The sequence below is a fragment of the Mytilus edulis genome, chromosome 2, assembly GCF_963676685.1.
Source record: "Mytilus edulis chromosome 2, xbMytEdul2.2, whole genome shotgun sequence".
NCBI classification, from domain to species: domain Eukaryota; kingdom Metazoa; phylum Mollusca; class Bivalvia; order Mytilida; family Mytilidae; genus Mytilus; species Mytilus edulis.
The window spans coordinates 46,162,015-46,296,120 of NC_092345.1; the positions used below are offsets into that span (position 1 = coordinate 46,162,015).

At 32.2% G+C, this 134,106-nt stretch overlaps 8 protein-coding genes across 8 annotated transcripts; 5 read left to right on the top strand and 3 right to left on the bottom strand.

The window, feature by feature from the left end:
• Nucleotides 1-15,618: 15,618 nt before the first annotated feature.
• LOC139510868 (uncharacterized) lies at nt 15,619-18,761 on the top strand. Its single transcript, XM_071297410.1, has 4 exons — nt 15,619-16,063; nt 16,343-16,537; nt 17,003-17,109; nt 17,982-18,761. The coding sequence occupies exons 1-4, from the start codon at nt 15,619-15,621 to the stop codon at nt 18,741-18,743; spliced, it is 1,509 nt and encodes a 502-aa protein (XP_071153511.1). The 3' UTR covers nt 18,744-18,761.
• A 442-nt stretch (nt 18,762-19,203) lies between these two features.
• On the bottom strand, nt 19,204-19,554 carry LOC139510869 (uncharacterized). Its single transcript, XM_071297411.1, has one exon. It carries the CDS (start codon nt 19,552-19,554, stop codon nt 19,204-19,206), a length of 351 nt encoding a protein of 116 aa, XP_071153512.1.
• A 55-nt stretch (nt 19,555-19,609) lies between these two features.
• On the bottom strand, nt 19,610-22,720 carry LOC139510870 (uncharacterized). The gene is made up of 4 exons (XM_071297412.1): nt 22,091-22,720; nt 21,198-21,353; nt 20,888-21,008; nt 19,610-20,029 (listed from the first exon to the last, which is right to left on the bottom strand). The coding sequence occupies exons 1-4, from the start codon at nt 22,642-22,644 to the stop codon at nt 19,610-19,612; spliced, it is 1,251 nt and encodes a 416-aa protein (XP_071153513.1). The 5' UTR covers nt 22,645-22,720.
• Nucleotides 22,721-45,510: 22,790 nt separating this feature from the next.
• On the top strand, nt 45,511-48,296 carry LOC139512268 (toll-like receptor 3). The gene has a single exon (XM_071299766.1). It carries the CDS (start codon nt 45,694-45,696, stop codon nt 47,170-47,172), a length of 1,479 nt encoding a protein of 492 aa, XP_071155867.1. The 5' UTR covers nt 45,511-45,693; the 3' UTR covers nt 47,173-48,296.
• LOC139512269 (toll-like receptor 4) lies at nt 47,182-48,296 on the top strand. The gene has a single exon (XM_071299768.1). It carries the CDS (start codon nt 47,431-47,433, stop codon nt 48,205-48,207), a length of 777 nt encoding a protein of 258 aa, XP_071155869.1. The 5' UTR covers nt 47,182-47,430; the 3' UTR covers nt 48,208-48,296.
• Nucleotides 48,297-61,183: 12,887 nt separating this feature from the next.
• On the bottom strand, nt 61,184-100,934 carry LOC139512270 (integrin alpha-4-like). The gene is made up of 21 exons (XM_071299769.1): nt 100,649-100,934; nt 96,014-96,141; nt 94,359-94,447; nt 91,722-91,913; nt 90,951-90,999; nt 89,298-89,405; nt 86,564-86,670; nt 85,767-85,835; nt 83,811-83,951; nt 81,517-81,628; nt 71,663-71,848; nt 70,740-70,949; nt 69,012-69,178; nt 68,496-68,633; nt 67,016-67,515; nt 65,934-66,111; nt 65,339-65,464; nt 64,131-64,259; nt 62,997-63,086; nt 62,139-62,264; nt 61,184-61,677 (listed from the first exon to the last, which is right to left on the bottom strand). The coding sequence occupies exons 1-21, from the start codon at nt 100,846-100,848 to the stop codon at nt 61,540-61,542; spliced, it is 3,183 nt and encodes a 1,060-aa protein (XP_071155870.1). The 5' UTR covers nt 100,849-100,934; the 3' UTR covers nt 61,184-61,539.
• Nucleotides 100,935-108,541: 7,607 nt separating this feature from the next.
• LOC139510871 (beta-hexosaminidase-like) lies at nt 108,542-116,292 on the top strand. Its single transcript, XM_071297413.1, has 8 exons — nt 108,542-108,742; nt 109,691-110,398; nt 111,937-112,346; nt 112,829-113,569; nt 114,144-114,384; nt 114,728-114,980; nt 115,901-116,045; nt 116,287-116,292. Exons 1-8 carry the CDS (start codon nt 108,688-108,690, stop codon nt 116,290-116,292), a joined length of 2,559 nt encoding a protein of 852 aa, XP_071153514.1. The 5' UTR covers nt 108,542-108,687.
• Nucleotides 116,293-118,528: 2,236 nt separating this feature from the next.
• On the top strand, nt 118,529-128,063 carry LOC139512289 (beta-hexosaminidase-like). The gene is made up of 8 exons (XM_071299793.1): nt 118,529-118,916; nt 120,165-120,601; nt 122,826-123,478; nt 123,780-123,864; nt 124,279-124,513; nt 125,553-125,805; nt 126,396-126,521; nt 126,798-128,063. The coding sequence occupies exons 1-8, from the start codon at nt 118,574-118,576 to the stop codon at nt 126,922-126,924; spliced, it is 2,259 nt and encodes a 752-aa protein (XP_071155894.1). The 5' UTR covers nt 118,529-118,573; the 3' UTR covers nt 126,925-128,063.
• Nucleotides 128,064-134,106: the final 6,043 nt, after the last annotated feature.

Sequence of the window (134,106 nt, forward strand, 5' to 3'; positions counted from 1 at the left end):
TTCTCAAATGAGCAAATAAAAAGCAAATTAAATGTTTGAATCTATATTGTAAGTCAAACTATCTGAATTGAAATTGTTGTAATTAATAAATTAACCCAGGATAACCAAGATATTCAAATTGGTATGGTTGGTTAAGTGGTTGACATGGTTAAGTTAAGAGTCTAGAATTTCGTCATGGTTTTGGTTACATTTGTCATGGTTTAGACTAAAATTAATACATCTTTGTGGCACCTTAATATTGAGTTTGTTTGAATACGATTGTGAAAAATTAAAGTAACTCAATTTACTTATTGACCAATTTCGGTGGGCGTAAGCGGCAAAAAGGTCGGGCAAATCGTACACTTATATATATTTTTTACTCCGCGTAATGCATTGCAGAGTCAATGGAAATATTTGGCGTTTGTGTTTTCGTCCGTCCGTCTGTGCGTTCATCCGTCCGGTGTCACGTTTACAATTTTTGCAAGATTTTTTATGAAACATATGTCATATAGTTTTTTTTATAATAGTTTTGTTCAAAATTTCATTGTTAGCACTCTTAAATGTACAATTCTTCCCAGAATTGTATGGAACTTGCATCATAGGTTTATATAAGCAATGTCTTGGACGAATTCAAAAATTAGTGCCGATCAATTAATTTTCATAGAGGTGTGTCTCTTAGAAATATAATTATATTGAGAACTGCATTTTAGGCGCTCTCATATGTACAATTCATACCCAAATTTTATGAAAGTTGAATCATAGGTTGATATCAGCGATTTATTGGACTGATTTGAAAATTAGTACCGAAAGATTATTATTTTACTATCTAAAGCTGCGGTCACACCTACCGGATAGCTCTAACGGATGCCAACCTGATGAAAAAAGGTTTTTCGTTGTCAAAATTTGTATCCGTTCGGTGTCCGTTGGTATACTGACCAAATAAAAGGGACGGGTAACGAATGCCTAAAACGGACATTTACAGGATATGCAACGTACGAGAAACGGAAACTTACCGGCCAGAACAGACGTCAAATGTACACCCCAACGGATAAAATGGACACCTTACGAAAGCGTTCCGGATAAAAAGGATGAACAAGATACTAGTAAGCAGAAAATTAAAGTGAGCGATAATTATAATACATATTTTTCAAATGGTGAACTTAGATACAGGTATCTTGTCTTGATTTCTTGATTGACAACATATTTGTTACGTTTGGAGGACGTGTTTTTCAACAGACTGTCGGAATTCCAATGGGAACCAATTGTGCCCCTCTTCTTTCCAACTTTTTTCTTTATTATTATGAGGCTGACTTCACGCAATACCCTTTAATCTTACTTTCCACTTTATAGAAGACGTTCTCTCACTAAATAATACAAAATTTGGTGTTTATGTTGAACGAATCTATCCTTTCGAATTAGAGATAAAGGATACTACATATACAGCTAATTCTGCCTCATATATTGACTGACATCTAGAAATTGACAATGAGAGTCGGTTGAAAACAAAACTTTACGACAAAAGAGAAGATTTCAGCTTCCCAATTGTGAACTTTCTATTTCTATGTAGCAACATTCCAGCAACGCTAGCTGGATACGGAGTATATATCTCCCAATTGATACGATATGCCCGGGCTTGTATTTCCTATCATGATTTCCTTGATAGAGGATTGCTACTCACAAGAAAGCTTTTAGACCAAGAGTTCCACATTGTGAAGTTGAAATCATCTCTTCGTAAATTTTACGGACGCCTTCCCGAATTGTCTGACCTTTATTAGACTATTTACCGAATTTGTAATAATATAAGCAACACGACGGGTGCCACATGTGGAGCAGAATCTGCTTACCTTTCCGGAGCACCTGAGATCACCACCAGTTTGTGGTGGGGTTCATGTTGCTTTGTAATCAGTTTCTATGTTGTGTCTTCTAAACTATTATTTGTCTGTTTGTCTTTTTATTTTTAGCCATGGTGTTGTCGGTTTATTTTCTATCTATGAGTTTGACCCTCCCTCTGGTATCTTTCGTCCCTCTTTTAAAGGTACCTAAGTCTCGCGACACAAACACAATTCTGCTTAAACAAAAAGTTCCAAGTAATAATAAAGATCTTGAATGATTTTTTAACTTCAGAACTGATAAAATTGATAACTGAAATTAAGATTGGAATTAATTGTGCCTGCAATTGTTCATTTTTTTCTGATGAGTTACACCTCATATTGTAGCAAAACAAGAATCATTTAATTTTAAGAAGCGTTCATAATTTCAAAATTTGCCCCTTTGCAGATACTGTCCTTTAACTGAATATTCCAATTATTAATGACTTTGTTGACTTCGAAAATAAAGGACAACACAGAAACAGTTAAGTGTGCTTTAAATACCTCCTCATTCACACATAGTAAACTGTAAAAACTGAGATTAGTGACAGCCAAGCTATACGGCAAAAGATATCATTTCGAATTCACTATAGTCCTATAATATAAGACTCTGAAGGTTCATATCATTTACATTCAACTTTTTATATCGGATTTTTTTTACTATCAATGTTGAACCTCAGAGTCTTATAAAATTTGTAATTTGCAAAAATTTAAATTAATAATCCATTGCCAAAACAAATAAAATTATTAGGAACAACCTAAATATGAATGAAAGTAACTTCTAACCGCATTAATAGTTTAAAATAATGTTCCTAATCCATCACTTTTATCCTCAGTTGACAAACAATTATTTTCACGCCATTTTATTTCAAATATATGTGCCGATTCTTTATTTTAACGATTTCGTGAACGAAACGAATTTGACGATAATATTTATAATCCATATAGTACAGAACAATGTCCAAAATACAATTATAATGTATCAACAGATAAATAAAAAATATGTTTAAACATAAATTATAGGTATAACTTCTTCAGTAAGCGAGTCAATTCGTACCCAATAATTCTTGTGGGCTACATGGGCTAGTCAATCAATCTTCGGTGAAATCTACATGTAGTTTGTTATTACAATTCCATACTAGAACTGTCAAATTCTGATTTTCAAATGCAGTTTCGCGAGTTCACATAACGGGGGAGGGAGGGACAAACCAATCACCATTCACAACAAGTTCTCTACTTCAAGTTGTTAATTGAGCACCAACAGATATCATTGGCGAGTTGTGAGAGCGGGCAGGGTTATAAATGTCTTTGGATATATGAGTTCACGTAACGGGGGCGTGCGAGCCAAATTCACCAAATAAATGTTCTCTAGTCAATAGAACGGGCGATGCGATAAATTTCTTTCGAAATACGAGTCCAAATGTTCATGAAATATGCTAGCGAGCGTGGCAATACATGATTTTCCAAGTACAGGTTCACAAAACAAAGGTGAGCTATTCTCATTCACCAAATGTTCCTTAGTAAGTTGTTAAGCATCACAAGATATTAATTTCTAAGTTGTGCGGGCCATACATGTCCTTCAAAATATGAGTTCACACAACGAAGTGAACAAGCCAGTTATCTTGTCCAAGCTGCTTAGAATGAACATAAATCAATTGCGAGTTGTGAGAGCGGGCGAGGCGATGATCATTCAAAATACGAGTTCATACAACAGTGAGCGAGCCAATTATCATTCACCAACAGTTCTCTTGTCCAAGTTGTTAAGCATCAGTAGAAATCAATTTCTAGTTGTGAGAGCGGATGAGTATATAATTATCTTTCAAAATACGAGTTCATACAACAGGGGTGAGCGAGCCAATTCTCATTCACCAAACGTTTTCTTGTATGTATCAATAGAAATAAATAATCGCTGGCGAGGCAATATTTGTATTGCAAAATCGAGTTGTTACAAAGAATAATAGCAAGTTTTTAGAGAAGAAAGTTCAAGAGAGAATGCAATTTTAATCTCTCGGTGTTTGTAGAAACTCTTCAACACTAAATTTGCTCCTTTCTCGACAAGTACAGTTTTTTAAACACTCTGCACAACATTTACAGGAAGGACAGCGACGTGCTTCAAATCGCATCCTTCGCCTTTCTTTTGTATTTGATTCATCTTCTATGAAGTTGTCTACGGTCAATGCATTTACAATTAAACATCTGATACAAGTGCTGGTGCTTTTTATGATATCGCTTATATATTTGCCGGTGGTTTTTAGCGACAAAGTAAAGTTATAATAATCGAACAAAACTGAATCCATCCCTAGCGCATCTGCCAGCTTCTTGCCAATATGATTTGGGACATTTGATATTTAAACTTTTCATGCATATGTTGATCTCGCAATTTTACCTTTGTTTTGTTGTGTGATGTCTCATTGAAGGGCTTAAAATATTATTATTGTTTGAATATGACAAGAAGAAAATAAGTTTTTTGGAAATAGTACTTGAAGTCGTTTAAAATAAGAAAAAGAAAGGGAAAAGTGGCCGGCAGATGAACAGAATAAGAAACATGAAAGATATTGTAATGCATAAATTCAAATTTATATTGGTTTGCGTAATTCGTTTAATATTCATATCCTTTGAATCACTTTTTAATCACAAAATACTTATAGAATCACATTTTACCGTTTATTGATTTACATTTGACACTAGACTGCTTGTTACCGGTGAGCTATGCATTAACTGTATAACTATATATAGATATAAATTATATTAATATGTGAATCTTTTTTACAAAGCTTAGGTAAAAGTTTATACAAACAAAGCAAGCAAGCCAACCAAAGCTTTACTCTACAAGCATTATGAAATAAGCCCTAAAGTTGCAAGGAGATGTGGTATGGAAACCAATGAGACAAAATAGTGTTACATTAACAAGAGTTTAAATGAAGCTGATGTAAGCAGTTTATACCACATGGTCTACCGCGAGAGGAAAAAAAACGGCGTTATATATATGGCCATCAGGAAAAACCCCGCTGTAATGGCAAATCCCCAACATGAAAAAAATCTGTAAAGAAAGTAAATTGAAAAAGCCAACTACCTTATTCATGTATGTAATAATTTTTACCATTTCCAGCTTTGACCATTATTTTTTATTACACAGCTATTTTTTTTATTGTTTTCAATAACTCTTTGTAGAAATTAGACATAGTATTCATTTATACAACCATACTTTACCTTTTTATGAATACTAAATGTCGCCTCTTAAGGGTTAAGAAAGATTTGAGGTAAGCTTCCTTTTCTATTGATGAGGAAATAAGAATTAATTTGAATCATTTCATCATTTGTTATCATCTTAAAGTTAAAACAAAATTCGTTTTCCAAGGAATATTCTGAAATATGTACAACTGATTAACATTCGAAAATATCTGCGGAACTTCTCGTACTTGACCCGCTTGACAATTTGAAATAAGGGGGGACAGTTTGAAAAGTGGTTCAAGAAAGGATATAAATCCATCATATGATAAGGTAAGACATTTTATTTATTATTTGAGATGTTCATTTGTAAGGATAATGACGTAAGTAAACTTAAAACTGCCGTAAACATTGTCAAATTGTCGTTCAAAGTTCCCACAAAAATTCGTTGGGAATCCACTACGAGAAAATGGATGGTTGTTATAAGACACTGAGGTTCAACATTGATAGTAAAAAATAATATCCGATAAAAAACGTTGAATGTAAATGATATGAACCTTCAGAGTCTTATATTATAGGACTAGAATTCCCTATTGTGAATTTTGAATATTGATTTGATACACAACAGCAGGGGAAAATCAAAGGACATTCAATTCGTGTCATGATGCACCTGATAATCGATTACTGATTCAAGGAATCTATTGTATGTTCGGTGTGAGCCACAGCTCCGTGTTGAACTATAAACTATAATGGTTATTTTTACAAACTGTGATTTTGATGGGGATATCTCATTAGCACTCACACCACATATTTAAGGTCTTTCCTCTCCGCGAGGAAAGACCTGATTGTTTTTCTCCTGTTTTTTTTTTTTTTTTTTTTTTTCATCCAGCATTTGTTTAACATGGCCTCCCCTTGTTTCTATTGGAGTTATCAAGACCAAATATGGACCATCGGTAGACCTCTTCATGAAGTATTACCAGATGAGGCTGTGTAGGATTTCATCATCCCCGTTAGAAGTTATCTCCCTTTTATTGGTTTTTTCGACATGCCCCCCCTCGTGTTTTTGAAGATATTATGACCTTATTTGGACAATAGTTAGATCTCATCATGATGTGTTACCATATGAGGCTGCTAAGGATTTCATCATTCCCTATGAGAGTTATGTCCCCTTGAAACAATTTCTTTCTTTTAAATTTTTCTCAAAAAGTATTCAAGATAGAATCGATTTGAAAACGGCAACATGTACAGGACCAGATGGCAATGTTAATTAACATATACCATTATTTGTTGTTAACCCTTATAAGGAGTTATTTCCCTTGAAAAAATATAAACAATTTTTGAAAAATTGTATCTCGAGAACCGGAAGTCGTAAAGACTTGGGACCTACACCAATAATCTTAAGTTCATGTGACCTTTAATTTGCACCCAAGGTCAAAGGTCACCGAGTGCAAAAAAAAATTACGCTGCAATTTCAAGCTTTTATATTAAGAAAACAATAAGAGTTTGCTGCATATTTACAGCGTATAAAATGTTCCTCTCGACGAGCTCTACATTTTATACACTGACCTCAAAAAAGTCCGACTGTCTGTTCAAAAGTTACGACGGGATGATTCTTAAAAGTATAGTATTGTGTGTATATCTTTTTAAAGGTAACAGATATCAACCTACTATAAACTGCAAAGATGATCAGTAGTTCAAGACCTTCAATTTGAGGTCAATGTCAGGTCATGATGAAATTTCACCTTGACCTTCACATTTTACTATGACCTTGACCTTGTAATATTTGAAAGGTCAAGTGTTCCTGAGTTGAATGGTGATAGTCCCATGTCTCTACGACTTCCGGTTCTCAAGTTTTGTATTGCATCATATATTCGAAGATTAATTGTGACCTTGGTGAACTTTGAAATTGTCCCAATTCTTTTTCTATAATGTTGTCCTTCAACTGTAGATCATTTATCATTTAACAGATTTGAAATATCTATTGTCGTTTTAGAGATAATGCAGTTTGAAGTTTTTCGAGCGGAGGCATGTATTTCTGAATCATCAAAAGCTTACCACTTAAAATGTTTTAGAAATTGAAGAGGTTGACATAGTTATATGTTTGACCAAATACCAAAAACATTCCATGGAAAAACACACCAAAAAATCAATTTGAAATTTTCAAGTTTTGCATTGGCTTTGTAAGTTTCATAACTTCTATTTATATAATTGATATTGCATCATTATTTGCACTTTGTCAAATGGGGTCATCTGATATATCAAATTGAAGGTCTTAATAAACTCTACTCAGAAATGAAAATTTTAAACCCCCTTTTCATCCCAGGGGGACGGGTGGGGTCATTTAGTGCAAACATTCAAATTTCTCAGATGGTAAGGTTGTCGCATATCAAATGAAAAAACATAAAGCGTACATTTCAAATTTCAAATTGACGTCTCCCAAAAATGGGTTGGATGGGGTCATTGAGTGCAAAAAATAAATGTTTTTTTAAGGTAGGGTTGTTGTATATCAAATGAAAGGTCATGATGTGTACATTTGAAATATCAAATTCCCGACCTCCAAAAATTTGTTGGATAGGGTTATTAAGTGCAAAAATCAAACTTTCAAGAACATGGTGTTGTCGCATATCAAACGAAAGCTCATCTACTCTGTTCCATATATCATAATTCCGATCTCAAAAATGTAGACGGATGAGTTCATTAAGTGTAAAAAGCGAAAAGTTTCAGAAGGTGTGCTTGTCGTATATCAAACGAAAGGTCGTACAAAGTACAATACGAAAACATCACTTTTACAGGAAAGACCTTTCAATTGTTTTACAAACAATTGAGATACTAGTCTTATATCTGTATTCTTAATGGTAAAGTTGAAGTCATTTTTTCGAAAGATTTAGACACGCGACCATGATCTTTCCTGACTATCTATGAAAGATAAAAAGATTAAGGTTAAAGATTTACGCTTGTTGTTTCCTCGTTTGAAATTGAAACAGGCAATGCTCATCGTCAAACGATGGTTGCAGTGCTTTATGAAAACCTTCAAGATTCTATTTGCAGAGCTTCTTTCATGGAAAAAATACTTATCCATCATTTCAATGAGCATCATTAGAAAACTATTCAAGTCAAGCATGAATAAGTAGAAGTATGTATATATAACGTATTTTTCGCAAGGGAAAATATTTGAAAATTAATCGATAATGACAGAAGCTTTTATCAACCATTTTTTCTCCAGCCCAATCGATCCGATATTAGACATCCTTATAAAAGGCCGTCCATATGTATAAGTGATTTGTTCCAAATTTCCCAAATGAATATTTGTTCACATCATATTTAGTTACATTATTTTCGCCGCCAAAATTATGTAAATCAAAACATAATGAACACTGCCATCCAAACATGATTTATGTATTTTCATAAAAATAGTTTTGTACTTTTTAGTGATGATGTCAGTTAACTTCATGCAGTTTCCGAAGTGACTTGTGCTTTTGATTGAATAAACTACTACGTAATGATCAATAATGTTATGATTGTACCCACTATTTGTTATACATACACGATGTGTTCTCTCTATGAAGAGTACTCACATAGACTTTGCAAAATACAATTCAATCTATTTGAATAAAATACTGTTTAGAAATTTAAAAATAAATGTCGTTTAATAATTTAATGCTTCCGAACCGCTTTTCAGGATTTACCTTCATCAGGAACGCTCAAAGCCAAACATTTGAAATCCGAGGATGTATAAGAACCAAAACCGTCGAAGAGCTATATGTCAAAAATACCTAAAATAAATAGCCAAATGCATCTAAAGTCAACTTTGCCTGAGGGAGTTGAAACCTTAGTGTCTTAATAATTTCAAAAGGAGTAGGTCCGGTACATTTAAGGACCGATTTTGGCTTCAAATTTCAGGTTCATCTGACGAAAGATTTTGACCACTTTTTAAACACTTAAGTGTCTATTTTATTTTAATTAATTAGTTTATGTGAAAGATTGTGACAGATTTAGTCATTAAAAACGATCCGATTCAAGCTCAAATATGAAAAATCTACCTAATATGCCGAAAAATGTCACTTTTCAGATGGTTTTTGGTAAAAATGAAAGTGGCCGCATCCGTGTTCATCCTCAACCTTTATATATGTTATGTATTATCATAAAATACAACTTACATTTCAATATTAAGGATGAAAACGAATGCGGCCACTTTCGTTTTACACGAAAACCGTCTAAAAAAATAACTAAAATGCTAGAATTAAGAGGATTTCAGTAATTTAGGATGATTTAATGGTGCTAGTACCGGATATATGTGCATTGTATTGTCAAAAACAGCCCATATGTATGTAGCAGAAGCATTCTACTGTCCAATAAATAACTATAGGTTTACATTTTAACAATTTTGTAAAACTGCTATATTTTGGGGCCAAAAAGGGGTCTTACTGAACCTACTCCTTTATAAACGCACAATTTTAGAAAGGTTTGTTAAATCATGTCAGTACCGAAGTACTGACTACTGAGCTGATGATACCCTAGGGGACTAATAGTCCAGCAGCAGAGGTATCGATCCAGTGGTGTGAAAAATTGAAAACAACACGTTTAATAATTCAATGCGTCCGAGGCGCTTTTATACTATAAATACAAGATAGGTAGAAACCAATATTTAAACAGTGTAAAAGGTTTGATTTCAAAACATACTCAGCGAAGCAAAAAATACGAAAACTATTAATGTAAATTTGTTTAGATCAAGTTTTTGGGCATGCAGCTTTCATGCTTTAGCGTATTTTATGCATTCAAAAGTTAACGGTTCAGCTTTCCTAGATAAAGAAAGTTCAGGAAGTTGGTTTGAATTACACATCCTTCAAATATTTAAAAAAAAATTATTACGATTAAGACAGTGTGCATCTTATTAAAACGGTCATTGTACCATTTTATTTTATATATAGATACCTGTCATGATCATATGATTTAAATACCAATAGTATCAAGTTTAAATATCCGAGTTTATATAGTATTTATACTTTAAATACGTGAAAAGAAAACCGAGAGTAGTAGGAAAAACCCATTGAAAACACATATATATTGGTTTGTTATTGCGTCAAATGAAGGATTTATGAAGGAAAGAATAATCAAGTAAATTAATTTTGCTGATTTATATCTGTTTTCAGTGATATCTCAAATCATACTTGAGTTGTTTTATTTGTGTATGTTTTTGTGTTTTTAATTGTTATTATCTTGTATTTAAGTTATACATATGCGTCAAACTATGTACATGCCAAAGTCATTGTACATTGTACAAGCCCTTTTAACGCCTGAATGTACACGTAAACAAGTTCTGACCTTATGATCTCAAATTCATGTTCACCGATTGGACTTAAATTATCATTTTTGATCGATAACAATGCAAAACATGTATCCAAATTATAAAAATTCTAAAATGAAAAATTTTCAGGGCATGTACTCGATAATATGTAGCTTCGTGTTGTGTATATATTAGTCTAGACACCATCGTACTAACTATAGACGGAGGGACCTCCGAAAAACTCCTGTGGTCATATCAGCGATATGAATATAAATAAAAATAGAAATAGAAAGCGAACTCGTGCAATTTGATTTTTCTAGGTCTGTTTCATTTTCTATTATATATTGAGAATATATATATTGTTTTTACCGGTAAAAGAATGATTTTGTTGGTGGGTCGAATGAGTCAATCAAATGATTTATCTCTGTTTTACATTAATGTTGAATTTCTAGTGATCTTTTGTTGTTGGGATGTACAAGTACCCGGCTACGTCCATTTGTATTTTTGTCCATCTGATGAGTTAAGCATTTTCAACTGATTTTTATAGTTCGTTCTTATGTTGTACTGTTATACAACTGTCCCAGGCAAGGGGAAGGGTTGGGATCCCGCTATCATGTTTAACCCCGCCACATTATCTATGTATGTGCCTGTCCCAAGTCAGGAGCCTGTAATTCAGTGGTTGTCGTTTGTTTATGTGTTACACATTTACTTTACATGAAAGACGGACAAATAAACTGAATATATAGAGATTAATACATATTGTCTTTTCCATATCGGCCCGGGTACCATCCGGAGACCACTATATCAGCCTGAGACGTAGTCGAGGTGCTGATATGGGTCAATGGATGATACCCGGGCCGATATGGACAAGGCCATGTATTAATCTCTTTATCGTATACTTTCGACAATTGGTTTATGTACGGCAAATTAACAAATAAAATAACTAAAACAAACAAAAACATTATAACAACAATAACAGCACTACCTCCATATTCTTTTATAGAGGTATTTTGAAACATTGAAAATTTGGTAGGGTTTTATGATCATTATTACTCCATGTTTGTTGTACTATAAAATAATTCATAATTGTCAATGGCATTTGTTAGCAAGTACTAAAATATCCCCACAAAATTTCCCATAAATTTTGACGTCGTTATAAAAATATCTGACGTCACAACTGAGAAGTAAACAACTGATACCGGAAATACCGGAAGTAACTTGCACGAGAGACACTTTTATGGGTTTTCTGCACGAGATGCACCTGATGTGGGTTATCAGCCCGGGTGGGAAATTATGGCTTGTGTACTTCCGCTCATTACACATATCCAAAAGCTATCATATAAATGCTAAGTATATGATAAATTGAAATAATTTATCAAGTCTGTGTGGTATTGTAAGATAATTAGATCCAATGGCATTGCACGATTAAAGCCCTCTTCACCCACAAAAGAGACCCGGTCAGTCATACCAGTTTAGTTTCTTTCAAAACCAATAACAAATATTAATTATTATATAATTGAAGAGTGGTTTGAACGTCTTCATGGTATCAGATCTTTCGCTATCCTTTTCACGATCTTTAAAAAGCGGTACGTGATCTTTTATGATCCGAAATATCATTGTTGTGTTAATACTGCCTTTTTTTACCAAGTTTCAGATTATGTTTATACAAAATTACTATGAGAACCACTCGATTCATTCAAATAAAATGGCCTTTATCGGAAACAGAAGTTTATATTAGTCGAATTTTTGAAAAAAATCATGTTTGCTTACATTTTTGATGTCATTGAAATGTCGAGGAGAAATCTGCCTTTTGTTGTTTTGTAAAAACTATGTACTTTTTTAACTATTTTTTTTTTCAGATTCTGATCATAATGTTGAACCATTTTGACAAACAGTTTTATATTGTTGTAAACTTGTCCGTGTAATTAATAAAAGAAGATTATTTATTGATCTTGCATATGTCTTCTCGATAACATTTCTTTCATGCACGATCCGGTACCAGAGCTTTTTCACGATCGTCTCGCAGTACTGGACCAGCGTTGGATATTCTTTCACGATCGTTTCTCTCGATAAACCGAATGACACCCGTGATATGATGAAAAGATCATAACATGCTATTTTTCATATCAGAGATAATGAACCTGATGATACATCTGATATGAAAAATGCCATGTTATAATCTAATAGTATCATCTGAAAATGAATTTATTGTAAAAATGAATATACTCTAACATCGAGCATTTATCTAATATAAAATCTTCCCCATTTACTTAATTTGATTATCTCCCTTTAAAACATAAATTGGACATATTCTAGCTTAAAGTAAATTTCACCTATTTCTAGTTTCCTGCTCATTTTTTTTCATAAAAGAAAAATATAACCGCTCATATTTTACAATTATATCGCAATTCAAAAACTTCTTCGCATTTCAAAATACTACAGTTGATCGTTTACAACATTGTTCATTCTTGTATACAAACGATTTTACTTTTCTTTCATTTCTACCTTTTCTGCAAGAGAAACTGCCCTTAAGACATTGTATATTTTATTTCAACGGTTAGTAAACCAAGAATGTTTAGTTAAGGTACTTGCCAATGGTGTAAGTTACATATCAATAATATAGAGTATTAATATCTGAGTTTATAATGAGTATAGACATATCATGTACATTGACTGAACACCGAAGGTAATACTGCAGGAAAAAACATTTGACAACATCAAAGTGTTGTTTTGTTATTGAGCAAAGTATTTATCAAGGGTAAACAATCTAGTAAACTAACTATGACAATGTCTCTTTTCCTTCATATGTACATTCATCCTGGAGTATATTTTGAATTGTGATGCTTATTGCTTTGCTATTGTTAATCGTCTATCACCTAAGTTAATCATACAGTGTTCAACGATGAATAAACTAAAGCCATGTTTCATTGTATAAGCCCTTTCGTCTCTGAATGAAAACAAGGTGTGATGATATGACATAACTTGAAACAGCAGGTTAAGTATCTTAAAACATATAACTGCTATCTTGAACCAAACATTTTAATAATATATTCTATAAAAATCATAATTATGTTAGAGATAATGCAATCTTATAGTTTTTCGTATCGAATGACATTTGTGGGTGTCAAATGACAAAAAAAAACATAAAATAAGCATTGTCCTTCTTATATACCGTCATAATATATTTCATTGCAAAGATGTGAAAGATTTGTATACTTTTTATACGTCCGTCTTTTAGACGGGACGTATTATGGTATACCGTTGTCCATCCGTCCGTCCGTCTGTCCGTCCGTCGTCCACACTTCGGACAATAACTCAAAAACACTTTCACCAATTTCCATGAAACTTAAGTGAATTATTTATATCTATTGACGTAAGCTCCCTTTCGTTTTGTTTTTAATTTCAGATTTTAAGTTTTGGATTTATGGGGCTTTATTCATAAAAAAGGGGGGATTTTCAACACTTCGGACAATAACTCAAAAAGGCTTTTACCAATGTTCATGAAACTTTGGTGAATTGTTTATATCTATTGATGTAAGCTCCCTTTTAATTTTTATAAATTTCAGATGTTAGGTTTTGGATTAATGGGGCTTTATTCATAAAAAAGGGGGATTTTTAACACTTCGGACAATAACTCAAAAAGGCTTTCACCAATGTCCATGAAACTTTGGTGAATTGTTTATATTTATTAATGTAAGCTCCCTTTCAATCTTTATAAATTTCAGATTTTAAGTTTTGGATTTATTGGGCTTTATTCATAAAAAAAAGGAGGGATTTTTAACACTTCGGACAATAACTCAAAAAGGCTTTCACCAATGTCCATGAAACTTTGGTGAATTGTTTATATCTATTGATGTAACAAATAATACTTAATTAAATCTGATGAAAACATAAAATTTGTAAAATCTTTAGTTCAATTTAAAACATTAAATTTCTTGTAAAAAATAGATTTCATGAATGTCATACGTTTGAACTATTATTGAATGGTTGCAAGGATGAAAGCACATTAGCAGTCCCTGAGATACTAACTGTTCCCTGAGGCATATATCATTTTATGATAACATTTTTACTATCTAAGCTATGGATAAAAATCAAATACTGTTTTTGCATATAGGATGTTTTACTCTTGTTAAAATTGGTTGCAATTGAAATCACAAATGATACCTTAGCATTGCAGCTTTTTTATAGAGTTCGGTTTCGGTGGAAGGGTTGAGCGCAATAAAAAATGTTATTAAACATAACTAGTCTACAATAGCACATAATAAGTGAACAAGTGACAACATGAAAATCCTAACATGTGACTAAATATTCCTTAAATGTTAAAGGGTGTCATTTTATGAACAAAATAAGGAAATCAAGTCTCTTAAACATTTATGAATATGATCATCTTGTGAATATTCTAAACAATAAAAAGGTAATAATCATTATCCACCATATTAAGCACCATTTTTATAAAATTTGGAAATCAGCCATAGAATTACTAAAACCCATAATCATATATCACTTTCCTTATATTGCATTGAAGACTTCTATGTTATATGCCAATGTCAATGATATTTGTTTTTATGCTAAATATTGAAAAGCTGAACTAGGTTTAATCATCAGTGTCTACTTCACTGTAATCACTGTCCTCATCATCAGAAAATTCCTCATTTTCATTCTCAGAAGAGGCCTCCTCATCATCAATGAAATCTTTATCTTCATCATCAATGAAATCCTTACTTTCATCACCTACTTCCTCATTTAGATCATAACTTTCAGTAGAGTCACTTTCACCATCTTCACTTTCCCTGTTATCTTCTTGCTGCTCCTCATTGTCATTGTAGTCTTTTTGCCATTTTTAAACGCCCGTCGTTTTTCAAACAACGAGCGTATCATGCGCTAAAGCGCAGCCCTTTATTTAACAATCATATATAATTGTGTGTTCCATTCTTATGTGTTTACAAATGATAAATGGTCATAGAGCTTATGAAATATTAAAAAACATCCTGGTTTTTAAATTTTTAGTTTTTTTTGTTTTGTTTCTGGTGAATGTTAATTCAGAAAAGTGTATTTTCATTAAAAAAAAAAGGCATTTTTATCATTCAGACTTATTTGACTCTAAACCATGTTCATGGACCTCATTTTAAAAAAGACATTCGGCTGGATTACGTATGAAGATTTATGTTATGTGCTATTTATATAAACATTTCTCTGTTGTAATAGTCGACTTTCATATTATATTTGATGTAAGCGGTTATGCGCAACGTAAGCGGCCAACGTCACGTGATACCCGACAAGTCCCTAAACCGCGAAAACATAAACAAAGTTACAAACAATATGGTAAAACGTTGTGTTTGGGGAACATGCAACAGCGATGACCGGTACAAAGATAAACCGCATATGTCAGGAGTTGAATTCTTCCCTATACCGAAGCAAAAAACAAGAATGCAAGAAACTCTGCAGTGGGTAAAAGCTTGTGGCAGGAAAAATGACACCGTTGCTAATGTCAACAAACATGCCTATGTATGCAGCAAACATTTTATTGACGGAAGACCTACAGCCATGCATCCGTACCCAACCATAGCAACCCTATCAAATCAAGTAGTGCACAAGTCGCGGAAACTTCCCTTTGACAGAGCTATGACCAAAACCATCATGACCACGCCCACTAAAACTCAAACTGAAGTATGGATAGATGTTCAGGCATATGTTATTGTTGAAAATAACACACCAACAGACCAACCTCTTCAGGCAACAGCACATTCCTGTGAAGAATTGAAAGGTAATGAGTGGTATATATATATATATATATATTTACATATTTTGAAATAGCAAGGCATTGACTGATTATACATGTTGTAAGTCATCACACCAAACTGAAGAAAAAAGGGGGGTGGATTGACTGTAACCCAAGTTGCATGCTTTTCTCAATTGATTTACTTGTTTAGGTCTGACACGAGTACAGTTTAGTGAGTGAATAGAATCTGTACAATACGTTAAACATGTGAAAAGTATAAAACTACTTGAGACTAAGATATTTTTCGCCTTTCATTTCCTGCAGGTGATCATAGTTATACAAAGCCTGTGGAACAAAAAGTCAAAATACAGACAAACAGTGTGTCAGTGCAGACAGAGATTTCATTTGATGATATGTCACCATACAGTGATGGTTGCTTTAAAGATAGGGGAGAGTTTAAGAGGCAGTTCATCATGGACGATATATTCAAAAGTGACAAGACTTCCAATTTTTATACAGGTAAAAAAAATTCAAGGTACTAAGCTTGTTAGGTCAATTACAAGTACTGATTTGATCTTCATGACATTAACATTTGAGACAAAAAAAAACCCAGATACACATCAGATCATAACAGAGTCTTAGATTATATCAGTAGTTCTGTATTTGTAACACTTTTAATTAATGTATAGTGAACCACTGTACTATGAATATATTAATAACTGTCGTGGCAGCCAACATATATATATATATGTCCAATAATCAATTTGTACATTTATATATAAAACCACCTGACGAGTACCCTTGGCAGGGACGAAACAGTTAATAAAATTCAGATTACCTATATTTTAATATGTTTAAATATAAGATATAAAGACCATCTTCTAGAAAGCTAGTAAGTTTAAGATTTTTCCTCAATGTGAAAAAAGCAACTAACAAGATATTCATTTACAATATGGTAGTTACAAAAGCAGATTTTTTTTACAGGATTGTCTTTAGCCATGTTCACATGGTTATTTAGTTTTCTTCAGGACAAAACTAGAAACATGGTTTACTGGCACAGTGTTAACACAAATGAAAGGGAAAGTAGTGAGGTAAATACTTATGGATTTATTTGTGTTAAAACAGCCATATTATTTCCACTTCGCAGCTCTACGTGAAATGCCATGTTACTGACATAAGGCTAAGATTCCCTATACTTCATTTGGTTTTCTGACAGAGTTGTCTCACTCAATTTGTTAATTGTAGCTTAGTAAACAATAGTTTAAGTGACCACCATACTATGCTGTATGGACTTCACTCATTGTTGAAGGCTGTACGATAACCTATAGTTGTTAATTTCTGTGTCATTTTGGTCTCTTGTGGAGAGTTGTCTCATACCACATCTATTTTTTATATATACCTGTTTAATATTTGATACTACATGTATATTTTTCAATGTTTTTAAAAAACGAGTTCAAATTGAAGGAAAATATGTCCCAAGTCAGGAGCCTCTGACCTTTGTAAGTCTTGTATTATTTTAATGTTAGTTTCTTGTGTACAATTTGGAAATTAGTATGGCGTTCATTATCACTGAACTAGTATATATTTGTTTAGGGGCCAGTTGAAGGACGCCTCCGGGTGCGGGTATTTCTCGCTACATTGAAGACCTGTTGGTGACCTTCTGCTGTTGTTTTTTTTCTATGGTCGGGTTGTTGTCTCTTTGGCACATTCCCCATTTCCATTCTCAATTTTATTGTAGAGGTGCTGATCAATAATTTGCTTGACGTGTCATAAAACATTACTGATTCAGGTCACTGTAACCTACTCTGTTTGTGATAATCAAATTTGCACAGACAGCAAACTGACAAACAAAAACATGATTTATTTCATTGATTTTGCACCTTTCATATATATAAGAAGATGCCAGTACATTGTATATATTCATAATGTATAAATATTGAAATGTTTTTTTTCTTTTCTGTAGACATTGAAGCCTGGTCCAAAGAGATTGTTGACTATCAAAGAGGAATTAGCAATCACACTTATACGTTTAAGAAGGGGTTTCGATACCAAGTCACTTGGGAATATGTTTGGTATGTCAGAAAGTAGTGTCAGTAGAATATTTAACACCTGGATCAACTTAGTGAGCCATGAGTTAAATTTTCTTATTAGATGGTCATCTATGGAGCAAATAAGAAATAAACTACCCAAATGTTTTAAGTATTTCCCTAAAACCAGATGTATCATTGACTGTACAGAGTTCTTCACACAACGACCAAGTCTTCCTTCAGCACAACGAATAACCTATTCACAATACAAACACCACAACACATTCAAATGCCTAGTGGGAATAACTCCAAATGGTACTTTTAGTTTCGTATCTGATTTATTCACTGGCAGTATTTCTGACAAAAAAATTGTTCAAGATTCAGGATTTTTAGATAACATACAATTTGGCGATGATATTATGGCAGACAGAGGTTTTTTAATAAGGGGGGAATTAGCTTTTAAAGGTGGCACACTGAACATTCCACCTTTCTCTTTTGGCAAACAAATGTGCAGTAATGCAACCACTAAGACTCGCAGAATAGCAAGGGCAAGAATTCATGTTGAGAGAGCCATTGGAAGGTTAAAAAAATTTGCTATTTTACAGGGAATAATTCCTTTGCGTATGAAGCCTATCTACAGTGAGGTAGTAAAAGTATGTGCAATGTTATGCAACTTGGATGAACAGCTTGTAAAATGAATAAATCAATCATGTTAATTGTTTTATCTAAATGGTTTACTTTTTTACATAAAAATATGAAATGTTATGATTGCTAATGGGACAATTATCCAAGTTGTGCATATGTATGTCTTATCACCTATTTCAACTTTCCCAATACTAATGATACAGAAACCTAACACAAAAGAAAACAACATACATTTTTTGTATGTAGTATGTTGTCTTAAGAAGAAAGAACTCCTTATCCTTCAATCAATATAACTTGAGTTCATTCACTGGCTTCTTGTTTTACTGTTATCCAAGATCATTAATCATGCTGTGTCCTTTGTTAGACTTGCCAAGATATAAAATGCAATTCAAGGGAAATGTGGGACGGACAGACGGACCGCATAACAATAGTTAATCACCATCTATGGAGTAGGTGTACATAAATAAATAAGAAGAATTGTACATGTTTGACTAATGTGATGAGTATTTGTATTTATAATTCGTTGTCACATGTTCTCCAAATACTGATAGCATATGGAAGTAAGTGTTCTCTATAAAATTTATCTAGTTTTGTTACCATGTTATTGAAAGAAATTGGGTCAAAGTCTACAGTTGTTACACATATTCCTTTGGTAGTGTAAATCACTAGGTCACATTTGTCAAGTCCATAAATACCCATTTGTCCTTGTATTTGATGGTAATAATCATTCTTATGAGATTTATCTTCTGCCACATCTTTTGGGTTGTCAAAGCGTGCTGAATATGGACATTTCACTTCAATAACTTTTGAAGTGTGACATTTGCATGTGAAAATGCCATCTACGGAACACCCAATGTATGGCATGTTCTCATACAGCAGTAATCCCTTGTTTTGCATACAAGCTTTTTGATGTGCTTTCTTATTTACTTTCATAGAAGTGTAAAGCTGTTTCTTCCTTTTTTCGACCCCAATCTAAAAAAGCTGACGAAGCATTGCTGTATTCCCCCATTAACTGTTTCAAAAGTGAAGGAGGGCATCGGTCTCTTTGGACAGCAGTTAAAACTTTCTCAAAATTTGACGCGGTAATAATACCTTTTCTCATTGCAAACCGAAAATCATTATTTGATTGTCCACGTGTGTTCATTTCTATCAAATCAATATCACCAGAACTGTATTTTAATGTATCTGCAATAGAACCTATGTCATCATTGTTGTTCAATTGGTCCATTACTCTTTTATGTACTATCAAGTTATCACAATTTAAATCAATGTAATTCACTTCCTCTACATGATCATTAGGGTCTCCTAAAATGTCAAGTGCCTGCAAATTTGGAGATATCTGAAATACAGTATATAGAAAATACATTTATACAATATTTACATTTTTTGTAAGAAGAAATAAATAAGTACAGATGATGATTTAAGTTTCAAAAGTTCATATTGGTTTCTGTGGGTAATCATACATATGCAAATTGTTTTTTTATATAGATTAGACAGTTGGTTTTCCCGTTTGAATGGTTTTACACTTGTAATTTTTGGGGCCCTTAATAGCTTGTTGTTCAGTGTGAGCCAAGGCTCTGTGTTGAAGGCCGTACATTGACCTATAATGGTTTACCTTTTTAAATTGTTATTTGGATGGAGAGTTGTCTCATTGGCACTCACACCACATCTTCCTATATATAAAGTTACAATTAACATCAATGCAAAATATAGGAACAAACTTAAATTAATTGAAAGTGTATACATGGACCTACAAACTAAATTCTTAATGATATAACTCCTAGTTTAATCACAATTTCCTGTCATTATTATATACAAATGTATACATAGCATATTCTTATTATGTAAAAAGTTTTATGTAATTATGCTGTGTTATTTCAGAAAGGTTCAATTGACAAACTTAAAGTAATAGTTTAAGGCCAAAATTATAAGGTCAAAGGGACACAACTCCTGGAAAAACAAATTTATGTAGATCACAAGTTTCATAGTTTGATGAAAATATGGGTTTCCTTTGAAATATTTTCTTTTGGCATAGTACTTAATTACTGAAGGCATGTAAGGGTTATAGATTACCTAAGTTAATAGTATTAAAATTCATTTGAACAAAGTCAAATGAAAGTTTGCACGTATGGCTTTTATACAGGTAATTTTGTCTTTTGACATTAATACCAAACTAAAAACATAGTAATGTGTACACCTTTTTAAGGTCTCTTGCTATAGCTTGAATTCTTTCCAAGTTGTAACTTGCCCTCTGATCCACACTTCTGGGGTCAAAGTTTTGTAGGCCACTGAAATCCATGGTAGGTTCTTCATTGTACCTGTAATTAAAAAAAAAGCAAACTATACAATTCTAGTTAAGAATTTGATACTGAAAATATGTTGATCAATATAAATAAGATGTTGGGTTTTTTAGGGATCAATATATAAAATCCAGCAAAATGGGTTCATGAAATGAAAAATAATATAATATCTGTCTAGTTTCAACCCCTAAAATAAATGACGCATACCTTGCTTTCATTATTTTCATCTGTTTAATTGGGACTGGACAGTCATGGCTTCTTGGCCTTTTTTTCCATTGGTTTTCTCCATCTGTTACAGATTTAACCTCAAATGCTTCTATTTCATACAAAGTGGCTCCAACATGCCTACAAGCACCATCTGCCCTGAAAGTTATTATAAGGATTAATCATAATGTGATATTAAAACATGTTAATTTTCTTGCAATGATTATACATGTATACATTGTACATGTGTACTATACGTATTCAATTGTTTAGAAGGTAATTTTAAGTCTTATTTTTTTGTTGTTGTTTTTTTTTTAATTTGTGATTTCTTGTTTTTCAGTTCATTGTCTAGCACTATATACATTAAACAAACAAAAAAATAGCAAAGTCCAGCTTCTCTCTAACCAACTAGTAATGAGGTCACTTTGTAATATTTAAGAGTCAAAGTTAAGCCTAGAGAACTAAGAGATTTCCAAATATTGTCGTTGTAATTTCATAGCACTTGCTATTTCTTTTCTTTTTTTGCTCACACAATATGTGCACTAATGAAAAGTTGACAAGAATTTATAATGTTTCCCTCTTATAGAATCAGTTTATCGCTTGATAGAAATTTCATGTAGTCAGAGGCCATGTCATAAAGAATCCCAGGTGCATAGGTTTGTCTGTATCTATATGTTCATTGGTACATACATTGTACATGTACAAAATAACTGAGTTATGCAAGTACATTAACATTTGTCATTTTTTTTTTCTGTTTAAACCCTAAACATGCTAGAGTCAATCATTAATTAGGGCGAGATCAACAATTATAAATATTAAGATGTAACCTTTTTACAATCGGGTTCCGGAACAAATGCTATATTTTTCACCTAATAATATATATTATGTATAGTTACCCGCCAATGCATGTACAGTAAGCAGTTTTAACCTCTCCATTTTTCTTGTCCATGATGACCCACACATCATATGTTGCCTTGTTTAGATAGGTCTTATCTTTCTGTGTAGGTTTAACTTTGGCCTTGAAAACACATATGTCCCGACTTGGTACTTCTGTATATTGTAACTCCTCTACATACCGATCAAAATAAAGTCTGTAGTCCTCATTGGATTTGTAGGCCTTTAATTTTCGTCGGTCATAGCTAGCAGTACTATGAATGAGGTAGTTAAAGAGGTCATACAAGCTAAAGCTTGGAATGAACGACAGGTCTGACGTATACCCGTCAAGGCTAAAAGGGTCACAAAACCCGTACAATTGTTCTAAATTATGCTTAACACTGGTAACTGATTCATTTTTCCTCATATCTGGATCCAATGGTAAATTTAGCTTATCCACGGCCTCACATAACTTGGTTAGTTTCAGTTTGTTAATATTAGTAACACTTATACCCCGTTCTTTGAGATATTCTTGCAACTGAGGAACTTTAAAGGCATTGAATCTGGCGCCGTCCATCTTGTTGTCAATTAACAAACGATGTCGGGTGTCACGTGATACAAGTTATGTAAAAGCGGGAAAAAAGACGGAACGGTCTAACGGAACAAACAATACGAAAAAGGTCTATTAGGAAATAAAGATAAATATAAAGAAGGAATTGGCGATGTAGACCAAAATCAGGAAAGTGTGGTAAAAATGATTTTTTCCGAAAATTATTATTACACAAATTCTAAGCAAACTAATAATTTAGATAAGATGTTCGAAATGATTTTAAAAAATCAAACAAAATTTTTTGGAATGTTTTTCAAAGGATGCACATATATGCAAGAAACCGAAATGTCCAGTAAATGTCCAACATTTCGACCCTTTCATCTCTAAAAGTAGCATATGAAGGTATATTTTTGTAACATATTTAAATTTACTAGGTGAAAAATAGCTTGTATGCAAACGTTCGTCAAAATGTTAAAGCGGGATCAAATCTGTATCGAATGCCCTTAAGGAAACTCCTACCAATACTATTTTGAGTTCTACTTATCGCACAGAAAAGCATTTACTTAGGTAAAATTTTTCTTAATTTATACCAACGATAATGCAATAACAATATACTATGATGATAATGAGATTTATTTTTTTATACGTGTCTACAGCTGTTTATTGAGCATTTCCAGAAAAATGACTATGAACAAATAAGTAATGGTAGTCAAATATTGCAGTTTGATCGTGCAAGATATGTATAAGGTGAATGAATGAATTTTAAAGCCATATAACTACATTTGTAAAATAAAACCCGTTGTATTATACAAATGTTTAGTTATATAGTAAAAAGGTTATACATGTATGTTGTATTATAAAAAGGCAGACAAAAACTGAAAAATGATATCTTTCTGTCATTATCTAACTAAGTATGAGTTGTTGAAATCAGTTTGTAATTTCTGCAATATAAACATGGAGAGGAGAGAACTTTCATATCAGTTTTACGATTATATGTGTAATATTGTTGGATCAGAGGAGGTTGTAAAAAAAGGAGAAAAGTATTTATGGCTTTAGATAGTGTTATTGAGAATCTAGAGCAAACGTTTATAAGTAGCGGAAGTAAAACGGAAGGGTTCGATCTAGAAGGCAACGACTACGATATAACGATTGTCGATAACCATGTTGATGTATACGAGGGTATACATGATGTGTCTTCCTCTTTTCATGGACTTACACTTATAATGGATGCTACAGACACTAAGCAAGGATTTACAAAGCTTAAAGTTGATGAAACATCAGGAAGATACTTACCGCTATCAAATAAGTGGTGTGAAACATTTGAACAGAGAACGTATGTTTCAAGTAAGCTTTATCTAGAATACCACTTACCTCAACATTATCATGTTATTATTCATGGTCCCTGTGTGCCTTCAAAAGATGGATTGGTTGATTTCGCATACAGTTTCCAATGTAAGAAATTGATTAATCCTTGCAAACAGTGGATTTTCAGATCTACATGGCCTGAGTATTAATTGACTCAATATATTGTACATTACAACATTTTGTCTGTTCCTATTGGAAGCAAGAGTTCGGTTAATGAAGATCTCGAATGGCGTATATCGTTTTCGGTCGCAGATAGACTGCTGGTATATTCGTTTTCGCATACCCAGTTTTTATGTTATGCGTTGTTGAAAATTCTTTTAAAAGATTTAATCAAACAGGAACATCAATATCTCATTTGCTCTTATTTTCTTAAAACAATAATGTTCTGGTAGAATATGAAACATGTCTTCATTACTTTATCCCTGACTACAATCTGTTTGAGGGTAGATTTTTATTTGAACAGCAAACGGCATTACTTGAAATGCTGTATAAAATTTACCATTCATCGTGGAATTATATTTTTCATTCAGCGATTTTTAAAAATTATAGAAGAGCACAGATAATCTCATTATTACCTAATCTGACAGCATCTTCATTGCCATGCCTGATGTATACAAACTTAGCTTTATATTTCGTTCAATCTAATATGTCAAATAAACAACTACTTATTCGTTTATTGAATCAACCAGACAATCATATATATTTTTATATGTTATCAACCGCTGCACTAAGTTCAATGCAGGATTGTCTTAACTTGAAGGAAAGAAATAAATCTGTGTATAGACAATACAGATAATGTTTCGATATTTCAACACAGCCGCGTATTTCTCTTCTGTCAATGCTTGGGCACTGTTGGCATCGTTATTTTATAAATGTTGCCAACACAGGGAATGCCTTCATATACTGAACAACAGTCTTTCTAAATGTACAAGCCTCGCCTATTTGAATTTGCCTGGAAGATTGTTATTCTTGTTATACCTTTTTTGCTCATTAGATCAACAATTCCAATCACCATAATTTCTATTACTTGAAATTAGTATGCTGATAAAATAGTGACTATAAAATGTCTCGAAGTGTGATGGAATATCTAATTTTAATCGTTCAGAGAAAACAAAAATGTCCGAATAAATTTCATCCAATTGTTCCTTGTTTGATTATTGCTTGCATTACGTTTTGGATATTATCAGAAGATCCTGAAAAATGCGTCAGACACAGCAAATTTACTCAGTGTTATGTTTTTACTAGTAATGTGTCGTTTACGCTGTCAATACAAAAAAGCTTTCATTTATTGAGGCAAATATTGTGATGAAGTATACTCATCACAATCATGTAACTACTACTTCATTACTATTGATTTCTTACATGTGGTCACAGCTGTCAATATCCGGGAAAATGATCGTGAACAAATATGGTTAAGAAATGCAGTCTTGCAAGATCTGGATTACAATGTGGGCTAATGAATGAATGAAAAAGCCATATAACTACAACAATTGTAAACAAAGTACTTTGTATTATAAACAGGCGAACATAATCTGTATAAAAGTATCTGTCAAAATTATCCATATTTCTCAATAGTTCACTACAATATTGTAAAGAAAAAGTCAGTACTTTTTAGGAAAGCACACAAATAATAAAGATCGTCTTCTACAATAGTCACATTCCAATATATATTGAAATATTTTGAATTAAATCTTTCATGTGACAGCAAATGCTATGTTTCCCCTGATAAGGTACTGATTATTTTTGAATTTGACAAAATAATTTTTTTATCAACGTAAATGAATGGTGTTTTTTTTTTGTAATTGTTGGTGTGTCCTCCGTACGTGCATTGATACTGTATACGCCACTATAGATATTTTCCAATTAAATGATAATACTTGACATTATCAATGTACCCGAACTTATCTCGGCCTATTGCAATTAAGCATGACGGAGGGGGACAAAGACTTGTGATGTTTTCTTTTGCTCGATGAAAACACACACTTATTTTTTATATCTTTTCAATTACTCGATCTGCTATTTCAATTTTTTTACATTTTTTTCAGAAAATTCTGGATGATTTTATAAACAACAACCTTGTATTGAAATTATTTATGAAGTTACCGGGAGTTAAATGCACATGTCATTGACTGAACACTACACATGGCTGATATATTTAGTTATGAGAGTGTCAATTGTAAAAGTTTTTTAAAGGGAAATTCCGCGATTTTTTACTTATCATCTAATTATGTTCATCTTAACATAAAAAACACATTTGCAAAGTTTTAAATTTATATTCCTTCTAATAACGGAGAAAATCAAGTATTTGTAATTTTTTTGGTTGAATTCTCGAGTGGGTCGTGACGTTTAGCCCGATTTGTTGAATTTTGGGAAAAAATAAAATCTGTTTAACTCTTATAGCTTATCGACAATATACGTAATTAAAAGCGCACAGCTGACGAACGGTCGTAGTTATTAACCACAATATAAGAATGAACGAAAATGAATATGCATAAACCGTTTTGTATTGATTGAATTAAACTCCTATAAAATTATCTCTAGTAAATGTTTTCGAATAAATTTCATTAATTATTGTTGAGATTTTTTTCATAAAATATTTATTAAACATTTTTACTGATATTGAACTAAAAATATTTCAGTTCTATTTACCGTTATTGTTTTGATAATCATTTTAATGCAACTAATGTGTGAGCAGAGTGTGCATATTTTTTGTAAAGGTCACTGTGTATTTCTCGGCTTGAGGTCAATTCGTTTACCTTGTAGCTATTTAGCCGCAGGTGTGAGTTCAAGCGTACACAGGTATGAATGTTGTTATTTGGAAAGGATAAACAGAAAGGATTAGAAAGAGTATGCTGTATTTAATTAAAATACACTAAGATTTAATACACGATGAGAATAAAGATACAATAATTTTAAAAATTGTGTAAATTAATTGAAAATAAAATTCAGATTCGTAATTCCGAAAGTGAATAAAAATAAAAGGAAACAATTTTTGATTACTTTCTTAGCGGCAATTGGCGTAAAGATTCAAATATGAAGTAAAAAATATTAGTATTAATCTTTAATAAATACTAAATGCAATATTACCCAATTTGATATACCATTGCACATCTGTTTGATATCATTGACTTTACCGGAATTACTTAACTTGTATTCAAATCTGGCTGTGTTTAAATGCTAATAAAACTATCGCAATTTTTAAGTTTTTAATTGAAAAAAATACAACATACAACATGCATGATTTTTTTTTAGTTTCTTTTTTACATTTCATTTTCACATAATTAAATTCATAGGACAATCATTTACACAAACTTTTTGTGAAAAGAATACCAATTATCTAAGCTAAGGCATTATTATTTTTGAGGATTTTTTTAAATTCTATGATAATATTTGTGCAATGCTGAACATGACAGCCGTCATTAATCCAAATGAGTAATACAGTAGTTGTAATAAAACTTATATTTTAGTCATGCATAACTGATATTGACGAATTTAGAATAGTTCGTCCATACATCGTTGTTCTTGAAACAATCATTATTAGTATACATATAAGTTTCCTGACGTATAAGCGCCATTGAGGATGAGCTCCAGAGAAAGCAGACTAGTAGCGTTTCGTTCGTTTGTTTATTGGGAAAGGAGAGGAAATGCAACCACTTGTACAGATAAACGACAGAATTACCATACAAGCATTTATAGTCAACACAATCAGAAAGAGTTCCATCGTTGGACGGGGAATTGAAGGCTTCCAAGAATGAACAAGTGACATGTCTAACTCTGAACAGTTAGAAAACGGACTATCGACATTGACCGCTTGTTCTTGATATTTGAAACTGCATGCATATATACGTATACGTTTATGATAGTGATGAGTTCTTGCGTCTGACAAAAAATAAATTCCTGCATGGTTATATCTTGCCATACGTGTATATTGGTTTGTATTAAGGTGATTACTCAAAATCGTTATTTGAAAATCCTGTTTGTTAGATGTAGATTTATTTCAATACAGAAATTTCGTCTATATATTAAGTTACACAAGTGTATAACACGGAGAAGCTCTGAAGGTACATTACTTCAATTTTGTTTGGGTGTGAACCATCGATGTTTACAGCAATATCAAAGAATAAGATGATGATGGTAGAAAGAACTATGGGCGTCATGTGGCAAATATTACATGCATATCGGACCATGAGTTGTCAATCTGTATGAAAAGATTTCCAATGCAACCATATTATTGAGAAGGATTGTTTACATGTTATACTCTCGTACTAGTATTACAGGGTTCTTGTGACGTTCACCTTTGACGCACATCTTTTTAACGATGTTTTAAAAAAAAAAAGACAGAACCAATTTAATGTCATATTTCCCTGTTTTTTAAATATAACTAAAAGTCTTTTATCTGACAAGAATACCACTATTTAGTGGACAAGTAATCTATTCTTTTTTCTGTTATTGAATACCAAGAAAGAAAATATATCCCGAAATTAATTTGAAACTTTGATACTCAATAGTTTCCCAGCAAAATATTCACATCCCTTGGGGATTCTTAGTGTTCGTCCAGTGGCATATATAACAATTGTGATGACGAATCCCTTCCTTTGTTCGAGAACAATCTTATTGAAATACAAATCTGTGATTTTACTATGTCCACAACTTCAATGAACCAAAGCAAAAGTTATACATCGACCTGTATTTAAATCAAATTGGTTCTCTTCTTCTTCTTCTTCTTCTTCTTTTTCTTCTTCTTCTGGTATACAATAGTCCATCGACATTCGATGATAACATACTGTTGGCATACGTGGACTAGTCCATTTATAAAACTTTTAGCCCAATTTATTCAAAGTATATATTTTTTTCTTATGTTTAATGTATACATGTATATATTTTAAATTGCGCTATAGTTCCGTAACTTTCTACCCAGTCGTATAAACGAATCGTCGACAAGTGCGTACATTTTATTAAATCAATATTTCTGGTATGTTCCAATCTGCCCTTCACTATTAATTGACAATGAGTATATATATTACATTTTCCCAAATTCACCCTTGGAAAAAATATTCAAATAGATTTTAATTTCATCAAATCTCATTTTTAGGGTATTATTTATGTTTTTATGAATAATATTCTTTACACCAGAAATATTATTTAAAAACAAGCGTATGAGTTTAGTAATGACAAGTAAGACAGAGTTGTATATTATACATCTGATAGTTCAAAATGGAAAGTTATAAGTTATCGGCCGTGTACAATGATCAATACCTGCAGAAGTGAAACGATGCATGAACTTGCAAGCCCGACAGGAAATCGCTTGAATACCTTGACATGTCACCTCACACCCCTCACAATACCTTTGGAAGTAATATCTTTAGCCATGCTGGTGATCAACAGTTTAAAAACAACAGACCATGGTAATTTAAAAAAAATAAGAATATTATCCGTATCAAGTTAGTTAGTCAAATAAAACAACCGTACGATTGACAAGATATCGACACGCAATTACGACTACATCGGTAACTGTAGTTTTGTTCCTTTGTGGTTTATAGACATATCGTTGTTATTTATCGGGAAAGAAGACAAAATGGCCGAACGCAGATGATTGATACTCTAAATTTAAAATCGATGGTGATCGCTTATCTAGCGGAATAAAACTTTAATATCTATGAATTTGAGCATTTTTATACAGAATGAACATAATATCAATTTTTGATTTTTTTGCGAAGTTTCCCTTTAATAAAAATTAAGTTAAATTAAACAAAATCACATCACAAGAATCTGGTAACCTTCATATCTGATGATAATTTTTAAACAAGTTAAATTAAAGTTATTTACGTCGGAAAGCAAGAGTTGGTGTACATTGCAACAGTCTTTCAGATTTGAATGTGAGATAAATTAATCAAAGTAAACTTACTCCCAACATCAATAAGGTCCTAGGAAATTTGTCTTCTGCTGAATGCAGATCAATTGAGTCCATTTTCTCTCTCTACACTATAACAAACATGGTATATAATGTTTTAAGACATTATAGTATGCTGAACAAAATAAAACTAGTTGATGTATGATTATTTTTGTACAGTTGCATATTACAGTAATTGAAACATTTGTATTACGTCGATACACAACGTAAATGTTTACCTTTCATCATTTAAAAGATATTTTAGAGTTATAGAAATTCCTTCACATTGAAAAATGACTGCCTTCAGAAAGCCGGGCATCAGTAGTCAGTATGTCGGTACCCACTAAATTCTAAACATTTATTTATATCGTACTGAATAAATAAATTATAAAATACGATATGAAGTTCAAACTCGTTCAGGTAATTTGATCGGAGATAAATTTTACTTTGCGTTTGACATTCATTTTCCTCATATATTAGACATTCCAAAAACATTTTAAAATGTTTAAATATGTAAGGATAGAAATTGGTAATCACTTGTACTCTGCATCAAAATTGCAGAACGATTATTGTAGATGTATCATTCTGTTCCTTTTCACATATTTGTAATATTCTTAATTGAAATGATTTACTGTTTTTGTTTCATTTGTCATTGTATTGGAAACGTGTTATAAAGGTAACAACATCAAAAGTAGTTAAACCCATACAGTTTTTACAAATAATAATATTAGTTATGTCGCTTTGTCCGAAGAATTTTACTTCAAACAACTATGAATGGAAAAATTGAATAAAACATACAATTTTAAAAATCCACCGATTCAAATATTTTATAAAATGTTGAAGACTGTTGGACTATGGAACAGTTTTTTTTATCTTAAAAGGTATTTCGATTTGCGAGTAAAGGGAAACGAAAGACACATACATCGGTAAAAATAAGTTTGAATTTCCAATTTGAATGTTTATAAACATCAAAAGTGTCGGTTGGCATCAACATATCCCTGGCTTTCAAATGATAATCTTTTTTAAGGTAAAGTTAGAAGGTCGAAAGTTATCAAAATGTTCAATTATTTATTGATAATAAGGCATTAGTTACTTTATTCCAACGGTCTGTACACATTGTTATTTAAATCTTATGGCAATCCACCATAATGATTGGGTTTATACATCGATAACGACAATGTTCAAATATCCGAGTGCATATAGGATATACACATAAATTAAACCTCAACCGAAAATAGCTGGAAAAACACTAATTGACAAATCAAAAGTTTAATCATCTAGCCTTATAAAGGATTTGTAAAGGAAACACATCAGGTAAAATAAGAATCGTAAGTTTCAATTGATATTAACATTCAACCTGCATTAATTAATTATAATATGATAATTTGTTGTTCTGGTTGTCTTTTATTTATATATATATAGAGGTATAGAGTGTAATTATATACACTACTAGAACATGTAGTTGGACATACATTTTTTTATTATACAAAAGCCTTTATTATGAAAGGTCTGCTCTCTATTGCTTTGAAAATATATCTAAGCTTTTTTGTGAAAGATTATCATTGCAGCAGGATGTTGAAAGCATTTTGACGCACTCACTTAGTATTTTTTGTTGAGATTATTTATTCATTCCCATTTCTTAGTAGTTGTATCTGCTTCAAACTTATATATGTTCTGTATTGTGTAATGTGTATAAAAAAACCTACCTTTATATGCCATGCTTTTGGAGAAATTTTATCAATTGCTTTTACTTTAACATAAAAAAAAAACGAACAAAAAAATAATGCTGTTAGGAGAGTACGCAAGATGCGCCTCAGGAATAGATAACCTTATCTGTATTTGGCAAAACCTTTTGAAATTTGGTGCTCGATGCTTTTCAACTTTGTACTTCATTTGGCCTTTTTAACTTATTTGGGTTCGAGCGTCACTGATGAGTCTTTTGTAGACGAATCAAACGTCTAGCGTAAATACAAAAGTTAAATTCTGGTATATATAATGAGTTTATTCGTCTACATTAGACGCGTCAGTGTCGCGTAGATCAACATAGCCAAAACAAGTACAAAATTGAAAAGCATTGAGAACCCAAAATTTCAAACATATTATGCCAAATACAGCTTAGGTAATCTATAAGAAAATTCTGAGTATCTCAAATAATTCTTATTTTTGCAAACAGTCAATTCATAAAATGACCATATAATTGATATTCATGACATCACCGAAATGCTGATTAATGGGCTGATGAAGACATCGGGGACGAAACGTCAAACGTTAGTGGCATCGACCCAGTTGCAAAAATAGTTATCAAAGGTACCAGGCTTATAATCTAATAAGCCAGCCAGATGCGCGTTTCGACTTCATAAGAGTCATCAGTGACTATCGGATCAAAATAGTTAGAAAGCCAATACAAATAGTTCGGAAACAAAATATCTAAAAGCTTTCTTAATCTATTCTTATCGGCACATGATACGACAGAAAAATTCAAATGCAACCGCTTAAATAAGAATTCTGACAAGCTCATTTTATCAGCTACCTATTGTGCTAGTGATATTTTAGAAGTACAAGAGGTAATAACAATCCAAAGTGGGCAAGAGCGAATATCAAATCACCATATGGAATTTACTGACCCCATATGCATTGCATTAAGACATTTGTACACTGTGTAACGGATCTACCTTACCGACTATCTTAACATGATGTATCTAGACTAGTGGCCTAATAAAGAGACGAAGTCTTCAATGTCAAGAACCTTCTTCTATAAGTCTATTCAAAAGAAATACCAACACTATTAACTCAGTCTTTAATGTGTTTTATGAATTTATTTCAATGGTTGATCTAAAAACTTATCAGTCTGTTCAGATATGTAATTAACACTGTGTTGTTTCTAAAAAGAGACATAACACCACATCAAGCCTTGTTTTGAAAAAGAACACACCTTCTAACCACATAATAAAAAATGGTGTAAAGGTGTAAGTGGGGTAAGTAAAGTATGTTACGGTCTGTAACATGTTTCGCCCACCCTGTCACTAGCATTAGGCAGTAGTGTAACAGTCCTACATAAGTGCAGACAAAAACAATCAATTAGAAATGGCTAAAGTCACCAAACGTACACAAACTTAAAAACGATAAACACATATACCGACAGAAATAACCGATCAGAATGCATATAGTTACGGGAAGTTTTATTAAGCCAGGAACAACTTATTAATAAATCATGTTCTCTCAGACACTTAAATATCATTTATCGCAATTCCAACCGATTTAATGTAAAGAAGTCGACGTCATGAACAGTCTTAAAACATTATTATGGGCAATGAAAAACTATAAGTACATCACACCAATAAGAGGTTGGGCTATGAGATTTACAAGATATATCCAGATATGTTTAAATTTGCAAAGATACCAAGTAAAATCAAAGACAGTACTAAGATATCTAACAGAAATTTAACTAAGGGTACGCAAAAGGCGTTAATACTTAAGTGAAAAAAACATTTGCTAATTTAAATACATTTTTGTTACTTTTTAACGGACTCTTGCTTCTTCTCAATCTCAACTCAAATAAACATTATAAAGACGTTATTTATCTTTTTATTCAATCATGTGTCATTGAGTATATTAAGCTTGTTTCTTTATTATAGGGGCAGAATAGTGCAACACATAAAAGGACGATCTATGTACATTTTTTTTTTCTCAAAGTAAGAGCTATTGACTTCAGTTAGGAATTTATGAAATATGAACATAGGGGACAAAGAATATTCGCTTCAAATTTATCAATATTTATGTGATATAGTCGGATCAAAAGATGTTGTGAAAACGAGAAGATCGACAATTCTGGCAGCGGATACTGCTTTGTCGAATACAGATCATGCGCTTATAAGTAGCGGAAGTAAAGGGGAAGGACTAGATCTAAATGGCAGTGATTACGATATCATGCTTGTCGATAAACATATTGGTGTATACGAGAGTATACACGATATGTCTTCCTTCTCACCCTCGCATGGACTTACACTTTTAATGGATACCAACCTAACCAAGCCTGGATATACAAAGCTAAAGGTGTGTGACATCTCAGAAAGTTACTCGTCGATTTATATGGAGTGTTGTGAAACTTTTCAAATGAAATCTTATATCTCATGTAATCTTTTTCGGGAAGTTCATTTATATGAAGGTTATGACATGATTATTCATGGTCCATGCTCGTCTTCAAAAGATGGTACAGTGGATATAGTAGGCACTTTCCAGTGCAAAAATGGGTAAAACCTGCCAGACAGTGGATTTTCAGATCTAGACGAATATGGCCTAAATATGAATTGATACAGTCTGTTGTGGATCATGGCATTTTGTTTGTTCCTATTGGATGCAAAGGTTCTGATACAGAAGATCTTGAATGGCGCATGTCATTTTCCGTCGCCGAAAAGCTTCTCATACATTCATTTTCACATACCCAGTTATTATGTTATGCGCTGTTAAAAATTCTTTTGAAAGATATTATCAAACAGAAACACGAAGATCTCATTTGCTCGTATTTTCTTAAAACTATAATGTTCTGGGTATGCGAAGAATCTGATCAACAATGGATACCTGAAATGTTCGTCCGATGTTTCATGAGTTGCTTGGCACGTTTTATTTACTGCGTTGAGTATGAAACATGCCTTCATTACTTTATTCCTGATAACAATCTATTTGAAGGTAGATTTGTATTTGAAGAACGTAAGGCATTACTGGTTACTCTGGTTAAAATTCACAATACGCCTTGGTACTACGTTTTTCATTCGACAACATTTGAAAGTTTTAGAAGTGCACGAATAAACTCGTTTTACCCTTATCTGGCAGTAACCTCGTTGTCATGTCTGAATGTTCCTTGTTTTATGGTACCAATATTTGAATCACCTACAGCATTTAAGCAGATACTTATTCGTTCAGTAAACCAACAAGACAAGCATCTTTTATTACATCTGCTTTCAAACTCCGCACTGACATCAATGCAAGATGTTCGTCACGTTAAGGAAAGTAATAAATCTTTTTATAGACAATACCAGATAATATTACGATATTTTAAAACAGGTGTGTATTCCTCTTCCGTCCAAGCTTGGGCATTGTTGGCATCTTTGTTTTATAAATATGATCGGTACATGGAATGCATTCAAATACTGAACTATAGTCTGTCTAAATGTACTCCAGGTAATATATTGATCAATTTAAATAATGATATTGTTGAACAAAGTATTTTTCAAGACTTAAAGCAAACAATAGGATTGTCATTGACGTGCAAATATTTCATCATTCGTGATGTTTCAATGCTTGAACCTTTTCAATTATTACCAACAGAATTGAGCCCTTTAATCAACAAGAAAATCGATTACATTAAATTGTTTCCACCAGTTGTGTACTTACATGTTTTACAGTACTTTTGTTTACATCATCTTGGGGATACCAGCGGTAAAATTTTTGCTTTACGAGACCTTGAATTAACTATAAGAGAAAGATATTTCATACGTGAATGTGGGAACAATTAAGCAATCGCAAATAAATGCTTTAGTATAGCTAAAAGCATGTTATAATTGTTTTTGATTACTAAGAAACATCCTATATTTATTGTTATTGGCAACATATGTCAACTATGCACAGCAATTCATTCAAGGATATTGTTCATTCGACAAATGCTTTTTTTGTATTGGAATGCAATGTAGAAATATAATATAAACAGTTTTACTTAATAAAAAGAAATTTACTTGTTCCCTTATTTGTTGATTTATTGATTCATTGAGAATGTTTTTTACGCCTTATAGTAAATAGTGATTGCACAATCAGGACGATATATATTTGAAAGTGTCTGTACAAAGCAGAAGGACTCCCATGGACATATTAATATTTAATAATATCAATATGTCAATATAATGGAATTTTATACGACTGTCATACGAGTGAGAGGTTAAGCTAGCTATAAAACCATGTTAAATCCACCATTTTCTACATAAGAAAATGCCTGTTTCGAGTCAGAAATTTTGTTGTCCATCCGTATGATGTGTTTCAGCTTTTGATTTTGCCATTTGATAAGGGACTTTCCGTTTCGAATTTTTCTTGGACTTCAGTATTTTTTTTTTAAATTTTTCTTTTTATTGCAATCATCAAGCAATAGGATCGATACAAAGTTATTACAACTAAAATAACGTCCTTTCATTGTATATGAAATGCACATATATGATGACAGCTTCAGTTATAGAAATTAAAGAAAGGGGTCACATATGGGTATGGTTAAGCAAAAAAACCCACAGAAAATGCTAATAGGACAACAACAAAAAAAACACACACAAAACTGCTGACTAGGAATGTTAAGATCAGATTGACAATATCGAATATATAAGCCTATAATATATTCAAGTATGTTGATGAATTAGAAAACACTATCAAGGGCAAAATGTTTTAAATTTTTAATTTCAATTTTCTATCGTTGACTGTTAAATGCGCTTATCTTTTTACCATTAACATGTAAAAAAGATAAGCCCAGATTTGGTCAAAGGTTTATCAGTATTTAACAAATTTCTAAAACCTTCATGACATTTTATATAAAAAAAAATATAATATTTGATAACATTAGAAGCATGATTTTTATAGTTGAAAGGAGTTATAAGATACTCAAAGTTGTCTTAAACTCTCGTTGTCCTCGAATATGAACCCTTAACAATGCTTATGTAAGTTGCATTTTTGTCTTTATGTAATAAAGATGTAACTTTAAACTGTAATTTTATATCTAATAATTCTTAAAACAAAAACAAAAACCGATCACTCTAGAAACATTTAGTATATAAATAAAAATACATATGGAAAGCCCCAAAAATAGAAATATATAGTGAAAACCTAGGTCTACCTGAGACCGCTTAAATGACGGTGAGATCCCCATCAATTCTCTCAATGTTCATAAAATTCGACGAAATCATAGATTATGTAAAATAGATGGTTTCAAAAGGAATTCCAGGAATAATGTCATCTTCGATATCTACGGAGGGCTTAGATTATAAATTTTTAGCCAAAAATTGTCAAAATTTCATCAGGAGAAAGGGCACAGGGCAATAGTGAGAGCTCCCTGGTCTCTCAATCTGCATAATATTAAGCAGACAGTTAGTCAATAGGTAGATACTAACGTGACTAAAAGGAATTTGGGTACACTTCTTCTATATATACGAAGGTCCAAAAGTGCCAGTTGGATATTTAAAATACATAGTGAAAACCTACAGGAGACCGTTTAAATGACGGTGAGACAGCTAGTAGCCGGTTGGATATTGAATATCAAATATCGAATAACGAACCGGCTGCCAACTTCACATACATGTCTGCTCAAAATTTAGAATGCCTTTGTAGACATTTGAATACTTTGTTCTCATTTTCGAAATTAAGTGCCGACTTTTGTCATTCTCTTTCGCAAAATGAATTTGTCCTGTGTTCAATACCTCGGTATTTTCTAACCTTCCTATTTGGTCATTTTCTTTTAATCATATGCATTTGCTTTGTAAATACATGTTTTTCTTTGGACACTGTAACATGCTTTCTTATTTATTATATTCTATTATGAATGGGAGTCCAAACTTGAGTATCGTTTTTTGTTGTTGACTTGCATATGTGATAAAATATTCGGGGCACGAAGTGAGATTGATTTTTCCGTTAATACTTATTTTTTGTTAACACACAACTTTTAGGTTCCTCAATTTGGGACGCATTAGGGATATTGCCCATACACGTTATAAAGTAAAATATTGGACTATGCACTAATGTAGGTAGGCTCTAATCCTCTATAGGTTGCCTTTCTGTAAATATTGACAATGCAATTTCCCATGGGAACTCCTTTTACGGCTTAAACTGTACCACTTTATCTATGAAGTTTTATAAAAAATATAATCCTAGAATTGACAGTTCATATGCACTTCAATTTTATGCAACGGTCAAAATATATGGCTGTGCGGCATATTTTCAACGTGTATATGCCCTGAACTTTTCAGAGTTAAAACTAACACTGATTTTCTTAACTACCCCTTCCTCGAATGAAGGGTTACCACAGATTTCGATGGAAACAATATGCACATGTATATTTACTGGTAACATTCCCAAGTTATTTCTCTATGAGATGGAACACAGAGAGCATAACTGGGAACCAGTATGTAAACAAAATTAATTTTCTATGAATATTATAAATCTCCCCAACAGAGGCGTGGTTTGAGAAACAGCTGTATTTACAAAGTGCAACCTATACAAACATTTATTCAAATAGAAAACTCTCTAAAATCAGTTGTTCTCACATTAATAATCATTTATTAGAATTACAACTTGAAAGAAATCACTGTGTATACTCTAAGGGATTTTTTACTGAACATTTTATACCCCTCTCCTGTTTCAATTTTTAAAAGAATTTGAAAACAAGACTTTAATTATTGCCAACTTACCCCATTTGCATATTTTCTGATATATATTGAAAGCATATCAGAATACTGTAAATGTAATGTTTAGCAGTCAATCATTATAACATTCAAGATTATTTAAAATATCCAATCCTGCCTCTGACCTAGTCCACATCTTACTGTATGCCTATTTGTCAAATAAACTCATCATAGATATTAGGAATAAAATTTGATATTTACACCAGACGCGCGTTTCGTCTACAAAAGACTCATCAGTGACGCTCGAATCAAAAATGTTATAAAGGCCAAATGAAGTACGAAGTCAATTTAAGTTCACATTTGAGGTAGAAATGGTCAATTTAGAATCCTTGTCACAACAGTATCACCTGTAATCATATATCTGACACAATCTACCTAATAGATATACTAGAAGTGTTCAAACAAAGCCATATGCATATTTGCAATAGTTGTATGTATGCAGATACCAGTCTGAGATATAAATTCACTTAAAATGTTATAGAGAAGACTGCTAACATCTACTTTTTACATAACTTCCAAGCATAGTTATTGTTTTCTATATCAAGAACTTAAAAATCATAAAATCATAGCATTTACGAGTTGAAGTATCTGTTTTATGACCAAGGGGGTAGACAATTTTCTATGTTTTTTGCCCCTGGGGCCTCAAATTTCCTAAATTATTCTGCTGTTTCTAGTAATTTGGAATAATAAGTACATATTTAGGATAGAACACACTATTGTAAGTTTTGTTCAGATATTTTTGTATTTCTAGTTGTATTTATTATGCCTTGGTGACATAAAAGCAGATTTAGGACTAGGTGTTACGGCTTACTTTTGGGTTATCGACAAGACACAAACACCCCATAAATAATATTTAGGAAGAATCGATGAGTTTCAATTACTGCGAAGAGTAAATATAAGCACTTCTTAACAATTTAACTTACAAATATGCAAATATTATGAATTACATTTGTATTCAGGACTTTAAGTAAACTATGCACACTGTAAACTGTAAATTTATACTGAGTCATCATATCTTAGGCCCAGGATTATATCAATCTTCATGAAATATTTATAAAACTTCATATTTGAGTTAATTTCTATAAAATCTGTGTGAAATAAAGCAAATTTGGTTCAATTCTGAATGTTCTCTTTTTTCACGTACATAATGAAATACAGTTTTCTTGACAGCTTCAACATATTAAGGACGAAGATTTATTGCGTATGCAACACAACTTTGACATTAGAATGAGTTATTTAATCTGTGCTAAATTACAGACAATAGATGACAGATTTAATTCAGTTTAAGCAGACTTTAGGGTAAACTTTTCAGGTTGTATCAGTAGTAAAAATAACTGCTTTAATCTTATTACAATGTGTCAATTAATAATCTTTAAAATTAATGAGGTATAAGAAATAATTCCTTTTATAACATGAAAAGTCATTACTTGATTCTAATTGGGTACTAACAGAAAACACACACTAATGTTAGTACCAAACATCATCATTTCTAGTAAACACACAAATCATCCAAAAGTTGTTCAGATTGTTGCAATGTTCCTCCAAAGGCGACAATACTTACATTTTTTAAAATTTAACACTTTAATCAATAAAATATAGGAATAAACAGTTATATGTGATATTAGTACTTTATAATTCTGTTGAATAAATTGAAGGAAAATGGTGATATGACCATCTTTATTAGAGCTTATTCATTGTATCCTATTGTACGGAATGTTAACATTTTGTTTGCTGAATCTGTACAAAATGACATAGATATAAGAAGACGCGGTATGAGTGCCAACGAGACAACTCTCCATTTGATATTTTCATTGATATGTTTTATAAGTCAAGTTGGTTTAGATTTGCACTAAATGTTTTATTCATCATTTACCTAAAGTTTTAATTGATATTTATTTTAACAAAGAAATCATATTTTGATTCATAACTTTGCATTAAGAATAATTGACTTAAAAACATGTGTTGTAATTAGCTCATTTAATGCAAGATAAAAATAAATCAAGAAAAATATTGTTATTTTATTAGACCTAGGGTTCTAATTTGCTATTTTGTGAACAAAGAAACACAAATTTGAATTAAAATCAATCATATGATTATACTTGATATATGCACCAGTTGGGCTGAAACATTGTTAATCTTATCTAATCACCAGTTTTTAATATATATTTGAATGGAGTTACAAGCCATAATAACAATTATTAATTATCTATAACGTCTATTTAAATACAAATGTATCAGTTAAGTTAACAGACATTGGTTATACAAAAAGAGAGGTAGAAGTAAACTTAGTTTGTTACAATAGTTCTGATTCATCTCCATGTCCGGCAGTAAGAAAATCAACTTTTGAACTTCACAATGTATTGACATGTTATTTCTCAAATAAAAAGCAAAACAACTCTCATTTTGCATGAAAAAAAAATCTTCTTTTACCAAATTCTTTACATTCCGAAGCATTCCGATTGATGCCGGAAACATATTATGAGGTCTGTTTGCTTCTTAGTCGCCATAAAAAATCACAAAAATAATGAACTCCAAATAAAAGTCAAAACGGAAAGTTCTTATCAAAACGAAATATTAATAAACAATAATAATAGTTTGTTTCTTAACATTATTCAAATTTCGTAAGGGAAGAACGTTAGCTTAATACATACCATATTATCATTAGCAAAAATGTATACAGACAAATATGGGGAAAGTTAAAATATCAAGCCACAAAATATCATAGGATAGGTGGGGCACACGACAAAAGACACAGTCACACTAAAACACGAAAAAAATAAAGAATAATATGTCGTTTAAAATTATTTAAAAAAATGTCTACTCAGTTTGTCAACCAGTAAATGTTCAAACAAATTGTGAATAATTCAAACATAAACTAAGAGAGACCAACCATAAAATATCAACGTCAGCCAAAGGTAACGATCCAGTTCCGTTCTCCTCACCCTTGGCGGATTCAGGTAGAATTTCGGAGACACAAGGTATTGATTTTTGTCGCTGTTGTAAATGATTGCCTTCAGTACATGTAATAAAAGCACCTTAAGGATGATCACATGTAAATTGAATAATCACGTGCTGATCGTACAACATGTCTTTACCCACAAAATGTAGAGCGATATGTGGTGACAATTTTAAAGTTCTAAATCAACTAATTGGAGTGCCTTGGTACGTTTCTCGATCAGATGTTGGTATTAAAGTATATATGTTCCGTTACTGCTTTGCGTACTTTGTAAACACTAGACAAAACTTTTTTATACATCTACACTGAAGAGAGTTTAGTACTGCCATTGAAAGATAATGGTGATGTCGGAATGGGCGTGACTTTTATCGTCTGGTAGATGGCGCAGCATTTGATGTGATTGTAAGCAACAACACACTATCATAGAACAATTATACGAATCAAAAGCCAATTAGTCTCGACAGATTAATAGAAAAAAATATGTAAATATCCTTCTACACAACGTTGTGCCTCTGCAATTACTACAATCAGATTAGCTCGAAACCTAATTCTGGAAAGCCAAAATAATGAAAAGCATTCGAGAACCTGTACAATGCGGAAAGCTTGAAGACGATTGCTTGTCTTTTGATGTTTGCAATTGTTATTTTTCACTCTAGTGTAGTTCTGCTGTAGACATGTACGCTGAAGTCAAGGAAAATGTCTTGTAAAGCTTGGTTTATTAATACTCACTTTTTTTTGATACATAACATTGCAACAACATAACATTAAATTAAAATAAATTATAATATGCACACTTATCACTCATACAACACATTCGCACAAAACAATCGGTAACAATCACTCAATTCAATCTGAAGTATGTATTGTAATAGGATTTAATCAATTTCTCACATTTTTTTTTATAATAAACAATAGCTTTAAAATTTCAAATAACAGTTAATACATTCATCGACACAACTAAATCTAATTCATAAAACTGATTTTAAACAATGCTGAAGAACATATTTTCCATCAACATGCAGTAGTACCATAGACCATATCATGGTTTTAATGTATGCCATTAAACATTAAGTTAATCATATGCTAAGTGCTAAAAGTGTTTAGATAACACCCTAATTCAATATCTGCAGGAAACTTTTATTTTTCTACTTATTTTAACCCCGAAAATCATCAACATCGAACCACTATTTAATTATCATTCACACATCATTTACCACTGAATATCTTATTTAACTACTAGTATGCTAGGTGTCATAACCCTTATTTACCTAGATCTTCAAAAAAAAAATTATTTTACACTATTCTTAATATTTAATCTTAAGTTAATATGACAGTTCTTGTCCATTCGTTTTTTAAGTGTTTTCTCATTTGATTTTGCCATGTGATTATGGACTTTCCGATAAAATTTTCCTCTGAGTTCAGTATTTTTGTGATTATGCTTTTTAAACGTCATCAAAACAATCATCGTGTTTAAAATTTTGTAGAGGGGCAAGGCAAGACGTTTTGGAGATAAATGCTTTATGAAGTAGCCTTTTTGATTTTTTGAAAAACCTTAGAAGTGAAATTTTATATTTGAGTCAGACGCGCGTTTCGTCTACAACAGACTCATCCGTTACAATCGAATAAATAAAAGTTAAACAGGTCAAATAGTGGTCAAATAAAGTACGAAGTTGAAGAGCATTGATGACCTAAAATTCCAAAATAAAATTGCCAAATACAGGTAATTTTGGTTATATATTCCTGAGGTAGAAAAGCCAAATATATTCAAATTTTAAAGTTTTGTAAACATTCGATTTATGATTATGACCATATCAATGATAATTCTTGTCAAATCAGAAGTGCTGAGAAAGTATGCACATTATATTGGACACCCTCCATGAATTATAAGGGCTCAAAATCAGTAAAAATATACTTTTCAATAAGCAAAATTTTATTTAACGCACATTTTGTTCCCAGTTTTGGGTAAAAAAAACAACTGTAAACTATTTTTTAAAAATTTTTAGTTTTCTTGCAAAGCTGACAAGAGGAACAAGAGATAGTTTTCTTTTTCTATTTTGGCGAACCTTTTGGTTAAAGAGAATCATTGAACTAAACTAAAATTCGAAACAGCCTTTCCATGCGTTGTATTTGTTTTATATATATCTAAGGAATCAAATATGAATAATGTCATCAGTCTCGTTATTAACCTTGCAGTATAAAAGTATCTTGATATTAGTACAAACATTGTATCAACTACTTTTTAATTCCATTATCTTTGAACATAAAGAATGTTAAATATCTAGTATTTGATAAATAGCAATCAGCAAAATGTTGATTTGGTTGTTGGTTTTTTTTAACGAAAGTCAAAATATCGTCCAGAGTTTTGAAAAGGGTTTAACTTGTTTAATGAAATGCATTATCCTTTTGGTTGAGAATGGTTGTGACACTGTCTTACTTTTGACTATCTTTCACAAATTATTTTGTACTTCTGCAAAAGATTTAGAATGCACCACGCTTTTTAATTTCCTCTAAATAAAACCGACGGTTTAATGAAAGATTAACACATGTGTATTACACATTCACTATCTCAACCGGAAAAAACCTAAGAAAGCCTGGTGTTGGAAAATATTTGAAGGCTGCGAATTCGTATAAATGGGAAAGTACAGTTTAGTGATTAATCACCGATGCTTTAAAGACTTTACAGATGATAACATGTTAAGTTTGAATAAATTCTTAAATGATCGCGTGTGAATCACAAACATCTACACTGAGGGGGTTTTCCGAATCAATCTATCACATAAACTGTAAGGGATATAGTAATTGTCAGCTACATGGTAATATTCGTATCTAAAATGTTTTAGAACATTGTGGTTATAAGGAAATCTAGGATGTACGTCTACTATATATTTTTTTTAAACTGACATCGTCTTTTGTAAAGATCGGGGTGTCTCTTCATATAGATTGGTATACACAGGCGTGCAAGTGGTATCTTTTAACTTTTTTTTATATCAAATATATATCAATATGATTTCACGGATGCAATATAGCAATTTTGTAGGATTGTATATGTCAATTTGGTAATACACGTTCATTTCCTATTCAGATAATTTATGTTCAGATCTTTTTATCTCATAAATGAATCACGAATCCTACTTGCCTAAAATCTCACTGATAGATGTCATGATAGCTTGGAATAGTTATCACAAATACCAGGCCTATACTGTAAACCAACTAATTTTCACGAGCGTTCAACTACATCAAGTTAATTAGAAAATCGCGAAATTAAATTGCCGCAAAATGGAATCCAAAGGGCTAAACGCCAAATAAAGTATCCGCGAAAATAAGTTGGTTTTCAGTAATGTGATACGCCAGACGTGCGTTTCGCCTTCAGAATACTCATCTGTTTCGCTTAGATCAAAAGCAGTTAGTTTGCAAAAAAAAAGGACAATGTTGAAGAGCATTGAGGACCCGAAATGAATATCAATGGGTTGTGATTTATATAAGAATGGGTAGGGATTTTCCCTGAAACCGATATATAAATAAGTTTGGTTTTTTTTCCAAATCCAATTTGTAGATTTACCCCCCCCCCTAAATCTCCCTAACTTTGATTCGTTATTTTTTTTTTATTTGGCTCAACCCTATTTTCTTTTATTCAATACCGTTTTAAAATGAAATCGGAGAAACTACATTGTTTTTTACAATAAAAAAATAAACACAGAAAGGAAACTTTGGTCTTGGTCATAAATAAACGTAGGTGAAAATAAAAAAAATGTCAAAAAAGTTGCTATTTAAGGAACCCTTACCAAATAGTACAAGGAATTTTTTTTTGATACAAATTTCCAAAGGACTCGATTTGAATAAAAACAAAATCTGAATCCACCACTTTATTAAATATATCAAGTAAGTACTGCAACTTTCTTGGTTCATTTGGACTTCTAAACATTTTATCGCATGTTCATCTGGTTGAAATCAAATTTTGATATCCTATTGAACTTGGGGTCAAATGAGTGCCATCAAACAAGTAACGTAAAACATACATATCTTTGTATGATTTTTTTATCGTATGTTTTTATCCCTCAGCTGTCTTCCCTATCATATAAATATTTTTATTTTTTTATTCAATTACTAGTAAAGCATCTGCCATTCCTTCATTTGATAACATTCATCTCACGTTGTGATTTAAATAAGATTAAGATATGTACATAAGTGGATTGATTACAAACACTTTATCTTGTTGCTAGTTTCCGCACAGGTGATCAACAAGTGTACAAAATGTCTAAATAAGGAAGGTCATAAACTTTTAGATTCTACTTGTGTTTAATGATTCCAACATTAGCGACACGGGAATACTCAGTTTAAAATCCAATGTCAGTCTCTTTGTCATTTCATAATTACGTGTTGAGACATAAACCTCAATACTAAAATTTTAATAGATTGTAATATATTTGTAAGATGCGAAAATGAATATTGATAATTCACTGAAGTGCATTTGTGTACTGTATATATGGAATGTATGTTTAACATGCTGTTATACCAAACGTTGTACTGTGAAATATTCCAAAAAAGAGGTCGTATGTGACTGTTCCAACATGGATTTCCACACAGTTCCTAGGCATATACCAATCAACACAACGATATTAGATTTATCAAGCAACCATATCGCTTTGCTACATAATGAAACATTCATGTGGTTGACTAAACTTCGAACATTAATCATCCACACATCAAGATTAAGACATATTGATGTAAATGCCTTTAAAGGCCTTGAGAACGTTCAAAATCTTGATCTCAGTGCGAATTCTTTGGATGTTGGGTCGTTACCTATGAGTGTGTTCAACAGTACTCCTAATTTACTTAATTTACAGTTATCTGATAATATATTCTCTGAAGAATATCCCGATAAATCCTTAAGTTTTCTCACTAACCTACAGAGTCTTAGTATCAATGGAATTCGAAATGGACGTTTTCGTGATGGTTTTAAATATTTGAAAAAACTTAGGATATTGCATTTTCAGCCATGCTTCATAACGCATCTAACAAATGAAACATTTTTAGTGTTTAATAATTTACCTATCGAAGACATTGATATCTCTTGTGCAATTAGGAAAGTTGAATATGGAACACTTGCTCCTTTTAAATCACTAAATGTATTAAAAATATCTCATAATTCATTTATACGTTTATCGGATTTAATACCCATTCTTATACCGTTGAAAGACAGGAATATGAGCGAAATTGATTTGTCTTACAATTATAGAGCTCGTACTGGATCTGACATCTTAACACCTAAACATTTCACAATTCTTGGTCAAATTTGTGTAAAGAGCTTTATACTAGCAAAAAATCAAATAAGCGTTATCAGAACTGGTTCGATTTCTGCAATGAAATACAAGAACTGTTTAGAACATTTTGATATTGCGCGGAATAACATATATGGCGATAAAGGTGCAGCGCTTGAATTATTCCAGCTAACAGGTTTAAAAACAGTAGATGCATCACAACAAGACTCACTAAGTCCTTGGAATGTCGGGTTGCGCAATCATAGCACATCCATGTACTCAGCTAACAATGTGTCAGAAGTCTATAAAATGGTAAATACTATTTACACTTTTCCTTTACCGCCTAATTTAGAGGAAATTTTTGCCGAACGTTTAGTTATGAAAGCCACACATCTTGCAAATGTCAACTTTACAAATGGACGTAAATTAAGAGTATTAGATTTTAACTGGACTCCATTCAGCAGTTGCACTGGACTTATACGTGGAATTGACCATCTTGAGATATTAAAAATGTCTGGATTCAATTGTTCGTTAATTGATTTATCATTTTTTCAGTCATTTAAAAAACTTAAAGTTCTAGAAAGCCGAAGCGCAAATTTAGGTCGTGGTTTACTAGACGACAAGGAAGGAAAAATTCTGAAAGGACTGTTCGAACTTTAACAAATTGACTTTTCAGCAAACCAATTTAAACATTTAAATCCTTCATTATTCAGATCTCAGTACAAATCGTTATTGAAGTTATATTTGTCAAGTAATATTCTAACAGAGATCAATATTAAGTTTTCAAAATTTTCAAAATTGAATTGCATTGATTTATCAGGTAATAGAATTAGATATTTAGAGACAGGAACAACAAAAGAATTAGATATACTGAACATCAAATCAATTAATAAACTTGAACTGTTGTTACAAGGCAATATGTTTGAATGCAACTGTGATTCTTTGCATTTTATAGAATGGCTTCATTTTACAAATGTGACGCTAGACAATGGGGGAAACTACTCGTGCAGGTACTTTGAAGGCAGCTATAAAACAACAGCATTTGCATTCCAAAATTTGCATGACATAAAAACAATGTGTGTTTCCAAAGTATGGCTGATTTTCTCTGTGTTATTATCAGTCTTATTGACAATGATAATTATAGCCAGTGGTATAGCATACAAATACAGAATAACTCTTCAATATTGGTACTTAACTATTCGCCGGAAATACCGCCATTATTCTAAATTGGAGGGTGAGTCAAAGGAGTATAGGTATAGTGCCTTTGTGGCGTATCACAATGCAGACTACAAATGGGTGTGTGGTCCACTAAGTTCATTTCTCGAAAAAGAAAAGGAACAATCTTTGTGTCTCCATCATCGTGATTTTTTACCTGGTAATTTTATAGCGGATAATATTGTTGAAGCTGTCTCCCAAAGTAGAAAAGTTATTTTAGTGATAAGTGAAACATTTCTGGAAAGTTCTTGGTGTGAATTCGAACTTGAAATGGCTCGAATGCAAATGTTTCAAGAAAGTCGTAATATGTTGATTGTTATTTTAGTTCAAAATATTCCAACTAAAAGTATGCCTAAGTCTCTTTTGCGAATTTGGAACAAAGTTACGTGCCTAGAGGCATATGATAGTGATCTTCTAACTGGAAATGACAATTTTGATCATATATTTTGGAATCGTTTATATGAAGCTGTACTTTTATGATATTTGTTTCTTAACTAACATTCTTTGACATTAAATGTTTCCTTTTGGAATATTTTATTTCAAAACTAAAATAAATAATTCAGGCTTAATTCAGCGTAAATAGTGTCAACATAGTTGCTCCTTAAAATTACAATTTGCTCACCAAGGGTACTAGTATAATTCCGATAACAGACGTGAATTTTGTAACACGATAAAATCGAAATGAAAAGTGGGAAGATGTCAAAGAGACAGCAATCCGAGCAAAGAGCACAAAGCAACCAAATGGTTTTCAACATCCTTTACTCATCAGTAGAGCTCAAATCAAAGCAGAAGGGTATTAAAACCCGAAAATTCCGAAATGTTGTATCACATACGGATTATGCAATGTATGCATAAAAAGGACGCTTTGTGCGCATACATACTGCCTTTAAAAACAATACGTATAAGCTGATATGTTAATATAGTTACCATCGATATTGTCTTTGTTGATGTCACCTAGGTTAACAATGGTCGCCCCAAATCGTCCCCCTCCTTGGTTATTTCCATATAGATTTTGTACACTGGAATCTAGATACTGCGACTGTAAAAATACCATCAATATAACATTTTGTCATTATATACAAAACAATAATATTAGAAAAAAATATATATATATATATAATAAAAAACAAATCGCGCAAATAAACAAGCTATAAGAGACAAACATAACATAAGGCCAAAAGTGGTTGCCGTTCGAGTTAGCATTTTTTTTTCCAAATGCCATAAAAAAAATGCCATTGGTAACCATTTTAACAGTGTACAGAAAAAGAGACGGAAGATGGAACACGGAATCACAAGTCGAAAAGAGATAGACAAAATCATGGCAAAACAAAGACAAAGATAAAAGTATAAAACAACGGTCCCCAAAACACTACATATTATGTGGTAAAAAAACTAAAGACGGAGTAAATTTGACAATGAGGGCGAACTTAAATGACCCGAGAGGGTATAACTAAGTATATTCTGTTCATCGTGTGGCTCCCATGTTAATCATAGTAAGTACACATTCGGTGTCAGATCTAAGTTTGCCGTTCACTACGCTACTGACTACACATGTCAGAAACGTTACAACATTTAACGGGAAAAAAAGATTTAATTTTGATAACTTTGCTAGGATATTCTATCAATGAACAGTAAAATGTAAATGACAAATTTCTTCGATAAGCAAACAATAGATCCATTGGAAATATCAAAAAAACTTAAGTTCAAATTCGTTCAGGCAAAGTTAAAAAAAGGCGAAAGATACAAGAGGGACTTTCAAACTCATAGATCGAAAATAAACTGACAACGCCATGGCTAAAAAAGAAAAAGACATACAGACAAACAACAGTACACAACTCACAAGACACAACATAGAAAACTAAATACTAAGCAGCACGAACCCCACCAAAAATTAGGTTTGATCTCATGTGCTGAATTTCCTAGATTAAGAAGAGGAATTTGTATCTGTGACTTGTCGCTTGTTTTCCAATCCATGTCGTATTTATTTATCTGTTTCTAAATAAAATATTGTTTACACTTAATATCTAGAATTAAGCGTCGTTCAAGGTGAAGGTAAATACAGATAAAACGCATCGGAAACACGAGCATTGTTTAGTTATATTTCATATTTTTTTTAATGATTACACATACATCACCAGTCCCGTAGTACACAAACACTGTTCCTTCGTCATAGGATATAACCTTCTGTAGTGGGGCACCAACCAATACGTCGTTATTTCCGTCATTGTTGACATCAGCAATACAAATAGATAACCCGTATCCTGATCCAATCTGAATATTACCAAAAATACATTGCATTTATTAAGCCTGTGATATGTAAAAACTAAGTATAAATTAGATGAAAATGAACATCGTGACAATAACACTTGGTTGTTTATCTTCACACCGGAAAAGATGAAAAGAAATCTTAGTATACTTTTGTTTCCGAGGGGTGCCCCGAATAACAAAGGGATCTACGTACATACATACACATATAAGGAAATTGTTGCAGTTTGTGATTATCAATATGATATCAATATTTTTGTCTTTTATGTATATACGTAGACAATAATAACATGCAAAATATTCAAAATTACGCACTAGCAAACAACACAGAATTGCTATCATGTCCATCCATTAATGTTATTATGTATGACACTTTAATTAATCAGTGATTGCTTGTTAGTATAGTTTTCGTGGTCCACCATTATTTTCCATGACTTTTTTATATTCAATTTTTTAGTTACATATAGTTCCTTTTATGTTGTTTTATTGTTCTTATTAAACAAATGGAGTGAAACTGTTGAACCATCAATATTTATATCCAGTAAGCGTGTCCGGGAATACTTTTTACATCATATACAAAGCCTCCAAATACATTACTTTGCGATATCTCATGGACCATGCTTATCAACGAATAAACATTCATTCGTTGTGCACAATGTTTCCAATGCAAAGAATGGATAAAACCTGTCAAAAAGTGGATTAACATATCTAGTCATACATGGCCAGATAGCGTTTTGACACAATATATTGTAAAGTACGGTGTTGTATTTGTTCCTATTGGATGCAAGGATTCTGTTACTCAAGATCTAGAATGGCGCATATCGTTTTTTGTTGCAGAAAAACTTCTAATATATTCTTTTTCACATACCCAGTTATTATGTAATGCGTTGTTGAAAATTGTTTTAAAAGATATAATTCAGCATAAACATGATGATCTTCTTTGCTCGTATTTTCTGAAAATGATAATTTTCTGGCTATGCGAAGAATTGGCTGTCCATCAATGGAAGCCTGAAATGTTCGTTTAATGTTTCAGGAGTTGTTTCAAGCGATTAATTTACTGTACATGTGTTGAATATGAAACATGCCTTCATTATTTTATCCCTGATAACAATCTATTTGAAAACAGATTTTCACGTGACCAGCAGAAATTATTACTTGATACCTTGCATGCCCTTAAGAGTTCGCCGTGGAATTATATTTTTTATTCAGTGACTTTTGAAAATTATAGAAGAGCACAAAGAAACTCATTTTGTCCTTATCAGCTGACAGCATCCTCTTTGTCATGCTTCATTCATCCTATTTTATTATTACCGAAATTGGTATCACAAATGTCAATTCGACAAATACTTAATCGTACAGTAAATCTACAAGACAAGCACATATCTACATATATGTTATCAATTGCTGCTATGACATTGATGCAGGATTGCCAAAATTTGAACGAAAGAAATAAATCATTTTATAGACAATACTAGATAATGCTACGATATTTTCAAACAGGCTTGTATTTTTTCTGCGGTTAATGCTTGGGTGCTGTTAGCATCTTTCTTTTATAAATGTGGCCGATACAGGGAATGCATCTAAATACTGAACTACAGTCTTTCAAAATGTACTCTAGAGAATATATGTATCGAATTCAGCAATGATATTGTTGAACAAACTATTTTTCAAACATTAAAGCAGCTATTTGGTTGTCATGGACTACCAAAGACTTTATCATTGGTGATGTTAGATTGGTTGAACCTTATCATTAATTACCAAAAGAATTAGTCCCGTTGATTAACGAAATGATCGATAAAATTAAGATTTTTCCACCAATTGTGTACTTGAACGTTTTAAATTACTTTTGCGTACATCATCTAGGTGATAACAGGGGTAAAATGATCGCCTTACAAGACCTTAAATTAACCATAAGAGACAGATATTATATCGTTCAGGATGAGGAGGATTTAACATTGACAAAAACATGTCTTAGTATAGTTAAACGTATGTTATAATACTTAGTTAATTGCCTAAAACATCTCATTCCAATCATATGCACGTCAATAAATTTTGGCGGAAATAGGGATCGGATTTTGTCAGATAGAGTTACTGGTTGAAATTTTAGATAAAGCCGTATCGAAAATACGAATGTCTTTTTCATAAGGCTATCATGCTAGCTATGAGCGACAATAAAATCTGTGGAAGTGGAATGCAATGTCAAATTTTATTTTTCACAGAAAAAACAAAAAGGTTTTTTATTAGTTATTAATGGCTTTGAACTAGTAGTCAGTTAACTGCGAGTTCGCTCAGATCTGTACCTATTGTCTTTTTATTGTTGGGATATACAAGTACCCGGCCCCGTCCAATTAACCCCGCCAAATTATGTATGTATGTGCCTGTCCCAAGTCAGGAGCCTGTAATTCAGTTAATGTGTTACATATTTGTTTTTTGTTTATTTATTTTTGTACATAAATCAGGCCGTTAGTTGTCTCGTTTGAATTGTTTTACGTTGCCATTTCGGGGCCTTTTATAACTGACTATACGGTATAGGCTTAGCCATATTGTTGAAGGCCGTACGGTTAATTTCTGTATCTTTTTTGGTCTCTTGTGGAGAGTTCTCTCATTTGCAATCATATCACATCTTCTTTTTTTATATTAACATGTTGAAAGACTTTCAGGTTGTCTTTATAATTTGATGTATTACTTGATTCATGCTTGCTTTACGTCTAATGGCAAATATTCAATGCTCAATCAAGACGATATATATGTAAAAGTTTTTCCTCGGAGTATCAGTACCTCAATGGACAACGGTGTTTTTTTATAATGAAGTTGACATACCCCTTTTTTTCTTTTTTATAAACGATAACAATTATTTTATTGAATCATTTCCAGATAAATAAATACCTGATCAGCCCAGTTCGCATACTTAATGACATCTGAATTTTAACAGCCTCACTTGACCAGGGAAAAAATCAAATAAATTTATATTTACAATATTTTTACAGACATTATTATATTTAAATAACCAATACAATTGATTTTACCTGATAAGCATCGCTGTATAAAATCACTATCGTATATCCGGTTCATTGAACAAACATGTGTTGATTTAAACTCGAAAAACTATATATCTGATTGAAAAAAATAAGTTATATATCATCACATAAGTGACATTTACCATTTGACATATGCATTATTTGCAGTCATGTTTTCGGTATATATAATCCTGTGTATACATTTCCATTGAAATGCTTTAACTTTTCTATTAAAATCCTTTTTACTAAGATTAAGCCAAATTGTTTCCCAATTTATATACTCGCTATACAAATTTTCCTATTTTGGTTGGCACTTAGTCTCAGTTATGTTAATGTTTTATTGAAGATATTTTACTGTCAAATCTTTGATTTAAATGATTTTATTATCTTGATTTAGAAATTCAAGGTTTTCAGTAATTTTGATTTTGTGGCTTTTTAAAGCGGGTTGATCACCGTTATTTTTTTTTAAATCTGCCTGAATGTTTGAAATACAATTACGTTTATCTTTTAATTTTCGATATATTTCATGGCACGATTTGAAATCTTTGATATTATCGTCCCATATATCACCACTAGTATTTTATCTGACTTTTTGAAAAGGAAGAATGAAATAAAGATTTGCCCTGAAATAAAATATTTGAGTTTCACAAATGTTAGCTGTTTCTTTACTTCCATTTCGTTAAATGTGTGATCTTTTCAATTTTGACCACGATTGTAAAGCGCTTTTGTAATAATTTGGTATGTTTTTTTTTATCTCAAGACATGAAAGATGTCAGGACATTTACACAGAAAAAGTTCATCTGCAAAATTCTTATCCCATTTTTTTTAATCAAAATTTACCTATTGCATTCCAACTAGATAATGGATTATGTATAATCGAATATAACGATTTGATATATTTACTTTTTATCCAACTATCCAAATTGACCATCCCCATGCCCCCTTTTTAACATTTAAACAACAAACCTTCCGGTCTACTTGATTCACTTTCCCATCCCAAATAAAATTCCATATTATCTTATTCAATTCTTTTTTGTATTTTTCAGGTATACCTCTTATTTCTAACTCATAACCACGCACTGAACTAATTACATTTTTAACAATAAGGACTTTTCCAGACGTGTACACAATTGTGTCCTTTTTCTAATAGTAGGGTGCCCAATCAAGAAATTTTATCGATTTGCCTTTACGGAATAACACACGGCTATATTGTATATCATTGGAAAAAGGAGAACAAGCCTCATCGAAATACCGTTGTTATCGTTGTCTGTCGTGGTCAATTTTTTTTTAATCAGGGTCAAAGGTCAAAGCAGAAATTCCAGAAAAATGCACAGTCACTTTTAGATAGCTTGTTTCTCCTACATATATGCGTTTGGGGCAAAATAAAAACAACTAATTTATAGAAAAATATCTTTTGTTTCTACATTTAGAACTTATCTGATATTTTTATAGCCAAAAATGACTTTAGAATTACTTTTTTGCATATAGGGTGCAAATTTGAAATCTTCAAACAGCTGTTAAATAAGAGTGACCTGGACCTATTTCAATTTTTAAATTTGAAATTTTCATATTTAAATCATTAAAAGTAAGATCTAAAGATGTTTTTAAAGATCTTAACTTTAATAATTTGTCGAAAAGAAAATGGGTTTTCATGTCTTTTGATGGTAAGGTGTTCGTAAATTTCTAGGTAAATATCAAGTTTCTGTTACTGGGTGTGAAAGAGTATATATAAATTATTTGTTTCAAAATTTGTGTAACGTTAACGTCAAACTTGGTTGAATATAAAGCTCTGTGTATAGGTTCGCTTTACAGAAGTCAAAATTAATGCAAACGGAGAAAAAGGGGGGTTTAAGTTTTGAAAATAAAACGTCTATTTGAAACAGGTAAAACATCTTACATATACAGATGACTAAATGAGCAACAATTGGCTATAATGTTTACAAGTATTCCAAATATATAGTAAGTACAGCACCGATGTATTTTACAAATAATTTCAAACAAAAAAGGAGTGAGAAACCAAAGGGACATTAAAAACTTATAAAATGAAGACAAGCCGACAACAGCATGGCAAAAACACAAAAAAACAAGAACAAATGCAAATGGAAAATTATGATCGAAGCTAGTTTTACCTTCTACGTTCTATGGTCTCCTGTAGTTTAAGCACACTAACCACGTCAAGGTCAGAGACCATATGGCAGGGTGTGTTTTGTGCTTTTTTACATATCTTTCCCAACTAGATAGATTATTACTGTATTTCCCAAGATTTCAAAATGAGTAGATGTTTTATCTATAATTGATTAGAAAATACTATGGACTGCTTAATTTTCATTCAATAGCTTACAATGATTCATATTAACGTACAAACAGAAAAAATAAATCTTATACATCGTTATCTTCGTCGTCATCGATGTTTCCAACTGCAACCAGACTATGGAAAGCCAACGGGGTCAAAACTCTTACTTCGTAACTTGTCAATTTGTAACTTGTAACTGTGTGATTTGTCAATTTGTATGTTGATGTTTTGTAACTTGTCGATTCGTAAATTGTCAATTTGTATATTGATGTTTTGTAACTTGTCGATTCGTTAAATGTCGATTTGAAAATTGTCAATTTGCATATTGATGTTTGCCGATTTGTAAATTGCATATTGATGTTTTGTAACTTGTCGATTCGTACATTGTCAATTTGTATATATTGATGTTTTTTAACTTGCCGATTTGTAAATTGTCAATGTGTATATTGATGTTGGTAACTTGTCGATTCGTTAAATGTCAATGTGTGAAATGTCAATGTGTGAAATGTCATCTTTGTATTATGCTAACGATCATCATGACGACAGATGGCGCTCGGTTTATTTTTCGTTGTATAAACCTCCTGTAAGTAGGAGCACCTCCATATGCAATATAAACCTAAGTAATTTTAATCAATTAATTACAGCAAATGCAGCTAGAAAACAAAACAAGATCCCAGTTTTATTTTGTTTACTGAGTCAGACGTGGACTTTCGTTCGACAACGGATTAAACTTTATAAAAATGCATCCCGACTAAATTAGTCCCTTGACGTTATCGATCTATCCTAATTGCGAGTTTAATGAAATAGTCGTTGGTCAGTGGAATACAACGACTGGATTTTTCAGGTAAATACAATAAGGAGATGTGGTAATAAACCGTATGATTGCCAATGAGACAAATATCCACCAATACAAAGTTCAAATAAAGACGATTTAAGCAAATTTACGAAATATACGGCCTTCAACAATGAGAATACCATATAGTCTGCTATAAAAGGCTACATCATTACTGGAAAAACAGGTACTAGTGATAAACGATTTCTATTAATCCTAAAATGCTCTTATCGGACCATTTTATTCTGACAGGAGGGGAAAAGGCTGACATATATATATATAGATATACATATAAAAAAGAAGATGTGGTATGATTTCCAATGAGACAACTGTCCACAAGAGACCAAAATGACACAGACATTTACAACTATAGGTGCCTACTGAATAGTTCTGGTCAAGAAGCTTAAAAAATTGCCGCTACCAGATTTCCTTTCTATAAAAATTTACAACCAAAAAGAACAAAATATTCACTAGTCCCTCAATCTCAACAGCTGCTTAACGCCCAGTCCTCCCGATATGAACCCCACCCGGTGCCACACCTCCATATAGCCCGGCAACCTTACTAAATCCAATATTTTGTCGATCGGATCGTTAACTAACCGAAATGATTCACGATGTTAATCAATAAAGTATTTGTTTTAAAATTTGCATGTCATATCAAATTTTAAAAATATCATTTGCAATGAATTTGTAACAATATAATCATATCTAATTCATAAACCATGTTGTATTCCGCCTGTCTCTTCTGTCGAGCAGTCAGTCAGGATTCCTGGCTACCATTTTACTCATTTAAAAATTACAAAATATATACCCGAGGGCCAAACCCCAAATCATGTGCAAATATTTTCATGGAGAAATAAAATTAGTGTAAGCATATTTGAGATAATTTCCTCTGTCATGCAAATGGCGAGATGGCGAGATCTTTTCTCTGACAAGTCAAAGGGATAGGGTGTCACTTTGGTTGAAAGTGGGTGTATAAAAGGCGGGGGCGGTTGAGATCTAAAAAAAAAATGTTTAACCCCTCCGCATGTTTGCGTCTGTCCCAAGTCAGGAGCCACTGGCCTTTGTAAGTCTTGTATGATTTTTAATTCTAGTTTCTTGTGTATAATTCGGAGTTTAGTATGACGTCCGTTATCACTGAACTACTAGTATACATATTTGTTTAGGGGCCAGTTGAAGGACTCCTCCGGGTGCGGGAGTTTCTCGCTGCATTTAAGACCCATATTGGTGGCCTTCGGCTGTTGTCTGCTCTATGGTCGGGTTGTTGTCTCTTTGACACATTCTCAATTTTATGATGATTGTTAAATCGGGCCCTTGGCAGCAATTCAGTGTTCTTTTTGAACGAGCTTTTTTTTTAACTGTCTGGTTCTATAGCACTTAGAAACCAGCCCCTGGACCACTTCGTATAGAAATTTTAGCTTCTGGCTTTAGCGTCTTGTCTGTTTGTCTTGTAGTTTCAGTTTGGTGAGCGTGTTTGAGACGCAGGCAACTTCTCTGGATTTGTCTCCTGTTATAAATCTCGCAGGTGGTCACTGTATTCTTTCAAGCTTATTGGTGTTGGTAGATGTGTACTGGTCCCATACTATTGACCATATGATATACCATTATTGACCTGACCATTGAAATATATGCGGTTTTCTTGGATTCCGATAAACAATATTTCACATTTCTTATCAGGAATCCTAGTGGTAATTAATTTGCATTTTTGGCCACGTTGGAAATATTGGTAGTCCATTTAAAGTCCTCGTTTAGTTTTCTGGTTCCTTCAGATTTTATTACAAAATAGCGCATAATCAATACAGCTTTGATATATAGTATACATTAACTAAGTGACTCATTTAGAATAATTTTCCACTTCAGTTTGTTTTGTAAAGTACAAATATGATATGACAAAACATTTTTTTTTATCTTCATTACTCATGCAGGAGCCAAATATGTAAAGATTGTTCTTCTATTTACTTCTTGTACTAAAAGATCATTAGATAATTACATTCTTTTCTGAAATTTTCATATTAAGATTATAATATTAAGGAATAATGGGTGTCAAACCATTTCTTCCATTATACATTTAGTCCAAAATTTGCGGCCCAGGATAATATTAGTGTAATTCTTATCGGATTTGCATATTAGGGAATATGTTGATGTGATTGGTCGAGAGGACTTCCGGTTGCCGATCTGGACGTCGGTTATTTTTCTATAGACGACGTTGACCGAATCTCTTTTCGTAACCAATGTAAACAAGATGGCGGCGATAATAACACCGACGTTAACAAATTTTATTTTCACTGCACGTGAATCACATAAGCAACACGACGGGTGTCGCATGTGGAGCAGGATCTGCTTACCCTTCCGGAGCACCTGAGATCACCCCTAGTTTTTTGGTAGGGTTCGTGTTGTTTATTCTTTAGTTTTCTATGTTGTGTCGTGTGTGCTGTTGTTTGTTTGTCTTTTTCGTTTTTAGCCATGGCGTTGTCAGTTTGTTTTATTAAATATTTACACTAAAAGACAGTTCCGGCGTTCCATAAAATTTGGTTAAATTCTGAATGTTCTCTTTTTTCACCCTATAAAATGAAATACAATTGATTTCTTGACAGCTTCAACATATTAAGGAAACAGATTTATTGTGTATGCAACACAACTTTGACATTAGAATGAGTTATTTAATCTGTGCTAAATTACAGACAATGGATGACAGATTTAAATCAGTTTAAGCAGACTTTTAGGGTAAACTTGTCAGGTTGTATCAGTAGTAAAACTAACTGCTTTAATCTTATTACAATGTTTCATTTAATAATCTTTAAAATTAATGAGGTATAAGAAATAATTCCTTTAATAACATGAAAAGTCATTACTTGATTCTAATTGGGTACTAAAAGAAAAACACGCACTAATGTTAGTACACACAAATCATCCAAAAGTTGTTCAGATTGTTGCAATGTTCCTCCAAAGGCGACAATACTTACATTTTTTAAAATTTAACACTTTAATCAATAAAATATAGGAATAAACAGTTATATGTGATATTAGTACTTTATAATTCTGTTGAATAAATTGAAGGAAAATGGTGATATGACCATTTTTATTAGAGCTTATTCATTGTATCCTATTGTACGGAATGTTAACATTTTGTTTGCTTAATCTGTACAAAATGACATAGATATAAGAAGATGCGGTATGAGTGCCAACGAGACAACTCTCCATTTGATATTTTCATTGATATGTTTTATAAGTCAAGTTGGTTTAGATTTGCACTAAATGTTTGGGATACGGAACTTTTATTCATCATTTACCTAAAGTTTTAATTGATATTTATTTTAACAAAGAAATCATATTTTGATTCATAACTTTGCATTAAGAATAATTGACTTAATAACATGTGTTGTAATTAGCTCATTTAATATAAGATAAAAAAAAAAAATCAAGAAAAATATTGTTATTTTATTAGACCTAGGGTTCTAATTTGCTATTTTGTGAACAAAGAAACACAAATTTGAAATAAAATCAGTCATATGATTATACTTGATATATGCACCAGTTGGGCTGAAACATTGTTAATCTTATCTAATCACAAGTTTTTAATATATATTTGAATGGAGTTACAAGCCATAATAACAATTATTAATTATCTATAACGTCTATTTAAATACAAATGTATCAGTTAAGTTAACAGACATTGGTTATACAAAAACAGAGGTATTAGTAAACTTAGTTTGTTACAATAGTTCTGATTCATCTCCATGTCCGGCAGTAAGAAAATCAACTTTTGAACTTCACAATGTATTGACATGTTATTTCTCAAATAAAAAGCAAAACAACTCTCATTTTGCATGAAAAAAAAAATCTTCTTTTTACCAAATTCTTTACATTCCGAAGCATTCCGATTGATGCCGGAAACATATTATGAGGTCTGTTTGCTTCTTAGTCGCCACAAAAAATCACAAAAATAATGAACTCCAAATAAAAGTCAAAACGGAAAGTTCTTATCAAAACGAAATATTAATAAACAATAATAATAGTTACAAATTTTGGTATTTTGTTTCTTAACATTATTCAAATTTCGTAAGGGAAGAACGTTAGCTTAATACATACCATATTATCATTAGCAAAAATGTATACAGACAAATATGGGGAAAGTTAAAATATCAAGCCACAAAATATCATAGGATAGTTTGAGGGCACACGACAAAAGACACAGTCACACTAAAACACGAAAAAAATAAAGAAATGTAACTCATTAATATGTCGTTTAAAATTATTTAAAAAAATGTCTACTCAGTTTGTCAACCAGTAAATGTTCAAACAAATTGTGAATAATTCAAACATAAACTAAGAGAGATCAACCATAAAATATCAACGTCAGCCAAAGGTAACGATCCAGTTCCTTTCTCCTCACCCTTGGCGGATTCAGGTAGAATTTCGGAGACACAAGGTATTGAATTTTGTCGCTGTTGTAAATTATTGCCTTCAGTACATGTAATAAAAGCACCTTAAGGATGATCACATGTAAATTGAATAATCACGTGCTGATCGTACAACATGTCTTTACCCACAAAATGTAGAGCGATATGTGGTGACAATTTTAAAGTTCTAAATCAACTAATTGGAGTGCCTTGGTACGTTTCTCGATCAGATGTTGGTATTAAAGTATATATGTTCCGTTACTGCTTTACGTACTTTGTAAACACTAGACAAAACTTTTTTATACATCTACACTGAAGAGAGTTTAGTGATGCCATTGAAATATTATTGTGAGGTCGGAATGGGCGTGACTTTTATCGTCTGGAAGATGGCGCAGCATTTGATGTCATTGTAAGCAACAACACACTATCATAGAACAATTATACGAATCAAAAGCCAAGTAGTCTCGACAGATTAATAGAAAAAATATGTAAATATCCTTCTACACAACGCTGTGCCTCTGCAATTACTACAATCAGATTAGCTCGAAACCTAATTCTGGAAAGCCAAAATAATGAAAAGCATTCGAGAACCTGTACAATGCGGAAAGCTTGAAGACGATTGTTGTACGCTGAAGTCAAGGAAAATATCTTGTAAAGCATGGTTTATTTATACTCACTTTTTTTTTATACATAACATTGCAACAACATAATATTAAATTAAAATAAATTAAAATATGTTCACTTATCACTCATACAACACATTCGCACAAAACAATCGGCAACAATCACTCAATTCAATCTGAAGTATGTATTGTAATAGGATTTCATCAATTTCTCACATTTTTGTTTAATAATAAACAAAAGCTTAAAAATTTCAAATAATACATTCATCGACACAACTAAATCTAATTCATAAAACTGATTTTAAACAATGCTGAAGAACATATTTTCCATCAACATAGACCATATCATGGTTTTAATGTATGCCATTAAACATTAAATTAATCATATGCTAAGTGTTACTTCATCGTCCTTTGGTTTACTAAGGCGACTTAATCTCTGGGTCTTCCTTTGCTCATGAAAATTACTTTGTCGTTTCCATTTATCAATTTTATCCTTTTTCTCTCTCTTGAAAAAACCACACTAAAAACAAAACAAAATCTGATCTTTTAAACCATAGATAATTATCATACAAGTTGGAGGTTTAATCCACGAATTCCTCGAAAAAAACTGTACCAAGTCAGCAATATAACTTTCTGGCGTTCATTTGGTTGGTAACGCTTGATTTTGTCAGTTGTTAAGTATTTTTCTTTTTTGATTTTAACACAGATGATGGTATTTTTGGTTACACTTGTTAATTTTTCGCAATTGCGCTTTAAAAAAATCAGATTCTATAACGATACAATTTCTTAATGATGTGTATCAACCCTTGACAATTAAAATACAACTGTCTGGAAGGCCTCATATTCATTTTTATAATTCTTGACAATTAAGCTTCTTTCGTGAATGAATGTCATAACAAACGTTTTACAAGAAAATATATTGATAAATAAAAGTTCATCAAAGTTTCTATGTTTCTCATGTGTATCATACAGGAATATTACCTTCCACAAAAGAATACCAAGAACTATAAATAACACAACGCCAGCAATTACACTGCCTACGATTATCCAAAGGTTTATTTCCTGATCCGGTGTTACTAAAAATGCTGGATATATAAAACTGACAGTCTATAATAAAAAAAAAAGATATAAATATATTGATCAAATCCTGTTTCCATTTGAATATGTGCTATTTGAATTTCAAATGCGCATACAATGATTACGTTATGTATTTTTATTTATCTATAGCTTACGTTTTTTTCTCGTTTGTTGTCCAAATGTGTTTATATTTAAATTGTTCATGTTTTCGTTTGTGACGACTTGGATGTTCCAGTTAAAGAGTGTTAATGTATACTTTTAAATATATCATCAAAAACAGAAGAAATTTTAAAGATTTTGACGTTCTTTATATTGCTGTTTGACTTCTTACCAGTAATATGTACATGCTTTCATTCAACTTTTTAACTGAAGTCACTGCTCTACGTTTCATGTAAATAAAAATGGTAAACAAATCCGTTCGTATGACCTCGTTCATGACTAATTATCCAACACCAGTCATTACTGAGTATTCTGCTGTAGTCATGGGTAATACAAATGTGATGAAATCGACTAAGTCCTTTTGTGGTTTTCCGGGGGTTAATTATTCTAAATCATCTTTTATTGTGTAAGTAATGTGTAATGTTATGTGTTGCTATGCATCTTTATTTTTTCTTTCGATACAAATGCTATCTGTTCTTCTTGATTTCAGGTTTCTATTATATAAATAGTATCTATCATTCATTTGTTTAGATAAAATGAAATGCAGTCACAGAAATCCTTTTTGAGCAACCATTATATGTTATATTTCTTAAATGCATATACCTTGGCTGTTTTATTAGCTTTCAAAGAATCTGGAAATTCTGATTTTAGTGGATTAATAACTGCTGTTGTAAAAAACTGGAATTCGTTTATCTATATGAAATAAGAAAACATATTGTACTGATAAAACTGTTGTAGATGACTAAAACATATACAAACTGTAAAAGCACTCATTTTCTTTTATCAAGACATCAAAAAATAGAATAAAATGAGAAGTATGTGAGGGCGTCGGCGCACATATATATTCAGCAACATATAGTGTTAACAAAAAAAAAACCAAATACTTCGAAGTAAAAGTGATTTCTTTCCAAAAAGTAAAGTTATCATGGACACTGTGAGTTTTTCATAGACTTTCCTAAGTAATCTGAGTGTTAATACATCAGTAGAATTTTGAATATTTTGACTACTCCTTAAGATCTTTTTCAAGCAGATGTTCATCATGTTGATAATTTGTTTTAAGGTAAACACGTATGCATAATCGGTGTGCTCTACTAAAAAGCAATTCGTGCTTCATATTATGTTGATGTTGGTGTTTACTTGATATCTTATTTACTTAATATGATCCAAGGATGACATTTATGAATATTGTTGTTTTTTTCTATGGTCGGGTTGTTGTCTCTTTGGCATATTCCCCATTTCCATTCTCAATTTTATTCCTTATATTTATATCATTATGTATAAATTATTCGAGATATAACTAACGGAATGAGCGTGTTTCTTCTTTTTAAGTAAACAATTACTTTAAAGGATTTTTTCTCTATGATTCTTTTATTCAATTTTAGCACTTCTAGCGCACTTTGTGGCTATTAAATTGTGCGATGTACAAACCATGTAAACGTAATTGATGTAGCTAACTATGGAAAGAACCAAAAATTAACATATTCACGGCGATTTGAATTCGATATTTTGCTTCTTGCAAACTTAGTGAAAGTAAACGCCTTTTATAGCTGACTATGCGGTATGGGCTTTGCTCATTATTCGGTGACCTATAGTTGTCAATTTCTTTGTCATTTTTGTCTCTTGTGGAGAGTTGTCTCATTGGCAATCATACCACATAATTATGAAGAAATGTTGGTTTACAGTTATCACTTACCGAACAGTTGTTTTAATAGAGCTATAACAAAATACTAAACTTACACTGTCTATATTGAGTGAAGATTCTGTGACATCGAATTGAACATCAATCAATGTATTTTCATTAGGTTTTAATGTCTGAATAAGACACTCTACAACGACACATTTTGGATCATTTAATCCTATACAATCCTGAAATAATAAAGAATAGAAATTTGAATGAAATGCTTAACAATTCAATTATAAGCTAATTGTTAAAAATGATGGGGGATGTACAACCAGCTCTTTATTCTTAGGTTTGATGATGTTTGTTAAGAAAATTCCAGGTACAAGACCAACTTTCATTCGAAAAATCATTTGTGTATTAGATATTAGTATGATTCCGTTAATTGTATTGGCTGACAACAACTGTCCGGTATGATGTTAAATGTTTCAAAAGTTTTTTTCATTAGTTTCTGCACTGTGAAAATGTTACGTCATTGCGTAGTATAATTTTAAACATGACAAATGAACATATCGATTTAACGTGTTATTTCATATTCTAAACATTCAAATGTAAGTGAAGAAAATAAATATTTTTTTGTTTCACGCTTTTAAATTTTGAGAGTTCACAAAGCACATTTGTGCTTATATAAAATGTTTTGGTCAATGCCTTTACATTCCATTTAACTAAAAACAATGATCAGTTCTTAAACTGTGGGTTCATTTATTTTCAGGGATACCATTTTTGCGGATTTATGATATACATGTACTGCATTTCGTGCATTTCTCGATTTTCGTCAAAGTAGTTAGACAAGTCTATAGAAAATTCTTACTTTGTTGAACATTTGTGTTATTATATAAACACGAAATATACGAAAATTGATATCCCATGAAAAAAATAGAAAAACCAGATCCTCTTCCTGCACCTCACCTAGAAAGATTTGACACCACTATTTTTTTAATTTCTGTTTTGAAAACTAAGTGTTCAATTCTAATTGTAGTTATTGACGCAATAATCACAACAACAGAGTGTTGAGAGTCTATCAACAGCGACTATCTAAGCGATTAGTGTACACATTTAAACAAATAAACAACATTGTAAAACGTTTTATCTTTTGTTAATAAGTAAATATAAACAAAACGAGTGTACAAATTCAAACATCAAACTCAAAATATGTATTGTTATCCAATAATCAAACCCCTATAGCTGGGTTGTTGTCTCTTTGACACATCCCCATTTCCATTCTCAATTTTATCCCTGATATAAAACTGACATACTAATAACTTACTGCTTTCTTCTGGGCACCAACAGCGTTGTTTGTTTGAGCTTCAGCCGATACTTGCATTTTCAATCCAACATGGAGTCCAGGGACTAATAGAATTGTGCAATTTGACTTTTGGTCTTTAGATATTATCTGATAAGTAGAAATAATTCAAAATTAAATAAAAAAAAATCTAAACACAAACAAGAAAATATTTTACCATGAAAAAATTTCCAGCTTATAAAAACAGAACTTCTATGTTCAAAATTAGAATAGAAGAAATTACTGAACCGTTTAGGATTCATATAATGTGCTTTTTTCTGATCACATTGAATTATAATTACGTTAATGTTGTGTCTTTACATTCACATAAACATTCCAATTTTTATTTTTATCTATACGGTGTAAAAATGTGCGTATAGTTCGTATGTATAATCTTTACAATGGCAACTATAATATCTTACTCAATTTTAAAGTAGAATTTGGTTGTAGAAAAAATACAAAGAGAAACGTGATACTTACAATTAATTATTTTGTCTATAGTAAAGCTCGGTATTGTTGGTGCAAACAAATGTTTTATGACTTTACTTTCTTCAAATACATATAAAATAGAAATACTAACCTTATATGCTTTTGTCTGTACTAAAATGTCGGTGGTATCGGTGATTGCAGGAATGGCAAAAAGGACTTTTGACGCAAACAATGGACTTGGTCCATTATTAAATATATCGTAAGAATGTGAGAAGGTTCTGAATGTATCCTTTGTTTCAGAAACACGTGACTGTTCAGGGGTGCTTACTCTGAAAATAAACCATATTAATATCAATATAAATTCAGAAGGTGTAATTCACTTAGCTGAATTATAAAAATAAGACGGAAAATGTAGCATGTGTAGGGTAAATAGGCAAAACGACAGTAGAACATGTCACCTAAACATTACTCATTAGAAAGGAACGAACATACAAACAATTACAATCATACAACGAATAATACATGATAAATTTGGCCTAACTTAGTACTATATACTGAATATCTATTAGCTAAATGTTCACACAAATTTTGCTTTTCAAATAAAAAATATTCCAGGGTACATTATAAGATGTTTATTGTCTTAATAAATTGCATGACCAGTACTCTATCCTACATTGCACATTATAATTTATACTGAGTAGTCATGAAAGTAAAGTTAATGTTATAGTAGACCCACACGTAGTCTCTGGCTGTTGGTAATCCTCTTTTAATATACAAAGAATTAAAGATGTTGTTCCTTTTTTTATTAAACGAAGTTTAAAAGAGGATATATTAAAATGAAGTTAAAAAAAGGCCAAGTCCATTGATAATTGAAACTAAACGAAAAGAGCGACAATATCGAACAAAGATATCACTGAAAACTTAGATCGAATGCACGTTTGAGCATATATATAACCTGTTCTAAAATTAAAAGTAGTTCCTTTATTCTTCATGCTATATCTTTGTTCATATTAACTGTACGTACAAAATGACGCTATATTATGCAGATATCATTATTTACTGTTATGTCTGTATTAGAACAGTCCATTCTAATAGGTTATAGAAATACTGTTGAATATAACCCTGAACGAAATGCTGTTGAATTCAGAATCTGACAGAAATGCTGTTGAATATCTACTATGAGCTAAATGTGTTTAAATACATACCCTCAAAGAAATGCAGGTTAATACATACCCTGATATAGCCATATCTGCGGAAAATGATACATCTTGTGTTTCTGTGTCTGTATTATCTCCAGGGCTTACTTCATTTCCAACTGCTGACGCAGTGACAGTTAATCTAACATAAGGCAGCAAATCGCTATATGTGACATTTTCAGATAGGGCAGCCGATGTAACGTTGTACCTTAGACGTACTGCACCGAACTGTTTCTGATATAATACACTGTTTACGTCGCAATGAACCACTGATTTGTTGTTAGCATCCATTGCCTTTGCACATGTGAGCTGTACCGATCCATCTGTTAACAGAGGTGTCGCATCAAGGAATAAAGCATTGTCTGAGGAAATATCTGCTATCAATCTTACACCGAATCCAGGTTCTCCTTTGTTAATAATCCTAACTGTAAAACTATAGTCTATTGTTTGTCCGTATATGATTGATATCACATCTTTCGTTATGTCAACTTGAAGATCAGGAGCACACACTCCACTACAACCAGTCATGAAAGTTGTCTAAAATGGAGAGTACACGAGTATTGATTAATTTGTCATTAAATGGTCACGAATGAGAGGTATGTATTACAAACATTCAAAGATGTTTTAGTTTGTTTTTGTATTTGATTAGTAAATTTTGCTGTCATTAAACTGATTATTTGATTGGTTGGTGTTAACCGCCAATTTTCAGTACTACTGTGCTTTTTCATGGTGGTCATTTTTAGGAAGCAAGAGAGAACCAGCTACCTTCGTTTGGAAAACAGATGATTCCATTCAACTGAGATTACAATCGAGTGCACCTGTCTTGTGCAGGATTCCGAATTACAACCTTAGTTCTAACAGGCTAGTGATTTACTATTTATATTCTTAGACCACAGGGCCACTAGAGTATCCGTTGCCATGGTACTTCATTACATATATCATAAAATTACCGGCACCGTTTATACTTCACCAGATATACGCATTTCTAGAAAACAAATCTTCAATGCTAACAGGCGCTAGCAACATTCAAGCTTGCTCGACAATTGATTACGGAAAGCATGTGCCATTAAATACATCAATATACAAAAGTCGGCAAAGACAAATAAGAAACTTACATTAAGCAACTACAACAAAGTTTACAAAGGTATTTTAAAGTAAGGGCACGTAAAATTCACATTCTTATCCATTATTGGTCTTATCACATCTATATGTGCCACTAGTGGAGAGGAACGTCATATATATCCGATGCATCAGAGCTCCTATCCGGTTTATAATTTTGTGTTTCAATCATCTTTATTTTCTGTATAAGTGTAGTGTCTTTCGGTCTGTACTTTTTATTTTGTCCTTGGCAATGCAAGCTATAATGCTGTTTTTTTTTTCATTGCAGTGGATTTTAATTTCTTTTTTATATACATTCTCCATGTTTTGTATGATAAATAATCGCAACAAGAAAAGGTGAACTTCCATAAAATTTACTCGAATAGATATTGTTTAAGATTTTATAGTTCAATTCATACCCCGTCGGTTATGGTTGTGGGTGTATTGGCATCTTGTACTGGTTTGACTACGCCACCATTTGTAGTCTCCGCAAGTTGAAATTGTGCTTGGAAATCCAATGATATAGCTATTTGACTAAAAAAGTCCCTTGATGTTGACTACAAATAAATATCAATCGAAAATTGTTTAATATATATAAACCAATAAAATTTATATTCACATTTATAAAACCAGAACCACTTTATCTTAAAAAAGTGATTCAACAGTTGCTGTTTTATTACATTGAACTTGATAATAATTATGCATTATAGTTTACCACAATTAGTTTACCACTATACACATGTTGGAAAATATAGAGTATATATATATTAGACGGGTGGAACAATTAATTGTATACTGGAGAATAAAACTCAGTGCAGTGAATTTCAGATTAAACTAAAGAACAAAGTTCCGTCGTGAGCTCAGTAAGCACAAAATGAACTAAAATAAATTGTAGAAATTAAATAAATATAACTTGATAGTTGTTGATACCATACCATTACTCTTGCATACACTTCATCACATGTCTCGCCACTTATAGAAACACTGATCGGGTTACTGTTGAAAACACCTTTATGATTGGTTGTTCCCTTGTATAAGTCCACACGGCGTGTTTTACTTTGACCAGTTATAGTAGTATCCGCGTTTAGCGTATAATTCACTCCTAAAATTTAAAGATATTCGAAAACAGCTTTTTTTTGTTGGCATATAGTAATTAAGATTAGAACACAATAATGACTGCTGAACCACACTTTTCGACATTGTTACCTACTATGAAATTAAGAATAAAAATGAGGAATATGTCAAAGAGACAACAACCCGTCCAAAGACAAGACAACAGCCAAAGACCACCAATGGGTCTTCAACGCAGCGAGAAAAATCTCGCTCCAGGAGTTGATACCTATCTGGCCCCTTAATAATATTATGAATTAGTTTAGTGAAAATGAACATCACACTATCTCCAAAACATATAAATTAGCTAAAATACAGTTAATATTTTGAGAAAGAAAGAAAAACGCAAACTGTAAATCATTTCCCATGTTCCGACGACGAGTTGTTGTAAGAACCTGGTACCTCGTTTACATTTCTATAAATAACCTTGTTTGGGAAATTCCAAAATACGGGTCCCTCAATCTGTGCATAATAAAACAATGAACATTCATTGTTATAAATATTTTGCATCATCTTCTTAGATAAAAATTAATAAAAAAAAAATTGATCTATTTCAATTACCTAAAATCTTTAATTTTCATATACCGCGGAAAATTAAAATATGGATCCACATAAACGCATGTAACAATCTCAAACCCATATCGTATAATGGACCGGCTTAGTGCCGGCCTATAAAAAACATAGAAACAAAGGACAGATGCTCAAAACTTAGGACAGTCGCATAATGCGGCAGGGTTTAACATGGTTTGTTAGATCTCAACATTCCCCCTATACATCTAGTCGATTTAGAATAAAGAAAAGCAAAGCAGAACAGAACAGAAGTCCGAGACCGATGACAAAATAGGTAACAAAAGAAACTAAGCAAAATGACAATGATACATATTTTTACAGGAGGACGAATAGGGGTCGTTTGTACTTTTAATTCAATATTGATTAGATTGTCTTGTTTTAAGTGTAGTTGGTTGACTCCAGCATAATCATATATAAATGAATCTAGCGTTAAATAATGACTTTTATTCTTGCTTAGTATGTATTTATCAACCATAAAGAGGTGGGAGATGAATTTCATTTCATCATAACATGTACAAAAATAATAAAGCTACGATCAAAATGTTTAATGAAATCTCTAGTATTGTTCCCAATTTTAATTCAATGGGTAAAGTGAACAAATTTGATTTTATTTTGTCTGTCTGCCTGTCTGGGTTTTTTTTTTTGGGGGGGGGTTGTTTTGGTTTTGTATTGGTTTGTTTAACCAGTATCAATCCTAATAGTATTGTTAGTATTTTAAACTATTAAATTCTTATTCTTATTATTATTTGATAAATAACTAATAACATAGTTAGTATGAATTAGAATAGTAAGATGCTAGCCTTCCGAACCACCCCATATGTAAGTTTATATACAGATTTTCAAGTCTTTATCATATCTATCATACTATGTCAATAATGAAAACAAATAGATACACTTATGTCATCAAATTACGGAATTAAAGAAAGTTGTCAACATGGTGGGATGTCTGACAGTTACTGATATATTGTTATCTAAACGCTTACTTGTTGAAACTGGGACATCCGTTCCAGTATAACTGAAACAAACGCTGACTGTTACACATGGATTATCATTAGACGGAGTGGCGCACTGTAACCCTGCTGACGTCAGAGGAATAATTGGTGGGTTAAATGTTACCCTTGATGTCATGGTGATAACTGGACTTGTTCTAAATAAAAATGTAGTATCGGATTGGAAAGCTCCTACAGCTAAATCTGAAAATATGATTTATTATTGACTACTAGTATACACTCCGATAGTTCGCTTCAATTATCTTGGCCTTCTTATTCAAGACCACGAGTCAAGTAGAAAATTGAATAGATAGATCAAGCTACCGAATGTTAGTAAAAAAACATAATTACAAGTAATCTTTATTTCGTTTTTCATGTTTATTCGTTTGATAAACTCGACGATGTGAGGTCCTATGCCAGCATTAAAACCAGTAAGGATATAAAAAATACCGTTACAAACACACTGTGTATGTTTACACAGTAAATATCAACACATTTGCAGATTTCAAAAACCTTAACGTCATAATTTTATAGTATACACCAACAACTTTGTAATGTTTACTTATAACACGTCAAACACATTAATATTCAACATGACGTTATTTTTCTTGTGATGAAACTAGATCAGTTTTTTTCATTCGATTCGTTGTGTGCTCTCATCGAGCATTATTTGTCAGGTTATAACCATTTTGAATGTTACTTTGCAGTTGTGAATTATTATAAATACTTTTTTGTTAAATTGCATGAAAATCACTCATTTATTTACAGATGTTTCATTATAATGTGCAAATATTTTATATCGGGGTTTAAATACTAAAAAGAGTTTGTCTAATTAAAGAGTTTGATCCTAATTCTCTATAAAGGTGGCCGTTCCGAACTATTAAATAGTACTTTCAACTTAACTCTTAAAGACATACCTGCGTATTTGTTGTTATCAATATCTAATGGCCGAGAAATGTATGTTCCAAAAGATTTTATTCCATTGAACGACGTCTTGGCAGCAATCCGCTGGGAATGAACTTCATTCATTCTACCAGACTTTCCATTAAATATATAGACCGCTCCAGCGCCTTCGTCCTCATTTGGCGCTCCAATCGCAATATCTATTGGATACAAAAAAATATTGGCTACTATTATTTTGGTAAAATATCTTGACAGATATATAGTACTCCTGCGGAAGGCTCAAATCAAGCCAATTGAAGCATATTTTCAATAATCATTCGTACTCGGAGGGTACCGTAAAGCACTTGGTACAGGACATTTTAAGAAAGAAACATTAATATTTTCGATGATCCAAGATTAAATCCCTAATATATTTGAAGGCTGTCTATTAACTGATGGTCCCATGTTTTGATTTAAATGTTGCAATCGCCCAATGATGTGATTTTTGTGTTTTTGCATAATAATCAAGGTGCATATTATTGAAAAGTCTGCATCTTATGAATTGTTTTATTTTCTTTATAATCTTTATACAGCAATAGCAATATAACTAATCCTAACCTGAAAATATTGAACATTATCAAACTACCCTTTATATACATCATTTAACGGGACAAAAACCAGTAAGGCTACGCTGTTGCAACATATTTTGGTTTCATTTTTTTTTTAAGAGACAGGAATTACATATAAAAGTAAAATAATAAAAATACCATAAATAAAAAAGTCCCTTTACAAATGAAAAATCAAAAGCTCAAACATATTAAACGAATGGAAATACTCCCCAAGCTAGCACGCACAGTCATCTCCTTATGTAGAATATGGTGGATCAAATCTAGTCCCACCAGGTAGCTGAACCTCTCATTTGTATAACTGTCGCAAAAAAATGCTTTATATTGACAAAAAGACAAACAGACATATACATGTGTAGGTAAAAATGTCTAAAACTTGAGTATAGTAGTCTATCTAGTTTTATTATCTTGATCACTATAAAAACAACAACTATGTTTTCTTTTTTATAATATATTTAACCCGGATTTATTTTGTGTCAATCAATGTTTGACCTTTGAACAGTGCTATTGCCTTTATTTACATTTACGTTATAAATTAGCCTATGCGTATTTATTTATTAGAAAAATTATTCAGATAACCTTTGAAATAGGACAAATGTGTAAATGTTCGGTCACCTTAATTCAATAAAAACAGAAAACATTTAGTTTCCCGAAAACCATACACAGTATACCAATATTTAATAATTTTTCACACATCATTTTACAATTGATATTTTGTATTTACGTCAGATGCATGTTTCGTCTACAACAGACGCATCAATAACGCACGAATCAAAAGAAGAAAAAAGGCCAAATGAAATACGAAGTTGAAGAGCTTTCAGTACCTATAATTCCAAAATAATTGCCAAATACGGTTTAGGTAATATATTCCTCAGTTAGAAAAGCCTTAATATTTCAAAAAAAAAATTTCTATTTTTGCGCACCTTTTTGTAAAAGAGAGTCATCGAATCAAATTTGAAACAGCCTTTCCATGCTTTATATTTTTTTATAATATCTATTGAATCAAACATGACCAATGGCATCAGCTTGGGAGTGTCCTTATTTACCTTGCAGTTTAAAAGTTAGATACCATTTCTTGGCATTGATACACACATTGTATCAACTTATTTTTAACTCCTTCATTGATATTTTAATAATATTTATCAAGCGAAAGCAACGAGGAAATTATAAAAGAGATATTTCTATAAACAACCAGGATAACAACATGCAGCTAACGTTTTAATAGATTGAATTTGAGGTTGTGATTTTAAAGTCAGAGAAACCGGAATGTTTTAAATCAATTAGTAATGTGATCAATCTTTTTTTTAATATCGTTGAACATAAAGAATGTGAAAAATCTAGATTTTGATAAATAGCAAGCAGCGAATTGTTGATTTGATTTTCTTTCAAACGAAAGTCAAATGATCGTACATAGTTTTAAAAAGGTTTTAACATGTTTAATGACATGCATTATCCTTTTGTTTGAGAATGGTTGTGACTCTGTATTACTTTTGACTATCTTTCACAAATTATTTTGTACTTCTGCAAAAGATTTGGAATGCACTTACGCTTTTCAATTTCCTCTAAATAAAACCGAATATTTAATGAAACACTAACATACGTATATTACACATTCACTATCTCAACGGGGGAAAAACCTTAGAAAACCGGGTGTTGGAAAATATTTGAAACATGCGTAATCGTATAAAGGGGAAAGTACAGTTTAGTGATTAATGACCGTTGTTTTTCAGACTTTACAGATGATAATATGTTAAGTTGGAATTATTTCTTAAATGATCGCGTGTGAATCACAAACATCTACACTGAAGGGTTTTCCGAGTCAATGTATCAAGTGCATTGTAAGGGATATCGTAATTGTTAGTTACATGGTAAATTACAAATCAAAAATGTTTTAGAACCTTGTGTTTATAAGGAAATGTGGGATGTACGTATAAGATGAAAAACAAATGACCTCGTCTTTAGTAATGCTCGGTGGGTCTCTTCCCATATATTGTATACCATGTATACACAGGCGTGCAAGTGGTATCTGTAACTTTTTTATGTCAAATATATATATCATTATGATGCAATTTCACGGATGCAATTTAGCAATTGTATATATCAATTTTGTAATACACGTTCATTTCCTATTCAGATGTCTGCATAATCTATGTTCAGATCTTACTATATCATAAATGAATCACGAATCCTACTTGCTAAAATCTCACAGATAGATGTCATGATAGCTTGGATTAGTTATCACAGATACCAGGCTTATAAATTGATATACCAAACGCGCGTTTCGTCTTCTGAAGACTCACCAGTTTCGCTTAGATTGAATGCAGTTAGTTTGAAAAAACAAGGACAATGTTGAAGAGCATTGAGGACCAGAAATGAATATCAATGGGTTGTGATTTTCTAATGGAATATATGAATGGGTAGGGGTTTTCCCTGAAACCGATATATGAATAAGTTTGGTTTTTTTTCCAAATCCAAGTTGGACGTCGGAACATCAATTTGTAGATTTACCCCCCTGAAAACAGTAAAATCTAGTCACGTCGTCATGCGACCCCCACAACAGGTTATCTTTAAAACTAAAATGTATCCACAGTACACGGTAGCCCATTCCGCACTTTAATTTTTCTATGTTCAGTGAACCGTGACAATCGGGGAAAATCTCTAATTTGGCATTACAATTAAAAATATCATATCATAGGGAACATGTGTACTAAGTTGCAAGTTGATTGGACGTCAAGTTCATGAAAAACTACCTCGATCAAAACCTTTAACATGAAGCGGGACAGACGGACAAACGGACGAACGAACGAACGAACGGATGCACAGACGGACGCACAGACCAGAAAACATAATGCACATAAATGGGGCACAAAAATGAGCAAACACAATATGTTACGAGCATCCGTTTTTAAAAAAAAATATAATAAACAAATACTGATGTCAAATTGTTCTAAATATCTCAAGAAATATAACAAACCAACTATTTGATTTTTTAGGTTGTGCATTTAATCCTGGATGCAATTTGGGTACTCCTTATCACAGATCGTTTAGACGAACTTGGCTCAACCCCTTTTTCTTTGATTCAATATGGTTTCAAAATTACATCGGAAAAACTATATAGTGAATAAAAAAATAAACACAGAAAGGAAACGTTGGTCTTAGTCATAAATAAACGTAGGTGAAAATAAAAAATGTCAAAATAGTTGCTATTTAAGGAACCAATACCAAATACTACAAGGATTTTTTTTATTTGATACAAACTTCCAAAGGACTCGATTTGAATATTTTGGGGTTTTTTTTTCTGGATCCACCACTTTATTAAATATATTAAGTATGTATTGATTACCTTAGCTGTATTTGGCAAAACTTTTAGGAATTTTGGTTCTCAAGGCTCTTCAACTTCGTAATTTATTTGGCCTTTTTAACTTTTTTGGATTCGAGCGTCACTGATGAGTCTTTTGTAGACGAAACGCGCGTCTGGCGTATATACTAAATTTAGTCCTGGTATCTATGATGAGTTTATTTGCAGCTTTCTTATTCATTTTGGACTTCTAAACATTTTATCGCATGTTCTTCTGTTTGAAATCAAATTATGATATTCTATTGAAAAACTGGGGTCAAATGAGTGCCATCAAACAAGTTACGTAATACATACGTATCTTTATATGATTTTTTTTTATCATATGTTGTCATCTGTCTTCCCTATCATATAATATAAATATTTAGATATTTTTTTATTAAATTACTAGTCAAGCATCTGCCATTTCTTCATTTGATAACATTCATCTCCCGTTGACATTTAAATAAGATTAAGATATGTACATAAGTGGATTGATTACCAACACTGTATCTCGTTGTTAGTTTCCACACAGGTGAACAAGTGTATACATTTCGAAATAAGGCCATGAACTTTTAAATGCGACTTGTGATTTAATAATTCTAACATTAGAGACACGGGAATATTCAGTTTAAAATCCAATGTTAGTCTCTTTGTCATTAAATAATTACGTGTTGAGATGTAAGCCTCACTTCTAAAATTTTAATAGATTGTAATTTATTTGTAAGATCCGAAAATGAATATTGATAATTCAGTGAAGTGCATTTGTGTACTATATATATGGAATGTTTTTTTAACATGTTGTCATACCAAACATTGTATTGTAACATATTCCGAAAAAGTGGTCACATGTGACTGTTCAAACATGGGTTTCCACATAGTTCCGAGACATATACCAACCAACACAACGGTATTAGATTTATCAAGAAACAATATAGCTTTGCTACATAATGAAACATTCATACAGTTGGCTAAACTTCGAACATTGATCATTCACACATCAAGATTAAGATACATTGATGTGAATGCGTTTAAAGGCCTTGCGAACCTTCAAACTCTTGATCTCAGTGCGAACTTTTTGGATGTTGGGTCGTTACCTATGTGTGTGTTCAACAGTACTCCTTATTTACTAAATTTACAGTTATCCGATAATACATTCTCTGAAGAATATCCCGATAACTCATTAAGTTTTCTCTCTAACCTACAGAGTCTAAGCATCAATGGAATTCGAAATGGACGTTTTGGTGATGGTTTTAAATATTTGAAAAAACTTAAGATATTGCATTTTAAGCCATGCTTCATCACGCATCTAACAAATGAAACATTCTTAGTGTTCGATAATTTACGTATAGAAGACATTGATATCTCTTGTGCAATTAGGAAAGTTGAATATGGAACACTTGCTCCTTTTAAATCACTCAATGTATTAAAAATATCTCATAATTCATTAATACGGTTATCGGATTTGATACCCATTCTTATACCGTTGAAAGACAGGAATATGAGCGAAATTGATTTGTCCTACAATTATAGAGCTCGTACTGGATCTGACATCTTGACACCTGAACATTTCACAATTCTTGGTCAAATTTGTGTAAAAAGCTTAATACTAGCAAAAAATCAAATTAGTGTTATCAGAACTGGTTCGATTTCTGCCATAAAATACAAGAACTGTTTAGAACATTTAGATCTTGCGCGGAATAGCATATATGGCGACACAGGTTCAGCGCTTGAATTATTCCAGCTGACAGGCTTAAAAACAATAGATATATCACAACAGGACCCACTTAGTCCTTGGAATGTCGGATTGCTCAGTCGTAACACATCCAAGTTTTTGATGTTCCCATCTAACAATGTGTCAGAAGTCTTTAAGAGGGGAAACACTATTTACACTTATCCTTTACCGCCTAATTTAGAGGAAATTCATGCCGAACGTTTAGTTATAAAAGTCTCACATCTTGCAAATGTTAACTTTACACATGGACGTAAATTAAGAGTATTAGATTTAAACTGGACTCCATGCAACAGTTGCACTGGACTTTTACGTGGAATTGACCATCTTGAGATATTTAAAATATCTGGATTCAATTGTTCGTTAATTGATTTATCATTTTTTCAGTCATTTAAAAAACTTAAAGTTCTAGAAAGTCGAAGCGCAAATTTAGGTCGTGGTTTGCTAGAGGACAAGGATGGAAAAATTCTGAAAGGACTGTTCGAACTTCAACAAATTGATTTTTCAGCAAACCAATTTAAATATTTGAATCCTTCATTGTTCAGATCTCAGTACAAATCGTTATTAAAGTTAATTTTGTCAAGTAATATTCTAACAGAGATCAATATAAAGTTTTCCAAATTTTCAAAACTGAATTACATTGATTTATCAGATAATAGAATTAGATATTTAGAGAGAGGAACAATAAAAGAATTAGATATGCTGAACATCAAATCAATGGATAAACTTGAACTGCTGATACAAGGCAATATGTTTGAATGCAACTGTGATTCTTTGCATTTTATAGAATGGCTTCATTTTACAAATGTGACGCTAGACAATGGTAGAAACTACTCGTGTAGGTTCTTTGACGGAAGCTATAAAACAACAGCATTTGCATTCCAAAATTTGCATGACTTAAAAACAATGTGTGTTTCCAAAGTATGGCTGATTTTCTCTGTGTTATTATCAGTTTTATTGATAATTATAATTATAGCCAGTGGTATAGCATACAAATACAGAATAACTCTTCAATATTGGTACCTAACTATTCGCCGGAAATACCGCCATTATTCTAAATTGGAGGGTGAGTCAAAGGAGTATAGATATAGCGCGTTTGTGGCGTATCACAATGCAGACTACAAATGGGTGTGTGGTCCACTAAGTTCATTTCTCGAAAAAGAAAAGGAACAATCTCTGTGTCTCCATCATCGTGATTTTTTACCTGGTAACCTAATAGCGGATAATATTGTTGAAGCTGTCTCCCAAAGTCGAAAAGTTATTTTAGTGATAAGTGAAACATTTCTGGAAAGTTCTTGGTGTGAATTCGAACTTGATATGGCTCGAATGCAAATGTTTCAAGAAAGTCGTAATATGTTGATTGTTATTTTAGTCCAAAATATTCCAGCTAAAAGTATGCCTAAATCTCTTTTACGGATTTGGAACAAAGTTACGTGCCTAGAGGCATATGATAGTGATATTCTAATTGAAAATGACAATTTTGAACATATATTTTGGAATCGTTTATACGAAGCTGTACTTTTATGATATTTGTTGCTTAACTAACTTTCTTTGACATTAAATGGTCCCTTTTGGAATACTTTACTTCATAACTGAAATAAGTAATTCAGACTTAATTCAGCGTAAATAGTGTAAATATAGTTGCTCTTTCAAATTACAATTTGCTTTCCACTTTTGAAATCAACATCCTGACTTGATAGCAGCTCAGACAGAGATGCATTAAACAAATTTCCATGCACAATTTATGAAAAGTATCGTTCGTTTGAAATAAGTACTGATATTTATGATTGCCAAATACGACCTCAATAAAGTAAATTGTACAAGACCAGTACAGAAGTTTAAACTATTTATCTCCTTAACTTACCTATAAAAGAAAAAAGGATTGCATTCATGTCTTAAAGTATATAATGTTTCAATTCAAATACTCCATTCGAATTATTTATACTGTTATCTTTTCATCTATTTTAGATCGTTATTATAATTATAACATTAAAACTTGTCGTTAAGCAAATACAAATCACTCTCAATCATTAAATCTACGTTATACCTATAAGAAGTACTACTTTTTCCCTTTTTAAAATGAAAATTAATTCATAGGTAAAACAATTTCAATAGAAAACAAACATATAAAACTTCAAATTTTGTCTGACAAATAAGGGCCAGATTTATATTCATATCTGTTCTGATATTCACGTAATAACTGCCGTTATACTATAACATTAATACTTCATATTTATCGAGTAACCTATCCTCACTGTAAACAATCTTAAATTACATTTGCATAAGATCCTTTGTGATGAAACTTACACATTATTGCAATTTTCAAGTTAACTTGCATTGTTTATTTTTAAATATATTTTAAGATGTACATTTTTACTTGGGGAGGTTTTGGAATTTATGTTAAATGTTCAGATCCCTTGGGTTTTTTTTTTGTCTTGTCATACAATACAATGTAAAATAGTTTGCCCCATAACACCAATTTATCTTTTCATATGAGTCTCAATAGCTAATGAAGGGTCTTTTGCCAAAATTTAAGCAGATGTTTTCTTTTTTTTTCTTAGATTTAAGACCCAAATAATACGTAATCAAATATAAGGTAAAGGTTCGAGTCAGCTATTTCTCGCCATGTTTAAAAATCATATATCTATCAATTTTTTTAACTTATTATGTTCCTTAACTAATACTCTTCTGACTAAAAGTATCAATTTTAAATTTTTGAATTTTTGAATTTCACAAACCCTCATTTAAATACATCCTTAAAGCATGTTAAGATTAATATGTCTTGTCTGTTTGATTAATCAAGTTAATGTTAACTTTAATCCTTTCTTTGCTTGTTTATAACATTGTTACAATAACAATGTACCCTTCAAATGCACAACTTCTCAGGACATTTTGATTAGATCAAAATCATGTATTTACCTCCTCAAATGTTAAATAACACAGTCTTATACCATTCAAATCAAAAAGTAAATATGTAATCATATGCTGAAAAATCTGAAGAATAAACAAATTCCATTCAACGTAAATAGAATTTAAGTTAATAGACTTAAATTCAGTTATCGCCGGGGCCACTCACGGATTGTGTTTCATGTTTTAGATTTACCCAACATGTGTGACGATATATTCTGTGACGTCATTTAGTCCTTTTTAGAATTTCCTCGCAGCAAGCAAGCTGTTTAAATTTTGTAAGCGGTAAACTTGAAAACCCGCCCTCCCACTCCTTTTTATTGAACAAGATACTGCTCTTTTGTATTTATTTTTCAGGTTTGTGTCAGTGATAGTGATGATACAGATTTGACTGATGATGTTAACTTGTTTGCTGTTGAGAAAAGTGACTTTTATTTGAACTTTGAGAATCATAAATATATTCCCGTAAATGGCAGAATTCGCTGCATAGAATCTTAATGTTAACTATGAAATTTTAGGTTTTTGGATAATACAGACTACACTTGTGTATCCCACGGTGTTTTCTAAATTTAAAGCACCAGTGTATCCCACGGTGCATCTTTACATTTTCATATATATCTATCTTCACATCTATCTATCTACCTGGTTGCCATATTATCTTCGGGTAACCGACCATAGATCTATCTACATATACATGGGTCTATGGTCTATCTATCTATATATATATATTATATATTGTATGAATCTATCATATTATGAATAAAAGCTGTGGCCAGATATCGCCAAACCATATATGTATTTTGTTTTAATGGCACCATCTGAGATAATTTGTGTTATGTTTATCACCAAACAATCTTTAGCTTATTACTTGTATTTATTTGATAAAATTTAAGAAACTACTGTTTAAAAATAACATTTATAAGCACATTCTTAATACTTTATAAATATTGGGGGTGGGGCTCACCAAGGGTACATTTGTACTAGTATAATTATGAAAACAGACGTGCATTTTGTAACACAATAAAATCGAAAATGACAAGTGGGAATATGTCACAGAGACAACAGCCCGACCAAAGAGCCCAAAGCAACCAATTGGTCTTCAACAGCGATGAAATCCACGACTCATCAGTAGAGCTCAAATCAAAACAGAAGGATATAAAAAAAAAAACGAAAATTCCGAAAAGATGTATCACATACGGATTATGCAATGTATTCAAGAAAAGGACGCATTGTGCGCATACATAGTGCATTTAAAAAGATACGTGTAAGCTGGTTTGTTGATATAGTTACCATCGATATTGTCTTTGTTGATGTCACCTAGGTTAACAATGGTCGCCCCAAATCGTCCTCCTCCTTGGTTATTTCCATATATATTTTGTACACTGGAATCTAGATATTGCGACTGTAAAAATACCATCAATATATAATATTTTGTTATTATATACAAAACAAGAATATTAGAAAAAAATTAAACAAAATATATAATAAAAAACATATCGAGCAAATAAACGAGCTATAAGAGTCAAAAGTAAACATAACATAAGGCCAAAAGTTTATTTCCGTCTGAGTCATTCAAAATATGATTCAAAGACGTCACATGTCAAGAGCCAATGGTAACAATTTTAACAGTGTACAGACAAAGAGACGGAAGATGGAAGACGGAATCACAAGTCGAAAAGAGAAAGACTAAATCATGGCAAAACAAAGACAAAGATAACAAGAAAGTGTCCACAGTACACGGATGCCCCACTCGCACTATCATTTCCTATGTTTAGTGGACCGTGAAATTGGGATAAATTCTCTAATTTGGCATTGAAATTGGAATTATCTTATCAAAGGGAACATGTATACTAAGTTTCAAGTTGATTGGACTTCTACTTTATCAAAAACTACCTTGACCAAAAACTTTAACCTGAAATTTGCACTATCATTTTATATGTTCAGTGAACCGTAAAATTGGGGTCAAAACTCTAATTTGGCATTTAAATTAGAAAGATCATATCATAGGGCACATGTATACTAAGTTTCAAGTTGATTGGACTTCAACTTCATCAAAAACTACCTTGACCAAAAACTTTAACCTGAAGCGGGACAGACGGACGAACGAACGGACGAACGGACGGACGAACAAAAGGACGAACGGACGGACGAACGGACGCACAGACCAGAAAACATAATGCCCCTCTACTATCGTAGGTGGGGCATAAAAAGTATAAAACAACGGACCACAAAACACTACATAAAAAACTAAAGACGGAGTAATTGGACAATGAGGACGAACTAAAATGACCCGAGAAGGTATAACTAAGTAGATTATGTTCATCGTGTGGCGCCTGTGTTAATCATAGTAAACACATATTCGAATTCGGTGTCAAGTCTTAGACCCCGTTTACATTGGCAACGAAATTTAATTGGTTTTTATTTGAATCGATCTTAAAATAATTTAATATCGTAGCAGCTACGTAGCCGCTATGTAGCAACTAGTCTATAGCTATACGTTCAATAGTCAAAATCTACGTAGCACTACGTAGCTGCTACGATATTGAAGTCAACCCAGTTCGCGTTAACATTGCACAAGCAAGATCAATCGAGATCGATCTTATTTAATCCAGTGCGTTTACACTACAAAATAAAAAGAACCGGTCTTTATTTTCATATCTAAATATAACATTCACCTGAATAAAGATTGATCGCGATCGATCAAGCGTTTACACCAAAAAAATAAGATCGATTCAAATAAGATCGATATTTTTAAAACCACCTCTAGAGGTAGACTTTTCAAGTCCAATTGAAGATCGATCTTACTCGTTTACCATTGGACCAAAGATCGAACTTAAAAGATCGAACTTACATGTGTAGTAAAGATCGATCTTTTTTTGTCGGTGTAAACGGGGTCTTAGTTGGCCGTTCACTACGCTACTAACTACACATGTCAGAAACGTTCGCAATTAAAGGCATTAAACGGGAAAAAAAGATTTAATTTTGATAACATTGCTAGAATATTTTATCAATGAAGAGAAAAACGTAAATGTAAAATTTATGAATCCATTAGAAATATAAAAAAAATATACTTAAGTTCAAATTCGTTCAGGCTACAGTAAGTTGACCTAAAACAAATTTGGAGATTCTTTTTTATGTCTTTTTGTTCGTTACTCCTTATAAATCCGTGGTTTTCAAAAATAAACGGCGAAAGATACAAGAGGGACATTCAAACTCATAGATCGAAAATAAACTGACAACGCCATGGCTAAATATGTCAAAGACATACAGACAAATGACAGTACACAACTCACAAGACACAACATAGAAAACTAAAGATTAAGCAACACGAACACCACCAAAAACTAGGGGCGATCCCATGTGCTGAACTTTTTAGATTAAGAAGAGGAATGTGTATAAGTGACTTGTCGCTTGTTTTCCAATCAATGTCGTATTTATTTATTTGTTTCTAGATAAAATATTGTTTACACTAAATATCTAGATTTAAGCGTTCAAGGTGAAGGTAAGTAAGCCCAGATAAAATGCCTCAGACGCACGGACATTGTTTAGTTATATTTCATTTTCTTTTTAATGATTACACATACATCACCAGTCCCATAATACACAAACACTGTTCCTTCGTCATAGGATACAACCTTCTGTAGTGGGGCACCAACCAATACGTCGTTATTTCCGTCATTGTTGACATCAGCAATACAAATAGATAACCCGTATCCTGATCCAATCTGAATATTACGAAAAAATTGCACTTATTAAGCCTGTGATATCTAAAGACTAAGTATAGATTAGATTGAAATAAACATCGTGACAATAACACTTGGTTGTTTATCTTCACATTGGAAAAGATGAAAAGAAATCTTTAGTATACTTTTGCTTTCGAGTGACCGAATAAACATACATACACATATAAGGAAATTATTGCAGTTTGTGAATATCGATACGATATCAAGATTTTTTTAATGTATATACGTATACTCTATTGGACTAAAATATTCAAAATTACGCACTAGCAAAAACACAAAATTGGTGTCATTTCCATCCATTAATGTCACTATGAATGACACTTTAATTAATCAGTGATTGCTTGTATGTATTGTTTTCTTGGTCGACCATTATTTTCCATGTCTTTTTTATATTCAATTTCTTTGTTACATATAGTTCCTTTTATATTGTTATATTGTTCTTTCATTTGTCTTTGTACTACTATTAATATTACCTTTACCGTTTGTTTTCTTTTCTGTTATATCCATTTGACGTTACTCGGTACTTATAAATCTCGTCAATGTGTTTGTATTATCTTTAATTTTTCACTGGTGTGTTTTGTATATGCGAATTTTTATGTTCCTTTGATTCTTATAACGTGACTCTGTGCTTTAAAATATCCCGTCATTATATCATTGTTCTGTGATATGTTATAATGTTATTGTTCTATTGTATGTTATTATATTAATGTTCAATTATATATCATTATGTTATTGTTCTAGTATATATATATATGTCATTGTGTTTACTCGTGTAGTGGTATTAACCATTTGTGGAGTATTATATATTCTAAATTCATGACAATTTCAAATGTCGGATTATTTCTGAAATTAATATTTAAATAACTTTTGATTTTTTAACCCTTTATTCCAAAATTTCCCCATGTGAAATTATAAAAATACTTTGAATAAACAGTGAACGACAATTTTCCCCCCTATGTGACGTTTACATTTTCTGACGTCAGACACGCGAAGCAATGAATGTGTTTTTTTAATTTGATAGATGTTTTTGTGCTTTTTTTGTAAATGATTGTTTGTTTTGAGATTGTATCACAGTGAGGACTGCTGTACCCATATTTTAACTATTTTATTTAGTATGTCTGTTTTGTTCATGCATCGTTTTAAATATAACGGAATTTGACGAGACTGTCGTACAAGTGAGAGGTTTAGCGCTATAAAACCAGGTTCATTCACCATTTTCCACATTTGAAAATGCCTGTTTCAAGTCAGGAATATGACAGTTGTTGTCCATTTGTTTGATGTGTTTTGTCATTTGATTTTGCCATGTGATTAGTGTCTTTCCGATTGAATTTCATTCGGAGTTCAGTATTTTTGTTGATTTTACTTTTTTTTATATATGTATATACTCAGATTTATAGCATGTCAATCCTAAATTGTTATTAGATTTCAAATCAGTAACATTTGCACTACATAAACATGTATGAACTGTATTTTGTTAAGTTCGTGTTTGTTAATTAAATTCAAGCGTCTTTTTATTGTGTCGTAAGACTATTGAGAATGTGGTAAAAAATGTAAAATAACAAAAAATACCGAATTCCGAGGAAAATTCAAAACGGAAAGTCCCTAATCAAACGGCAAAATCAAAGATCAAACACATCAAACAATTGTATAACAACATGCAGCTGACATATTCCTGACGTGCAGTAATTTACTTATGTAGAAAATGGTGGGTTACATCTGTTTTATAGCTAGCTTAACCTCGCACTCGTATGAGAGAAAATGTATGATAAAAAATTATATAAATAAAATTATTCTTACCTTATTTCCAATAAACTGTTTTCTCACTCCTAGATTCGACCCACCACCAGTAGGACATAAAACTACAAACTTATATGAAATGAAAAAATATAACATGTTTATCAATACGAAAACATCTTTTGTTATTTGTGCTTTAAATGGAGAAGATATACAGTTGACAATGAAAACCATGTGGTAAGTAAAAGACTACACAATGTCAAAAAGAATTAACAAAGACGAAAATACAAGCAAGACAACAAGCTAAACTTTGAGTTATGCGAATCTGATCATGCATAATGGCACCAGTCGTGTTGCTTAAATAAATGATAATTAAAAACGTATCGTCGTCACGCGATCTGGAACTTTCTAAAAATAACAATTATTCAGTTCAAAGGATGGTAGGGAACCCCAATCAGGTCTTCATTCCTTCTTTAAAGATAATTAGTGCAAGTGGTTTAAATATAGGCTATCACAAGTCACCTGACTTTTGTTACCGCTTTTGTGTTGATGTACATCAGAATATAATATACATGTTCATTTTCTGTACATTTAATGTTTATAAAATAATTATATATATATGTCCCGAGCATTAATTTGCGTAGATGTTCTCAACACAAACCTTTAGTTTTTTAATGCTGTTACTGTTCTCATATGATAACCACTGACGTCACGCGCTTTTGGCGTACCAAATTATAAACCTGGTATATTTGATGCGTTTGTAGACTAACAATCATGCAAACCCCCTCTAATTATCCGTATTATAGATAGTTTACCTTATGTAATCATATATTCAAACTATGTATGCTTCGATGACTTACCGATCCAAGATGACCATCATTATTGGCAAAATGAGGAATCCCTGCTACAACAGTAGTTCTAGAGCAGCCAGACTGAGGACCGATTCTTCCGACATCTATAGATAATCCTGAAATAATAATATGTGTTTACATGTATAGTAAATCATACTTTTATCTAATGTAATCCTTTGATATGTCGTTTTCTTGAAGTTATGCATATTTCCAAAACCAACAAAAAACTCTGGCTGGTGACATCCATAGTTGTGTTGAGATATATGTAATATAACAATATCAAACAAGATGTAGAAGAATTGCCAATAAGACAACTTTCGTTGTAAAGCGAATTTTAACAACTTTAGGTCACCGTATGAGATCTATATCACATAGTAACACATAAAAGACCAGGCATAAAAACATGTGAAATAGTTCTAACGAGAAACCCAAATGCTCGAATTTATAATTTTATGAAGAATTAAAAAACAAACAAAAGCAATTATGATTGAAAACAACCAACGACAATTACTTAATTTCAAGCTCATGACGTCGGATAAAAAAACATATAGAATGTACCGGAGTTAAATATATGTTTGTGGGCGCTCAAACATTCGTTTTATCTAAGACAGTGGTGTAGCAGTGCAATATAAGAACAAACTGTTAAAATTATATTGGATTTGTATATTCAATCTAAGTACTATCAGTAACTGACTAGGATTGTCAGTTTTCCTATCAAATGTGGTTTTCTCCGGGCACTCCGGCTTCCTCCACCAATAAAACCTGACTACGAAATAGCCTAAATGCGGTGCTTAAAATTGGCGTTAAAACACCAAAAATAAAAAAGCAGGTACTATCAGTAACTCAAAAGTCGTTCATAGAGATTAGAAAGTTCTTTTTCAAAACTTAGGTATCGCAATCAGTGCACATCCAATGAATGTAATGATTGTGCAATGCCAAAGATGTATTAGCGTCAGAGTGTAAGACCATAAGTTTTCATATCTGTATATTAACACTGATAATGTACATAGTCGTGATCAAATTGATAACCTCTAAGAACAAATCTATTCAAGGGGTCCATTAGATTATATCGATTGTATCTACACTTACGGACTTTATAAACAACATCATTGTCAAAATTAGGATGTTATATCCCGTTTTGTCGTTGCTTTATGCAGGAGTTGGGATTTTATTGGGTGAAATCGTTATTCAAGTTACAACGTATACTAAAATATCATTAATAATCAAATATCTCCGTATGGAATAACAACCAGTGGCGTAGCTGGGTCATTTTTACGTGTACGCTCGAATATTGGCGATGAATATGAGGGGTGCCAACCGCTCATTGTAGTGGGTTCAAAAGGGACGAAGCCCCCGAAAGCTATCGAGAATGAGATACTTTAATGATTCCTGTTTTTTTTGGTTAAATTTTGTAATATGTTAACTTATTCATCGTGTTAAACTGGAAGCGAGCCTAGTGGTCATTGGTTTTAGAGAAAACGTCCATACCAATATTACTTTTAAATAAGTTTAAAGGGTGCCGTGAGTGAGCATACAATCTACAAAAGCACCTTTAATGAACACGAAAAAAAAGTATTTCTAATAGGTGCAATATAAAAAAAAATCTGGAACACCAAGAATTTCTTCCCACAAAAAGTGAATCAATGTATCATTCCTTTAAAGGGATTTAAGAAATTTTCTTTTGATATTTTTTTCTTGATCTGGAATATTACATGACAATCTATGAAGGTTTATAAATTGAGCATGTAAAACATTTAATTGCGTAAAGAAGAGTTCGGCTATCTGTCTATCAGAAAAGAACAGAAAAAATGAACGAAAACAAATGCTTTCAAATTTTTAGCTTTAGACATTTAATTTAGTCATAGAAAAAGCTTCCTCGGCATTTTCATAAAATTCGATAAAGGTGACCGTCTGACAAGTAGTTACTGTAATTGAGAAATAACAAAATGTAAGCCCAAATTGCGACCACTTATTAATTGCAGAAAGTAATACATTTTCTCCTTAAAATGCGGGAAAATTAAAGATATAATTGCATTATTATATTGCTCTGAATACTCTTTTGATCATAAACAGTTTCTGTACAACTTTCGTAAAATTTCACCGAGATTCATTCAAAAGACTTTATCCACATTCGGAACCTAAATATTGACGCCGCTTTGTCTAGCCCTTTGGGACATAAATCACAGGCTAGACAAAAATAAAAACAGCATATCGAATCTGAGCAGATAGTGAATTGCTTTAAATAAAAGAAAAGTACATAGAATTCACAGTAGATTCAGACTTTTACAAAAGATTCGAACAAATATATTAAATGATCTATTTGAGTAAATTTAGTCCCTTTTTGTTCAAAATTACAATCCATTAGAAAATGAAGGCTGATGTGCTTTTGACCAGTTTTTCTTATTCTATGTCGATTATTTGTTTTATTTTCAAAATTCAAGTGTACGCCCGGGCGTTTTGACGTAAACGTAGCTACGCGCATGACAACTTGCTCTCTCAGTAACCTATAACATTTAATTCCTGTTCAGCATTTACACTGAAATGCATTCATATATTATGGTCCCAAACCCGACATTATTGTTCATTTTTAGGAAATAATTAAAATCTGTGGAACTGAAGGAAGGATATTCCACGCCAAAAAAGACGCGTCGGTTGATCGGAAATTATAGTACCATTTTTCCGCCACAAGATTTTTCTAAGCTTTTAGCCTATCAATAATTTATAAAGAAAACGATGTACTTACCCATTTCAGCGTTATCCAGCAGTCCATTATAGAGAGTGTTGCTTGTTTTTGCACTGTATGTTGTGAAAAAATTGTTTGTTTTATCAGCTTCGTAGAATATAAAACCCCCTGAAATAAGAAAATCAAAAGTAATCTTTTCGCTGTAAACCAAGGACCCGTGTTGAAGGCCGTACTTTGACCTTTAATTATTCACTTTTTATATAGTGCGACTTCGATTGAGAGTTGTTTCATTGGCACTAGACTACATCTTCCTATTTATATTTATTCTTTTCTCTTTTTTTTTAATATTTTGACACAATTTGTCTTCTACTTGTTAACTTAAATGCCAAAGCGTAGAAAGATCGACCTCGGGACTTGTAGGTATACATAAATTGTCTAGGGATATTCCGATACATATTCATTTTATGATTAGTAAGTATCGATTCCCGTAGTAACTAAATAGATCTCATTTACATTTTGAATAATTTACATTTTGAATAATGCGCAATCACGTTACACATTGTAATTCTAAATGTTAATGTTGTGCAAAAATGAAGAAAAAAAACACTGTGGCGTGCTTAACAAGGGTCGATTTCATATTCTCATAAATTAAGTGATAAGTACATGCCACACACGAATTCTGATCAGTTGAAAGCTATAATGAAAGAATATTGGTGTATGCAAAGGCACTTGTCACTGATAGAAAATAAAAGAATGTCTCTGAGTACACGAATATCGCCGCTGAAACGTTGAAAATAGATTTGGCGGAAGCACGGAAAGACAGAAGGACGGACGGTCAAGGGTCACATATAATACCCCGAGAGCTAAGATGGGGTATACACACTAATACTTTGATATGGACAAGTCCCTGTTGGTATAGGGTATACTTGAATAAGATAACATATATCCGGTTTATGTCACACTAACCAAGCCAAGGCATCTAAACGTCAACATCATTTTATGATGTTCGAAAATAGACTAGCGTTCATTTGTCTTGATCAAAATCATTCCGAGTTTAGCTGACATAAATACTATAAATCAGGGTTCATTGAATATATAAAGTCTTTTACATAAAAAGATGTTCAACTTAACATAAATAAACTCATCATAGATACCAGGACTAAATTTTGTATATACGCCAGACACGCGTTTCGTCTACAAAAGACTCATCAGTGACGCTCGAATCCAAAAACGTTAAAAAGGCCAAATAAAGTACGAAGTTGAAGAGCATTGAGGGCCAAAATTCCTAAAAGTTTTGCCAAATAAAGCTAAGGTAATCTATGCCTGAGGTAGAAAAGCCTTAGTATTTCAAAAATTCAAAATTTTGTGAACAGTAAATTTATAAATATAACCATATCAATGATAATTCATGTCAGCACACAAAAGTGCTGACTACTGGGCTGGTGATGTAACCCTCGGGGAAATATATCTCCACCAGCAGTGTCATCGACCCAGTGGTAGTAAATCAACTCATCATAGATACCAGGACTAAATTTTGTATATACGCCAGACGCGCGTTTCGTCTACATAAGACTCATCAGTGACGCTAGAATCCAAAAAAGGTAAAAAGGCCAAATAAAGTACGAAGTAAAATAATGTTCTACTCAAGCTAAAAATAAATTGTTATTTTCTCAGGTGCACCTTCGTCCTTTTTAGACCCTGCGCTATGCCTACCTTGGTCATTCCACATCCCTGGGCCACCAACCATTACCTCATCGTCAATCTGACAAATAAAACAGATACATATGTGTAATATTCATTGCTGAACGGTGTTAAACTATCGAAAAGAGTCGCGCAAAACCGTAATAAAATTTTGTCGGCTGCACATTTCAAGTCAGAAATATGAATAACAAAAATAATCGTATATTAAAAAAAAAGATATAAAGTTGATTTTTTATAGAATGTCTAGCATTCGAACAACAACGACTAGTCATGTTAAATTCTGCTTTAGGAATGTGTTCTTATTTGAAACACCTAGCTACAGAAAACAATTTTTTTTTGGGGCTTCTTTCTTGTCCAAATGAAGAAATATGAAATATTGGTATTTTGATTTTTGAAAACAACTGCTATGGATAACTTCATATTATAAGTATCATAATTGTTTCTTTATTACTGTCTTCTTTTCTTTTATCGGTCCATTTTTTGGTCTAATGAATTATTCGTATTCGTAAATATAACTATAAGGGCGGTAATAGCAATTTTCCAAAGCTTTTAAATCAACAAAAAAATCGAAAGCAAAAGCTGACGCTTTTTTACAGTGTCAGTGCACGGTTTAGATTCTATTTACTCTTTAAACATTATTTTTTTTATCGAATCTTTTTGTCATTTGCGTAAGATAAAAATGCAGTGTTTAATTTGAAGGTTAGCAGAACATAAATATCAAATCAAAAAGGTTGTCATAATATATTCCAACAAATCACGTTGTAATTGATATTGGAAACTTACATCGGTTGGTACAGCAACAGTTCCAATCAGAGCCATACCATAACTGTATCCGTTGCTATAGTAACTATTGTATCTTATTCTCTTATCTGTCTCAATTGAGTTAAAATTGTGACTTATATCATGACACCGTCCAACAGGTCTTTCTATTCTATTCGATTGATCACTCAAATCTTTCCATAACTGAGCGCAAGCCTGAAATGTTAATACAAACTTCTTGAAATAAACTGTAATTACACACATCTTCCTTTTTATATTAATAAACGAATGCTTAAAATATTCATACAAACTGAGCAAGCACAAAGTGAGAACATGACTGAAATGTAAATACAAACTGAAAACATGCCTGAAACATAAATACAAACTGAGCACATGTCTGAAACATAAATACAAACGGAGCGCATGCCTGAAACATGAATACAACCGGAGGGCATGCCTGAAATGAAAATACAAACTGAGCACATGCCTGAAACATAAATACAAACTGAGCACATGCCTGAAACATAAATACAAACTGAGCACATGCCTGAAACATGAAAACAACCGGAGGGCATGCCTGAAACATAAATACAAATTGAGCACATGCCTGAAACATAAATACAAACTGAGCACATGCCTGAAACATAAATACAAACGGAGCACATGTCTGAAACATAAATACAAACTGAGCACATGCCTGAAACATAAATACAAACTGAGCACATGCCTGAAACATAAATACAAACGGAGCGCATGCCTGAAATGAAAACACAAACTGAGCACATGCCTGAAACATAAATACAAACTGAGCACATGTCTGAAACATAAATACAAACGGAGCACATGCATGAAATGAAAATACAAACTGAGCACATGCCTGAAACATAAATACAAACTGAGCACATGTCTGAAACATAAATACAAACGGAGCACATGCATGAAATGAAAATACAAACTGAGCACATGCCTGAAACATAAATACAAACTGAGCACATGCCTGAAACATAAATACAAATTGAGCACATGCCTGAAACATAAATACAAACGGAGCACATGTCTGAAACATAAATACAAACTGAGCACATGCCTGAAACATAAATACAAACTGAGCACATGCCTGAAACATAAATACAAACGGAGCGCATGCCTGAAATGAAAACACAAACTGAGCACATGCCTGAAACATAAATACAAACTGAGCACATGTCTGAAACATAAATACAAACGGAGCACATGCATGAAATGAAAATACAAACTGAGCACATGCCTGAAACATAAATACAAACTGAGCACATGCCTGAAACATAAATACAAATTGAGCACATGCCTGAAACATAAATACAAACGGAGCACATGCCTGAAATGAAAATACAAAGTGAGAACATGCCTGAAATGAAAATGCACTGAGCTCATGTTTTAAATGAAATACAAAGTGAGAACATGCTTGAATTGCTGTGTGGTTTTTTTTTCTACATTGGCTAGAGGTATAGGTGAGTGTTGATATCTAACAAAAATTGTTTAACCCCGCAGCATTTTTGCGCCTGTACGAAATCAGGAGCCTCTGACATTTGTTAGTCTTGTATGCTTTTTTATTTTACCACATTTATATGTTTTGGAATTTAGTATGGCCTCTATTATCATTGAACTAGTACACATTTTTGTTTAGGGCTAGCTGAAAAATGCCTTCGGGTGCGGGAAATTCGCTGTGTTGATGACCCATTGGTTGTTTTTTACTCTTTGGTCGGGTTGTTGTCGGTTTGACGCATTCCCCATTTCCATTCTCAATTTTATAAAAAATGTAATAACTAACTGAGCACATGGCTGAAATGTAATTTCACACTAACAACGTGTCTGAAATGAATATATAAACTGAGTGCATACCTGAAATGTAGATACAAACAAATATCTTTTTTTTTTTAATATTTCTTTTTTACATTTTATTTTAATAATAATCATATCAATCTATTTGATATTATTTAGATTGATATGTTTAATAAAAAAGGGAAGATGTGGTATTATTGCCAAAGAGACAAATATCAACCAAAGTTCGGATGAAGTAGATGTAAGCAACTATAGGCAACCCTACGGCCTTCAGCAATGAGAAAACCCCGTAACGTATAATCAGCAATGAAATGTCCCGCAATGAAAAATATGTAGCTGTTCAATTGAGAAAAATAAATATTGGTATCGAAAAATTTCAGTAGATTTTCAATTTTGAATAATAAAAGTCATTATTTATACCAATGAAAACATTTTCGAATATCTAACTGTAGTGTTGAGTAGGTTACATTTTAGAATTTGGATTTGTTACCCCAGTCATTTTGATAAAATTTCTTCTACCAATTTTACATATTAAGTTATAATAACCTCATCCAACAATGCCCAAAAATGTCCCAGATTGTGTTTATTTGTTACTCAATTCATTAGTGTAATATAAACCTTTCATCTGGACAAATATTCTCGTCATAATGCTGTTTCACGCTTCTCAAGTTGATACTTTTGCCGAAAAACGTTCTTGAATAAGTGAATAACACATACCATCGCACTTTAGCGTGACCATCGCGTTTTAGCGTCCCTATCTCACTTTAGTGTCCTACTTATATATATATATATTAACAAGTTGTTTGTTTCTAGTAGGTCAATTTGCTCTCGTCTACTTACCACAATCTTAGTTGCAGTTCTGACGATGCTTCCTCCTAAAAACTGGTTGTCTTCTTCGTAACCATAGTAACCTGATGGCCGTGTTCCTTCTGTAAAACAATAATTTACATATCGTAAGATTTTTTTCAGCTTTTTATACCCTTTTTTTTAATTTACCGCGGTATTTTTCATACATCAAAATAAGAAGATGTGGTATGATTTCCAATCGGTCAACTTTACACCAAAGTTCAAATAAAGTGGATATTAGCAATTTAGCTATAGGCAACCGTATGGCCTTCAATAATGAGAGAGAAACAATACCGTATAGTCGACTATAAACGGCCCCGACATGCAAATATGAAACAATTCAAATTCGATACTTGTTAACTATCAATCAGTCTAAAGTCACAAATGTACAATTTATAATTGGTCCAAAGACACAAATGTAAAGTACTGAATTTGTCCAAAGACACAAGTGTAAAGGAATAATCAGAATTGGTCCAAAGAAACAAATGTAAAGTACAGAATTGGTTCAAGGACACAAATGTAAAGTATAGAATTGGTCCAAAGACACAAGTGTTACGTATAGAATTGGTCCAAAAACACAAAATGTAAAGTGTAGAATTGGTCCAAAAACATAAGAGTAAAAAGTATAGTATTGCCAAAAAAACACAAATGTAAAGTATAAATTCGATGGTTTATAACAGTAAATATAGTTGAATTTATAACAGTGAACAAAGTTGAATTTTTAAATACCTACTAAAGGTTTTTCTACCTCAGGAATAGATTACATTAGCTGTATTTGTCAAAACTTTAAGGAATTGTTTATCATCAATGCTCTTCAACTTCGTACTTTATTTGGCTTTTTAACATTTTTTTATTCGAGCGTCACTGGTGAGTCTTTTGTAGACGAAACGCGCGTCTGGCGTAAATATAAAATTTGAACTGGTATCTATGATGGGTTTATCTAGGGAAGTACTGATATTTTGTAACTGGCAATAAATCAAACCACGATCATTTACGAATATAGACTTACTTGCTCTAGTGAAATTGGAACATTTCAAATTATTTAACCTACTTCTTTGACACAGTTTGTAAGCATTTTATATAGTGGTCTCGTTTTTTTTTAATCGTTAGTTTTCTTGGTGGATAGTTATCTCATAGGCAATCCATCTACATTTTCTTACCTTTAAAGGTTAGTGCTGCTTTTATTCGTAAATATATTGACATAAATTGATTACGCGCTAGGGTTAATTTTCGCTGCTGAGACCGAACCTGACAACAAGTTTGTAAATCCCTCTACGTCCAGTACTCTTTATACTGCCGGGGGAAGACTTCACAGTTTTTTTTCTGCTATTCCCTTTCTTCCCTTGGACAGAAAATTAAACCAAAATGTGGACTCGGAGAGAAATGAATAGGAGTTAAGATGGTATTTACAAGATGTAGAACCAGACTGGTATAACAACGGCCAATTGTAGAAAATAGAACCAAAATAACAGTAATAAAGAATAGAAAAAAATGGACCAAATGAAAAAGAATTAGAGAAAATGGTTAAACAAACAAAGTATACGGCAAATATGGTGCTTAAATCTGAAATATAAGAAATGACGTAAAACATTCAAGAATACATAGCCCCTCTGAAATCCAGACCCTCCTAAATGTGATATATGACCTACCATTAGTCCGTATGATGAATGGCTGACAAGACTTTGTGTTCTGTAATAGTTGACATCTATAAACATTTCCTGGATTTCTTAAAAACGTCGCCGTTGTCATGTTGTCTCTGGGCGCTCCAACAATTACCCTGGAAAAAACAAAGAGAAATTACATATCGTACTCTGGACATATAGTCCGTGGCGACCTGGGTTTCTGTAGGAAACGTAATGGAAACAACGACCTTCAACTGTTATTTTTCTTTTTATTATATTTCAATTGTATAGTTGCATGATAGATATATGTGTAATAGAACAAAACAAAATTTCATAAAAAAACAGAATTTCCACTGAATTAATTGTTTTAACTGACTGGAGAAAATAATGCCCCCCCCCCATACCCCTACCCCAATTTGACCACTGTCTATAAAATGACACTGATACAGATGTTCATTATAACAGAGATTTTATAATGTTTTATTTAAATTTCACATTTCAGTTGTAAAAAAGGTTTTTATTGTGAAAAGCTTAGAAAAATACAACTGAAAAAGTCTTTTGGTCTTTGTTTATGTTACTTTTTTATCGTTGAGGTGCCCTAGGGATTTTTTGTTTTGCACATATAAATCGCTTTCCGTTTTCCCTGATTCACCTCTTCTTCCTGGTTCATACACAGTATGTAACTGACCACGTGTAAACGATATTTTTCTAATCTAAGTACAGAGTACTGCCCCCCCCTTTGGGAAAAAATTTGGTTGCTTATATAGGGAATCACTGAAGCGTGACTGGAGCGGGCCCCCTCTTAGGTCAGTCAGTGGGCCCCCACTTATGAAAATTTCTGGATTCGCCACTGAAGTATACGTTTATGTTTAATTATGCAAATTAATGCTCATGTCCCTTTGCTACTACTAATCAATAGAACAGAACTCAGTGTTATACATAAAAAAAAGATGTGATATGATTACCAATGAGACAACTCTTCACAAGAGATCAATTGACAGACATTAACAACAATAGGTCACCGTACGGCATAATTAGTTATCAAAGGTACCAGGAATATAATTTATTACGCCAGACGCGCGTTTCTTCTACATAAGACTCATCAGTGACGTTCAGATCAAAATAGTTGTAAAGCCAAACAAGTATAAAGTTGAAGAGCATCGAGGACCGAAAATTCCAAAAAGTTGTGCCAAATACAGCTAAGGTAATCTATTCTTGGGATATGAAAATCCTTAGTTTTTCAAAAAATTCAAAGTTTTGTAACAGAAAATTTATAAAAATGATCACATAATTGATATTCATGTCAAAACCGAAGTGCTGACTACTGGGCTGGTGATAACTTCGGGGACGAAACGTCCACCAGCAGTGGCATCGACCCAGTGGTGTAAATAGTTATCAAAGGTACCAGGATTATAATTTATTACGCCAGACGCGCGTTTAAAATTGAAAAAAAAACCAATACCGCACAGTTAGCTATACAAGCCACCGCAAAGACAACTGAAAAACAATTCAAACGAGAAAAGTAACGGCATAATATATGCAAATAATATATGTAACACAGCAACAAACGACAACCAATGAAGTACAGGCTCCTAAATTGGGACAGACAAATACATACACAATGTTGTTTAACATGTTTAGTTATTTAGATCCCAACCCTCCACTAACTTGGAACAGTGGTGTAACAGTACAACATATGAACAAACTATCAAAATCAGTTAAAAAAGCTTCACTGAATCAGAAGGATATAAATAGAGATATACAGAGTGGACGTGGCCGGGTACTTGTACATCCGAACAACAAAAAGACAAGATGTCTTTTTTGTTTTATAATTCTTGTTAATCTTTCAAAAAAGAAAATGCCTGTATCAAATCAGAAATATGACAGTTGTTGTCCATTCGTTTGATGTGTATGAGATTTCGAATTTGCCATTGATTACGGATTTTCTCGGAGTTAGGTATTTTTGTTTATATTTCATATTTGGGTTTGTTCTCCTTGGTGCAGATTTTATCAATTGTAGGTGGCACGGTAGTATTTCCTGGCCCATAAGGGATAATGATAGCCTTTTTAGAATTTTCACCACTTTCTAACACTGCAAAAAATTCTACATTCACAGTTAACTGAAGTGCTTTCATTTTACTATTCAGAAATGAATTTGAATATGGATCATGACCGTTTACTTTTTTAGCTATTTTTAAAAAACTAAGGCCACTAGTCCTTTTATGTCTTTTACGGTGCAATGAATACAAAATTCTCAAAAATTCTCAAAAATTCATTTTCATCTCTATGTAAAATTATTTCATATTTTTCTACACCTGATTCATCCCTCATTTTGGGAAAGTATGTTCAGTTGATACTGTATTTTTGTCCAATCACACTGTTTATATACATTTACCTAAGTAGGGTACAAAAGAGCAACCTAAATTCTGGAATGCAAATACTACCTGTAGGTATGAAGATCTTCTTATACAAAAAAAAATTTAATGTTTTGTATAATTTTTAAAGAGAAACTATCTAGAATGAAACAATTGGGACAATTTAGGTGAACGTTTGTATGTAACGACCATTGCTCACTGTGTACTTTTTAAAGACACTTAAACTATAGGGTCACTAAAGGTTCTCAACACCTTAATAAAGTAATTCGAAAAAATTGATCAGAAATAACACGATGTTTTGATTTATATCAATTATATAAATCAAAACATAAAGGTTATTTCTGATTAATTTTTCGATTTATTCTATAATTAAAGGCGTTAAGAAACCTTGGTGACCCCACAGTTTAGATGTCTATCGTACGTCGTGAACAGTGGTCGTTACAGACAAACGTTCACGTAAATTGTCCCAGTCAATGGATGAATTTAATGTGTCAATCAATGGCCACAGCCACGCTGTTTTGAATTTCATTCTATAGAATAAAAGATCAACAAACTTGTATTTTTTTTGTTGGTTTGCATTGTTTATTTTCAAATGTCTAGTTATGTTAACCATACAATCATATGCACCCCTCCCCCTTTAAACACCACCACTACCATAACCCCTAACTATAACCCCTAACTGTGTTTCCCAAATTAATCTGCAGCAATCATGTTATTCAAAGGATGTATATATTCATTAATCGTTTAAGAGGAATGTGCATACCATGTGCATACCATCCATTTGAAGTTGCATTTTTAAAAGTTTTAAGTAGATTCTTTTCCCGCTTTACTTTAATAAAGTGTTTATATCAGTATACATGGTATACGTGAACTAAGTCAAAAGTAACATCCTATAAGGTCAAAACATTTCAGTAAGTGACAACTAAAATTGAAAACGACATCATTAACATTTTTAATGGTTTGTAGATGTTTACTTGATCGCCTTGATTCCCAGGAAGATAGAATGAAGCATGAAATTGCATTTTTATTTATTTAGTTGATTTTATCATCACCAAACATAAGTTATTGAAGGTTAATGTGTTTCAAACAAAAAAAAGTATATGTATACTACATGTAACTAGATTTATTGTTGTTCCGTGTGTAGCTTACGGATAGGATATAGGTTCCTGTTTGATTCGGTTAATGTATTATCATTTTTTATTCATATTAAAAGTTTGAGCTATGTGTTCTTGCACAATTGTATTTGTCATTAAACAATTCAGGATTATGTCAGTTGTTATCCATTCATTTCATGTGTTTGAGATTTTGATTTTGCAATTTGCTTAGGGACTTGCCGTTTATAAATTTTCCTCGGAGTTTGTTTGTTTTTTTGTTTTTGTTTTGTTTTTTTGCTGCCATTATATAAAGTTATTGAAAAGGAAGGAAACTGTGGTAGTGTATTAGTCAATGAAATAGCAAGTTGAACCGATTGAGATAAAAACAACAATACTACTACGGGTCATCGTGAAGGCACGTGTCCACAAAAAAATGTTGGACTCTAAATTGTCCCGAGTCTATACAGCTCCTTTTGCAGATGCACTTTTTAATACTCAAGTTTTTAGATTATAGTACATAATTGGAAATGTACCTAAATAATATAGTAGTGATGTAGTACCATCAAACTATTGTACTTTTTCGGTTCCATAATTTTATAGTACTAGAATGTATCTACAATTTTGAAGTATCCGCTATGTACCTTTAGTACTTTTTTACTATGATTTGATGACACCTTTCACTGAAAGCGTAATAATGTAAAACTACTGAACTGGCAAAAAAAAAAAAGGTTCATACCATAAATGTACAAGACATTACAAGTATTTTAAACTGTTACTTTTAACTTGAATTGTGAAATTATAGTTCTTAAATAATACACAAATTAGACGTACTGCAAATCGTACTGTAAAATATTTGCCACTGGACGTTAAACAACCAACAATCAATAAATAGTACTATAATAGTATATACGGAAAAGTAGCTGTATAGTAATGATGTGATTAGATCTGATAAAGTTTCTTAATGTCTGAAAAACAAAAAAATATTACTAAAAACAGTTCTGAACTGTACTGTACTTCGGACATGTACGAGACGATTTGGATGGTTTTATCCCCCCTTTTTTAAAATGTTTTTGAATGTTTGTCATTCTATTTTACTAGTCGGTTTTTAAGTGATGAGATATTGTATAGACAATTTTACTGACATTTTATTTTTTTATGAAACATAGAATTATCTACCGTACTGTCAAACATACCATGATCCCGCTGCATTGTTAAGCAAAGTAGAAGAATATCCAAACTGGGATCCAGTCGTCCCGGTGAATTGTTCTACACTTTCTATATCAATATTAAATCCATGACAAAAATTACACAATATCAAAAAAACAAGCATAAACATATATTCCATTGTTGTAATTTCAATATATTTCATTACGACTTCTCTAAACGAAAACATACATATTAAAGGATGTAACTTATAATCCCTGTGAGTTTAACTGTTTAAGGATATTGGGGTCTTAACGAAGATGTCATATTATAGACCGGATATAAATATATTGATGATGATATTTTTTTAAAGAGCGTTACTTATTTCATAAGTGGTTGTAAATATACAATAATCATTGTTCTTCCAAAACCTAATATAAATTTATATTCTTCCTGGTGATTTAAGTAACACCCTCAATATATGATTAATACGATTCGAGTATACTTATGTCTTAAATTGGTACCATTAATTGTGTTTATCCGTCAATCAGACGACTTTATTTGTACAAATAACTGGTATGCATGTAATGTTTAAGAGTCAGCGTCAGATTATTTGTAGAATAGCTTAAGGGGGCTCGCGGGTCTAAATGAATTTTTTTATTTAATATAGGATTTCTCTATATTTTTCTATAAATGAACTTTATCTTACACTTAATAGAAAAATGAAATTAAAAAATGGGGTCACCGTTCATTTACGCTCACAATCTGCCTTCGAAAGGAGCATACATTTTTGTTAATGTCCTTTTTTTCTGTTGAACTAATAGAAGAAATAGCGGCAATATAAAAAAAAGTTTTAATGGAATTCTTTCTCTCTGAAATATTATGAAATTATCATAGTGGATGATAAACTTGGAATTGATAGTAGAAAGCAAAAACATGTTATTTCTGGTATATTTTAGTTAAATATAATACAGAAAAACGCGAAATAATTAATTAATTAAATAATCTTTATTTGTCATATAAGTAACATTATACTTGTGACATAAACAAAAGTAACAACAACAATAAAATAACTGAGTTAAACACACACATATCTATATATATACAACTATAACTAACTAAGAGTCCCCTGTCCTCAGCTCTAAAGACTGTTTTATAAAGGAACCTGTTTTTTTCACTTGGTTTATATTAGAAGGATTTAGTAGGACTACTAGTTTTTCAGTATCAGATAGATTTGGAAACATAGGATTATCTATTGCCATGTCATTAAAAAGTTTTATACGTAAAACATTATAAATTTGACAGTGGAGGAGAAAGTGATTTTCATCTTCTAAGGTTTTACAAGTTGGACATGTTCTATTGTCTCGAGGTATTTTTAGATATCTGCCCTTCTCAATGAGCAAATTATGGTCACTAATTCTAATTTTTGTAAATAAACGTCTAGTTTCAAAATTGTGATATTTTAGATAAAATTCTTGGTCTTGTTTGACTTTAATATTTTTGTAAAGAAAAAGTTTATTATTTTCGTTCAAACTGTTAATTTTATTTTCCAGTAGTTCTGAATAAAATTTACTTGTAATATTCTTAATCCAAGTCTTTAGTTTGTTAACTTGTTCCATATTTTGACAGGACATTACTTTTTGTATATCAATATTCATTTCTTGTGTTGAATCTTTTATAAAAGTGGACCAAGTATAAACTCCTTGTGAATCAAGGTGTTTACTTAATGTATAACTTTCTTTTAGCAATGGGTTTATGTTTTTTTCAGTATTTAATCTAGCCCAATAAAGAATTGCTTGTGTTTTTATATATTTTTCTATTGGTTGTCTACCAAGTTTAGCTTTAACACCTAAAAAGTAAAATCACAAAAATACTGAACTTAGAGGAAGATCAATTGGGAAAGTCCATAATCACATGGCAAAATCAAATAACAAAACGCATCAAAAACGAATGGACAAAAACTGTCATATTCCTGACTTGGTACAGGCATTTTCAAATGTAGAAAATGGTGGATTAAACCTGGTTCTATAGCGCTAACCCTCTCACTTTAATGACAGTCTCATCAATTTCCGATATTTTTACATTGATGCGTTAAATAAACAGACACAATAAATATAATAGTCAAAATATGGGTACATCAGTCATCATCGTTTAACAATTTTAAAAGGAACAATTTAACAGAACACAAAAACATCTACTATCTACGAACACATTTATTGAGTGTCTGACGTCAGAATTTTTTTTACGTCAAATAAATTTGTCGTTCAATGTGCGTACAAACAATTTTAAAATTTTCATGGGAATGTTAGCATACAGGGTCAAAAAAATCAAAAGTATGTAAGAATAAATTTAAGAAATAGACAGAGAGTTAAACTAGTCCAAAAGTTATATATAGAATTTATAAGAATCCAAAAATAGTTAATTCCACTACGCGATTGAATGATTTTGACGTTTGTGGTTCAACGTATATCATATTGTAATTCATAATAGAAATATATCATAATGACATATAATAGAACAATATCATACTGACGGGATCTTTTAAAGTACAGAGTCACGTTATAAGAACAAAAGAAATACAAAAAGTCGCAAATACAAAACAAACCACAAAAAAATGAAAGCCAATACAAACACATTGACGAGATGTACATGTATAAGTACAGAGCCACGTGAAACGGATATCACATGAAACCATTCAACAGTAAAAGTAATATTAATAATAGAAGAAAGACAAATGAAAGAACTATAAAACACGTTGTTAAGATGATAAACAACATCAGTAAATTAGCAGATGTTTTTTAGTACCTAAAATATATTTACAGAAATTAACATGAACCTTTCCGAAGGGAGTCTTATCCAAATATTGGAAATTATCTATATCTTTGTTTTGGGATTTTAATCTGCCTTTTGCTCTATAATAAGATTTGAAATACTAGAATAAAAAAACGAATTTAGAAAAATAAAAGGGGAAGTTATTTTTTAAAACAAGTTGTCCAGTCCAGACTCTCAAATACCTATGGTTCATCCATGAAGCAATACAATTTTAGTTACAATGTAGGGTAAATGATTTTTTTTCAATTTGATTTAAGATCCGATGTTGTGATACGCTACGCTTCTGGTGGAAAGTATCGTAGCGAAAACTAGCAGCTGATTTAAATAACTTTTTAATCTAGCCTTGGAAGGAAATAAATAGAGGGAACTTACCTTCTTTTTCATATAAAACACAATCACGTGACAAATCGGAGTATGAAATTATGTCATGGTCAATTAAAAATGCATGGCTGATTCACTTCGAATCAAAACTGAATTTTTTGATAGATTTTAACAACCTTCATTAAATACGGCTGAAATTCTACTTGAAGTGAACATAAAATTCTCTATATGTTTATTTCAATTAAAGACATTTGCTAAATGTATAGAGGAGGATTTGCTTGCCATCTTGAATATCCATTGGTGACTTTTCTCTATTCGGTGTGTTGCCTCTTTGACAATTCCCCGTTTCCATGCTTAATTCTATAATTCATTATTTATTTGAGATACGCATTAGCAGATTCGTAGTTTAGGATGCGGAAAATTGACTAAGATACGAAATTGTGCAAAAGACTGACAGACATTTTGTCCTTTTAAAGAGTTGAAATAGTTCAATGATTCTTATAAATGTACTAACACAAAGTGCAATGTTTGGTAGCTATACCGGGTTTTGATCAGTAAAGCAAATTACATTTGTTACAATATTTACAATATTCTGTAAATAATATACTTATTAGACCTTGTTGTACCTAGAAGTTAATACCAAGATGGGACCTTATCAGTCAGTAGATACCATGATAAACTAACTGGATTGACAACAATTAGAAGAGAGAAGAGCAACACAAAGGATGTGTGTGATCACTATAATGATGGGCAGAATCAATTTGCGCCAATTGCAGTTTTGAAAAGGTATTAATTGCGCCACTCTCTTTTATTTTAATGGTATTAATTGCGCCAATAAATGAAATGAAATTGCGCCACATTTACCTGTTAATATTTTTTACCTATATCATACCTGTATATGTTTTACCTATATCAAGACAAATACTTTATTAAAGTCTCGCCACTTGTTACATATAAAATATACAGCTTTTAAAAATACAAGTTAACAACAAGAGCCACTCTATATAGAGTTTTGAGAGACTATAAAACATTTTTTTCTTAAAATTATGATGCAAATACAAGTCAACTATCACGAGTATAAAATACATTTTCGCCAAATTTAAAATTTCATAGCAGATTTTGACAGTATAAAATACCATATTTTCATTTTTAAAAAGAAATATAATTTTTTCATTATCAGTGTCCAGAAATTAGAACGTCAAATTTTGAGAACTGCGTGTAAAAGAAAAGCAACCAATGTGTTGTCAGAGTGACCTTCAAAAATAATAAATTCAGAGATCTTCAAAATTGAAGAAGAAAATTTAGAAAAGAAAGATTTTAAATATGTGTGTCAGTCTATGTATAGAGAGAGAAGAAAACTGCGTCCGGCTTAATCTAAAAATCGAGCAGAATTTCACAGAATATTGGATGATATTGGTGTTGCGACAAACAAAAATGATGACTTTGTATTATGTAACGATCTAGAAAGCGGTATAATTTTATTAGGATGCGAGGCTTATTTGAAATTTCAGTGTACAATGTCAGAGGCATTTGTTGCTGTTGGTACCTAGTCAATCATTTAGTTGTTATATATAAATAAAAAAAATATAAAATTGGCGAAATTAGATGATTATTTTATTGGCGCAAATGATACCTATAGTTTTGAAAATTAGGTGCGCAAAAGAGGTATTGGCGCAATTAAGTTGTGGCGCAAATGAGTTACCTTTTGGCGCAAAAAGATATCGCCCATAATGATCTAGTTAATATAGATGCAACATCTAGATTTTTTTCAATAAGCCGAGCATCAAGAGCGACTCGTTCTGGATGTTAACAGATTCCCTTTTGTAGAACAGACATAAGGTGTAACACCACTAATTCGGGCCCGGCCAGAAAGCACATACCAGAAAGTAGTACATATTTAACGCAGAATAGTTCCTACGCATGAGTGTAACTTTCAAAATATGTAGGATATTTAGAAAGTAGTACATATTTAACGCAGAATAGTTCCTACGCATGAGTGTAACTTTCAAAATATGTAGGATATTTAGAAAGTAGTACATATTTAACGCAAAATAGTTCCTACGCATGAGTGTAACTTTCAAAATATGTAGGATATTTAGGTATTTTTGGCATCAAATGAAAGCTGAAGGACTGGTGATCATTGTAGAACACTTTTGGACTTTTAATTTTAAATATTTAAAAAACTGCAGCAAATTTTAAAAAGAGGGTACATTTGGTCTGTTTGTCAGATCCGAAGTACCTGTTTTGGTACATCCGAAGTTCAGGGAACCAGTTCTTTCTTATATGCCATGTAAGGTATGTTGATTTTTTCAGTAGAAGACACCATAAAGTGTTGCTTTGACATGAAATGATTGCCACTTTATTTGAACTTAAAATGAAAAAGGTGTGCCTGGTTAAAATGGAGGAATTTAACATAGAAAGTAATGGGACCATGAATTAGTGGTGTACTTCCATAAGGAAAATATCATTCTACCAAAATCCATACGGGAATGGAATGCCTTACCATTTTCCACTATCATCACCCCCGAGTATTAAATGCGTCAAGGTTCAGCTTACAAAATAGACAAAAAAACATTGTCTTTAAACAGCACCTGTATATATGATTTTTATTTTCACAGAACTGTTTATGATATTTCAATTTTCTATGGACTTCATGCGCAATAAAGTGGCAGAATAATCAGATAGTTGATTGCGGTCGCTTAGTTGGAAGAAAAGAAGGGATCATGATAGAGCGACTATAAAGATATAAATATCGTGTTCCAATTAAGCACCGACAGTGCAAGTAGGGCTGTATATCCAGTCAAGGTCGTAATTTTGTTACGTAGCACAGACGGACAAGAGTAAAACTTAATTCGGGGGCATGAAAACGAAATTGCAAATTAATTAGTGTTTGGTACATGTTGGTTGTTAATATGCAATACAGAACATAGAACCCTATGGGGAAAACAAAGAACTTTTTTTGTCAGATAACAATGTCAAACTAAACCCCTAACGGGGAGGATTGTGCCTGATATTCATATGATGAAGACATAATTTTTCAATCAGTTTAATTGAAGTCTGGAGCTGGCATGTCAGTTAACTGCTAGTAATCTGATGTTATTTATGTATTATTGTCATTTTGTTTATTTTCTTTGGTCACATCATCTGACATCAGACTCGGACTTCTCTTGAACTGAATTTTAATGTGCGTATTGTTATGCGTTTACTTTTCTGCATTGGCTAGAGGTATAGGGGGAGGGTTGAGATCTCACGAACATGTTTAACCCCGCCGCATTTTTGCGCCTGTCCCAAGTAAGGAGCCTCTGGCCTTTGTTAGTCTTGTATTATTTTAACTTTTAGTTTCTTGTGTACAATTTGGAGTTTAGTATGGTGTTCATTATCACTGAACCAGTATATATTTGTTTAGGGGCCAGCTGAAGGACGCCTCCGGTGCGAGAATTTCTCGTTGCATTAAAGACCTGTTGGTGACCTTCTGCTGTTGTCTGCTCTATGTTCGGGTTGTTGTCTCTTTGGCATATTCCCCATTTCCATTCTCAATTTTATCCACACTAATCTGTGTCCACACTTAATTATTCATTTATACAAAAATAAAATATTGATATAAATACTTGTGTTTGTCCCCCTTGTAAGTGATATTTGTAACCCCTCTCCCTTGTTTTGTATATTACATTGTAAATAGTTATTGTTGTTTTCTCTGTATTGATGTTTTGTATCGGTTTTATGAGAATAAAGATATATTTGCCATATCTATACAGTTATTAACTAACACGTTAAAACGTAAAGAAAATCAACCAAGCAAAATGAGTATGATTCTATCTTTCTAGGTATCAGCAAATGTATTTTCGTTGGTTATTTATTAAATTCTATATGTGAAAGTGAATATTTCAATTGACAAGAAAACACGAACGACTTTTTGTATTTTAGTAATATCGGCCTAAAATCCGTTCATTTGAAAGTCCCTATTTGGTAATATGTGATATTATTCTTATATATTTGTATTTCTCTAAATTAGATTAGACTAAGTTCATATTTTATTTATGATACTTCTTAATTTTTCAATTATATCATGTTCTGTTTTGAAGTTGAAATTTATTTTTTTTTATTTTTTTTATAACAGTAGTTCACCAAACTATCACCACAAAAAAAAATATGTAAATGCCATCTTTTTCTCCATTTGATTAATTACCACTTACACAAATAAATTACAATCAAAACAAATGTACAACAAACATCTTCCAGATTGACCCACATATTAATTTCGTTACGTTTTTACCTGCAATTTTTAAAAGTGGGACAATTGGGAAGACGTTATTGGGTCAATAGAACTGAGGAAACTGTCAAGTCTCTCTTGTACACTTGAAATAGTAACTTTAATATTATTTATTGGCATTGTTTTGAGTTTGTCACGTGCTTTAGTTATTTAGTATAATGACAATAAATATTTGCTCAGTAAATATTAATATAGACTACAACATTTTTGTTTAGGGGTCAGCCGAAGGACGTCTCTTGTGCGAGATTTTCTCGCTGTGTTGAACTTCGACTGTTTACTGTTCTCTAGTCGCCTTGTTGTCTCTTCGATACATTTCCCATTTCCAATTTCAATGTTATACAGTATATAACTAGAATTTTAGTTTGGTCGTCATCTCTGTTAATTCAAACGTAACAAAAAGTAACAGTTTGTTTGCAAAATACATTAAGGAATATAGTATTATACAGTACATTTGAATATGGTGACTTAATTATCTACATTTAATCAAGTTGACTGGAAACCAAACAATTTTATTATGTGCATGTTGATATATCATTGTTAATCTCCAGTTCTTAATCGTTTGGGTAAAAGTTCAAGGTGGAATTTATTCTCGCATTTCACCCCTGCTATAAATGTGTGCCTCTAAGTTTGTTGTTCTTCAATGTCCATCTCTACACTAGAAAGAAAATGACAAATGGGATTATGTATATAATTTCTTTAATTATTGTATTGTTGTGTACAGGTAAGACTTGGTTTTAGATATAATTTTTATAGACAAAAAATATTGAAGTCACTGTTATAATAACTGATATCCTAATATTCATTAGAAAGTGTTATTTGATGCTTAATTTATGTATAAAAAGATGGTTTTTGAGCAAGGATTATATTATCACTGTTAAATATACGTGTACAATGCTGCACTACCAGTTTGCAAATCTTAGGAATATACTTGGACAACTTTTGTACTACACACAAAATATTGTAAAATGTTCTAATATGATAGTCATAAATACAAAATAGTGGTCAAAATTACACCCAGTGTTACCTGTTGTGCAAAATAGAAAATATCATTATGAAATTAATAAATAACGATATTTCCTCTAGAAAACAGCATTTAACGCTCAGTAACATTTATCTGAACCCATGTCAACGTGTATGACGTATTCTCATTTATCATTTTTAAGCGATGTTTTCTAATGATAACGCACCTATTAATAACTGTTGGGGAATATTCTGTTTGTGTTTATTTAAAACTTAGTTTTAAGGTGGCACTGTAGTATTTCTTGTGCCACAGGGATAATGACAGCATTTTCATACTGTTCACTTTCTAACACTGCCCTGCCTGGGAACAGCATATATAACATATATGTTCCTGCACTGCCCAAGAACCTACATGTACACAGTTAACTGGAGTCATTTCATTATAATATTCAGAAATGGGTCAGAAATAAATTTGAATATGTAAGATGGCCGTTTATCTTTTCTGATATCTTTATGCCAAAAGTTATACTAGTGCTTTTAGGTCTTTTATCATGCAATGATTGTGGAAATGCTCAAAAATTCACCATTATCACAAATATTTCCCTCTTTGTGTGGTTTCAGAGGAGTTGGGGCTCAATGAAATCGTCCTCTTCCTTTAGTAGTATAGAAATTCAGTTATTACTTTTTACGTCATCTTTTTATCTTGCAGATTTGATATATGGCCAAGTGTCAACTCAAGAGGAATTAGATGACATTGCTAGGAATTTAAGAATTGAAGTCCATGTTGTTGACAATTTGCAATTCAATGGGAGGAAGCACCTTTTCCGAATTATGTTTGAAAATAAAGGGTCTCATTCTTTATCAGGTTTAAACTGGAAAATCTTTTTCTACAGCTTTTTCATTATTGAAGAAGAACATGTCTTATCACTAGATGGAAACAGCATTTTACCCGGGGGATACATACTTAATGAATCAAAACTTAGAATTGATCATGCTAAAGGTAGTTTATATTCACTCACCCCAGTTGAAGATTTTTTGGAAATTAAACCTAATACAACAAGAGAGATACGTTTCTTTGGGTCGAACTGGGCAATCTCAACATCAGATATACCTCCAAACTGGTATATAACTGTCGATGGGTTATCGCCTCGTGTCTTTGAAAGTACATCAGGTGATTTTGTTGGGAATTTTGATGAACCAAATCAATGGAAGAGAACAAAATCTGACCTTTACAACCCTTACACACCGTTAGATCGATTTGAAAAATATAAAGATATGAGGAAAACTCCAAAGAAAAAAATTGCAATACCAACGCCTAAATCTGTGATTCATTATGACGCCTCGGAAACATTAGATATGCGTGGAGACGTTAATATTGTTCACAATGGATTCACAAATGAGGCATCATACCTAGCAAGTAAGTAATCTATAATTAGTACTAGTATCATATATTATATTATTGTATACCAATATAATATTTCCCACAGAAAGTAACCAAAAGTTAGCGTGCAATAAATTCTAATATTGCACTAGTGCAATAAATCTTCAAAATTCATGACGTCATTAACGACAAAATCTTAGTTTAAACCAATTTTTACTTTTAAATATTATATTGCTATACAATAAAAGGGTTATTGCATGAATATTGGGGAATATTGTCCCTCGTAGAACATATATTGCACTCGCAAGCTCGTGCAATATAAAATTCTACTCAGGACAATATTCCCCAATATTCATGCAATAACCCTATAATATTATGTCAAGATATTTGAATATAAATTATTGTAAAGTGTTTCTGCGAAGAGAAATCATATAACTACAAATAAGATATGTTCCATTTGAGGAAGAGAGTTTTGACTTACATTTATATGATGAGCACAAATGAAAGACAAGTATACATTATTTGTTAAGGCTTTACATGCTTATTCGGAATGACTAAGTTTGACATCACGACATGGAATATAACCATTACTGTAGCTAATTTCACTAAAAAAGATTTTCGCGTGTTTCTGTATTGATGCGAGCGGTTTCAGTGTTTCTTTTTCGATTTTGTAAATTGATAAGGGGACTTGCGAGAATAGCAGAAACAAACCGCTTCTAGGTTTGACTGAGGACGTTAAACCCTATAATTATGCTTTAGTCGATTTACAAAATAGTATATAACATTTGCTACATGGAAACTGGTATTTAATGCCAATTAAGGTATGACTGTAACATTTTTCAGCCTATGAAGAAATAACCTAAAAATGAGGTGCACACTTTTTATTTAGTGTGCACCATATTTTTGAGGTTATTTCGACGAATAGACAGAAAAAATATTACAGTCATTCCTTATTATTCAATTCTGCTTTCCGTTTCTAAGGAGCAAATCATGAAAAAACGTTGATGACGTCACGGGTACATGACAAAATTATGTAAAAAAAAGTTTCAGGCAACCAGAAGACGCATAGGCATGTATAAATTCTACTATGAATTAATTCTACTATGAATAAATTCTACTTCGTTGCATAAAATTTTAAACCACAGATCTGAAGAAAAATAATATCGAGAGAATAGAGTTGGCACTTAATGTCTAAAAACTTAGAGCAAAGAGTATTTATATCAGACCACAATAAAATCAGAAAGGTATGCATGGCGTTGAAATGTTTTTGCAACATGCTTAAACTAATTCAGACTATATGAAACGTTGTATGCACGATAATTACGACAAATAATATAAGGGCTATTCCAGAAAAAAAAATGTAGGGGGGGGGGGAGGGGTGGAAGGCAGTTTTTGTCAGCACCCGCCACCCAGACAATTGTAATTGAGAATTATAGTGCATTATAGTGTGAAAAGTTGCTCTGATACCCATCACCCATGTATTATTAATACAATGTGCCTTCCGACCCCCCCCCCCCCCCCCCCAATACATTTTTTTCTGTAATAGCCCTAAACATTCCTTTATTTATAAACAGATAAAACAACATTCAAACCAGTGAACTCCATTGTGACAGGCAAGATAAATATACATCTTTCTGCTAACGGGACAATGACTGCATTAGAGGGATATACTCTGGAAATTGATCCGCCATCCAAAACCATAAGTATAACTGCTAAAACCAATAATGGGATATTTTATGGAGTTCAAACCTTATTGAGTATACTTGCTGATGGATATAAAATACCAAAGCTTCTCATAGAAGATGAGCCTCGATATGAATTCCGTGGTATGCATATTGATATTGCAAGAAATTTCAGACCAAAATCAACTTTGTTAAAACTTTTGGATGCTATGGCAACATATAAATTAAACAAACTTCATCTTCATGCAACTGATGACGAAGGTTGGAGGTTAGAAATCAAAGATTTACCCGAGTTAACGGAGGTAATATATTTGACTATCATTTACTGCCATAAACTTACACCTTAGTTTGTTCGCATGGAAACAGTTCTGCATATATATCTAGATTAAGTCTTTCATTTAGTTACATAATATTTATAAAAAAAATCTGAAAAAAATAATATTAACTTATGTTAGTAAGAGTTACGACTAATTCCTTTGTTTGTTTGTCTTTGTTCGCCTTGACGAATCTCTTAGAAAAAAAGTATATAAAAAAATGCAAGCGGCACAGTCAAAAAGGCGAAGTCCATGAAAACTGACAAAATCAAACGCTATCAATTAACGGAAATAAGTGAAAAATAACTGCCACATTTCTGACTTGGTACAGACATTTTCCGATGAAAATGGTGGCTTAAACTTAAAAATTAGACACCATTGTTGTTTTTGCTTTCCGTACAGTTTGTATTCTGTAAATTGGGAAGAGTATAGACAAAATCCTAATGTTGCTTATGATATTGTTTCCTCAGATTGGTTCTAAACGTTGTCATAGTTCATCTGAAAATGACTGTCTAATTCCACAGTTAGGGTCAGGGCCTGATAACAGCACTTCTGGGAGTGGATATCTTTCAATTCAAGATTACCAAGAAATACTAAAATATGCCAAGGATCGTCATATTGAAGTTATACCGGAAGTTGACATGCCAGGACATGCACGCGCAGCAATAAAAGCAATGGAGAGTAGATACAAACGGCTTATGCAAAATAACCAAAAGGAAGATGCTGAAAAATTTAGACTTTTCGATCCATCTGATTCCTCAGTATATTTATCAGTTCAATATTTTGGTGATAATGCCCTTAGTCCATGTATTGAAAGTACTTTTAATTTCGTTGACAAAGTGGTGACAGAAATAAAAGCTATGCATGAAAGTGTTGGAACACCATTAAAAATATTCCATTTTGGTGGAGACGAGGTAGCCAAAAATGCATGGTCAAACTCGGCATCGTGTAGAAAGCTTGGCTTTAACAGCACGAAAAGAAATGAAATTCGGACAAGTTTGAAAAAAATGTTTGCACAGCGTGTTGCCAACATTACACACAAACACGGATTAAATCTTTTAGGTTGGGAAGATGGTTTCTCGGAAGGAAACGGAAAGCCGTTTGACAGAGCGTTATTTCCTAACGCTGATGTCTATAGCAACGCTTGGGATAATGTATGGGAATGGGGTGAAGCAAGAAGGGCTTACAATTTTGCAAATGCTGGATTTAAGGTAAGCCTCGCGGAATATTATATTTTATCCTGAATTCGACCATTTAACTTTACAAATACAAGTGTACAGATAACACGAAGTGATACACGTATAGGAATAATTTACTGGTATCCTGCTTCTGTTGCGAGCAAACGATTACGTTTAAATTAATGTTCAAAGCTGAAATCCAAGAATCATCGCCAACAGGAGAAGTTCTGTTTGGTTTTTTTCCTGGAGTTGAGGTTTTCTTCTTATGGTCATGTTTGGTTATTTCAGCTATTCATTTAATTTCTCCTCGGGGTTTCTGGCTGAATTAGTCTTGAGGTTTTCTATGTTTGTTGAATTAAGCATCTGATTATGTTTTTCGAAATGAAGGGTTTTCAATGCATATGGGTTTTGAACACAAAGTAGCGTGAAAAAGATGTAAACAAACCCGACTACTAATACAGGAATTGTATGAAAAGCATTGATATACAATGCATAGTGCTGGCATGAAAGTCGAAGTCACAGTTTTTTTTACATATAAACTGCCATTTTTTTCTTTTCCCATAGTTTATTGTTTTCTCCGATCTTTCATAACAGCTTTATTTTACAGATAGTCATGTCACATGCAACGCATTTGTATTTTGATCATCCTTATGAACCGGATCCAGAAGAGAGAGGACTCTACTGGGCTCCGAGATTTACAGACACATTTAAGACATTTGGGTTTATGCCAGACAAACTATACGAAAATATAGACGTCAGCAGAATGGGTGCAAAATTGAATCGATCTAAAATCTGTGGAGAGAATGATGTAAATTGTCCGAGTCTGCAAGTGCCAGAAAATATTATCGGTAATAGGTATTTGTTTCTAGTATAATGAAAAGTCAAGCAAATGTTTCTGACCATTGAACTCTTGATTTTTTTAAGTTTAGTTATATCTCATTTATCGGTTCTCTAAAAACCATCGGGTTTGGTAAGAACTTAGACTTATTTAGATTAAGCTATTAAACTATGTAAAATCATGCTTCTTCTGGTTAACTTTTCTTCTTGGGCAAGGACAATAGAAAGCAAACATATATTATTACTAATATTATTTAAGATTTCAGAGGAAGGAAAGAATTTTAACATTTGAACATAAAGTTTTATTTACCTCATTGTCTATTGGCATACAACACGATTTTATATTATTTGCAGGAATGCAAGGTCATTTGTGGAGCGAAACAGTGCTTACAGAATCTAATTTTTATTACATGGTATTTCCAAGGTTATTAGCTTTGGCTGAACGAGCTTGGCACAAGGGCTTATGGGAAGATGAAATCTCGAAAAATAAACGAGACCAGAAAATGAATGACGACTGGGGTGATTTTACAGAGATACTAGGAGACCGGGAATTGAAACGATTAGATGAAATGGGTATTGAATACAGAATTTCTCCTCCTGGAGCAAGGTTTGCTATTCTTACTCATTATTACTTCTAAAAGTGATAAAATTTCTCATTAAAGTACAATGTAAACTGTACGTATACGTATATTAAACAGTATTTATATAATACATAACATGTAAGTACATCGTATCTTAACAAAAAGAACAGATGATCATTCGAAAAATCCGATTGGAAATGTATTTTCTCAACTCATACAAAGACATTTTAATTGTGAAAATGTTTATACTAGATAGGCTTGCCTGGTAATTATGAAGTCAGGGATTTTGTTAACACAACTTATTAAAAATATTTAATCTTACATAGATACAAATATTGTGTTTGAAATTATTACTATACGTGTAGAAATCTTATTACAAACGGGGTACTAAATAGTAATTTTTACAGAGCATATGGTCATACTTTTCTCATGTTAATGACATTTTTAGAATATGTTGGAAGCGTACTGATGGAAATAAATGCCTTGGGAACAAAACGTGTATTCATAAATTGAAATTAAGACATTGAACAAGATTTCAATAGCTGTATGATCTCGTAAACCGGTTTGTGTCTTTTGAACTTTTGTTATTTATCAAATGCCGATCTTATTATTCAAAGTTAACCCTTTCCAACTGATTTTACAGGTTTTTGTTATGATGTGACGTTCACCAGAGTGACTTTGCATGTCTGTCTCAAGCCATGAGCTTGAAACTAGTTGAATGGTTGTTGGTGAATGCTATCTTTCATATCATGTCTGTTTATCATTTAATGTTTTAGTATAAATCAAATACAATGAATAGTTGTGTTTCTTTTGTCATTTTGGTATTTTAAGGTCATACGGTAACATGTAGGTGTTAACACCCGTTTCATTTGGTCGATGGTGGATAGTGGTCTAATTGCATGGTAATCATACCATATATCCTTATTTTGATAATGTGCTCTTTTAGAGTTTCAGGAAATATAGCGATAGTAAATGGAGAATATAAATCATCACTTCTAGAGTACAGTAATGACAGTGGTAAAACATGGAAGATTGTTCCAAGAAAATGGAACCTAACTGACAAATTTGACGTACTGTTACGAACAAAGCAAGTATTGCTATTTATCTTATACGTAAGGAGGCTCGAGGGTACAAAAATGTCGGCAAAATATAAAAAAAAACATTTTTTCATTACAATTTTTATTTATTACACTATTCGTTGTCAATTTGAAATATGGTACAAACATCAACCAGAAAAGTCAATTCGTTTTGGCCCCAAATGACTTTTAAAATGTTACAACTTTGACGAAGCTCCAAATTATCTCCCTTTGATGCAAAAATGTCATTTCTTAGCACTAAATTTGAAATAACTTTTTTAACTCATAAATGACCTTTATTTTTTTATCTTTTTTTCGGGCACATTGAATGTGGCGGGGTTAACCTAAGTTTGTTTTTACATATTTTTTTTATGATAACCTCTTCTGTGTGGCATTACTGGAGAAATTGTATGTTCGTATAAATGTTTAATAAAAAAATATATTGTAAATAAATTAAAAACATTGAGACAGCCGGAGAACAGATTTTAATTCAAGACATTTTAAGGGATCAATTTATCTATTTTTCTAGGTCTGTTGATGGACGCAGAAGCAGCAGATCAGTCAAGTTTAATCCAGGTATTGATTAAAAATAAAATTAAAAAAATATTGAATTCTGAGGAAAATTCAAAAAGGAAAGTCCCTAATCAAAAGCCCGAACACATCAAACGAATGGATAACAACTGTCATATTCCTGATTTGGTACAGGCGTTTTCTTATGTAGAAAGTGATGGTTTTATAGCTAGGTAAACCGCTCACTTGTATGACTGTCGCATCAAGTTCCATTATACTGAGATCGATGTGTGAACAAAACAAACATACACAGTAAATAAAAATGTCAAAAATAGTTCACTATAAAAACAAACAAATTTTACAAAGAAGCACAAAAAGGCATAAATCAACCCCATTCATTGCTATTTTATTATAAGATTTGATATATCGATGTAAAATTCACCTATAAAGGATTGAAAGATTTTTAAAAGTACTGGGACCGAATCCTTACCCTGACAGATAAACATTAACTCTGACGTAGAATCGCGCGTTTGACGTCACACAGGTAGATATACAATATGATTTGCACTTAAACCTAAACTGATATAATTATTTATGTACAAACTGAACATTTGAACTTAGAAACTAATACATATAGTATAAACATTCTTTTAACAGTAAAAAGGGAAGGCACTGCATATTCATTGAGAGAAATCAATTTTATTTTAAGGATTCAAAATACTAGTTTGCCTGGATGGACATGATGTATGTACTGAACTTGCTAATGTTTCATCTGTGTTAATGTGTTGCACACCATCCCGAAAAGTAAATTTTTGTATTAAAGAGTGACATTGACCTTTGACTTGTTGACCCAACAATCATAACGCTTGTCCATCTTCAATCTGTATGAGTTTCATTCTAACCAATGAATGGATCGCAAGCTAAAATTTGGAACAAGTTTTTCAACTTCAAACAAATTGAGTAGCAGTGATATTAACCTTACAATCAATAAGATTTTCTCCCTTCCCTATATCGTTGATCTTTAAAAGTTTTATTCCAGCCAAAGAAGAGAAACTCGGACAAATTACCACCATCAAAACAATGTTTCTAATTTAGTTACAGTGACATTGGCCTTTGGTCTATTAACACCAAAATCAACAGGCTTCTCTCTTTTCAATATATCTCCATCTTAAATGCATGGGAGACTAAAGTTATCATCCAAAAATAAACCCACGGACGTACACTCACTGCTATTTCGGGGGCAAAATAAAAATATAATAATAATAGTAAAGCAGGTTATTTATCCTTGCATTTTTGAACGGAAGCATTATCAGTAAAATTATGATGATTACGATGTGACTACATGCTTATATCGTTGTTTTATGGAATCCAATCAGAATCTTAGTCAACTTGCGGCGATTTCTAATGTTTTTGAGTATTTGTGCGAGAGATGAACAAACGATGATTTAAATTCGCGTTATATTTCTACTCGCAAAAACCACGGATAAAATAAATTGCAAGCGAAGATAAGTTTGCGTATAGTCATCCGATATGAAGATAGACAATAATATTCTGAACCTTCTTACAAGAACGTCATGAAAAATAAATATTTACTTGGAAATAATACTTTAAGCACAGTTTTTTATATGTTGCAGAATAATCTTATAAAATGTGTTTCGCTTCCATCTTTTAATCGTTTATTTTCAGTCGACCAAGAAATGATCGATTATTTGGCTGAAAATCTCGACATATCTTTCAATGTTCTAGACAATTTGGTGGACACTGACAAGAGCTGTTTACAGCGCATTTCTATCACCAATATTGGATCAACAACAATAATTCCAGGAAATTGGAGTATATTCTTTTACCATATTCGAGCTATTAATAGTCTAAAACCACTCCTTCTGCCCATTTGCGGAATGTTGTTGGAGCATATTGCCGGAAGTTTGTACAAGTTAACACCGGATAAAAGCACATTTGTTAAAATTGATCCTCAAGGTCAAGTTAATTGTGAGTTCCATGCTAAGTATTGGTCAGTGGCCGTTACAGATAATATGCCGAACTGGTATGTATGGAGTCATGGCACTCAGGCCAAGACAATACATTCTACATATGGTGAAGACCTATCCTTTATAGGACCGTACGATACTAAAAATAAGTGGAAGCGATATCCAAGTGATAGATACGATCCTTTCCTTCCTCTCATGCGTTATGTCATGAATAGTGAAGTAGCAAATCTTGGCAATGCTAGTGAAGTTGTTAAAGAAGGCACATACGTTATTCCAACACCACAATATATGACCGTAGATACGAAAAAATCAGTTCAGATCAGTGCATTAGACGGTTGGGTTGTATTAGAAAGTTCGGATTTTCCAAAAGAAGTAGTGTTAGTTTCAGGTAAGAATTTATTAATTTATATGTAGCTTATCTTGATAAGAGAATTATTCTTTATTCGGTTTTGGAACGTGTTTTAATGCAGCCGTTGACTATTTTAATTCTTACTCAACTAAAATAATTTTGGCCACTCATCGATCTGAACAGTAAACTATAGGGTTTCTGTTTTATGTCCTTAAAGGAGAGACCAACGATACCAAAGGGATATTCAAACTCATAAGTCGAAATAAACTGACAATGCTCTGATAAAAAGCGAAAAACGACAAAAAAAGACAAACATCAGTACACAAAATACGTCATCGGAAACGGGAGACTGACGAACCTCAACAAATACCCAGGGTGATCTCAGTTACTATATACTTCAATGGAAGTAAAAGATGAATTAGAGTTTATGTTTTCACTAGGTCATGATGTTGATTGTCTTTGCTTCAAATATTGCATGCATATTCAGGACGGGAACAATGTAACATTAAGTCGATAGCTAGTTTTGGTAAAGTTAATAGATCGTGATGAATCATAGGACATATATGAATTGATAGGGGGCAGACATTTTGATTGGAATTAGGAAACCTACATTCACATTACACATTACAGAGTTGTTTGAATAGTTCTTTAACATACAGTGAGCGCAATGCATCCTTCTTGCATGAGGTATCAGATTTAACATCCCTATTTTGACAGGACGTGGCAACGTAGTTTTGTATCCAGCACAACCAAATGCATGGATTTACTGGTTGACAGGAGACTCTTTCTTATTACTTGTGTCAACTTTTATTCCTTTTTAAAAGATTCCAGGTCAAAAATATTTAATTTGTACAAATTGAAAAACTGCTGAACCAATTAAATAAGCATAACACATAGAAAACACAAGAACCACATCAACAAACGACAACTACTGAACATTAGATTCCTGACTTAGGACAGGTACAAACACATGCAGGTTTATTTTTTTTTAATATGGTACCAACCTTCACCCTTATCATATCAGAAACAAAAGTTTAACATCACAACATAAAATGACACACTATAAAATATCAATTGAAATGACTTTACTCAGTCAAAAGACATATCAAAATCATGTTCAATTGTTTTAAAGTAAAACTTGGCCATTCAAGTATAATTTATTTTTTAAATTTGAAGTTTCATATGACTTTCAACAGATGCAAAACATAGGGCGGTTATGATAAGTTAACTAATGGTATCTATATACAAAATACATAATTCTGTATTGATTGTATTGTTTGATTACAGATTTTTATGCTATCAACATCAGCGTACCCAATCAAATGTCGAAAATCATTAGATTCATAAAGAGAGATATCTCAAAATTTCCAACTTCATTAGCAAAGACTGAAGCATACTTTCTTGAAGTGAAACCAGAACTTCATGAAATAAGAATAACAGTAAATAGTCCCAAAGGAGCCTTTTATGCGGTGCAAACTTTGAAGAGATTAAGTGTCGAAGTTGCAAAGAATTCCTACAGAGTCTACAACATCTACATAAGTGACGCACCACGGTACGACTACCGGGGAATGTTTCTTGACGTAGGAAGGAATTTCCACACAAAAGAAGAGATTAAAGTTTTACTTGACTTCATGTCAGTTTACAAACTGAACAAATTTCAATTACATTTATCAGAAGATGAAGGTTGGAGACTAGAGATACCTGGTTTAGAAGAATTAACTACGGTAATGTAGTCACTCTGGTATATAAATATTGTGAATGTAGAGTACAAACATATTGAAACGTCCTGTGTGTTTAATTTCAGTCACATATCTTTAGGAATTTGTAATAGAGAACTTACGGTAAGATTCTTTCATATGACAAAAAGTCTTAAAAGTCTATCTCTTTTATCTCTTTATTCGAGCTTCCATAGTGAGTCTTTTGTCTATCTCTGAAATTGTCCCAATTCGACATCGGTTGCTTCTAACAGATACTACCGATTATCTGCAATCACACAAAGATAGTATAAACATCGATAACCAGTGACGCTGTTTCTGACTTGCATTTCCTTTATCAGACAAAGTTTCTGAATGAATTTCAGTGCAGCTCTTTTGAAGTCCGACAAGTTAAAACATCCCAATGAAATCAATATTACATCCAACAAAGTCCAAATGAAGCGCATTTAAGCAAGTAAAGGTCAATGTACAGCTTCCAACAATGACCGACACCAATAGTATATAGCAGCTACTGAAAGCCTCGAGATGACTTTCAAGATTCCATTCAAAAGTTTTATAATCCTCAGACACAGCATGATTGTGCAAAAGCATTCATACATATGCATACATACATACCTAAATAGACGATAAATTTATACAGTAGTTTTGATACAATAATTATGAAAACATTCTTGTTTAAAAAGTCAATCAAATGAAATAAATTGATCAGTCAAATTATGTTTTAGAATAGACTTGAGAACAATTCAGGGTTGGCAAAAACCCGGGTTTTATTAGTATTGCCCAGCCCAGTGGGAAATACTGGGAAAACCCGGCTTTTACTAGGTTTTACCGGGTAATACTGGGTAATATGAAATACTGACCAGAATTTTAAAGAGGATTCAGTGATTAAACACAAATGCAATACATTTAAGATATTTATAAACACATTTTATTTATAAATAAGTTTCAATACTTGTATAAGAGTTTTATAAGACAAGTTTATACATTTGAGAAAGTATTGTTTTTTTCAAATGTATAACACTAATATTTAGAATTTTAGAACAGTTGCATGTAAGAAAAATTACTTTAACTGTCAAAGTAAATAATGTATATGTACATCACTAATTAATAAGTCATTATCCAGATTAGAACACAGATATGTTTATATAATAATAATCAGCCTTTTCATTTCTATAAGTGTTAATTATAATGACATGTACCTGCAGGGTGTTTATTTAGAAATATGATTGTATTTCTATTTGAGTTTACAATTCACTCAAACACTGCATTAAAATGTATTTTTTGCAAAATTTGGATTATTGAAACAATGCTAGAAAATTAATAAGGTATCCTAAAATGTGCAAATCTTGTTTTCTGCCCATATAGAATTAGTGTAGAAATGAATGAAATTGAATTTTCAATCTTTTAGCAATGACTCTCAATGGTTATCTATATAAAAGGTATATATTTAGCTATAATACTATGAAACTACCACAAGTTTTTACTGTTTTGTGTTGAAATAAGCTTAAAAATCATATTGCCCACTATTGCCCAGTATTACCCATTTCAGGGAGTATTGCCCAGCCCGGGAAAACCCGGATTTTCCCACCTGGGTTTTCCCGGGCGGGTGATACTTTGCCAACCCTGGAACAATTTCATCCATATGGATTTGATCATTCCATTTAATACTAGTCATGTTAAATCAAAAATGGATTAACCATAATATAAGCAATCAACATAGGCATAGATTACCTTAATTTTTAGCTGTATTTGGCAAAACTTTTAGGACTTTTGGTCCTCGATGATCTTCAACTTCGTACTTTATTTGGCCTTTTAACCTTTTTGGATTCGAGCGTCACTGATGAGTCTTTTGTAGACGAAACGCGTGTCTGGCGTATATACAAAATTTAGTCCTGGTATCTATGATGAGTTAATTATCTTTATACCTTAATGTGTTTGTAGTGTAATAGATGATAATTTATTTCTACATAATTAGTATCCTTTTCATTTTGTATCTTTTTATAGTTAATATACTATCAATTTGGATATTTTGACTTTTAAACTGGTGTTTTTCGCGTTACTTGATGATATGCAATGAATGAATAAATACTTCAGTTGCCACAACCATGTGTTGAAATAAGAAGGCACCGATTTTTTGTTGTCACTGTCTGATTCTAAATTTCTTCTTCAAATAATAGAACACGCCTGATAATGGGTATTTTTTTCTTTATTCATTTCATATACATACATTCAGGTTGGATCCAATCGATGTCATGATTTAAAGGAAAGAATATGCACAGCTTCACAACTAGGATCTGGGCCACATAAAAACAACTCTGGAAGTGGGTTTTATACTGTTGCTGAATATCAAGAAATATTAAGATATGCTAATGACCGATACATACAAATCATTCCTGAATTTGACATGCCTGGTCATGCAAGAGCTGCCATTGTTTCAATGAAGGAAAGAAAGAGAATTTACGATATGAGAAAAAATAGTTCAATGGCTGAGCAGTACCTGCTACATGATCCTGATGACGTTTCAGAATATATGTCAGTTCAATGGTTTGTAGACAATGCCGTCAATCCTTGCATTGAAAGCACATATACTTTTATTGATCACTTAATTACAGAAGTAAAAGCTATGCATGATGGGATACAAAATTTGGAAATTTTCAGTTTTGGAGGCGATGAAACTGCAAAAGGTGCTTGGGAAAAGTCTCCGAAATGCAGAGAATTTATAGCGAACAACATAGGCATAGACTCGGTGAGTGATATAAAAGAGCATTTTGCACGACGCGTTGGAAATATAGCCAGTAGAAAAGGATTGGATATCTCCGCCTGGGAAGACGGGCTTATGCATGGGAAAACGCCTTTTGATTTGACTCATCTTGTACCAAATGGAAGGTATACATATTCAATTATATCAGTTTTGAAATTTTTATATATTCGTGCACATTCTGAAGTAAATTAATGTTTAGATTTTTAGTTCGTCAAAGTTTGAAAATTGTTATAAACATTGTTCCTTCTTAAATTGTGTATCTTTAAAACTTAAACTATATGTATATCTAAGTGTGTGTCACCACATTGAAATGTGTTTTTGCATTGAACTTGAATCCGAGTATTTTTATTTTTATTTAATTTTTCAGTGCCGTCGCTCAAAAGTTGAAAAATCTTAGTTAATTAATTAGAATACTTTCATTATTAGGAAAGCTTACACTAGTGCATGGGATAATGTTTGGGAAAAAGGAGGCGGTGATCGTAGCTATAGATTAGCTAATGCGGGCTACAAGGTAAGTATATATAAGTACATATAAATATATCAATAGAAAGTGCAGCTTCACCTTTAACCAGTAGGATGAAAACAAATATGCTTATATGCAAATGCGGAAAAGATATCAGGAAGATACAAATACAAATATTTGTTCTTAAAAACAATAAGTCTACTGCACGGTTTTTGCATGAACCCTATTAGGGGTTCCCGCCGAGTATATTCATGAGTTGGCGCAAAGAATTGTGTACCTAAAGTTAAAAACTTTCAACCATATCTGAATCAAATAGATTAAGGGTTTGTTGTCATTGATACAAATCAGCATTAAAAAAATGAATGAGTCTATTAAAACAAATGCTACATCAATCTTTAAAACCTGCATCATATGTCAAGTATGGCTCTCCATTTCAACAAGTTTATTTGTATCTGTTTGCAGGTTATACTTGCTTTAGCAACCCATTTATATTTCGACCATCCTTACGAACCTGATCCTGCTGAGAGAGGATATTATTGGGCAACAAGGTACACCGATACTAGAAAGGCGTTTGGATTTATTCCAGATAACATATATGCTAATGCTGACGTCAAAAGAAATGGAGCGCCATTGACGGAATCTGAGATTTGTGGAGGCAATACATGTTACGAGTTGGCAAAACCGGACAATATCATGGGTAAGTGATATGTCATGGACAATTTTATTTGTATCATCTAATTGGTGTCTTTAACCTATGCCAACATTTGAAGAAATAAATTTATCGAAAATAATTATAATGCGGAGAAGAAAGGTTTTACAATATTTAGGACTTTTAATTTACTACAAGAATCGTCTAACCAACTGTTTCCTTGTGAGAAGACAGGTAGAATAAAAAAAAATGACAAATGGGAAAGGTGATTCAGCCAGACAATATGTATAGGACAAGAAATTCGCATTGATTAATTGTCCTGAGTTTAAGAATGGAAAACGAACTCTGCATTCCCGAAAATCAGGTGATAATTATTTTTATTTAGTTTCCAATACATATTAATTACCACAAGTCCATAATGGTACTAGACGTCTAGTAATTGACTTCTGATTTTAAATATTATTGTATCGACTTATTGTTGTCCTTCAGAAACTGTTGGCATTTCAACGAGCAGATAAACCTGGCTCAGAATAACTTGAGCTTCTGTACTATGAGATACAGCATTACACACAGTGTCATTCTTGTATTAAAATGAAGCCTTTTGACGCTGCATTTGGTCAAAAGGCTAAGGATGACATTTATGTAGGTTCACAATAGACTGACGAGTCAATTGAAGAAGAAAAAAGTCAATGTTTGAAACAGACGGGGTCCTAATGACTGGCGAACGTACGTGCGCAAGTCTAAATTCTTTATTTTATTTGTGATTGTTTTGTCGAGCCGGAGACTTCTGTCGGAGAAAGCTCAACATAGGGATAGTGATTTGGCGGCGACACTGCTAGTTTACTTCTAAAAAGCTTTATATTTTAAACTTTGTATACAGATACCTCATTTCATGGATCAGTGAACAAGGTTAAGTTTTGGAGTCGTCAGATTGTAACAGTACTTAATTTAAACGTTTAAATAGGATATTTTATATTGGTTGTTTATAGTTAGCGGCATTTTCGTAGAAAGAAGTTGAGGCGTGAGCGCTATTGAGTCTGCTAGTTAATTAAGTTTTGATTGTACCTTTTATCTGCATTTTTATTAGGTATGATGGGACTCGTATGGTCAGAAACATCCCGAACTAAAGATCAACTTCATGACAGATATTTTCCAAGGATGCTTGCAGTTGCAGAACGTGCATGGCATAAAGCGAAATGGGAAAACATTTCGGAGAAAAAGGATAAAATGATGGAACTAAATAAAGATTGGACAAATTTTGCTAATCGTCTTGGTTATAGAGAATTAAAGCACATTGATGATATCGGGATTAAATACAGAGTACCACTACCTGGTGCAAAGTTTGTATATTTTGTTGTTGTTTGAAAATATAAACAGGAAAATCGCAAAAATACTGAACTCCGACAACAAGTTCTTAATCAAATGGGCAAATTATCAAAACCTCAAACACATCAAATAATTAGATAACAACTTATCATCATACTGACTTGGTACAGACATTTTCTTATGTAGAATATTAATATTCTCTCGCATCAGATTTTGGTTGAACCTTTTCTGTGTGCTTTTTATGCAAAAATATTCAAAATGTATCCAAAAGAAATAATGAAATAAGCGGAATTCCAGCGGAGATGACTATGACTCAATTTTTATTTTATATATGTTTGGACACAAATTCAAACCGACTACATAACATATGACGGAGCTGAGTTCCGAATAATATGAATCGAATGTTCTGTAAATACAGAAGCGTCAAATTATGTAAATTTCGGTAAGTAAATTCATTGTATACTCATTTTATTCAGGTGTTCCACGCGTAACTAAGTTTCCAACTAAAATATATGTCACTTCCACTCGCGGTAGTCCACAAAAACTATTTTGTTATATAGCGTTATAATTGATTTACATTTATGCAAAATTTCTGTTTCTCTAGGATGTCTGGAGATACATTGAAAACAAATACAGCTTTCCCAGGGCTTGTTGTAGAGCACAGTCAAGATAACAGAACATGGAAAATAGGAAACCTTGATGGGGTTTCAAAGACGTTTTTAAGAACCAAGTATGCATTTCTCTTTCTGCTGTATTATTTTCGAAAGTTTGCATTATGATTCGACTAATCTTTTTAAAAGCATTGACTTCAACCGGAAGATAGACAGATACTTTCAAAAAAGGTTTAGTAATGTTTAATTACTTTATTTTTGAAAATTAAAACAATTAACAACGAAATTAGCTTCAATTATTATCCATTCGAAAGAGTATATTTTCCTTTTTATACTATATATAGTTTTAAAATGTATACTTATTTGATCTGAATGTTTTGCTCTTTTATTTTTAGATCTGCTGATGGATCTAGAACAAGCAGAATCATTTCAGTCTCTAAAACCACATCTTCAGCTATGTCAGAAAAATATTCAATAACAGTTTTTGTTGCAAGTTTCATTTTATCATTTTCACTATTATAAATCTATCATCAAATGTGTTTTCAAATGTGTTTGTCAGTATGATCAGTATTAAAAAAAAAATTTCATCAGTGTTTCTCATGTCTCATTTTTATGGAGATTAGACCGTTGGTTCACCAGATGGAAAGGTTTTACACATATCGTTTTTATGGCCCTTTATATATTGCTGTTCGGTTTGAGCCATGCTAGCTCCGTGATAAAGACCGTAATTTGACTTATAAAGGTTTACATTTACAAATTGTGACTTGTAATTAGATAAGAGAGTTGTCTCATTGGCACTCATACCAAAAATTCTTATATCTATTTAACCGAGTTTCAACGTGTTCATGCACGTCTCTTTGTAGCTAATACAATGTGCCAATCACCAATCAAAACCTTAAGTTGAACTATTTTTTGACATTTCTACAAATATACTTAATTGTTACATAAATTTCGAGCGTCCCACGCGCTTTTATGCATCACCGAAACTTCCATATTTGGAAGAAATGGATGTATAAAAAAGAAATGATAGAAGTTGTATGATTAAAAAGGTCCTTTAAATAAAGAAATTCGTCCACGGTCACTTTTTCATGATGAAATTGAATCCTTAGTTTCTTTATTTATAAACGGGGAATTTTAGATTTTCGAGCTCTTGATTACTTCGGATACTAATAGTCCACTAGCATTGAATTGATATCGACCCAGTGATGTATAAAAAAAATAACACTTCATAAATTTTGTGCGACCATAGTACATTTCTGGAAATGTATTATTTAGAAATCTTGTAATGGTCAGTTAACTTGAGTTCTTAACTTTATCTGTGGAAATTACACTTATGTTGGCACTTTGTGGCTGACAACTACTGCCGCTCCCAATTTATACAACCTACAAAAAGGATGACTGAACGAAAACGTCAAAATTAAAATTAAAATTCTGAAAGCCAACAGAGAAGGATAAATCATACAAACGATTTGTTGAATACAACTTACATGTATGAGGTTTTTTTATTATAAATTTGAGCAACTTCAAGAAAAGTTTAAACAGTTTTATCAAATATTGTGGTATGATTTCAACAATCCCTAACACTTGAAAGAAAATGCATAAAAGAGAGCTGTCTAAATCATGATTTGAATAAGTCTAACACTGGTGCTTCTTTCTTAAAAAAAAGTAATGTGTGACTTGAAAGCTAAACCTGTATATAAAAACTTCGTAAATGAAGTTATTCAACTACCAACAATCAAATTTGTCAAATAGGAAGAACTGTAAGTTATTGATACAACAGAATGATCAGAATATTTTATGATAACAACAAAATTCCATTCTCAATTTTATTGTAGAGATGCTTATCTAATAACCTTTCAATGTAATTTGTTTGTATAGTTTTGAACCAAATTAAATTAAAAGATACCAAGTAATGTACTTTTTTTTAAATTAGGACAATAACTTTTTAAATGTGGCAGTTTTTTTTCAAATATTGTGAAACTTTTTTATGTAAACTTTGTTCTCAACAAATACATTGCTTCTTGGTTGCATACATGAAAGTATACTATATTATTGTATCTGCGAATCACAGTTACAAAGAATTATATAATATATAAATATAAATAAATGAAACAATACCAAAAATGGTTGAGTTAATGAATAAAGTTATGCGATTCCAATTTCTTGAATATCATATTGTAAAGGAAAATTATAGAGTCCAAGTTTGAGACACATTTTGGTCTCCTCTGTGTGTAAAATTTAACTTTATATTGTTTCATATTATCTATGTTTGAATTAGGGGGAAATTGAAAGCGGATTTAACTGGAATTGTATATATGACCATTTGAAAATAATGTCACAACTACTTGCATTAAAATATAAAGAAAACTGTTGAACTGCAAAAGAAAAGTCTGTCTGCTAAATGAAGGCAACAGTAGTATACCGCTGCTTTAAAATAGTTCTGTGATGGTGGCTATCTATCAAAAGTATAGAAATGAATAATAAACTCGACCAAGCAAACCAAGCGACTATCATGAATTTAAATTGAAAAAATAGGTCATATACATACACGTACACTGTTGGAAAATATAAAATTTATTTGTATGATCAGCTTTAGAGACAGGACGAAAAGTAATTTCCTAGTCGCACTTTTGCTCATGTGTTTATTTTGGTACGCTCTTTGGACCCTTAATTGAGGAAACATTGTTCTTTAGATACAAGACGTACGGATATGAGTAAAAAGAATTGCTTATTAACATGGACTCTTAAAAGTTACAAACAAAACAGAGAAAATCATAAGTCTCCTGTCGATGGTTCCTCTGACGATTATTGTTCCATAATACTGTAAGGTTATGGTAAAACGAACTTTCAGAAAGTTGCATATTGAAATATACATAATATATTTACTAATACATGTGCTTAACAGTTTAACTAAACAATGCCATTGTAATTTCCAACCTCAGAATCATTTGTACATACAGATTTGACTTTAAACAATGTTTCAATGTGTTCCATCGATTCTTCTGAAGGTTGCAAAACATTGTCTTGGTTAATACCTAAAATGAGTTTCAATCATTCGTTCACAGTTTGCATTGTTGGAGTTATAAACTGTTGATTCAAAGACATTGGGATATAATCAATAAAGCCTCATCAATCATTTCTATCACATGTCAAATATCACACGACAGTTTCCTTCTCCAATGAACTGTAACTTCTGGAACAATATGACTGACCTTGATATATCTGTCACCCTCCTCAAGGTCAAATTCCATATATCTGACATAATTAGCAAGGTCATCTGCTGATACAACACAATCAGTTGTTTCAAATATATTTAAAGCGATAAATAAATCTTTCTGGGCATGTACAGGAAAAATTAAATGGCCACTGTCTGGTATGTTATGAACAAGAGCTCGAGTATGACTGCGTTCTTTATCTCCAACAATCATGAAATGTTTAATGTTATTTCTCTGGTGAATCTCATACATGGCGAATGTATCGTCTATATGGATCTAACATAAAGTATTTGAGTCTGAATATATTTCAGTAACCTTGGTGATATGATGTATCATCTTTTGATAAATAAATACACCTCTCTCCCTTTACCAATGAGAGATTCAGTAGTTTCATTATATGCTAAATTCAAAGATACATTCCATATACTGCTGAAGTCCTCTTCATTTAACTGCATGTCTTTTCCCATCTCTAACGTACATGCATGAAAGCTTGCAGCAAAGTCTGTTACCACCAATATTATTTTGCTTTTTTTTCTGAAGACTTTCTTTGTCTCAATCATCAACATGAAATTATATTGTGTGTAATGATCAATTCGCAAGCATCCCTTTAAATTTGAAGCATCATAATCAGTAAGACTCTTTGTTATGTCCTTGTCATCTTTTACAACTTCATGATCAATGTAGTGTGTACTCTTTATATTCCTCATCAAACATTGCAGGACAAAATATATCAGAGAAGTGGTTTTCCCCATGCCTTGAATTACATTCATGTCAGATACCCTTTCGTCTAGATTCTTGTTTTTCTTTGCAACAAAATTAGAAATCTTTTTATTAAAGCTAGTTTTAATAAAGTAATTTAATACTTCTGTACTTACCAATGTTGGCATATTCTTGTAAAACTGAACTTGTATCAACAAGCATAAAAACACCTTCATCAAAAATCTCAAAGTTTTGTTCAATCTGTAACCAAAAATATGCAGGGTTTCATATGGGTATGAAAAAAAACATAAGTTAACTTACATCCCTTGGAAGGAATCTTTTTATATGTATAAAAAGTCCAGGGGCTTCTTTACTATATACTGAATCTTCACACTTTCTTAAGGATAGCCTTTCACTTGAAAATTAAAATTGTCCTGAACTTTTAATTGTTAATATCAGATTTGAACCCCTGTCGTGCATGTCATGTTAACAAAAAACTACATTATCTCTTGAAAACAATCAGTAACCTATTTAAAGGAAATCTTTTTACACAACAAAAAATATACAAAAAACCTAAAAAACATGAATAGATTTTGTGACTAGTTTTCTTTTTATACCACTTTCAAAATAACTTTTAGATTATTGCCCTAAAGAGACATTGTGGTCACTACACTAACTTATATAAAACTTAAATAAGTTTTGGGATCAGTGGCTGATCAGGGCAGGTAATACACGGCAAACAAACGTGCCTTTTAATCATCATTTTTTTTTTAATCTCATGTTTCTACACTTATCATAGTTAAAAAGCATAAAGCATACCAAAAAATGTTCACCTCATTCCGCTCAGCAGTATGTATTACCTTTTCCAAAATATGCCTCCAATTCAATTCCTGGATCTGCCTCGGGCCAGTCTGGGGACATTAGTTTTACTGACTTTAATTTTAAGCCAGATAATCTGTTACTTGGTAATTAAACAATCATTTTAGTCCATTTTATTAAAGTGAGGCGAAAGATACCAAAGGGACATTCAAACTCATTAGTCCAAAATAAACTGATATGACTAAAAACGTAAAAGACCAACATACAAACTATAGTACACAAAGCACAACATAGAACACTGAAGTGTCCCTAAATAAAGGCAACAGTAGTATACCGCTGTTCGAAATTCATAAATCTATAGAGAAAAAACAAATCCGAGCTACAAACCAAAACCGAGTGAATCGCATCAAATTATTACAAGAGAACCATGACACAACAGAAACACAACATTAAAATGTAACACACACAGGAACAAACTATAATATAACAATGGTCATTTCCCTGACTTGGTACAGGGCATTTTAAGATAAAAATGGTGGGTTGAACCAGGTTTTGTGGCATGCCAAACCTTCCGCTTTAATGGAAATGTTAATTATAACATTAAAATGACAATATTACACGACAGGACTACAACAATACAAATAAATTGGAGAAAATATAGGTTAAAGAGACAAACGATTAATAGCTAACAACAGGTACCTGGTTAAACTATTTAATACACCAGACGCGCGCCACGTCCACACAAGACTAACCAGCGACACCCAGAATAAAAAAGTTTGAAAGCCAAAATAAGTACAAAGCTGAAAAGTAGTGAGGATAATAAAGTTGCAAAAAGTTATCACCAATACGGCCAGGTGTATCCACCTGGGACCAGAACATCCTTATCATTTAGATTAATACATACTTTTGCAAACAGTAAATATTATAAAATAACTATATAATAGATATACATGATTAAACTGATGTGGTGATCGACTAGCCACAGAAAAAAAACGAATAAATTACAAAAATTCACAGCCGTGTTAGCCATAACCAGTGTTACGCTCAAAATGACGTCACATTTGAAATTCATTCTGGAATATTTTTGGACCTTTTTTCAAAACCAGATAAAGTCCAAATTGAAAACATCTATCATTCCTACAATAAACTAGATGTGTCAAAGCGACACGAATGGCCCTGTCTCAAAAAGTTGAAAAATCTGCAATTTCAATTACACATGTGGACACAAACATGATGGTAGTCTCACATCAAAAACCAGCTCAAAATCTGGAGGTGTTTAGAAAAATGTCCATATAACTGTGATTTTCAACAATTTTCAAAGAACTTTGTAAACCCTTAATTTTGACAAAAATTAGCGGAGCTGAACGAAACTTAAACTTGATCTGTAACTCATCATGGTTAGCTCACATACCAAAAATCAGCCCAATATCTGAAAGCATTTAGAATAAAGGTCTGTATAACTGTGATTTTCAAAAATTTATCAAAGTCCAAAGCCCGAAATTACAGCAAAAATTAGCAGAGTGGAACAAAACTTAAACTTGATCTAAAAAAAGTAAAATCACAAAAATACTGAACTTAGAGGAAGATCAATTGGGAAAGTCCATAATCACATGGCAAAATCAAATTAAAGAACCTTAGTGAGCACGCTCACATACCCCACGTCCCCACATTGTCATTGGAGAAATAAAATAAGTGTAAGAAAAGAAAATTGTATATAAAAAAAAAAAACTGAATCATAATTTCCTGTCAATATGCACATCTACATAGTATGTCCTTATGTACAAAGTTTCATGAAATTCTGTTGTGTGGTTTCAGAGGAGTTGCGATGACAAACTGTTGCAGAAGTACATTGAAGCAAATAAGATCAAAGGAGCGTAACTCCTAGAAAAAAAATTGAATCATAATTTCCTGTCGATATGCACATCTACATAGTATGTCCTTATTATCTGAAAAGGTTTCATGAAATTCTGTTGTATGGTTTGAGAGTAGTTGTGATGACAAACTGTTGCAGTAGTACATAAATTCCAAGCGAGAGGAGTCAACAGTATAGTGAGGCAAATAAGTTCAAAGGGGCGTAACTCCTAGAAATAAAATTGAATCGTAATTTCCCGTCGATATGCACAACTACATAGTATGTCCTTATTATCTGAAAAGGTTTCGTGAAATTCTGTTGTGTGGTTTGAGAGGAGTTGCGATGACAAACTGTTGCAGTAGTACATTAAGTAAATAAGTTCAAAGGGGCATAACTCCTAGAAAAAAAAATTGAATCGCAATTTCCCGTCGATATGCACAACTACATAGTATGTCCTTATTATCTGAAAAGGTTTCGTGAAATTCTGTTGTGTGGTTTGAGAGGAGTTGCGATGACAAACTGTTGCAGTAGTATAATAAAGTAAACTAGATTTGCGATTGCAAGCAATAGCGGATGGCACCCTTCCCCTATTGCCAGATGAGCGTTAGCCATGGTAACGGCGGCCATTTTGGAAATTCCAAAATCAAAAGTCAAGTCTACATTAGCTGAGCAACATTTGTTATAAGTTTCAATAAATTTGAAGCATTTTGAAGTTTTTTTGTATTTTTGCTGTTTCCATGGTAACGGCGGCCATTTTGAATATTCCAAAGTCAAACCCCCGCTGCAATATTTTCCCTCCACAATCATATACCATTTAATGTCTCTAGAATAAATTAAACATTAATGTTCTAGAATGTTCTGTGAAAATTCAAAGTTTTGACCTTTTTGCATTGTTTCCATGGTAACAACAGCGATTTTGGAAATTCCAACGCCAAATTCCACATCTTCCAATGTTGCTCATCGTAACTGAGAAGTTTCATTAAGTTTGGAACATTTTGAGATTTTTGAATTTTTTGGAGTAGTTTCCATGGCAACATAGTAGTTCCAATGAGTGCCAAAATCATCCAACACCTGTATATAGTGGGCACCTACATTGTATTAAAATATAATGATTCTGAG

Excerpts from the sequence above, each read along its gene's own strand:
- LOC139510868 (XM_071297410.1), top strand. The coding sequence starts at position 15,619 with ATGGTAAAACGTTGTGTTTGGGGAACATGCAACAGCGATGACCGGTAC. Across the intron at positions 16,538-17,002 it reads GACTTCCAATTTTTATACAG|GATTGTCTTTAGCCATGTTC; the intron begins GTAAAAAAAATT and ends TTTTTTTTACAG. Across the intron at positions 17,110-17,981 it reads ATGAAAGGGAAAGTAGTGAG|ACATTGAAGCCTGGTCCAAA; the intron begins GTAAATACTTAT and ends TCTTTTCTGTAG.
- LOC139510869 (XM_071297411.1), bottom strand. The coding sequence starts at position 19,554 with ATGCCATACATTGGGTGTTCCGTAGATGGCATTTTCACATGCAAATGT.
- LOC139510870 (XM_071297412.1), bottom strand. The coding sequence starts at position 22,644 with ATGGACGGCGCCAGATTCAATGCCTTTAAAGTTCCTCAGTTGCAAGAA. Across the intron at positions 21,354-22,090 it reads TACTGTACATGCATTGGCGG|GGCAGATGGTGCTTGTAGGC; the intron begins GTAACTATACAT and ends AATAACTTTCAG. Across the intron at positions 20,030-20,887 it reads TAGCAAGAGACCTTAAAAAG|ATATCTCCAAATTTGCAGGC; the intron begins GTGTACACATTA and ends ACTGTATTTCAG.
- LOC139512270 (XM_071299769.1), bottom strand. The coding sequence starts at position 100,848 with ATGTTTTCGTTTAGAGAAGTCGTAATGAAATATATTGAAATTACAACA. Across the intron at positions 91,000-91,721 it reads CTGTTGCTGTACCAACCGAT|ATTGACGATGAGGTAATGGT; the intron begins GTAAGTTTCCAA and ends TTTATTTGTCAG. Across the intron at positions 81,629-83,810 it reads TGTATTATGGGACTGGTGAT|TCGCAATATCTAGATTCCAG; the intron begins GTATGTGTAATC and ends GTATTTTTACAG.
- LOC139512268 (XM_071299766.1), top strand. The coding sequence starts at position 45,694 with ATGAATATTGATAATTCACTGAAGTGCATTTGTGTACTGTATATATGG.
- LOC139510871 (XM_071297413.1), top strand. The coding sequence starts at position 108,688 with ATGACAAATGGGATTATGTATATAATTTCTTTAATTATTGTATTGTTG. Across the intron at positions 112,347-112,828 it reads ATTTACCCGAGTTAACGGAG|ATTGGTTCTAAACGTTGTCA; the intron begins GTAATATATTTG and ends TTGTTTCCTCAG. Across the intron at positions 114,385-114,727 it reads AGTGCCAGAAAATATTATCG|GAATGCAAGGTCATTTGTGG; the intron begins GTAATAGGTATT and ends TATTATTTGCAG.
- LOC139512289 (XM_071299793.1), top strand. The coding sequence starts at position 118,574 with ATGCCGAACTGGTATGTATGGAGTCATGGCACTCAGGCCAAGACAATA. Across the intron at positions 123,865-124,278 it reads TAGCTAATGCGGGCTACAAG|GTTATACTTGCTTTAGCAAC; the intron begins GTAAGTATATAT and ends ATCTGTTTGCAG. Across the intron at positions 124,514-125,552 it reads AAAACCGGACAATATCATGG|GTATGATGGGACTCGTATGG; the intron begins GTAAGTGATATG and ends CATTTTTATTAG.
- LOC139512269 (XM_071299768.1), top strand. The coding sequence starts at position 47,431 with ATGTTTGAATGCAACTGTGATTCTTTGCATTTTATAGAATGGCTTCAT.